Source organism: Bubalus kerabau, chromosome 12, assembly GCF_029407905.1.
Source record: "Bubalus kerabau isolate K-KA32 ecotype Philippines breed swamp buffalo chromosome 12, PCC_UOA_SB_1v2, whole genome shotgun sequence".
Classification (NCBI taxonomy): Eukaryota; Metazoa; Chordata; class Mammalia; order Artiodactyla; family Bovidae; genus Bubalus; species Bubalus kerabau.
Window position 1 is genome coordinate 23737596 of NC_073635.1, and position 121896 is coordinate 23859491.

General features: G+C 41.3%; 2 protein-coding genes across 3 annotated transcripts; one reads left to right on the top strand and one right to left on the bottom strand.

Moving 5' to 3' along the window:
• Nucleotides 1–37799: 37799 nt before the first annotated feature.
• On the bottom strand, nt 37800–84475 carry NHLRC3 (NHL repeat containing 3). Of its 2 annotated transcripts, none has more exons than XM_055542310.1 (7): nt 84167–84475; nt 83653–83811; nt 83213–83360; nt 80578–80778; nt 79786–79877; nt 78548–78660; nt 37800–38039 (listed from the first exon to the last, which is right to left on the bottom strand). In XM_055542310.1, exons 1-7 carry the CDS (start codon nt 84248–84250, stop codon nt 37922–37924), a joined length of 915 nt encoding a protein of 304 aa, XP_055398285.1. In that variant the 5' UTR covers nt 84251–84475; the 3' UTR covers nt 37800–37921. The 2 variants fall into 2 exon arrangements, with proteins under 2 accessions (XP_055398285.1, XP_055398284.1); XM_055542309.1 differs by lacking the exon at nt 37800–38039 and adding an exon at nt 75092–77608.
• A 253-nt stretch (nt 84476–84728) lies between these two features.
• On the top strand, nt 84729–115049 carry PROSER1 (proline and serine rich 1). Its single transcript, XM_055542308.1, has 13 exons — nt 84729–85650; nt 88677–88742; nt 91012–91080; nt 94463–94557; nt 95563–95656; nt 96740–96850; nt 98362–98445; nt 101973–102051; nt 102681–102776; nt 107115–107159; nt 110564–112232; nt 112898–113048; nt 113654–115049. Exons 1-13 carry the CDS (start codon nt 85606–85608, stop codon nt 113774–113776), a joined length of 2727 nt encoding a protein of 908 aa, XP_055398283.1. The 5' UTR covers nt 84729–85605; the 3' UTR covers nt 113777–115049.
• Nucleotides 115050–121896: the final 6847 nt, after the last annotated feature.

Sequence of the window (121896 nt, forward strand, 5' to 3'; positions counted from 1 at the left end):
AACTCCCTAGTGGCCATGTAGCAATGGTTGAGAAGGACCCTAGTGGGTTTTTTTGTATGTTTTATAATGTCTTAGGTTCTCAGCTTTAACTATATCTGGCAACTTATTTGCCTAAAAACAGGTAGAATAGCTGTCTAAAATGAAGTGGTGAGAACTGATTAAGACTGAATCCCATTAGAGAGCAAATATACATTCAGAAATTTGTCTTTAGTAGACTAGTCATTAACCAAAAGATTTCTCTGTGACTTCTAAGTGTTACTCCTTCAGAAGGCGAACAGTGCATTATAACTGGTTGAAGCACAAGGCAATTATGTCTGTTGTCTTCTGGAATAGGAAAGCACCTTTTAAGTTCCATTCACTGAAGACACATGCATTAACTTTGTGCTGCTTTTCTCTTACAAATAGTAGCACTGATCTAAGTTAACCTGTAGATTGATGACCTGTGACATTTATAATTAAAGTCATGTCCTTCCTCCTGATTAAGTGATGCTGAGAAAGCCATGTCATCACCAGTGCTCCGCCTGGACAATGATTAAATAGAATGAACTTGACAACCAGCGGTTTTCATTTCATTTCCTAAGTCAAGGTGAGGAATTTGGATGAATACATGAATGAATCGCCAGCTCTTTCTGGTTGTGAAGATTTGAAAGTGATCACGTGTGTGATTCACTGGGAGTAGGTAGAGAGGATAGTAATATTTCTACTTTAATTTTTGCATCCCTGTGGTTGGGTTCCTCAGTTTTTCCTGAAATTGATGGATGATACTTTTGTAACACTGTATAGACTAAGGAATATTCAAACCAGTCACTCCTAAAGGAGATCAACCCTGAATATTTACTGCATGGACTGATGCTGAAGCTGAAGCTCCAGTACTTTGGTCACCTGATGCAAAGAGCCTGATGCAAAGTTGGCAAAACTAATACAATTATGTAAAGTTTAAAAATAAAATAAAATTATAAAAAAAAAAAGACTCATTGGAAAAGACCCTGATGCTGGTAAGGAGAAGGAGGCAGCAGAGGATGAGATTATTAGATAGCATCACGGATTCTACGGACATGAATTTGAGCAAACTCTGGGAGACAGTGAAGGACAGGTGAGCCTGACATGACTGAGTGACTAAAGAACAAACGAATATACTAAGGATTGGGAGCATTCAGTGTGGTCAGAGAAGGTCACTTAGTCTTCCTTGTCATCTCCTTCTTCAGAATTTAATTTAAGATACTGTCAAAGGGAAAATGTTTATGGTAAATGAGTCACCCTTTGCTGAAATCATTTTGGCAAGTGAACCAACAGTCCAAAACTACAACTGTTACCAGAAATGTATTCTTTTCAATTCTTTCATATCCCCCGAGCGCCCATAAGCATCCATCTGACTCTTACACTCTAGTGGTTTCTACCACACAGCATTCAAAGGTCCTATTTATTCTGCTTGGAGATTCGTCCCAGCCTTCCATCTCCAGCAAACCTACTCACATTGAAAGGATTAAATGGGACTTTCTTGGAGAAGCCTTTCATTTTCCACTTAAATTAGGCTGTCCTGTTTTAATACCTCATTGCACACTATATTTTTCCTTCATGTTTCAATTTGTTGTACTTTTCTTACATATTTTGGCAATTTATAATGCTGCAGTTATTTTTATTATCGTTTCTCTCATGGAAGATACACAAGGATAGTGTTTACAACTATTATATCCACATCTGTATTCCAGAATGTTTTGTGGCCCAGAAGAGGGAGCCGAAGATATATTGTTGATTGATAGATACTTTCCTACATAACCTTCATAACATATTTTAAAACACCAGAATTGAAATAAACAAAACCATCCTTAATAGCTTTATTATAAAGTTGCTACTCACTGTTTTTCTCAAAGACAAACTAAAAACTTTCCATTATTTCAAAGTATTTGGGTTATTGAAATAGCTTTCTCAAGACTGGTAGTTTTGTACAGGATGGTCTGGTTTGCTAATGAGGTATCTATTTACTTCCAAGCTGATGCTTTTAAAATGTCCACTAAAGGGTTAATAAGCATAGAGGTCAACTGGAGTTCACATCCTTGGTTTGGGAAAGAAAACACTTTAAAACTGGATACCTTAAGATTAGAGGTTAAACCATAATAAAAACCAAGGCTGAGATGGTTATAGAATATCAATAGCCTTTCCCTTAAGATTCTATTTAAAAAAAAATTGGAGTCCAAAAGTTCTTTTTAATATTTAAAAAAAAACCCAAAAGCATCAAATGTGTATCCTCAGTAAGACTTCACAGGATAACTGAAATGTCATATTCTTTCCATCTTGATTAGAATTAGATTAATCAAACATGATTACTCATGCTGATCAGTTACTTTTTTTGGCTGAGAGCAGATGTTACATCAAATCAACAAAAAGTAGAAATTTATTTATTACCTTATAAGTGCAGTTTGTTTGCTAGACAGTATCTCTCAAATATGTAAGGACTAGTGGGAAAATAGTATGAAAGGAATCCCTGATGGTGAAGAATTTAGGAATCTTATAATCAACAGTTCTGAGGAGAGGGACGGATGTCCAGCTGTGCCAAATAACATGGGAATTTTCTTGGAGAGCAGCATAAATTAGGAAATAAATTATGAAAATCAGCACTTACAGTTGGCCTGTTAAAAAGTCTTAATTACTAACAGTTCCTGGGGAGGTCCTAAGGGTATGACATATGTTCCATAGAAATACAAATTAAGAACTTCCAGGCAGCCTCGGATATTAATTATTTTCCCTAATTCCCAGCAAATACTCTTGCTCTCTGCTTTACAGAAAAATTAGGTATCATTAAGGAGAAACTTCCTTAGCTTCCCTGCACCATGTCTGCAAGCTGACTTGCTTCTAGCTGGAGGGGAAGAGGTTCCCCTCCATTGTCTGAGGCTGATCCACTGTCTCGGAGAAGGCAATGGCACCCCACTCCAGTACTCTTGCTTGGAAAATCCCATGGACGGAAGAGCCTGGTAGGCTGCAGTCCATGGGGTCGCTAAGAGTCAGACACGACAGACTGACTTCACTTTCACTTTTCACTTTCATGCGTTGGAGAAGGAAATGGCAACCCACTCCAGTGTACTTGCCTGGAGAATCCCAGGGACAGGGGAGCCTGGTGGACTGCCATCTATGGGGTCGCACAGAGTCGGACACAACTGAAGCAACTTAGCAGCAGCAGCAGCAGCAGATCCACTGTCTAACCTCTGGATCCCATTCCCCTGACCATCTCAGAATTATCCTTCCTTTTTTCTCTATCTCACCAACTTTTTCCATCAGCATTTAAACATAGTCAAATTGCTCAGATTTTAAAAAGATAAACATACAGAAAAATGCTTTGATCTCATAATATCTTCCAGATACTGTTCTTTCTTTTCTCCAACTGAAAGATTTGTCTACACTTTTCATCTTTACCACGGCACTATTTACTACTCCTCCACACATCTGCCGTCTGGACTCAAATACCTGCCCTTCTATAGGAACAGGGCTTCCCTGGTGGATCAGTGGTAAAGAATGTGCCTGCTAATGCAGGAGATGCAGGTTTGATCCCTGAAAGAGCCCCTGGAGAAAGCCATGGCAATCCACTTCAGTATTCCTGCCTGGAGAATTCCATAGACAGAGGAGCCTGGCAGGCTACAGTCCATGGGGTCGCGAAGAATCGAACACTACTGAGCGACAAAGCACAGCATAGCACAGCTATAGGAATGAGTCTTGCCTAAGTCACCGGAGAATTTAATGTACATTTCTTAGTTCTTATCTTACTTGGTGGAGAGCAAGGTTATCATTTTCAATGACAGGAGACATATTAGTATACTTACGGCCACAGAAGGAGTCGTGGAAAAGAAGAAAAGGAAAATGCAATAAATATTTCATGAATAGGGTAGTATCCTGGAATAAGCAGCAGTGTGTGAGATCAAGAAGCTGCTAAGACGTTGGGTGTGTTAATGAGAAAAACAATGCTCTCCTCAGAAATAAGAACAAAGCAAGAAAAGGCAAGTGAATATGCCCATAAATTTTGAGTTGTAGGTGCAGAGATGCTAAGGTCCTGATATATGTTCTCAATTATTCGAAATGAGGACAGATCATCTACTGAGAATGAGGAATGTGGAGGTGGGGCCATAGTCTCAGAGGAGGGTGGGAAAAGTGTAGCATATTGGTTGGGGCAAACCCTAGGCAGACAGAGTTCTACATGGTTGCTGACATTTCTCCTGGAGCTGAGATTCAAATGTGGAAAAAGAGGACACAGAACTCTCTCAACTGGAATCTCACTCACTTCAATTATTTAGGAATGAAAAGCCCAAGTTGCTCTGTGAGTGTTGATCTCCCAAGAAAAGTTGGATTCCAAAAAGGCATTTATCCAAGGAAATATTTACTCATCCAAGAAATACTAGTACATTAAAAGAATTCTAGCAATTTAGGCTAACATCCACCAATGCTAATAACAAAAAAGAATGCTGATTGCTGAGTGCTTGCAAAGTAATTAATGAGCCCAACAGAGTTCCTTTTTAAGATCGCAAGGATGCCAGGATGGAAAAGACTAAAGACACTGATGAAAATGTGGTTTCTGTTAAATAGGTTATGGAAGAAGCCCAAAAATATTGAAGTGGTAAACATTTCAAAGAGAAACAGTGGAGGCAGTCCAAATTCCCAGTGATTCCACTGGAGTAAGTCCAGTAAGACCTGTGTGAGGTTTAACCCCCTCATGTCCTAAAGTAAGTCACCAGGATACAACAACAAAAAAAAAGGTCGTCATGTTTTAATTAAGTTAGAAAAAGAACTCCTTAAAACTAGATTAAACGAGTGTTAAATTCCTGAAGCTAAATCACTCGCAAGGAAATCAGGGATTGTTCAACCTATTGCCAGTGGGCGAGTTTCAGCTTTCTGCTTTCCATCTTCCTTCCTCCCTCCCTCTTTCTTTCTCTCTCTTTCTTTTTAACGGGGGCACAGATTAAAAATGTCTTCTAATGGTTTCATTTAGAATGGTTACATAATTACCTTCATAAAAACTTTTGATTTTGCCTCTTGCCCAGCAAAGCCTAAAATATTTACTACTTTGCCATTTACAGGAAAAGTTTGCCAACCCCTGAACTAAATCTGGGAAAATAAGAAAGGAAATGAGCCTCAAGAGGGAAGATATAATCGGAATATGATGACCGTGCTGTTAATCTGCTCATACTAGTCTATTTGCACTGGTTTTCCTACAGTTGTAAGGAATTTGCCCTGCATTTTATCACTTATCACTTGATTTTAAAAAATCAAACCTATGCATTTATTAAGTGACAAGGTTGATTTTATGATATTTAAGGACTTTCCCAGCTTCCCTGGTGGCTCAGTGGTAAAGAATCTGCCTGCAATGCAGAAGATGCAAGTTTGAGTCCTGAGTCAGAAAGATCCCCTGGAGAAGGAAATGGCAACCCACTCCAGTACTCTTGCCTGGAGAATCCCATGGACAGAGGAGCCTGGCAGGTTACAGTCCGTGGGGTTGCAAAAGCGTCGGACACAGCTTAGCAACTAAACTATAGCAAGCAGCTCCATTACACAATGATCCCAGGAAATTCATACCATGTGGCAGCTCTGAATATATCAGATTTTTTTTTTCTTTTAAGGAACCAAATTTAGCTTTTCTACAAAAGAGAATTGAAACAAAATGGAGACAATATCTATTTTGTCTACTGCTTTGAGGGTTCTCTTCCTTTGGGAAACTTCCTTTGACAAACACCAGGCATATTCTGAGTGCTCTGATTCTCACAACTCTAGTGGAAAGGTATTATTATTATCTCCATTTTAGATGAGAAAACTGAGAGGTTGATGGTTCAGAAATTCACCTAAAGCGATAGTAAGCTAGGAAGTAATAGGACTGGGATTGAGCCCAAGAAGTCTGACTCAGGAGCCTATGTTCTTTCTTCCATGTTTTATTGCATTTTTATTTAATTTGATGCTTTTTAAATAGATATTATATTTACATAAAGAAGCGAAACAAAATTACTCTCAGTAAAAGGTATCTGCTGAGAATATGGTTCTTACCCTCTTCTCTCCTCCCTATTAAAACACCTTATTAAATTTTAAAATTTACCCTTTCAAAGTTTCTTTATGCAAATGTGAATATTTTCATTCCTCTTGGTCTCTGCCATGGAGGTAACATCTCAAATACACTGTTCTATTTACTTTTTTAAAAAGTCATGATTTTAAACATACATTGTTCAGTCTTTACTCTGAAGAATTTCAAAACAATGGGGGAAAAAACCCCCAAAGGTGTATTATTACGAGGAACACTAACATGTACTTCACTTAAAGTTTCTGATTTTTAACATTTTGCCACCTTTACATTTTTCTCTCTGAATTTCACCTTTATTTGTTTTACTGAACGCTTTCAGAGTGAGGTGCAAATATAATCCTTAAATACTTCAGTGTGTAACTTCTAAGTAACCAAAATGTCATGTTTACACTTTGCAAAGTTAACACTGTTTCAATCACATCTAATATACAATTCATAGACAAATCTCCCCAGTTCTGCCAACAATGTCCTCTGTAACCATGTACTTTTTTTCTAATTCAGAAAACTACAAATTGCGTTTAATTTTCATGTCTCTTAAATGTACTTTTGTCTAGAAAAGCTTCCCACAACTTTTCTTACAGGTCACAATATTAACATTTTTGCAGCCTCCATGCAGTGGTTTGGCAGACGGTCTCACACTCTGGGTTTGTCTGATTGTGTTCTACTTGTATTTACATTGAGGACACGCTTCTGGCAAGACTTCTGCATGGGTGGTGATATGCTCTTCCTATTGTATCGCATCAGGAAGCACTGAGTTTTTCAGTCTTTTCCTTTACTGATGGCACTACATTTGATTACTCGGTTGAGATTTGTCCACCAAATCTCCCCATTGCTTAGGAAACTTTTCCCTGTGTAATATTTATCTTAAGGTTCTTGTGACCATCCTGTTTTTCACAAGCTTTCATCCAACAATTCTTACTATTGATGGTTGATCCTTGTCTGAATCAATTATTGCATTGGAGTCACAAAATGGTATTAATACGTTTGCAATTCCACCATTCCTTCTACATTTATTAGCTGAAATTCTCAGTAAGAGGAACTTCCTCTTGCATACACACTTTTTAATGTAGTATTATTTTTGTATCCTGGATGAAATTTACCTTTAGCCCTCTCTGCTGCTACTGCTACTGCTGCTAAGTCGCTTCAGTGGTGTCTGACTCTGTGCGACCCCACAGACGGCAGCCCACCAGGCTCTGCCATCCCTGGGATTCTCCAGGCAAGAACACTGAGTGGGTTGCCATTTCCTTCTCCAATGCATGAAAGTGAAAAGTGAAAGTGAAGTCGCTCAGTCGTGTCCGACTCTTAGCGACCCCATAGACTGCAGCCCACCAGGCTCCTCCGTCCATGGGATTTTCCAGGCAAGAGTACTGGAGTGGGTGGCCATTGCCGCAGTCTAATACCATCCTTATCCTTTATGATGCTCAAAACTTTGATGTTTCCTGTTTGGCCTGGTATATCCTTTCACCTGTTTCTGATCATCTTCAAGTACTGTCTTGCTTTCAGGTAAAACTCCATGTTCCAGACTCACTTTAATTTTGCCTAAATGTCATGCTTTTTTCTTTTAAAATATATCTTGGCAATTTCTCAAATCAGTGAATGTATTGAGAACATCCTTGTGGTTTTTTTTTTTTTTTAAACTGGTACCTAATATTTCACTCTATGGACTTTTTATTAAACCATTAAGTCCCCTTGCCGGACATTCAGTTATTTCCAAAAAATATCACAGTGCAAAATTTGGTACATTTGTCTTTTCTTACTTATGCATTTGTAGAATCCGTTCCTGGAAGCAAGATTGCTGAGTCGATGAAATGCATATTTACTTGCTGTTAAAGGTGCCAGATTCCTCGTGTCATCTGTACCATTCTGCACTTCCACTAACAGCTGATCCTTGGACTGATGGTTAGCAAGGTATATTCCTTTTTTTTTAATTAAAAAAACTTTATGTTACGTTGGAGTATTGTTGATTAATAATGCTATATTAGTTTCAGGTGCACAGCAAAGTAATTCAGTTACACATTTACAAGTATCTATTCCTTTTTCTAATTCTTTTCCCCTTTGGGTTATTACAGAATGAAGAACAGACTTTTGGACTCAGTGGGAGAAGGAGAGGGTAGGATGGTTGGAGAGAATAGCATTGAAACATGTACATTCCCATATGTAAAATAGAGAGCCAGGAGTTCAACGTAGGAAGCAAGGCACCCTAAGGTCAGGGCTCTATGACCACCTGGAGGGGTGGGGAAGGGAGGAAGGTGGGAGGAGAGTTCAGGAGGGAGGGGTCACATGTATGCCTGTGGTCAATTCATGCTGATGCCATGGCAGAGGCCATCACAGTTCAGTTCAGTTCAGTCGCTCAGTCGAGTCTGACTCTTTGCAACCCCATGGACTGTAGCACACCAGGCTTCCCTGTTCATCACCAACTCCCAGAGCTTGCTCAGACTCATGTCCATCGAGTCAGTGATGCCATCCAACCATCTCATCCTCTGTTGTTCCCTTCTCCTCCTGCCTTCAATCTTTCCCAGCATCAGGGTCTTTTCCAATGAGTCAGTTCTTCACATCAGGTGGCCAGAGTATTGGAGTTTCAGTTTCAGCATCAGTCCTTCCAATGAATATTCAGGGCTGATTTCCTTTAGGATGGACTGGTTGGACCTCCTTGCAGTCCAAGGGACTCTCAAGAGTCTTCTCCAACACCACAGTTCAAAAGCATCAATTCTTCAGCACTCAGCTTTCTCTAAAGTCCAACTCTCAAATCCATACATGACTATTGGAAAAAACATAGCTTTGACTAGATGGACATTTGTTGGCAAAGTAATGTCTCTGCTTTTTAATATGCTGTCTAGGTTGGTCATAACTTTTCTTCTAAGGATTAAGCATCTTTTAATTTCATGGCTGCAGTTACCATCTGCAGTGATTTGGGAGCCCCCAAAAACAAAGTCTGCCACTGTTTCCACTGTTTCCCCATCTATTTGCCATGAAGTGATGGGATCAGATGCCATGATCTTAGTTTTCTGAATGTTGAGTTTTAAGCCAACTTTTTCACTCTCCTCTTTCACTTTCATCAAGAGGCTGTAGTTCTTCTTCACTTTCTGCCATGAGGGTGGTGTCTTCTGAGTATCTGAGGTTATTGAAAATAAATAAAAAAAAATTAAAAAGATAACCAAGAAGGACCTAAGGTACAGCATATGTCCCCTCCCACCACTTGAGACCACCAAGCTTCAAGGATAAGATCTCACCTAGCCATCAGCTTCTTACAATGGTCTTTAACTGAGCTCTAAAAACTTGCCCAGCATCCCATTTGACTCACTCCCGTGTGGACCATCCCTGTCAAACATGCCAGGATGCTTGTAAACCGCATCTTCCCTAATGAGGATGGGTGATCAGGACACCTCAATGGATTCTGTTGGTGTGAGGGTAAAGCTTACCTTTGAGTGAGCTGTAACCGTATAACACTATCTCAATTTTTCCTACTGAGCTAGGAAAAATATTTCCCCTATTACACCCTGATTGCTATTACCACAGTAACTGCTGATTTTTTATCAGCTATGCTCCAGGCTCGCTATTTCATCTCAGAGCCACCCTTCGATGCAGATATATTTTATTTCACGTGATTGATGAAGAAACTGAGCTGCAGAAAGGGTAAGTCATACAAGGATTGTACTGCTTATGAATGCAGAATTGGACTTGTGACACCAGTGCCTGATGAGCTATTAACAGCTCCAGGATACCCAGCATAGTTCTCACTATGGCTGCATTGTGAAGACAAGCAATGGAAGAGACACATTCAAAACTGAGCCAGAGCAGGTTAGGAATGGTTATCACGTTGTAGGATTAAGAATGATTAATCACCCCCTACAAGTTGTCCACTAAAATATGACATTATTAATCATCCCAGTGTTATTTTTACTCACTTTGATATGTGGCTGGAGTCTTGGGTTTCAGAGCAGGAGTATCAGATGCCCATTTCAATGTCGTAAGACCAATGGGCGTTGTTTGTGCCTTTCCTTGCTCACCAGAGCTATTAGGGCGGATTCATGTGCTGTCATTCCTTGTTCCCATTACAACCTTTATCTCAATAATATGGCACAGTGTTGGAATTTTAACGGCTCATATATTCCGTGAAACATGATGGTAATAAACTGTAATGCTTTGACCTCAGCTTCTTACTCTTTGATGCATTGTCCATTCCCAACTCACCTAGCTCCCTCCTTTCCTGATACTATTTAAATGGGGATGAGGTGGCATGGACCGTATGTCACTCAAAGCAGAAAGCATTTACCAACTGGAATGTGTGTGTGCTCAGTCGTGTCTGACTCTTTGAGACCTGGTGGATTGTAGCCCCTCCAGGCTCCTCTGTCCTTAGGATTTTCCAGGCAAGAATACTGGAGGGGGTTGCCACTTCCTTCTCCAGGGAATCTTCCGGATCCAAGGATTGAACTTGAGTCTCCTGCACTGGCAAGCGGATTCTTTACCACTGAACCACCTGAGAATACACTTGTGTATAAGCCTCTTAAAAGTGTATAGCCCTTCATGTTCTATTTTGAAAAGAACAAATCACCACCTCTCCTCACGACAGAGGATGAAACCATAAAACATGAATCAGCTCTTCTTTGAAAGATTATGGCAAGCACATAAAATGACATGTTCAGCATCTATTCTGGGGATAATGGTTAAACTGAGAGCTTGGGGACACTGTAGATGTGACTTCCTTCTCCCTGAGGCTGGCTGCATATACCTGTAGAAAAGGTAGAAAATATTAGAAGGTAAACCAAAGATAAATTCAACATCAAAGAACGGCCTGATTAGTTATTTAGAACCTACATCGTGATTCAGGTATGACCCAGGAACTTCATGGAACTAGTCAAGAAGCACCTTTGCTGAAAATGGTCATTGAATCATATATATCACTGTTTGATCTATCACTTGAGATCTCTCTTTCTCTTTATCAGAGGGCTCAGAAAGCAAAAACTACAATTATTCTTGCAGCTTTCCATGAAAAATGAAGTGCAATGTTCTTCTGATACCAATTATGTGCCTGTAACTTATCTACAAAGTGGTGATGTCAAAATGAAAAAGTTTGCCCCCCGAGAAGATATTGAAGTTTAAAGGAAAGTCATTGGGGAAGTAGAGAGGGCTAGCAGAGGACAGCATGTTGAGTTATCTTAGAATATTGACCACACTTTGTGGTTTAACCCTCAGTTTACAAATACCCAGAAACTCAATTTTCAACCCTCCAGAGTTTATCAGGCTCGAGTTGACTTAATCATGCAAGACGCTGCATGCTGCAGCATAAGCAGAATGGGAATTTATTCATTTATAAAGCGAGATATTGCTACGTGCTGACTCCAAAGTTTAATTAATGGGATAACCTGAAGATGCATCCATCCGCACACCAGGGAATTCCTTCCAGAGATTAGCCAGGGCCCTTCTCTGCCCCAAGAGAATTATTAACCATTCTTCTTAAACTATGTCCCTATGCTTTACTGTTGACCACTGTACTTTCCTTGATAGAAATCATTTTTACATTTGTTACTGCCTTGTACACTGGGTGCGCTTCCCTGGAGGCTTAGCAGTAAAGAATCCACCTGCCAGTGCAGGAGATGCAACTTTTGATCCCTGGGTAGGGGAGATCCCCTGGAGAAGGAAATGGCCACCCACTCCAGTGTTCTTGCCTGGGAAATCCTATGGAGAGAGGAGCCGAGCAAGCTACAGTCCACGGGGTTGCAAAAGAGTTGGACACAGCTTAGCCACTGAACAACAAAAACAACATCAAGAAAACCATGGTTGGTGTTTTCTTTCGTGAATTGTTACCTACCTCTGGAATGTTAGTGGTGTTCTTAAATGATTTCAAGAGCTACTTATATACTAAGACTACTAAAACCATGTGTTTTATTTGTTATAAATATTACTCTGAGTTTTTACTTGCTTATCCAATATTTTTATCTCTTCCTTTAGGTAAATAATAGGACTTTCCTGGTGGCTCAGTTGGTAAAGAATTCAACTGCAATATGGGAGACCTGGGATTGATCCCTGGGTTGGGAAGATCCCCTGGAGAAGGGCATGACTACCCACTCCAGTATTCTTGCCTGGAGAATGCCATGGTGAGAGGAGCCTGGAGGGCTATAGTCCATGGGGTTGCAAAGAGTCAGACATGACTAAGCGACTAAGCACATTAAGTAAATTATTATTATTATATTTTATATTTAACTCTTTCATAGTAAAATAATATGCAAATATGATCATGTCCCTCCCTTTAGGGATAATCTTCACTGGCTTCCCCAGTGACTGAGTCTTCCTTTCCAAACCCTCTTGACAGCCCTCCCTCTATCTCTGTGGCTCATTGGCTTTTCTTTCATTGTGTAAACAACAAACAAACCCAGGGATCGAACTGGCATCTCTTGCATTGGCAAACAGATTCTTTACTACTAAGCCACCTGGGAAGCCCATTAACTTTTCTCATTCCTGTTTTTCAGTCACTAAGGCATGTCTAACTCTTTGCAGCCTATGGACGGCAGCACACCAGACTTCTCTGTCCTTCATTATCTGCAGGAGCTTGTTCAAAGTCATGTCCATTAAGTCGGTGATGCCATACAACCATCTCATCTTCTGTCATCCCCTTCCCCTTCTGTCTTCCCAGGAGGGATGCTGGGAATCTCTCCCAGCATCAGGGTCTTTTCCAGTCAGCCGGCGCTTCCCATCAGGTGGCCAAAGTATTGGAGCTTCAGCTTCAGCATCAGTCCTTCCAATGAATATTCAGGGCTGATTTCATTTAGGATTGACTGGTTTGATCTCCTTGCAGTCCAAGGGACTCTCAAGAGTTTTCTCCAGAACCACAATTTGAAAGCATCAATTCTTTGGTGCTTAGCATTTTTATGGTCCAACTCTTATATCTGTTCATGACTACTGGAAAACCATAGCTTTAACTATATGGACCTTTGCCAGCAAAGTAATGTGTCTGTTTTTTAACATGCTATCTGGGTTTGTCATAGCTTTTCTTCCAAGGAGCAAGCATCTTTTAATTTCATGGCTGTAGTCAGTAAGTTTTTCTTAGTTACATGTAATTCTCTTTAAAAAAAAAAAAAAAAAAAAAGGTCTGCCTCTCTTCTGACTGATTCATCCCTACCAAAAAATGTCCCACTCACCTCCCAACTGGGAAACTCTCTTTCATCATTTAAGATTCAGTCCAAGTGGAATGTCTCCATTCTGTCTGTATAGCATCCTTTGCTGCCTCTGTTGAAAGTTGTGGCACTATGGTATAGTCACCATTTATTTCTCTCTCTCTTCCACTGGTCAAAAAAGCTAGGCTTTTCCTATATCTATTTTCTGAATTCAGTACAATTCCTGGCACATAGAAGACTTCGATAAGCACCTGCAGAATGAATAGATGAACTAGTATGAGTGAGTGTCCAGAAGAAAATATGACTGACTCTGCCTAGAAAGATAAAGAAGAGTTTTATAAGAGAAGGTGATATTTGCAATTCAAAAACATTGAAGCATGAGTTGAGAATTGTTAAAAAGATAAAGAAAAGGTATTTAAAATATAGCCAGAAGTCAGAATCTGCTAGTTACTTTTCTGCTAAATTTGGAAGGAACGTGGAAGTAAACTCTCTTCAGGCAAGTGTTTCTGGGTTTCCCAGGTGTTCAGTGGTGAAGGATCCACCTGCCAATGCAGGAGACACAGGTTCAATCCCTGATCCGAGAAGATTCCACATGCTGCGGAGCAACTGGGTCCACACGCCACAGTTACTGAGCCTGCGCCCTTAGAGCCCAGGAGCTGCAACTCCCGAAGCCCAGGCACCCTGGAGTCATGCTCCGTAACAAGAGAAGCCACTGCAATGAGAAACCCGAGCGCCACAACGACAGAGTAGTCCCCACTCACCGCAACTAAAGAAAAGCCCAAGCAGCAATGAAGACCCAGCACAGCCGAAAATAAATAAATAAATACATTTTATTTAAGATAAATATTTTTAAAGCAGATGTTTAGGTCCATGCTGCCATTCCACGATGAGAACAATTTTTTTTTTTAAAGAAGCAGAAAAATAAAAAATTCCATTCCCTCTAAAATGGAAAACATACCCACACAGGTCAGAGGGTCTAAAGGAACTCAGTGGAGATAAGTTTAAAAGAATGAAAGACTTGACAGGCTGACAGAGTGATCCAATCAAGATCCCTTCTCATCATTTTAAATAACCATATGTAGCATTTCAAGAAAGCAGTTTACTATTAACATCAAAGGAAATTTTGCCTTGAAGCGAGATGAGATGAATCAAGTAAGATTGGAAACTGGTCCAGGATAAATATTTTAACATGATATGAAAATATTTGGGACATTTGGGGCAGGATGAAAAGGGATTAATGACTTGCTGCTGAACTAAGGGCAAGTCAGTAAAGATATTAAAGAAAATGTCCTCAAGGAGTTGATTCCAAAAGGGATGTGATACATGATTCCTGAGCATGATCGGAGAGCAGCGATGCAATACCAAGGTACAACATCGAGTAGTTTGGAGCAATGATTATGTATATGTGTACGAGTACTCACTGGCTCATACGTATATATGTATGAGTACTCATTGGGAGTTGGCAATGGACAGAGAAGCCTGGTGTGCTGCAGTCCATAGAATCGCAAAGAGTCGGACACGACTGAGCAGTTGAACTGACTGACTGACTCATTGGCTGGCAGAAAATAAAGCATATGTTTCCGGTCTCTCTTTGATTTGGTTACATGGGGTGCCACGATCTGGGATAACCTGATGCAAAGAATGCATGACCTCATATGCTTTTTCTCCCCCTGTCCTGAAAATCCCTTAGCTTCTTGTTGTCATGCTTTCAGCCCCCATCAGCTTTCCCAATCCAGAGCCATCCGGGCAGTACATCTCCCAGATCTTTGCATCAGAAGTCATTCTGGGATTCATTTGCCAAAACTTCTGACAGTGTTAGCTTTTACCGTCTTTTCTGGGGTTGCCCTCTGGGAGATGCTTCACTCAAGGTTATGCCCTCCACTTGTGTTAATGTGAGTCAAAGACCTAGCATACTACTTGAATTTGGGACAATTAGAAATGGCCAGCCCAGCTGCAGACTACCTCATGTTCTTTGCTAAGGTCTAATTTGAGTCTGTATCACAGTTCCATTTCTGCTTTTACCCAATTTTGGCTCCATTATTTTCTTATATATGTTATTTATGAATATAATCCCCCATATATACCCTATACACAAATTTTCTTCTCAGACAATGCCCATCTTTAGAGATCTGTGACAAGATCTGTGTGGAGAGGTCCTAGAAAGCAGAACTTAGAATAAGATTTTTTTTATGACAGTGTGAAGCCGTTCACCCTTGGCATGTGATGTCCTCATAGCTTTTGCTATATGCTCTTAGCTACAGCTGCCCTATAGCCATATGCTATAGTTGTGCAATTGGTTAAGACTTTTATCAGAGGAGAACCAGAAGAGATACTGGTAGAAAAAGAAGATGCCAGCTGGTATAATACTTCATGTGCTTGAAAGATATAAGGGAAATAGTCATCATAAAGACTATGAACCTGGGTGGCACTTACCAAGTGCTGCCCACGTATTGCAGAAAGGCGATGGAAGGTTGCGAGTGAGTGTCATGGTATCTATTGCTCTGTAACCAGTCAATTAAAACTTAGTGACAACGATGACCGTATTTATTTTGTTCACAAATCTGCAGTTGGGCAGGACCCAGAAAAGGGAGCACATCTCTCTTCCTCTCAGCAGCAAATGAAGGGGCTGAAACGTTAGAGACTGGAGTCATCCAAGGGCTTGTCGAGTCGTAGGTCTGGTAGTTGATGCCAGCTGTCGGTGGAGCAGCTATGTGTGGTCCTCCGTCCATGTAGCTGCTTGGCTTTCTCACAGCGTGGTAGCTGAGTTCCCAGGACAAAGATTCCAAGAGGGGAAATAGCTGAAGGAAGCTGTGTTGATTTTTTTTTTAATTGTATTTATTTATTTACTTACTTGCTTCCCTGGTGGCTCAGATGGTAACAAATCTGCCTGCAGTGCAGGAGACCCAGGTTGATCTCTGGGTTGGGAAGATCCCCTGGAGAAGGAACTGGCAACCCACTCCAGTATTCTTGCCTGGAGAATCCCATGGACAGAGGAGCCCGGTTGGATGGTATTCATGGGGTCGTAACATGGACATGCACACACACTTACTTACCGATTTATTTGGTTGCATTTGAGCCTTGGCTGTGAATGGCAACCTGCTCCAGTATTTTTGCCAGGATAATTCCAGGGGCAGAGGAGCCTGGCAGGCTACAGCTTATGTGATCGCAGAGAGTCGGACATGACTGAGTGACTGAGCATGTCGCACACAGGACCTTCGTTGCATCATGCAGGATCTTTCATTATGATGCAAAGACTCTCAAGTTGTGGCACGAAGGCTCAATAGTTGCAGCACAGGCTTAGTCGCCCCCCAGCGTGTGGGATCTTAGTTTCCTGATCAGAGACCGAACCTGTGTCCCCCGCATTGCAGGGCAAAGTATTCTTAACCACCGAACCACCAGGGAAGTCCCTGTATTGCTTTTTATGGCTGGGCTTCAGAGGTCAGGCAGCGTCAATCTGACCACATTTGATTTGTTAGAAGGGAATCACGAAGGCTGGCTGGTAAGTTTAAAACCACCAGAGTGATTAATCACTGATATAAGGTGAATTGTAAAAGTCAGATGGCCTCATTTATGGCACACAAAAAGACTCTCATCTCCTCTACTGCTAGAGTATAGGAAAAAAAAAAAAAAAAAAGGAACAATCTTAGGGCTACAGAGATTATTAGATTCTCAACTCCAATAAGTCTGCTATGTCGCGGTCAGGGTCTTGATTAGAAAGAGGAGGCTGAGATTTGGGGTAGAGACACCTGGGTCAATACACTCGAGAACCTTGAAACCTCTGGTCATCTTGAACTCCCTGGGCCTGCAGAAGTGGCCCATTCCTTCCTTTCAGAGGGTTTCACCCCTCCTCACCCTGCAAAGATGACGCAGAGGCTTCTGCCCTGCAGCGCTGACCCAGCTGGGAAAGCACTGATCCTCACAGGACAGAAAACAGGCCAGCCCTGAAGAAACTCTAGGAACAAGAACACAGGATCTGTGAGAGCACTGGGGACCAGATCCAGGAAAGGCAGAGTATCTTTCATATAAGAGAATTGATCAGTGTGGGTATACTCTCCAGAGACACAGAAAGTGGCACTCTAGCAAAGAGCTCATGAGACAATGAAATTATGCTAGTAAGATAGCTCTCGAAAGCTTTGGAGAAATGATGGCTTACACTAAATGAAGTAGAAATGCCAGAATGGTTTTGGCAAACAGCGGTAGAAGGAATCAAAAGACTCAGAGAAGTGGGTTTACTAGAGAGACTATACCATATAAAAGTGGAAACCCACAACTGCCTATAGGCAAGGGGAGAACCAGGAGGAAACCAGCCTTACTGAGAAGCTCAGTGGTGTCTTTTATCTTTAGGCTTGGCTGATGGTAGGAGACGCTGATACAGAACTCTCTCCCAGACAGCAAAGAGGAGGGTTAAGATACTGAAATAATGGAGGCCAGTTGATAGTGTTTAACATCCAAAAGCAAGTGAATAAATTTATCATAATAAGTGCTCAGGTCATGTGGCAACTACGGAGGTGTGACCCAGAGAAAGCTCTGGAGATGGTTAATAGGAAATGGATGGGCAACCAACAAGTTTATTGCTCAAGCTATAAAACCAAAAGAAATTGAGGAGAAAGATCAAGAGACTGAGGTAGCTGCCTCCTTAAAAGTTATGATCCCTTGCCCAGTGTCTGGACTTGAGCCAGAGCCAGAGTGTATAAGTCAGGGGGTCTTGACCCCCATGTCATTCCTTGCTATTATATCACTGCCAGTGTTTCAGCTCACATCTACTGCTGCATATGGGGTCCCCAGCTGACAGAGGAAGAAAAAGGGCCAGATTTGGTTTAAGAATGGGTAGTCTCATTACATGGGCTTCCCAGGTGGCTCAGTTGGTAAAGAATCTGCCTGCAATGCAGGAGATCTGGGTTTGATTCCTGTGTCAGGAAGATCCCCTAGAGAAGGAAATGGCAACCCACTCCAGTACTTTTGCCTGGAGAATCCCACAGACAGAGGAGTCTGGCAGGCTACAGTACATGGGGTTGCAAGAGTCAGAAAGGACTTAGCAACTAAACCACCACCACCAGTCTCGTTACATAGGTGAAAGCCAAACATAAACCTTTGTTTTTATATAACTCCACCCCCAAGTGGTGCTGAAAGACACAGGTGATGGGAAATCCTCCCAATTACCAGAGATATGTGGGAAGGATCCCGGATCACCTACTTTATGAAGAGAAATGTTCTGCCATAAATACATATAAGTACTAATAAATATATTCAGTGGTAAATGGCTCAGTTTATAAGTTAGGGATCTAGGAGGGGAAAGACAGAAAGAGGTCTGGGAAGAGGCATGTGGATGCCACCTAGATGTGGGCACAAAATATGAAGACCTATATAGGCACCACAGGTTGGCACCCACCTGAGAGTGTTCACCACAGTCAGTTAAGTCGCTCAGTTGTGTCTGACTCTTTGCGACCCCATGGACTGCAGCACACCAGGCTTCCCATCCATCATCAACTCCCAAAGCTAGCTCAAACTCATGTCCATTGAGTCAGTGATGCCATCCAACCATCTTATCCTCTGTCGTCCCCTTCTCCTGTCTTCAATTTTTCCCAGCATCAGGGTCTTTTCCAATGAATCAGTTCTTCCCATCAAGTGGCCAAAGTATTGAAGTTTCACCATAGAAGAGGCACTAGACAACCAGGTAGACAGAATGCTCAGTCGGTTGATGGCTTCCTCCCCAGTGCTGGCACAATACAGCCATGAAGTCAGAGAAGGGTATACATGGTTCCAGTAGCATGAGCTCCCACTGTAAGGTTGATGTGTTTCTGCCTCTCTGAATGTCCAAAGTGCCAGCAACATATTAGTAGATCAGCGCTCAGTCTTTGATATCCTATGCCTGGGGGAACTACCCCTAGGTAGCATCATCCCTAGAAGGAGCAAATCAGCCGTGTGGCAAACTGGCTACATTGAACCTCTTTCATCCTAGAGGGGACAGTGGTTGATTCATTTGGACTGGAAACAGTAACATACTCGAGGTATGAGTCTGCCTTTCCTCTTCTGGGAGCCCCAGTAAGCACCAGTCCCTGAAAGCTTACAGAATTTTGATCCACTCATGTGAGATAAATAAACTAACCCACTGTACTGTTTGCAGACTCTAGAGTGGTTCTGGTCGAGTTCAATGTCATATTTCCAGTCCCCAGTTCCTTGCGTGTTCTAGATCCAAAGCACACAATGTCCCCTCTTCATTTCTATTTCTAACCTGCTCCTCCTGCTCCACACTTCATATCTTTTTTGTTGATGGCTTTACTCATAGTTTTTTATTTTTTATTGAGAGATAAGCAGTGCATAAGGTGAACTAATAATAATAACACGGTTCGACGATTTTCACACATGCATATATTGCTGTAATCAGCATGCAGATGAAGATATAGAACATCTCCAACACCCCACCAGTTCCTCTCGTGTTCCTCCCCACTCTAGATCTGTCTCCCACCCCCAAAGAGAACCACAATTCTGAATTTTATCATCATTGGTTAGTTTTGACACTTCTCGGACTTCGAATGAACGAAAGCCTCATAGGAGGTGACTTTTGGTGTCTGGCTTTTTTTCAGTGAACCTAATTTCTGTGAGATACATTCATACTGAAGTATATTTCAGTATTTTGTCTTCTTCATCACTATGTAGTTTTCCACTGTGTGAGTATGCTACTATTAATTCTTCATTTGCTGGGCACTTGAGTTATTTCTAATTTGAGTTTATGTATAAAACTTCTCTGAACATTCTCTTGCATGTATTTTGGTGGACAAACATATTTCTTTCTCTTGGTGTGAATCGCTGGATCATAAGATGGACCTGTGTTAGCTTTAGTAGGAACTGTCAAGCAGCTTTCCACGGTGCTTGTGTTATTTGACTTTCTAGCCACCAATCTAAGAGAGTTCCTTTTGCTTCACTTCCCTGCTCACGCTTGGACTTGTTAGACTTTAAAAATTTTTGCCATTCTGATGTTTGTGCAGACATAATTCACTCTGGTTTGCATTTGCATTCCTCTGATGGCTAAAGAGGGTGTGCTTCTTTTCCTATGCTTAATGGCATTTGCATCATCCCTCTTCTTAAAAAAATGCATTTATTGTCGAAGGTTGACTCTCCATAGATCGCAGCGATGCACAGTCCCTTCGGGGAGTTATCTTTGCCCGTTTTTGTCATGCACTATTGTTCCTGATTGTTCCATATTCTGGCTGGAAGGGAATGGATTTAAATAATAATGAAAAGAATCTAGAAAGGGCAGACTTTATCTCAACTAGAGGAGGAATTTTATAATGATTAGAATCACCAGCTATGGATGGGTGATCTTGGGAAGCTATGGAAGTGGCCCAGGTATCAGATGGATGGAAAGATAAATATGGGCTTTGTAGCATTGTAATCCTGTGACTTGAAAAGATCCAATAAATAGTGGGACCCCCATATTGTATAATTTGACTTAAAGTTACTGTATGAGTATTTTTGTGTAAGTTTCTCAGGAGTAGTATATATTTCCATTTTCTCTCTATTGCTTAGAAATGCCTTAAATGCTTATTAGTTCACTAGCTTTCGTCTCTCAAAGTGTTAGTTGGTCAGTTGTGTTGTGGCCCACCAGGCTCCCCTGTCCATGGCATTCTCTTGGCAAGAATATTGGAGTGGGTAGCCATTCCCTTCTCCAGGGGATCTTCTCTACCCAGGGATTGAACCTGGGTCTCCTGCATTGGCAGAAAGATTCTTTACCTTCTGAGCCAACAGGGAAGCCCTGCTTCCATCTCTACCCCTCTTTATCTACACCCTCTTGGAAGAGAAAAAGTATTATATTTGGTTACTACAATCCTGCTCATCCTGAAATTAGAAACTGAATCACAGTTTAAGTCTTCCAATTTATTACTGAGACCCACACAACTAGAATCCATACTTCCTGCCTCCCAACCTAAGTGAAAAGTGAAAGTGTTAGTTGCTCAGTAGTGCCCAACTCTTGCAACCCCATGGACTGTAGCCCACCAAGCTCCTCTGTCCATGGGATTTCCCAGGCAAGAATACTGGTGTAGTTTGCCATTTCCTTCTCCAGGACATCTTCCTGACCCAGGGATCGAACCTGTGACTCCTTCACTGGCAGGCAGATTCTTTACCACTGAGCCACCTGGAAAGCCCAGGAAAGAAGTTAGAAAGCTAAATAAAATAGGCTTAAAATCACCCCCGCAATTTTCAAAACTACTAGCTACAGGTAAAATCACTAAGGAGATCTCAGATACAAGCACCAGCTTGAGAGGTGTTTTTCTAACAATGTATTAAAATACATTTTGAAGATTTGGAGTTCTAGAAGAATTCAACGTGGAAAGCCTGCTAATTCCAGGATGGAGCCTTATAGTCCCTGGTGCCCCCATTACACACACAGGTTTTGCCTTCCTTAAGCTTCCTGTCAGCTTCTATTGTTTATTTCTGTTTAAAAGAGCAGCCAGCTCCTTTCTCCAAAATGTTGGCAGGACAGAGGGAAATTAAATCTGCAACTGTTTGCAGGCCTGGCCAGCCCTGGCGTGCCCCTCCCCTATCCGTCTAATTCATATTTGCCTCCCAGTGTTCTCTTAAACTTTTGAGAGCTGACTTTTCTTCTGAAATCTATGTTCCAAATCCAATTTGAAACTTAGCAAGTCAGCCTTGTCTTTTGACAGAAAAAAAACAAAAAAACAGAACAAGCTACCCTTAACTGTTAACATTCATTTGCCGTGTCTATCCTCCTCAGAGGAAAATTTAGAATGCAGACCGGTTCGTAAACCTCTTTCTAAAAGCAAACATGCCCAAACGTCTTTCTGGCATAATTTTTTTTAAGGAAATCAAGTAAAAGATTTGATTACTTTGTAAAAGTGATGTATTTAGGGTTAAGAAATATTCTTACTTTTAAATTGATCATCCTCCTGGGCTGTTTTTACATCTACCAGCTTATCCCACCAGAGAAATGAATGTCGTGTTCCCAAAGTACGTACCACTCGGGATAAAAACATCCAGTGTGAACGTGTTCATCTCTCCCTTGCCTTGCGCTGCACCTCCCAATGCGCGCACACACACACACACCATCATTCACAAGGGAAAACCCTGTAATTAGACAGATGTGGCTTGTGCATGACATAATAATAACCAACACTGAGGCTTGGCCATATGCCAGGAACTTTACATAGATTCTTTCACTTAATCGATGGGGTAGGACCATGGCTATTTCCATGTGATGGAGGCAGTTGATCCAGGGTGGTTGAGTCACTCGTCTGAGGTTAGCCAGCTGTGAAGGGGTGAAGCTGACATTCAAATTCAAACAACCCATTTCTAAAAGCAGCACAAACATTCCCTTAGCTGTCCTGCTTCTTAGCAGCCAGGGTCAGTTAACAGAGAGTTGTTTAATGCAACTCAAAAATGGGGTAAACATATTTATTTATTTTGCTTAAAACTTTTGTTAATAGAATTGATTTACAATGTTGTGTTAGTTTCTGCTGAAGAGCAAAGTGAAACAGTTGCATATATACATATATCCACTCTAAAATTTTTTAGAGGCTATACTCACATAGGTCATTACAGAATATTGAGACGAGTTCCAGAATATTGAGTAGGTCCTTATTAGTGTAAATATTTTTTAGCTATTTTAGTATAATGAGTCCTAAGTATTTAGTATTAGTTGTCAAAAGAAAAAGAAAGGTCAAAATTATATAATGGGGGGACTTGTCTGGTGGTCCAGTGGTTCAGATGCTAGGCTTCCATTGCAAAGGGCGCAGGTTCAAATCCTGGTCAGGGAACTGAGATCCCACATGTCGCACAGCCAAAAAAAATTACATGATAGGCAGAATATGGATTTTTCTGCACACTAGATGTTTTTGGCAGGAAATCAGTGTGCACTGTGGTGTGATTTGACTGGGTACCATAGGAGAGGCGTGATTGCAGCCCAGAGTGGACGCCTTCCCCATGTAACCCCATATGCCTCCCACCCTCCTCAGGGCTGAAACTTACTTTACTATTTATCCCCAGGGCTATAAAGTCACGTCAACCAGAAACCACTCACACCTCTTTGTGACACGGCAGTAACTGGCTGGAGCAGAAACATGGCCGGAATTCAACATCCTAGGTGGCAAAGTGTATTAAATAGGAAGAGACGGTTGAGTCAGGGGGACCCAAGTAAAACAGAGTGGGGATGCAGAGGCGGACAAAATAGGAACACAGGAGGGAGAAGGGGTTGAAGGAGAGGGCTTTGCAAGATGCAAGGAAAGAATGAGAGAGCCAGGGGATCAGGGAGGTCTCCACGTGGGACTCTTGGTAAAAAGCCTGGACAGCAAACACTGTAGTTGTGCTACAAGAAAGCTACACCAAGGGCACAAAACCCACATCCTCTCTCCTGGGACCTAGCACTCATTTCCCCCTCCCCCAACGCTTTCAATAAACAGCTATCGATACACTATTGATACCATGGATGAAATAGGTAAATAATGAGAACCTACTGCACAGCACAGGGAACTCTACTCAACGCTCTGTGGTGACCTAAACGGGAAGGAAGTCCAAAAAAAGAGGGGACACACGTGTAAGTTGCTTCCCTGGTGGGTCAGTGGTAAAGAAACTTCTTGCAATGCAGGAGACGCAGGAGACAAGGGTTCGATCCCTGGGTCAGGAGGATCCCCTGGAGGAGGGCATGGCAGCACACTCCAGTATTCTTGCCTGGAGAATCCCGTGGACAGAGGAGCCTGGCGGGCTACAGTCCATGGGGTCACAAAGAGTCACATATGCCACCAGCACCACCATATGTATATGTATAGCTGATTCATTTTGCTGTGTAGCAGAAATGAACACAACATTGTGAAGCGACTATACTCCAATAAAAATTAATTAAAAAAAAGAAAATCCTAAAAATAATCAACAGCTGCTAAACCCTCATGAGGTGCACAGGTACTCGCTTAAGAACAGGTTTGTGAAGAAGCTGTCCCCAACACTAAGCTCCAGGAAGGCTTCTAAAAATACAGCCCGTGGACCAAAATGTAGGTGCCAACACAGGGCTCAAAAATATGGTCATTCTTTCCAATACCAACATATCACCATTCCTACAGCCTAACACTTCAGCTTTTTCAATCGTGAAATTTAGGACACATTTCAAAGAGTGAATAAGCTGATACATATATATTAAAGGGTTAAATTCACAGCAGATATTGACTGCAGCCATGAAATTAAAAGATGCTTGCTCCTTGGAAGAAAAGCTATGACCAATCTAGAAAGCATATTAAAAATCAGAGACATTACTTTGCCAGCAAAGGTCCATCTAGTCAAAGCTATGGTTTTTCCAGTAGTCATGTATGGATGTGAGAGTCGGACTATAAAGAAAGCTGAACACCGAAGAATTGATGCTTTTGAACTGTGGTGTTGGAGAAGATTCTTGAGAATCCCTTGGACAGCAAGGAGATCAAACCAGTCAATCTTAAAGGAAATCAGTCCTGAATATTCATTGGAAGGACTGATGTTGAAGCTGAAACTCCAATATTTTGGCCACCTGATGTGAAGAACTGACTCCTTGGAAAAGACCCTGATGCTGGGAAAGATTGAAGGCGGGAGGACAAGCGGATGACAGAGGATGAGATGGTTGGATGGCATCACCAACTTGATGGACATGGGTTTGAGCAAGCTCCGGGAATTGGTGATGGACAGGGAAGCCTGGCTTGCTGCAGTCCACGGGGTTGCAAAGAGTTGGACACGACTGAGTGACTGAACTGAACTGAATTGATTAAAGGGTAACAGTAAGTTGAATAGCCATAAAATCTCCAGACAACTCTTTTTTTCATTTTTAATTGAAGAATATTACTGTATAATATTGTACTGGTCTCTGTCATACATCAACATGAATCAGCCTGAGGTATACAGATGTCCCTTCCCTCTTGAACCTCCCCCCCCAACCCATCACATCTCTCTAGGTTGTCACAGTGCCCCAGATTTGAGCTCCCTGTGTCATATGGTAAATTTCCATTTGCTATATGGCTATCTACTGTACATATGGTAATGTATATGCTTCCATGCTACTCTCACCATTCATCCCACCAGACAACTCTTAAGAAATAAAAGACAACTAGTACTTTGGATGCTGTGTTTGTGGCCGCCATGAATTCCTTCCCTCCCCTTCCTCATTCAAGCACATTCTGAATTTTAAATAATCACTGTGTTACTTTTTGTTGTTGTTGTTTAATCACTTGGATTATCCCTAACAATATATTGTTGAGTTTTTAATCTTTGTATAAACAGAATGCATTAGAAGTTTTCTTCTAGAATTGCTTCTTTTATGCAGTAATATCTTTAAGGACCATACATGATGATCTGCATAGTTGCAGGTCACTGATTTTTTTCACTAAAAAAGAAAAAAATCTTGATTCTGTTGCTTTTGTTTCACTCTACTTGGATATTTCCAATTTATATCACAAACATGTTGCTATATACTTACCCATAAGCAACACTTTCATTGTGTTATAGTCCTAGCAATAAATGTTTAACCCAAAACCTGCATACTTGTTGAACTTTACCAACCCAAACTGTTTTCCAAAAGACTTACTTCCATTGAGGCTAATACCAGCAGTATATGAGAAATAGTCTTTATAAATATTCTTTCCTGTCAGACTTTCATTTTCACTAATTGGATGAATACAAAATTGTATCTTAATTGTTTTTTGTAAATTTCCATTTTGCTGGTTATATATAACATTAAAGATGTCATGTTTATAGGCTTTTTAGGTTTCTGTGAAATTTTTGCTATGGTTGCTCATTTATTTTTTCTTATGGATTCAGAGGAATTTATTATATATTCCAAATAACAAGTCTCTGTTGGGTACACTTGAAGCAAGTATCTTCTTTTGGTCTTAGAAATCTCTTGATGAAGTTTTTTGATGAACAGAACCCCTACTTTTAATGTAGTTGAACGTATGCAATATAGTCTATCGATTTGTGTGTTCAGTTATGGAAGATGTTTGGCATTTTTTTTTCACTGTACAGCATCTAACTTACCTGCCCTTGAGTTTAACTGGGAAGCAGAGACTCAGAAAGGCAAAGGGTTTTCTCACACAGTGATGAGAAATGAAGTAAATGAAGTTTGCAAGGTAGCACAGGTGCTCGTGATGGTGTCCTCTGGACGCTGGCCAAGCTCCAGGGCCAACAGCAGCAGCAGTACCAGCTGTGTAAGTTAGTAACAAGCTTAGATGTGTGCTTTGGGGACTTTTTGTGCATTGCTTACACTTTTTTGGGTATTGTGTATTGTGGCTTTGTGTAAAGCCACAGTCTGTGGCCTTGTTGCTATTCTGTGAACTGCCCAGTGTCTTTTTAATACATTTCATTTGTGCTTGAATCAATCAGAGCAGCCCTCTTTTGCATGTGAAAAAGAACTGGAGCTAATATGGTTAATACGAGACTGTTTTGCATTATAAGCCCATCTTTCTGTTTGGTATTTCCTTGCTCTATTCTCTGCAAAGGTTTAAGTATAATAAGTTCAGTGAAGAAGATAAAATAACTGGGAAAGTGATCAATTAAAAAATGTCATTCTCATTCTTGCTTTCTAGGCCCGCCATTTTATGCAGAAGCTTGGTTTCCTTCTTTGATTCTAATGTTTTCCTTCTCTTGCTTGTCTCCTTCTTCTGCCACATCCCCTGTCTGTCTTGTGTTCTCAACAGGTCCCAGTTTGGAGGGTCATAATGAGACCCACTCATTTTCATGGTGATGTTTTCAGTTTACTTTCTCCTCAATGGATCATCTGACAAGCATCATCATCATATGCTGATCAACATTCATTCACTCAACAAAATCACTGTGTGAGTTCCATGGCAATAACACTGGTAAAAGTGGGAACGGCTAGTGAAAATATTTTAAGGTGACAGATTGATGGCAGCTCTGCAAATAGATTCAGAAATTCTCTCTCAGACAGATTACTCGTGAAATGATATTTTTAAAGCCCTTCAGCACAGCTTTATTTCAGTTCAAGCCTTATAGAGAACTGGCACATGTGGACTGAAAAGATTTTCTCGGAGAGCCTTTTACAATCAGTTTAATGGATACAACAAATACATTCGAAAACGAGGCGATCTTGAGATAAATTGAATCACTTTAGGTCATGATTTAAAGCAATTGTCAGCAAGCTTGAGTTAATCAATTTTACTATTCAGAATATTGCTTAATACAATCAACTCTCCATTGAACAGACACTGTGATAAGTACTGAGAGGGGCTAGGTATAGGATGCAAGACAGCGCATGGAAGGGCTTGAAGTCTTCCCAGAAGTATAAAGACAGGTAAGAAGGTAAGGAAGGTTGAGGGCATGGGGAGAGTTTTCTCATGTAGAGGAAAAAGCACTGAAAGGAGACCAGCCTTTGGGCTGGTCAGTATAGCTGGAGAGTAAAGTGGATTTAAGGGGAAACATGCAGATGACAAGATTCTTAAATATAGTATATGAATGCACATATATGGGATCTAGAAAAATGGTACTGATGAATCGATTTGCAGGGCAGGGATAGAGATGCAGACGTAGAGAACGAACTTGTGGACACAGTGGGGGAAGGAGAGTCTGGGACAAACCGAAAGAGTAGCCTTGACATATATACACGACCATGTGTGGACTAGACAGCTAGTGGGAAGGTGCTGTACAGCACAGGGAGCTCAACTAGGTGCTCTGTGAAGACCTAGAGGGGTGGGATGGGGGTTAGGGGTGGAAGGGAAGATCAAGAGGGAGGGGATATATGTATACATATAGCTGATTCGTGGTGTTGTACAGCAGAAACTAACACAACAACATAAAGCAATTATATTCCAATTAAAAAAAAAAAAGAACTTAAATGGCATTTTGTGATGAGTGTCATTTACCTCCTAGGTTAGGGTTTAGTGTTCAGATATCGTTAGGGTCAGATCTACAGGAGACTGTCCCGCTGAGTCAAAATCCAGAGTCCCTGATCTCTTTACTTGCTGATTCTACTGAAGTCCTAGTGTATCTTGAGGTCCAGCCCACGGTCATTCTGCAGCAATATGGTGCCTTAAAATTTAATTTCTAGGAGTTTAGAGCAAGTAATTATATTATTACTGTGTGGAATTAGAGTGATCAGAATCACACATTTCCTGACTAAGTAACTTGGATTCAATAGCTAGATTTACAGTGGCCCTGGGGAATCTGTAATTTTTTAAGTGCTGTAGGGACTTCCCTGGTGGTTCAGTAGTTAAGAATCTGCCTGCTGATGCAGGGGACACAGGTTGGATCCCTGGACTGGGAAGATCACACATGCCAGAGAGTCGCTAAGCCTGTGTGCTATGACTTCTGAGCCCACACACCATAGAGCCCGTGCTCCACAACAGGGAAAGAAGCTCACCCACAGCAACTAGAGAACAGCCACTTGCTGCAATTAGAGAAAGCCCACACGCAGCAACCAAGACCCAGAACAGCCAAAACTAGAAATCAATAAAAATTTAAAAGTAAAATACTGTAGATCAGCCTTCTGATGCATACCCCAGCTTACACATCATTGTTTTGGGTGTGAGTTCTATGGATTAGCAATTACAGAAGTAAAGGTGGTTTAGGGAAAGAAGTTGGGGACCCAGGTTTCAGAGCAGCTAACCATTTGAAGAAAACAATGGCTTTTTAAAAGAATATTTTATTTATTTTTAAATTGAAGCATAATTGCTTTACAAGGTTGTGTTAGTTTCTGCTGTACCATGAAGTGAATCAGCTGTAAGGATACATATAGCCCCTCCCTCTTGAGCCTCCCTCCCACCCACCATCCCACTCCTCTAGGTCATCACAGAACACTGAGTTGAGTTCTCTGTGCTGTACAGAAGCTTCCCACTAGTGCAAGAGTTTTTATAAAATAAAAGCAATGAACTTGGGATCATCAAGGTCCTCTCCAACTTAGAAATTCTCAGGTGCAAGATAGAAAGCAGAGTTTTTCAATAACATTGGGATTCATGGTGAGGCAGGGAAATACAGAACCACAACTTTGGGGCCAGATAGATATCAGTTTGAATTCTGCCTTAGTCATTTATTACCTGTGGGACCATGGCCAAATTAGAAACTTCTCTGAAATACAGTGTCTTGTTTGCAGTACAAGGATAATGTTGACTCTCCCTTACATTTGTTATAAGGTTGAGTGCAATAAAATAGGGATAAAACTGGTGCGTACTTACTCTTTGGGGTTGATGGGACTTGTAAAGCAGTTTGCATTGTGTATACACAAGTGTTTCCTCTTATTATTTTATGAGTATTTTAAAGATGCTGCACAATGTCAGGCAAATAGATGCTCATAAATGTTAGCTCCTTTCTCTTTGCCAAGCCCTTGGATATTTAATCTACTGAAGGACTTTAGGCAGAAAGGTCCTAAACTCAATGAAGGTATTAAATTGGTTTTAACGGGCTGAGTGATTTTCAACTCTTCTTTTTATCTCTTCCAGTTGATTTAAATGACTGATTTCTTCTCTCTGTTGCAAATCCTCTTGACTGTGATAGGAGCATGATGAACCTCATGCACCATTTAGTACATAAAACTCATCCACTGAGTGTTGTTCATCTGCTACCTTACAAGCTGGGTGCTTGCTGCTGTTTTTGCGGGTGGCATGATCAGCTTGCCTGTGAGAGATGACGGTTGTGAAACACCGATGAGTTATAACGTATGAATTAATATCAGCTACGGCCAAATTAGGGCTTCCCTTGTGGCTCAGTGGTAAAGAATCTGCCTGCAGGAAACAGGTTTGATCCCTGGCCTGGGAAGACCCCCTAGAGAAGGAAATGGCAACCCACTGCAGTATTTTTGCCTAGGAAATCCCATGGACAGAGGAGCCCGGTGGGCTGGAGTCCATTGGATCACAAAAGAGTTGGACGCGACTGAGCGACTGAACAACAATGACCAAATTGAGAGCGAAACCACAAAAAATATTTCTCGAAGCACAAACAAAACAGATAAGAACCTTGACAATGGTGTTGGTAATCAACCCATGGAGAGTTACAGATGGCCAATGACTCATCTATTTGAATTGACTCGATTACCTCTAGGAATGTGACCATAGAGAGTATGAATGGATTTTCACCATTGTTTCCTAGAAGACTGATTGCTTACCATGTCAACAAAATGGAGGCTTACCCGGATGCAACTGACAGATATAAAATAGAAAGTCTTGACACTGGAAGAGCATCTGTTCCAACACTCATTTTAAAGATGAGGAGACTGAGGTCCACAGAAGTTGGATGTTCTCATGCCAATGAGTTATGTGTGCAAAACATTTTCTTTGCACAAAGGTAGATATTGGAACTGGTGGTGGTTTAGTTGCTAAGTCGTGTCTGACTCTTGTGACCCCATGAACTGTAGCCCACCAGGCTCCTCTATCCATGGGATTTTCCAGGCAAGAATATTGGAGTGGGTTGCCATTTCCTTCTCCAGGGGATCTTCCTGACCCAGGGACTGAACCCACATCTGCTGCGTTTCCTGCATTTTCAGGTGGATTCTTTACCACTGAGCCACCTGGGGATCTTTAAGTACAGTTAATTTGCAATATTGTGTTAGTTTCAAGTGTATAGCAAAGTGATACAGTTATATGCAGACACACACGTATATTCTTTTCAGATTTTTTTCAACTGTAGATTATTACAAGATATTGACTATAATTGCCTGTGCTATACAGTAGGTCCTTGCTGTTTACCTATTTTATATACAGTAGGATGTATTTTTAATCCCAAACTCCTAATTTATCCTTCCCCGATCCCTTCTCCTTTGGTAAACATAAGTTCATTTTCTATGTCTGTGAGTCTATTTCTGTTTGGTCAGTAAGTTCATTTCTATCAATTTTCTTTTAGATTCCATATGTGTGATATTATATGATATTTGTCTTTGCCTGATTTATTTCACTAAACAGTCATCTTTAGGTCCGTCCATGTTGCTGATAGTGATATTCTTTTTCTCTCAGGCAGATTTCTTGATCTCTCTTCTCTATTCCCCCAAACACCTTGAGCAGTGATCACACTGCTGCAAGTGGTAAATCACATTCCTTTTCTGTAAGACCCTGAGCAGAAAGGATTTCACTCATCCTTCAGGGCTGAGCAAAGAGTAAATAGGTAGCAATATCTAGGGTAGGAAATAAAGGCCCACAAAGTCAACTAGTAATGTGATAACTTGCTTGAAAAAGTTAACTGTAGTCTAATGGCAGGCAAGTGATTAAGACTTTGCCTTCAAATGCAGGGGGTGCAGGTTCGATCCCTGGTCCGGGAGCCAAGATCTCACATGACTAAGGACCAAAAAACCAAAACATTAAAAAAAAAAAAGAAGAAGAAGCAACATTTTAACAAATTTAGCAAAAACTTTTAAAATGGTCCACCTCAAAAAAAAAAAAAAGACAACTCATTCTTTATTACAAAATATCTGCCCATAGTAAATACAAGAAATAGATTTGACCATTTTAATTTTAAAAAAATTTTTGTTAGAAAGCATTTTTCCCAAACTCTTACAAATAGTATTTCTCCTTATTTTTTAAAAGTTATTTTTGCCATTTCATGTAAATGTAAGTCAATCTATGCATCTACTGGATTAAATTGTTACTATTGTTCTGTGCAGCCAATTCAATTAAAACCACTGAACGTGGCAAGAAAAGGCTGTTCTTGTTTCTTTCTCTTCTAAAGAAGCATGCTGGTGATCAGGTAGTCATAATCTGTTTAAATAACATCTTTATATGAGATTTTGGAAAATGCTTATATTCATTTGCTAGGGCTTTCACAACAAAATACCATGGACTAGGAGGCTTAAACAACAGAAATTTATTTTCTCATATTTCTGGAGGCTTGAAGTCCAAGATCAAGTTCTAGATTCCAAGCCCTGGGAGAGAGCAGGGTTATTTTTTTCCGAGGCCTCTCCCTTGGCTTGTAGGTGGCTGTCTTCTTCTACCCTCAATATGGTTTTCCCTATGAGTCTTAATTAAGTCTGTGTCCTCATTTCTTCTGATAAGGACACCAGTCATATTGGACTAGGGCTCACCCCTACTGACCTCATTTGAAATTAATCACCTCTTAAAAAAACCCCTATCTCCAAACACATCACCTTCTGAGTAAGAGGCTGTGAACTAAAAATACTGCCTGCCATGTTTGCAAACAAAGGATGCTACTACCAAGCCACCAGTCGCTACCGCTACCCACTCCTTTGGGGGTGGAGACAAACCAGTTGCCCATTTCGAAGCCTCAACCACTGCAGCCACCTCCAGCGGAGCGCCCTGAGGGGACTCAGGGTGGGCGAGCCCCGGGTACTGGCCCCAGCTAGCTGAGACGTGGAGCACAGGAATGATTTCCGTGAGCCCAGACTCTTGCATCTTCCCCTTCAAGGAGAGGCGCTAAATTCAGTGATTTGAGATGTGTGGTTTTCTTTGTGTGTGTGTGTGTGTGCTCAGCTGCGTCCAACTCTTTGTGACCCCATGGACTATAGCCTGCCAGACTCCTCTGTCTGTGGGATTTTCCAGGGTACCAGGGGATCTTCCCGACCCAGGGATCAAACATGCATCTCCTGCATTGGCAGGAGGATTCTTTACCATTGCACCACCTGGGAAGCCCTTGGTTTTCATTAATTAACAGTAATCTTTTGATGTTCAGACTACCTGGTTTTTGTTGCAAAACTCCTATATATCCTGGTTCCTCCCTTACCGCTTCAAAGCAGTCCATTAGATTTATCTGAGAGGCTGTATCCCAGGCTTGGAACCCTCAACAAGTTCTACCAAATAAAATATAATTCTCAGATTTTAGGTTGTGCATTTTTTTTTTCATTTGAGGGGATTAAAAGCTTCAACATATGGATCTAGGGAAGGGTGAGGTGGCGGAGCATTGGGCCCATAGTAGAGCATAATGCCACGTCTGCTGCTGACATTTCTTTTGAGAGATGACTCCTAAAACTAGACGCTATTAACTGGGCTGATTGTCTCTGCTCAGCAGGGAAGACCCCCACATCACCCACAATGCACCCCATATAAGGTTGGCTGAAGCCTGGCTACCCCAAATCTAGCTCTGTATTCTTAGGATGAACTCAGGGATTTGGTACTATAAGGGATCCTGTTCTTTTGTGAGTTGTTCTCCAAACTTATCCCAGTCTCTAGAGCATTGATGAATGTAATTAGCAAAAGGGTACCTAATAAACTACTTTATCTTCTCAGAACTATGACCAAAAAATAGATATCTGCTGAGTCAGGAGCCCTGTCCAGGAACTATTGGGCAGTGGTAATTGTTGTGGGGTTTGGTCTCTGCTTACAGATGCCAAGCCTCCCTGTGTACAGAGGAGCATGGTTCCCGAATGACAACTGATTTACCGCATCCGTGGAGGAGCGTCTCTAATTAGTGACCAGAGGCAGCCTGCTGTACTCTGAACGCCCCAGAAGAGGCCTGCTGTGTAAAACTGTCCCCTGAAATGATGGCATTGTCCTCTGTCTGTCTATTGGTGGTGTCATTAACTAGTCAGAATAAGACTCTTGACAGGTGTTTTTGTTTCATGACTGAGCTGATAGCTCTGTGAATCGCACTGTGTTTTATGAGCACACATAACTGGTCGGAAGACGCGCTGCTTCTCCAACGAGGCACAGGCTGCGGAGGTCAGGCTGAGATGGACACACACTGGCTCGTGTTTGCCTAAAGCCCTTGTGTCACTAAGACACTCCAACTGAAGAGAGAAAAGACAAACTTAATCTTCCCGGCTGCCAACTGCTGTTAGCGGAGGAAGAGCGGGATGAGAAAACACACACTGGGAGTTACACAGTCTATGACAACCTCTTGTTCCAGCTTTTGAAAGGGTAAAATTGGTAATAAAATGATCAAAGGTGCTTTGATTCATGCCATTCTGGCTTCCACGGCTGACTCCTTTTACAGTTGCCGAGATGGTTAGAAGCCTGATAACTCTTAGATTCTATGGAGAGAGGCTCTCCAGAGGGAAATCGAATCTGAGAACTCTCTCAAATGTATTCCAAGTTTCAGAAACAAACAAGGTTTAGAAAACACATTGACTGAGAAAAAACATTGACTGGGGAAAAAAAATAAATTACACTGAACACTGATTTTTCTCCCCAAATTCATTTGCACATGGCTCAAATTTTTCATGGGATGACAGAATTAGACTAATTTTCAAAAAATGCATACACTGAAGCCTATTTCTCACTCCTGCTTATGCTGGTTAAAAGGGTATCAGGCTTCCATGATGGCTCAGTGGTAAAGGTAAAAATCCGCCTGCCGATGCAAGAGACACGGGTTCAATCCCTGATCCGGGAAGATCCCACATGCCTCGAAGCAACAAAGCCTGTGCGCCACGAATATTGGGCCTGTGCTCTGGAGCCTGGGAGCTGCAGCTGCTGAGCCCGAGCGCCACAACGACTGAAGCCTGCATGCCTCAGAGCTTGTGCTCCTCAACAAGAGAAGCCACTGCAACGAGACGCCCGAGCGCCGTAACAGAGAGCAGCCCCTGCTGCCGCAACTAGAGGAAGCCCAGGTGCAGCGATGAAGACTTAGCACCACCAAAAATAAATAAATACACATTTTAAAAATAAATTATAAATACAAATAAGTAAAAAGTGTGTCACAGATGAACTAACTTCACTTCCGGGGGAATAGTTTTATCTCTCATATGCAAAAACAGAAAGAACATTTTTATTTCTAAATCAATAATAAATAAGATGCGTTTAGAATACAAAGCAAGCTTACATGAGGACTGGCTTATCAACAATTCTAAGTGCTGCTTTAAAATTAAGAATTAAATTGAACTGACATTCCATACATTCAGTGCTTCAGGCTTCCCTGGTGGCTCAGCGGTAAAATCCGCTTACAAGACAGAAGAGGCAGGCGGGTCCGTGGGTTCAATCCCTGGGTCGGGGAGATCCTCTGGAGAAGGAAATGGCAGCCCACTCCAGTATTCCTGCCTGGGAAATCCCATGGACAGAGGAGCCTGGTAGGCTACAGTCCATGGGGCCACAAGAGTCAGACGTGACTAAACCACCACCACCTCATTCAGCACCGCGGTTGAAAATTGTAAAAATCACTAAACCACCATATGCTGGAGTAGGGAGTGGCAAGTGCTCTATCACAGTGGTTCCTGAATGACGCTCGAGAGGGCAGCGCCGGGAGCAGGCCAGAACACCTGGTGCGAACGATTCCCAGAGAATGACGGAGTCAGCCACGCCAGGTTCTTCTCTGCCCTTGTGACCTTAGGGAAGGGAACTGAACTGTTCTGCCTCTCTCCCTCACTGATAATATTTTTTCCCACTTTTTATGATTCCCTCTATATCCAGAACAATGAAGTAACCTGAGGGGTAGACAATATCTCCAACAGTTACATCTGGTGTAAACTTTCCCCTGCCTTACAGACCTTTTTTTTCTAGAGCCTATGAGGCAAGTCTATAAAAGAACCACAGGCATTCCCAAACCTGCATCTTCAGAACCAAACTCATTCTCTTCTCTCCCCTATAATTCACTCTCCTTTTGTCTTAACCTAATAGCTCAATTGGGCTTCCAGTGGTAAAGAATCCACCTGGCAATGCAGGAGATGAGGGTTCAATCCCTGGGTTGGGAAGATCCACTGGCGAAAGAAATGGCAACCCACTCCTGTATTCTTGCCTGGGAAATCCCATGGACAGAGGAGCCTGGTGGGCTACAGTCCATGGGGTCGCAAAAGAGTTGAAAGCTACTTAGCGACTAAACAACAACAATAGGTCAATTAGACACTCCCAAAGCATCCTGTTTCTTTCTTCCCTGTCTTTCCTATATGCAGTCCCTGAATTTTTCTCAAACCCTTTACTCTCTCTCATACATACTGCTGCTGACTTGGTTAAAGTCCTTGGTCCTTTATTTTGCTTGTCTGTTTATTTGTTGAAATTTTGTGAGGGTCAGGCACTACTATTAATAGATTTGCACCTTCCTTAAAACCCTTCGTTGCCAGGGGTATTGCCACAAGTATGGCAGGAGCTGTGCCAAGCAATGATGATTCAGAGATTATAGATGCCAGGCTTGCCTTACAGATGTAGAGAAATAGTTAAACCAAAGGAGGGTAAGGCAAAACAATGCACGGTATTGAGTCTAATTCATGGAAGGCAACTGGAGGGGATGCAGAACCAGGGAGGAGACTTTGGTGATGTTGGTGTCTGAGTAAGGTTTTGAGGGATAAATAGCTACCAGTGGTGTAAAGAAGAAGGGTATTACAAGCACAGGGAGTGGCATGGACAAAGGTGCAGCCAAACCAAAATTACAGTGAGTCTGTAAGGCTATGAGTAGTTCAGACTTGAAGGATAAGGATATGAAGAAAATGGTATGAGTATTGTAAAGGGGATGGAACTCTTTGCAACCCCATGGACTATAACCCACCAGGCTTCTCTGTCCATGGGATTTTCCAGACAAGAACACTGGAGTGGGTTGCAGTTTCCTTCTCCAGGGGATCTTCCTGACTCAGAGATTGAACCAGGATCTCCTGCATTGGCAGGCAATTTTTTTTTTTTTTAAACTGCTGAACCACCTAGGAAGGCCAGTCCTCTCCCCAAACAAGGGCACAATTATCCTCCTTTCCCTTCTAACAAACAGAATGTGGCACAAAGTGATGTTAATAACTCCTGAGTCTAGGTCACAAAATGGGTCTCTTCTGTGTGACTGTTTCTCTCCTGGATCACTTGTTGTAGGAGGAGGCAAGAGCCATGCTGTGAGGAGCTCAAGCAACCTGTGGAGAGGACCATGTGCGGAGGAACTGGAGCCTCCTGCTAACAGCCAGCATCACCTAGCCAGCCACAGAAGACAGCCACCGTGGAGATGGATCTGCCAGCCCCAGTCAAGCCTACATTTTGATAGTCATCTCTTGAAAGATCTTGAAACAGAAATACCCAGCTAAGCCATGTGTGATTTCCTAACCCACAGACACAGTGAGATTAATAAATTCTCATTGTTGTTTTAAGCCGCTATGTTTTAAGATGATTTGTTAGGCAGCAAGAGATAACTAATAAAAAAGGAGGAGAGATGCGATCAGACTAATGAAAAATGTAATGGCATTATGAATTATGGAGAAATGATTGGCGAGGAGACAGAAGCAGACAGTCAAATAAATTAGGTGGCTGTTGCAGTAATTAAGTAGAGATGTGATAAAGACCTGTATTAAGGTTTGGGCTTTAGGGTTTAAGAGGAGGAAAAAACGTTGAGAGATTTAGGGAGGAAACAGCAACAAAATTTAGCAATGGGGCATGAAGGAAAGAAAAGCATTAAGGGTTTAATTCAGGTCCTTTGCTCAGCAGCCAAGGAGATGATGGCATCGTTCATGAAAATGGGGGAAGAAGGAGGGGACACTGATTAGTTGAGGAAGCAGGGCTTTCATTTTGAACATGTTGAGTTTGAAGTGCCCATGGAAAATCCAAATGAAGGTATCATGTTAGTTATATGGACACAAGAGTCTGGACTTCAGGAAAGGGAAAGAGACTGACATTAAATTTGAAATCAAAGGATAGTGAAGAATGTAACAGAAGATGGCCGATGATAGAACATTGGATCGTGTCAACATTTAATGACAGACACAAAGGAGATGGGGCAGGGATGTGAAAGATGAAACAACAGCAGCCGGAAGAACCTGGAGAGAAGGCAGAGCAACCAAAAGAGGAGAGATGTTTTTTAATGCAATTAATTTATTTTTGGCTGTCCTGGGTCTTTGTTGCTGCCTTTTTTTCTCTAGTTGCAACAAGCAGGGGCTGCTCTGAAGTGGCTTCTCTTGTCGCACAGCATGGGCTCTAGGCGCACAGGCTTCAGTACTTGAGGCTCCCAGGCTCTAGATCACAGGCTCAATAGTTGAGGCGCACGGGCTTAGCTGCTCTGCAGTATGTGGGATATTTCCGGACCAAGGATTGAACCCATGTCTCTTGCATTGGCAGAAAGAGTCTTTACCACTGAGCCACCAGAGAAGCCCAAAGAGAAAATTAAAAAAAAATTTTTTTTTCTAAAAAGAAGTATAGTTAATTTCCAATATTGAGTTAGCTTCAGGTGTACAACCAAGTGATAAAAAATATATACATATATATTCTTTTTCAGATGCTTTTCCTTTATAAGTTGTTACAAGGCATTGAATATAGTTCCCTGTGCTATACAGTGGATTTTTGTTGTTTATTTTATACACACTAGTGTGTGTATGTTAATCCCAAATTCCTAATTTATCACCCTCTGCTGCCCCTTCATCCCCCCGATGACCATAAGTTTGTTTTCTATGTTTGTGAGTCTATTCTTGTTTTGTAAATAAATTCATTTAGATCATTTTTTTTTAGATTCCACATACAAGTGATATTATATGATATTTATCTTTCTCTGTCTAACTTACTTCACTTAGTATGACTATCTCTAAGTCCATCCACATTGCTGTGCTGTGCTAAGTCACTTCAGTCATGTCTGACTCTTTGCCATCCTGTGGACTGTAGCCCGCCAGGCTCCCCTGTTCATGGGATTCCCCAGGCAAAAATACTGGAGTGGGTTTCCATGCCCTCCTTCAGGGGATCGTCCTGACCCATGGATCAAATCCACAGCTCCTGCGGCTCTTGCATTGCAGGTAGATTCTTTATGGCTGGGCCATTGGGAAAGCCCCCATGTTGCTGTAAATAGCACTATTTCATTCCTATTTATGGCTGAGTAATATTCCATTGTATATATGTACCACATCTTCTTTACTCATTCCTCTGTCAAGGGATGCTTAGGTTGCTTCCATGTCTTGATTATTGTAAATAACGATGCTGTGAACACTGGTACCTGTATCTTTTCAAATGACAGTTTTCTCTAGATATATGCCCAGGAGTGGCATTGCTAGATCATATGGTAACTCCTTTTAATTTTTTAAGGACCTCCATACTGTTTTCCATAGCAGTTGCACCAATTTACATTCCTACCAACAGTGCAGGAGGGTTCCCTTCTCTCCACACTGTGTCCAGCACTTATTTATAGACTTTTTACTGATGACCATTCTAACTGGTGTGAGGTGATACTTCATTATAGTTTTGATTTGCATTTCTCTAGTAATTAGCAATATTGGGCATCTTTGCATGTGCCTCTTGGCCATCTCTATGTCAGAAGAGGAGAGACTTTAAAGAAAAGCTTCCAATGAAGCAACTGAGAGAAAGACTACTGGGTGTCTACTAAATTTGGTAACCAATTCTTGGTACACTCGACAAAAGCAGACTCACTTGGAGTGATGGTGACAGAAGCCAGACCAAGTGGATTAAAGAACGTCCACAGGGAAAAATGTAGAGGCAGTAAGTGCAGACTGCTCTCTAGCAGCTCACTGTGCATGAGAGAAAGGACAGCCTCCCAGCCACTCCTCCTGCCTTGGCTCTGCCTGTCTATTTCCACTTTCCTGGATATGAGGGGGATCCTGTCAACATCTAAATCTGCACAGGCTATTGATTCAACATGGTAGACGTGCCTCACGTCATGTTCTGGAAGCCTTCATAGGAGTTCATTTAAATAAGGGTGAAGGAAAGAATGTAAAATAATTAGAGCTGTCAGTGATGAAAAATGCCAGTGCATCTTTGGAAGAAAGAAAGGCAAGAAAGAAGTGACCATGACTTGGAGACAGGAAAGTTCAAGGTCTAGAAGAATCTGATGGGTCCCTCATGGGACCTCAGAAATTCTCAGGACTTGCATACATAAGCTGAGACAGAAGAGGCAGTGAAGTCCTTGGCTGAAAAATCAAGAATTAATTAACAGCTTGCTTATGCACTGGCTGGGCATCCAGGTATGTTGAAGTTTATTTCCTACATAGACAGATCGCTGAGGTTCCAAAAGAGAATCCTTTCTATCCCAGAAGATTAAGAAAGTTCTTGAAAAAATGGGTAAGCCCTCGAGTGTTTTTGCAAGCTGACCCACCAACTGTCTGAGTGGAGATGGTCAAACACAAAGTAAAGAACAGGTAGGCTCATCCTATAATTCAGAGGAGAATTTTTTCCACCCCTCTCTCCATGAACCCTTGTATTATCACTGTTCATTATGTGGACTAGTATACAGAAGCAATTCTTACTAAATTTTGGTTCTTGGAAATACAAATATATTTTCCATTTTTTGTGGATCATTTTTCAGGATAAAGTCTTAGTTCAAGCTTTTTTCCATGATTTAACCTGAAATGTTGGTTGCCTTTTAAGTCTTCTTCAGGTGATCTTTTCCTGATACCCCTGATTATGCAGAAAAAAGACCCCCTGGCTGTCTCTTAGCTTAAATCTCTCCATAATACAGTTACTTCTTTACATGTTCATGGTTTCTGACAGACAAAGTATCTGTTTGCTGGAAACGTGTCTTTATCAGTCTTCCATTTCCAGAATCTAGTACAACACTTGGCATTTTAAATGTTTATTCAAAAAAAAAAAAAGAAAGACGAGAAGGATGGATGAATGTGTCTTCTTTGGCTATAAAAATAAACATCATGATAACTTGGCTTCTGAACAATGAGCTTGCCCTTTGGCTGGCCTGCAGTGGTGACCACAGGGTTAGAACAGTGGCCAGAAGTGAGTTTTTATCATGCAGGGGCCCCCAACTTTCTGTTGTAAAGAGCTCATCTCTAGTAGACCTTGCGCTCAGAAGCGCGACCCCATCCAGTTTAAATATGTGCCTTGCAATCTCTTTTCTCCCTTGTCCCAGGGTCTTCACTTGGAACAGCCTGGAGAAGTCAGTGTTCCACCTTTTCCTTGTATCAGGATGACTCCTATATGTATGGGTGAGACAGTGAGACAGAGATGGAGGTAAAGATGAGGTTCGTACAGGAAAGGGAAGAAACTGATAGACCGGGATCACAGGAAAATTTTGTTTCTTATCTCCACAGTCAGAATTCTTTTACCTTTTAAATGAGGCTTAGTTTATAGTTTGTTTCCAGGGTATTATCAGTACAAAGTTCAGCCCTCACATTTTGGCAATTACAATCAGAGGGTAAGCTTGTTTTCCAGGAATTATTAAGCAATTATCACCCTATTCTACTGATAGCCTATCCTGGATCTAAGTTCAGACAACATCACATTGAAATAGGGCTTCACTTTTAACTGTTTGGAAAACACTTATTGATTCCCTCCATCTTGACTCCTGCTCCTATTTTAAATATCTTCAAATTCCTGATAACACACACTGGCATTTGCTCAAGGCTAATTTTAGCACATTCTTTGTACAGAGGCTGCTAAACCCAGATCTCAGACACACCAAATCATTTGAGGATTTTATTTTTTCACATACTAAAAAAAGTCCACGTGTTTATGTTTGCATGATCCCCAAGTGGTCTTTAAGAAGAGAGTAGGCAGGTCAGTTCTCTAAATCTATCACTGCTAGAGCCCCAGGGGCAGGCTGCAGTACTTGAGAACTCCGCTGTCAGGGCAATCTTCTCCAGGCGGACAAAACTTACGCTGCAAGATTGCTAACTCAGCAGGTGCGGGGAGAACCATAGACGCTGGCAGGTGCTAATAAAGAAAAACCTGGAGGAGAACAAAGGGAGCCTTCTCTGCACTCCTCCGAAAATGTCACCCACAGGAAGTCAGGCTTTGTCTGGGAGGCACGTGGGCTTCATCACGGCCCACTGGGCAGAACGAGATCAATGCTAGCCAGTGTCCACAATGGGCTCAATGCAGGCTATTGTGGCGGCTGGAACAACTTGAGGGATGACTGCAGGATAAACTCCACCTGTTCCTACATCCTGAAATGCCCGTGTCATTGAGTGGGCTGCCGGCTGCCTTTTTCCTTCCCATGTCTAAGTCAGCTTCAACCTAAAAATCTCCCAGGGTTACGCTGTCCTGTCTTAAGGATCGCCCAGCTTCTCCATTTCTTACATGTTCTCTGATATTCTGAAATTAGATCTGCACACAAACATGTGTGAGGGGCTGGTAGTGCAAAACAGAGCAGGCTGATTTCCAAGAGACTTACTGATTTAATTCCGTTCCCTCCTACACCCCTGCCTGCCCTGATCATGGTTGTGCTTATAAATTAGACCAGGTCTGTTTTGGGGTTTCCCCATCTCCTCAGGCACACAGGTTTTGCATGATATGTAGTTTTCTTAGATTAAAAAGAATGTAAGTCAGATCAATAAAGGCACAATAAGGGGAGAGGAAAAAATCAGATTTTTTCCCCCTACATATAATACATGATGAAAGAAAAGCCTGGTGATTGGAGCAGAACAATTTGTCCTTATATAAGACAGCCTCACCTCTGCAGGAAATATAGTCACCCTGCCTGAGTCACTTCTGCCTTTCCTAGCCCTATCTTCTGGCACTGTGATAACCAAAAAGTGCTCCTATACATCTTCAAATACTCTCAAGTTAAGATTCACCATGTACGAGGAGCATGCTTATGGTAGAACAATGGCGGTGGATGCAGTGAACACCTGTCAGATGTTGTTTGGTTGCTAAGTCATGTCCGACTCTTTTTTGACCCCATGGACTGTAGTCTTCCAGGCTCCTCTGTCCATGGGATTCTCCAGGCAAGAATACTGGAGTGGGTTGCTATTTCCTTCTCCAGGGAATATTCCCCACCCAAGGATCAAATCTGCATTTCCTGCACTGGCAAGTGGATTCTTTATCACTGAGCTACCTGGGAAGTCCACCTGCCAGATACTAAACCACACATTATTGCCTCATACTTAACCCTGGATACACTAATCTCTAGTGAAAGAATTTCAGGCACTTGCTTGGGTGAATATTTGCAAGCAGATGAAACTTCCTGTGCTACTCGAATCACAGGAAGACAAACTGTTCATGGTTAGGTCAACCCTGACTGAGCCTCACTGTGGAAATCTCCATGAACTTCAACACCAAGCAGTTTTGTTCCATCCTGCCAATTTCCTCAGCAGGGCTGGCTTATCCACAGACTACGTAGGATTTCTTAGGGTTTGCTTGAGGACACAGCTCTACAGAACACAGTATAACTATTTTATCTGCCACTGCCAAAATTTATTTATTACTACACTATCTCATATAGTTATAAATTTATGTAGAGGAAATGTTTAACAACTGTATTATAAATGCGGGAGAGCAACAAACTGTGGTGCTGGAGAGGACTCTTGAGAGTCCCTGGGACAGCAAGGAGATCAGATCAGTCAATCCTAAAGGAAATCAACCCTAACTATTCATTGGAAGGACTGATGCTGAAGCTGAAGCTCCAATACTTAGGCCACCTGATACAAAGAATCAATTCACTGGAAAAGATGTGATGCTGGGAAAGACTGAGGGCAGGAAGAGAAGGGGGAAACACAGTCTGAGATGGTTGGATGGCATCACTGACTCAATGGACACGAGTCTGAGCAAACTCCAGGAGATAGTGAAGGACAGGGAAACCTGGTGTGCTGCAGTTCATGGGGTTGCAAAGAATAGGACATGACTTAGCAACTAAGCAACAACAAAGGGATATGGGGCTTCCCAGGGGATGCAGTGGTAAAAAACCCACCTGCCAACTAAGAAGACATGGGTTCGATCACTGGGTCAGGAAGATCCACTGGAAAAGGAAATGGCATTCTCGCCTGGGAAATCCCATGGACAGGGAGGGGAGCCTGGTGGGCTACAGTGCATGGGGTCACAAAGAGTCAGATATGACTGAGAGACTGCGTATATGCATGCACACACACAAAGGGACATAAAGGGAAATACAGGAGGTCCTACACTACATTCAAACAGTTAAATGACAATACCAGTGATCACTTAACCAGTGATAAGACACATACACACACACACACACACACACTCAAAGTATATTCAAAGACACTATAGATAAACCGAAATAAAATACTTAAATGAAATAAAAAGCCTCTTAGCATTTTCATGCTATCATGAGGAATAAATGAAGGGAGAAGGGATTTTGTATTGATTGAAACTTGAAATGATGGTATTTGCTTACAATTAACTGGATTGTTTTCTCTACATAGAGAACGTGGGCTTGAAATAAATATATACTAATGTTAATTTGATACTTTTGAGTTAGATCCTGAAAACCCATACCAGTTAGATGTTTAGTAGCAAAACAGTAAGATGACTGAGGTTTATTTTCTCCTGTGAATTCACAACATTCTTGTAAGTGGCATCAGGCAGATAGTATTTAAAATCATCTTATCGGAGAAAAAATTATGTCTTCAAGAAGTTCAGTGATTCGGAAAATTGTAGATCTAAGATTAAAACCCAACTCATCTTATTTCAAGTACGGTAATCATGAAAAGGCATTGGTTGCATGAAAGAATGGATGGTGGTAATTTAACTTTCCACTTACATTTCAATAGCTTTCAGTTTGATTATCTTTCTTGTCACTGAGTCAGTGTAACTCAATTGTTTCACTTTTCCTCACCATTACTAGAAGTATCCATTCATTGGAAGGGCTGATGCTGAAGCTGAAACTCCAATACTTTGGCCACCTGATGTGAAGAACTGACTCACTGGAAAAGACCCTGAGGCTGGGAGAGATTGAAGGCAGGAGGAGAAGGGGACGACAGAGGATGAGATGGTTGGATGGTATCACCAACACAATGAGTTTGAGTAAGCAGAGTACATCATGCAAAATGCCAGGCTGGATGAAGCACCAGCTGGAATCAAGATTTCTGGGAGAAATATCAATAACCTCAGATATGCAGATGACACTGCCCTTATGGCAGAAAGCGAAGAAGAACTAAAGAGCCTCTTGATGAAAGTGAAAGAGGAGAATGAAAAAGTTGGCTTAAAACTCAACATTCAGAAAATTAAGATCATGGCATCCGGTCCCATCACTTCATGGCATATAGACGGGGAAACAATAGAAACAGTGAGAAACTTTATTTTGGGGGCTCCAAAATCACTGTAGATGGTGACTGCAGCCATGAAACTAAAAGACGCTTGCTCCTTGGAATAAAAGCTATGACCAACATAGACAGCATATTAAAAAGCAGAAACATTACTCTGCTGACAAAGGTCTGTCTGGTTTTTCCTGTAGTCATGTACAGATGTGAGAGTTGGACTACAAAGAAAGCTGAGTGTGGAAGAATTGACACTTTTGAACTGTGGTGTTGGAGAAGACTCTTGAGAGTCCCTTGGACTGCAAGGAGATCCAACCAGACCATCCTAAAGGAAATCAGTCCTGAATATTCATTGAAAGGACTGATGCTGAAGCTGGAATTCCAGTACTTTGGCCACCTGATGTGAAGAACCAACTCATTGGAAAAGACCCTGATGCTGGGAAAGATTGAACGCAGGAGGAGAAGGGAACAACAGAGGATGAGATGGTTGGATGGCATCACCTAGTCGATGGACATGAGTTTGAGTAAACTCTGGGAGTTGGTGATGGACGGGGAAGCCTGGCATGCTCCAGTCCATGGGGTCGCGAAGAGTTGGACACGACTGAGTGACTGAACTGAACTGAACTAGAAGTATCACTTCTAGCTCTTCTATTGTCTAGAGTTCAGTTGCTTCATTTTGACTCTAATACCCTGAACATTTGTCCTAAAATATTTTTAGACATTTCTTCAGAGGTATTTCAAGAAAGAAACTATTTTATTACATGATACTGAATGATATTTTTATCTAGAGCAGAATTCATCTACTAAATAATTTTCAAAATGATACAAATATTTTGTTTTTAACTAACATTAATTTTTGGTTTATTGCCTTGGTGACTTGGTCATACAGGTGAATATGGCAAAACCCCACTCAGAGCTCAAAAGAACAGCACACAATGAACCAAATGTGAGGAAAGGAGCTGACACTCCAGGTGGAGGGAAACACAGGGCAATTTGGTGCAATGCTGCTAGATACTGTTGGTTTAAAGTTAACCTTTTCATTCCCGTGCTGACACAAACTCTCCATCTTTTGCTACAGGTCTGCCTGTTCCATGCTGAAGGAGACCTCGGGGCTCTTGTAGCTGAGTAGTGTGTCTGTGATACACATGGATGTTTTGAATCAAGAAGTTCATCAGAACCATGGGCCTCACCTGCCCAACATAGGCCAACTCTGAGACTGACTGACACGGTTCCTTCTTCCCATGTAGTGTATTAAAAAGAGCAATAAACTTGGAGTCAGAAAGCCTGAGCTTGATACAGTGGACATCTATTGGTTGCTCTAATGTTGTCCATGTGGGAATTTAAAATATTTCAATACAAAAACCAAGAGATGACTGGGTACAAATTAACCCTAATCTTTAGCACAATTAATTAGCATTTTGAGACTCTCTAATCAAGCCTCTACACGCCACTTGCAGAAGTGGTTACTCGCTTCATCTATCCTTGTGTGAAAAGTACACTAGAGGATCTACTGAGTAGCATACAATACATCAGTAATAATTTGTTGCTGGTGAAATGTGTGATGCTCAAACTGGGTGAGGCCGATTAGGAATGCTGTACAGTCATTTCCAGAAGTGAAGTGATAAAAATCTAGCAGGTCAGATAGTTTTGCCATGTGCCAACTGGAAGACAAGAACATAAAAAACAATCAAATGCTTAGGAATACATTTAATGAAGGAGGTGAAAGGTCTGTACAATAAGATTGACAAAACACTGATGAAAGTAATTGAAAAGGATGCAAATAAATGAAAAGATATTCCACATTCATGTGCTGGAAGCATCACTATTGTTAAAATGCCCATACTACCCAAAGTGAGCTACAAGGCCAGTGCGATCTCTATAAAAATTCCAATGGAATTTTTCACAGAAATATTTTTAAAAATCCCCAAATTCATATGAAATCACAAAGGATCTTGAATAATAAAAACCATTTTGAGCAGGAAGAACAATTAGAGGCATCACACTTCCTGATTTCAAAATAAATTACAAAGCTACAGTAATCAAAACAGTATAATACCAGAATTTTTAAAAAAGATGCATGAAAATGTGTTCAACATCACTAATCAAAACCTCAATGAGTCATCATCTTATACCTGTGAGATGGCTATCATCAAAAAGACAAAAGACAAGCATTGGTGAAGATGTGCAGAAAAGGGAATGTAAATTAGTACAGACATGGAAAATGGTATAGCAGTTCCTCAAAACAAAACAAAACAAAACAAAAACTACCACATGGCCCAGTAACCCCATATCTGGGTATATCCAAAAGAAATAAAACCAGAACCTTGAAGAAATACCCGCACTCCTATGTCCAGTTCAGCATTATTCACAATAGCTCAAATATAGGAACAACCCAAGTGTCTATTGATGGATAAATGATAAAGAATATGTGGTATATACAGTGGAACATTTTTTTAAAAAAAAGAAGGAAATCCTGTCATTTGTGACAACATGGATGAAGCTGAGGGACATTAAGTGAAATAAATCACTCAGAGAACAACAAATACTGCATAATGTGGCATACATGGAATCTCCAAAAATTGGGTTCATAGATTCAGAGAGTAGAAAGGTGGTTGCCAGGGACTGGGGATGGGGTAAACGGGAGATGATGGGCAAAGGGGACAGAGTTAATCATGGAGGATGGGTAAGCTCTGTCAATCGAATGTACACCATGGTGACTCCAGTTAATAACACTGCATTGTGGGACTCACCTGGAGGTCCACTGGTTAAGAATTTACCTTGCAATGCACGGGATGCAGGTTCAATTCCTGGTCAGGGAACTAAGATCTCACATGCCATGGAGCAACTAAACCTACGTGCCACAACCAGAGAGCCTGTGCACCACAACAAAAGATCCCGCGTGACACAACAAAGATCCCACGTGCTGCAACTAAGACCTGGTGCGGCCAAATAAATGAACAATAATAATAATACTGTATTGTGTACTTGTAATTTGCTAAGAGAGTAGATCTTAAGTATTCTACCATTCACCCACACACCCCCATCATGCACACAAATGTTAACTCAGTGAGGTGATTGAAATGTTAATTAACTTGATTGTGGTAATCATTTCACAAATTATACTTGTATCAAAACATCACGTTTACACCATAAATATACACAATTTTTATTTGTCAATTATACCTCAATCAAGCTGGGGTGAAAAAAAAGAGAGAGAGAGCAAATTTAAAGTCAATTTGCACATGATACCTGGAAAAATCTCCTGTTTCTGCCTCTAGGCTCAAAAAGTAGTTGCCTGTGTCTTAACTGTATTTCTCACCACTTTACTATGCTTATGACTCTACATCTCTCTACCCCTTTGAGAGAAGATTTCAGCAAGGTCAAGGTCAAGGGACTACTGATCCCCAGCACCTGTTTGGCACATGGTTAGAGGTGATACATGTGTCTCCAGGCATGAGCAATGGATGGCATTCCTGGTAGCTCAGTGGTAAAGAAGCCACCTGCAAGTGAAGGAGATGCCGGTTTAATCCCTGGGTTGGGAAGATCCCCTGGAGAAGGAAATAGCAACCCACTCCGGTATTCTTGCCTGGGAAATCCCATGGACAGAGAAGCCTGGCGGGCTACAATCCATGGGGTTGCAAAGAGTCGGACACAGCTTAGCAACTGAGCATGCATGCAAGCGGTAGAGCACCTGGAAGAGAGTGTTACTGCTGTCTGACGGTCCTACATCCAAAACCAGCCCAGCCACTCTTAGAACCTCTTTAGTCCACCTATTCATTTGTAATAATGGGTTACAGGCTTATGGGCTTATTATAATAACTTAAGTATCAATACTTTAACATTACACCTGGCAGTAATTGGCATGCACATTGCATATGACTGATTAGGACTAGTTTGTCTGCAATTCATACCTGAAAACCTGAGAGTAAATGGAAAAATAATATTCTTAATCCAGATAGATATATTGTCCATTTTTGACCCAGTCAATCTTAACCACATAGTGAACTAAACTCGTTGTTTAAAATTTCCTAGGGGCAGCAGGACAGCTGTCTCACGTGTGCACATAGCAACCAGAGACCCATACGATGAGCATTTACATACGAAAAAAGTTCCTAAAAATTGACCCATAGGAACCAAAGCACATCAACACTTATGAACATTCTTATTTTTCTTATTCCTTAGGATTTTCTTACCTTTTTCTTTCATTTCAAAAGCAAAATCTATGGGGACTTCCCTGGGGATCCAGTGGTTAAGACTCCACGGTTCCAACGAGAGGATGTGCAGGTTCGATCCCTGGTCGGGTAACTAACATCATTTATGCCTTATGGCATGGCAGGAAAAAGTAAGAAAGGGAGGAAGGAAGAAAGAGCAAGAAAAAAAGAAAGAAAAGAAATACACAAAAGCAAAGATACTTTCTTCCCTTCTTCTCTCAAGCCATTGCCATCTAGGAGTAAATGTGGTTCATGCTTCTTAAGCTTTAAAACTCTGATCATGATTATTTCAGAGATTGTATTGGGTCCGACAGACTGTTTGATCTACCTTGGAGAAACTGAAAATTTATATGAAACTCAACAACTGAAAGGCTAGTAGTGTCATAAAATATGAAAACGAAGACAGAGAGACAAAGGAAAACCATCTCTGGAAGCTGGGAAGTCGGACGTTTTCAACTGAAGAAGATTCGAACGTGGTTGCTTTCAGAAGATATTAAACCTGACCCCTGATTTCATCAGGACTGTGCTCCAAAGGGATCCTTCCACTAGAAAGCCACAGACCAAGTAAACATGACAGAGATTGCCATTCCCCTTGTCACTCGGAAGAGCCATCTGCTCCTGAGTTAAAGTCATTTTCTATTAAATTCACCAGCATGCTAATTAAAGAATGGCTGGAGGATGCTGGAGCTGCCAGATGCTATGAAGATATATCACTGTCTTTTTATACAGTTAGGCAAACGTTTAATTAAACCTGCAGCTGCTGTGTGTCTGCTCAACCCACCAACACAGCTAAACCTCATTTACCTGAGAAAATCATTTCGTATTAGTGTCTTCCAAGAGGTAAAACAACTTAAAACAGACTTTGCTGAAATATTTAATGCCTTTGTACATGATTTAATTAAACCCATCAGTAATTACATCGGGGCAACTTGAACCTGACTTTCCCTGGGGTTCCTGTTGTGTCTTCTGATAGCTAATCAGATGTCTCCTCAATGGTACCCTTTGGAGGAATAGAATTACAGGAAGTCTAAGTATAGGTGTGGATGCTCAGCCTGTCTCTATTACATTTTACTTGGGCATATGAGTTTTAATGCATTTAAAAGGCCTCTTTGGAAAGAAAGTTAGAGAAATCCAAGAGGAGATGGCAACAAAACACAGAGCCAGAATTTTCTTGCTCTAGAATTCCCGCTTATGACTAACAGAGTCATTAGCCAGCACTGTGGGCCTGTCCTGACCACTCTTTTTAAGAAAATTTGCAGTTATTTTCTTTGACCAACAAAATAAAGTTTTGTTTGCATTTTCAATTTATGCACATTCTTCTTTTTCATTGAGTACCATATTGTGATCATCAGTGGATTTTAGCTGGAAATCATGCTGCATATGACAAAATTCAAAACCAAATCTTAATTCATATGGATCCTGACTTCAGGTTAAGAAGATGATCATGTCTGAACTGAGAGCCTTGTAGACTGGATATCGTCTCTCTCTCTTTTTTTCAAATTAATTTATTTAGTTGGCTGTGTCAAGTCTTAGTTTAGTCAGTTCAGTCGTTCAGTCTTGTAGGACTCTTTGCAACCCCATGGACTGCAGCACACCAGGCCTCCCTGTCCATCACCAACCCCCAGAGCTCACTCAAACTCATGTCCATCACGTCGGTGATGCCATCCAACCATCTCATCCTCTGTCGTCCCCTTCTCCTCCCGCCTTCAATCTTTCCCATCATCAGGGTCTTTTCCAATGAGTCAGTTCTTTGCATCAGGTGGCCAAAGTATTGGAGTTTCAGCTTCAGCATCAGTCCTTCCAAGGAATATTCAGGACTGATTTCCTTCAGAATGGACTGGTTGGATCTCCTTGCAGTCCAAGGGACTCTCAAGAGTCTTCTCCAACACCGCAGTTCAGAAGCATCAATTCTTCAGTGCTCAGCCTTCTTTACAGTCTCAGTTGCAGCATACCAGATCTTCCACTGTGGAGCGCGGACTCTAGTTGTGGCTCAAGGGCTTAGTTGCTCTGAAGCCTGTGGGATCTTAGTTCCCTGAGCAGGGACTGAACCCATGTACCCTGCATTGCAAGGCAGGTTCTTGACCACTGGACCACTGGGAAGTCCCTGGATGTAGGCTCTTTTCATTGATCGGTTTTTAAGGATCACACACAGTGCAAAGTGGGGAAGAAAGGGGTTAGAGGTCTGCTGAGAGTCAAGCTTCAGCTGCAGCCAGCTTTGCCTCCTTGCTTGGCCGGTCCTACAGTGCCAGAACAGCAAAGCTGGTGAGCTGGTTTGCCCAAAAGAAGCAGTGGCAGAATACGACAGCCAAAGAGGACCGTCATCCACATGGATTCATGCTGCAAATCTAAGCCAACGAGTTTTGGATTCTATTGGCTCTCTCTTGCCAGTATGCTTGGTCTCCTATGGAGGACTAGCCAAGCACAACTTAACCATCAGTTTCCTTCAGACTTTCCAACAGAGGCTGTTTCCCTCCTGGAGGAGCTGGGGAGAAACACTCAGGTACCATTTCGATGGATCAGATTCTGGATGTGCCATTGATGGGGTGGCACATTGAACTTTGTGGTTTTCTTTCTTACTAAGGAGCCTGAGGGAGTTTGTTTAGAGAAAATGTGTGACATCAAAAGTTTGATGCAGTAAATATTTTATCACTCAAGTAATGAGATGCCCGGTGCCTCACCAACTGCCCTGGACTAATACTTGTTTAGTCACTCAGCGGTGTCCAGCTCTTTGCGACCCAATGGACCATAAGCCCGCCAGGCTCCTCTGTCCATGGGATTCGCCAGGCAAGAATACTGGAGTGGGTTGCCATGCCTTCCTCCAGGGGCTCTTCCCAACCCAGGGATCCCCCAAATAAAAAGGAGCTCCTAAGGGTTAGAGCTGAGGATCCAGTACAGGAGACACATAGGGGCGGCATGAGACAGTGGAGTAAGAACCTAAAGGCAGACCACTGACTTGTGAGCCTGCAGCACCCTGGCACGGGTTTTGTTTCACTGTAATAGTGTCGAACTGCATGAGTCTGAAATTAGTGGAACTTGCCTTTTCTATTTTGAGTCTGTTGTTGCTGTTGCTTGCATTTATTTTTAAGAAGAATATTCACCATCCTATAACCAGGCTGGCTACGTACTGACAGCATGGACCACAACCATTAACCTATTGTTCTCCTCCTTATTCTTTATTTAGGAATAAACGAGTGCAATCATGTATTAACACATATATATGGAATGTAGAAAAATGGTACAGATGAACCTATTAGCAAAGCAGAAATAGAGACATAGACATGAACACCAAGTGGGGAAAGAATGGTGGGATGAATTTGGGAGATTGGGATTGATGTATATACATCATTGATACTATGGATAAAATAGGTAACTGATGAGAAACCTACTGTATGACACAGGGAGCTCTACTCAATGCTCTGTGGTGACCTAAATGGGAAGGAAATCCCCAAAGGGGGATATATGCTTACATACGGCTGACTCACTTTGCCGAACAGCAGAAACTAACACAACGCTGTAACCAACTATGCCCCAATACAAAGTTTAGAATAAATGAATAAATAAATGTAACTTTGTACTGCGAAAAAAAAAAGAAAGAAATAAACTAGTGCCCAAACTAAGAAGGCAAGACACACAGACTTAATGCGAGATTTCCTCTAAGCAAGTTGATGGGGAAATGTTACAGAATGATTGCCTACTTGGTCCGTTTTAAATCGGTCTTCAAAGTGTCCTCCCTTCTGAATATTCAATTGATTCTCCGAATTAAAAGAATCAGACAACCAGTTAGGAGGTTACAGCTTGACTTGGGCCTTTCTGGTTTCACATTTACAGTTTATGGCAACCTTCCCGTTGGCAACAGTCCAAGAAAATGGTGCTGTGAACGCAGCCGCCTGGTGTATCTGCCATGGACATATGCTGGACTTAACGATATTAAATCCAAGGCTCTAAACACAGATAGGTTTGCCACCTGTTCTTCTTCCATGGGGATCAACTGAGCCAGGTAAATTCTCTCTGGAGAGAAATTGAAAAGTGGAGAAAGGAAATATTCCTTCTAAAAACACACTAAGTAAACTGGTTTTTCAGATTCGTGAAAACCTAATTCACTACAAAAATTAAGTTATTTGTGGTGACATAAATAAAGAGCTATTTACTATCCTGTGAGTCAACCAAAGAGGAAAAAAATTAGTTACCAACGTTAATAGTCAATTACAGGAAAGTAATTGCAAGTATATTATAACAATATTTTGCTCTTAATTTATAAACATGGCACTTATAGATGTCTACTTAGGAGGAAATGGCCTGTGATTGATTTCACAGCAGTGGGGTTATTCATTTTCACTTTTGTCAGATGACTGGTTGTGGCTAAGAGTGAAATTCGCGACTTTGCACTATGACAGACTGATTGGTCTTGCCCTTATTGTGCCAAACACTGAGAAGCTGAGACGCAGCGTCCAGAAAAGTCAGTGTGCAGACAAACCGTTATGTGTGTTTTCAGGGACGCTCCCAGTCCCTGTTCTCAACTATATCCAGAAGTATTAATTAATTAGCTACTAGCTAGCAGGAGTTGTATAAGACACAGGTTAGATCCTTGGGTTGGGAAGATCCCCCAGAGAAGGGTGTGGCAACCCACTCCAGTATTCCTGCCAGGAGAGTCCCAGGGACAGAGGAGCCCGGTGGGCTACAGTCCATAGGGTCCCAGAGAGTCAGACACACCTCAAGTGACTTAGCATGCACATTAATTAATTAGCTACTAACTAACTAGAAGTAGCTAGTTTAAATGGAATGTGTATTAATTTGGTGACGTTGCCATAACAAAATACCACAGACTGCTTGATTTCGACAACAGAAATTTGTTTTCTCACAGCTCTGGAGGCTGGAAAGTCCAAGATAAGGATCCCAGGATGATCGACGTCTGGTGAGAGCTCTTTTGCTAGTATTCAGACAGCTGATTCTGTGTTCTAACACAGGAGAGAGAGAATCTTGTGTCTTTTTTATAAGGACACAAATGCTTATAAAGGGGTGCATTTGATCCCCATCATAAGAACCTCCCCTTATGACCTCATCTAAACCTGATTAACTCCCATAGACCTCATCTCCTAATAGCATCACATTGAAGGTTAGAGCTTCAACATATGGATATTAGGGCAACACAATTCAGCCCATAGCAGTGAGAATGAGATATTTATCAATGCACTCTCAACTCATTTGTGTTCTTACTTTTTAGCAATCATTCTTGAACACTATTATGAGCATACAGAGAATGTGTAAATGATTAAAGCACATGTTTCCTAACCTTGAATAGCGCATAACCTGGTGAGGAAGTTAGACATGAAAATGAAAAATCACAATAGGATGTGACAATTATTATAAGAAATGTAAGAGGGAATATGCAGGGCTCTATTCCAGTGCAGTAGATTGGCTCATCATTAGCCTCTGTGAATTGAACTGAGAGCCAGCTACATGGCAGGCAATGTCCTCAGCACTCAGAATATATTAATAAAGATAAATAGACTATTAGCTCAGCCTGAAAGGTCCAGGGCAGATTTCTTGGAGAGACCATGGTGTCTGTGCACCTTACATGATGAGAAAGAATTATTCAACTTGCAAAGTGAGTGATAGGCATTCCCGGCATGAGAAGAGAGTGCGCACATACAATGGTGTGACACTGGGGCACAGCTCACTGGACAAGGTGGGTGGATCTCAAGACACAGGCACGAGAACGGCTAGTGTTGATCATATGAGGGAGCGAGGTGGTAAGAAATGGTCAGATTCTGGATCTATTTTGAGATAGACTTATGCACCTGGATATGTAAGAGATGCGTCAAAGACAAACCAAAGATTTTTGTTCTGAGAAACTAGAAGAATAGACTTATTATCTACATAAATAGAGGCTTTAGAAGGAAAAGGTGTGTAGGAAGGGGCTGGCTGAAAATCTGGAGGAGGGTCATTTAGGCTTTCTTGAGTGGACTTGGGACTGAAAAAGAATCAAGTCTGAGGCACTCTTGAGGGAGCAGAAGTGCCAGAAGCTGTGGACTAATTAGATGAGGAAGAAGGGAGAGAGCGGAGTCTAGGATGACAGTCCGACTGAATTGGACAGTGTGGTCTTCCCCCAGGACAGTGAGTACAGGGCAGGGAGCTTGTTGTGAGAGACACCAAACTCCACCTGGTACGGGTGATATTTAAAGGGCTTGTGACACATCCGGGTGAAGATGCCTGTAAGGCCTCTGGACCAAAGGACAAAGAGCGCCAGAAATGTGGGTCTTTTGTATCAGTGGTGGAAACTGAAGCAATGAGGTGGATGATAGATCACGTAGAGATGGAAGAGAAAGCAAAAAGAGGCAATATAAGGACAGAACTGTATACAACAACATTTAAAGAGAAGAAGAACCTAAAGAGCGTCAATTCTTAGTCCCAACTGTTGAAGAAAACTACATACTGTCTGTTTAGAAGAGTCATCAGAGACTTAGAAATTGAGTCAGATTTTTATAATAATAAGACAAAGAATTAGATTTCAAAGATCAAGAGGAAGTTCTACTAAAGCCTACTATGCTTTATAATTGAGAAATCTAGGTTATCTTGATTTAAGAAAATATTTTAAGGCTTTTAATTAAATATATTATAGAAAAGTGTATGATGTCTCATAAAAATAAAGTTTGATATTTTTTCATAAACTGAACACACTCATTTAACCAGAACCTAGAAAAAGAAATTGCAAATTTACTGCCACTTCAGAAGCCCCTCCTTGTGCTTCCATCCACTTACTATTCCTCAAGGTGACAATTACTCTGACTTGTAACAGCTCAGATTACTTTAGACAGTTTATGTAGGGCAACACAATTCAGTCCATAGCAGTTAGCACAAAAGACTTATAAAAGGAATCATACATTATCTATTCTCTTGTATGCTCAACTTTATGCCTGAGAGATTCATCTGTGTGTGTATACACACACACACACACACACACAAATATATATATCATCCATTTATCTCCATATGATATTCCATTGAGTGAATATTCCATGATACAGTCTTCACTTTTTAAAGTCAATGGGCATTTGGGTAGCTTCCAGTTTGGGGCCACATAATGCTATTAATATTCTAGATTATGCCTTTTGATGACTATTTCATAGGGTTGGACTTATTGGATCATAAGACATGCCTAAATTCAGCTTTACTTTTTCCAAGTGGTAGTACCAGTTTACATTCAAGCAGCAATGTATGAGTTCCAGTTAAACTGAAAGCTTTCAAACAGAGAACATGTTGCAGTTGACTGTCTTCACTGAGAATAAAATGTCCGAATCTCCAAACTAGATAATACAATATTTTTTCGTTTTAATTTTCCATTGGCTAAACAACTAGTGATGGCAATAGATCTGGGACTATGTGTATAATTTGTATTAATTTATTAGTAAACTATACCCCCTTGTCTTATACCTAAACTCTGACTTTCTCAAAGCCTAACTCAAAGTTACTGTTTCCATAAGGTTTATCCTGAAATGAACAACAATGTCATTCATGTAAACTCTTTTTCACTTTATACTGTTTATGTTCCAACTCATATTTTGGTTATATTGTGTATCTTATCATCTCTGATTGATTACTGGTTTGAGGGCAGGAATTGTACTTAAAAAATAAAATTGTCTACTCCATATGGGCTTTTGCTCATAAAGGGAGATTTTCACTTACTTGTTCAGTGAATAAATAATGTTCACGTTTATGATGATGAGTCCCACTCGTTTATTTCTAACATCGCTGTGTGTCAGTGTTGCTTTACCTTAGAGAACAAATGACTAAAGACTCGATTTCATAACATTTTAGTTTGAAGCTCCTCTCCAACTAGCCCCAGGGAGCAGGGTGTGGGAAGGAATGTAGAGGGAAGGCAGAAAGTCAAGTAATTTTTATTGTTCAGAGGAATGCAGTGCAATATGCTCTCTCGGAGCTCTGGGAATTTAAGTATCAGAGGGATTGCTGGCAGCTTGGGTTTGCATATGCAGCACTGTTGGGGAATGCTCATATGGTGTGCGATTGTGCGGTGCCTGGAACTGACAGCACCATCTGTTCCTTGCTTTCTTGCGCGCTGAGACTTAGCCTCACTCTCCAAATGAGCACACTTGCATGTACACACATACACGCACATACACACACAGAACCCAACCTCTACTCCAGCCTAAACAGAAAGCACTTGATTGACTTTCCATCACAGGTTTCCATCTCAGCAGGAAATTCAGATGAGTCAGGTATCTGAATACAGCCAGAGTGGGGTCCTCTGGTTTTTCATGGGGAACTGTGAGGTCCAAGTGGCCAGGGAACCAGCAATCGCCTCATGCAAAGCCACTCAGCATGGAAGATGAGTTATAATGACAGATGGCACTAGTCAAAAAAAAATTAGCTCTAGAGAAAGAAACATGCAGGAAGGGTATCGGTAGTATGAGTATAGAAGTCAGACATGGGAGACGTAATAAAATTGTAGTAGGAGATTGTCAAAACAATTTTTAAGAATTGTTAAGAACAATTTTGTTGAGTATACTGTGTATCTATCCATTGTTTAGAAACAGTAGTTATTCGCTCATATCATCATCATCAACTACAGAAAAACAGTGGAGCTCGATGTTCCACAGATGCAACTGTGTTGTAAGAGATCACGTGCCCAAAACAGAAATGCAGAAGGTGAGCAACGTGATTAATGAGCCGGAGGTGCAGAGAACATATGTCCAGTCTTTTCTGTGATTGTCTCAATTTTAGGTAATCTTATTTTTAAAAAATGACTGAAAGTGACAATATTTAATCACACAGTTTAATGTATATACAATGGCAATTCTTTTTGTTTTTATTAATTTTTATCAGACTACAATTGCTTTATAATGTTGTGTTAGTCTCTGTTGTACAGCAGAGTGAATCAGCTACATGTACACATATATCCCCCCTCTTTTTTGGATTTTCTTCCCAGTTAGGTCACCACAGAGCATTGAGTAGAGTTCCCTTGATGCATGGAACGTTTTATATGAAAAGTGTTACACAATTGTTAAGTCTTTTCCCATAAAAATTTTTCACAAATCAAAAGGAGTCCTTTTTTTTTTTTTTTCAGAAGAGGAATCTTGGTTTTAGATTCAGAAAGTACAGCCGCCGTAATGACGGCCTTGAAAATATGGACATGGATATCAGTGCCAGTGTATGCGTGTGGGCAGAGCAAGGATCGCTTTCAGCAGGATATTTGAATTATCCAAAAAAAAAATCTTCCATTACAAAACACAGAGAAATAATGGACAAGACACAAATACTCTTTCCAGTGTGCTCACCGAGCTTGTAAGACAGTAAGAAGCAATTCCTCTGTGACCAAAATGAAAAGGAAACTGAAAACCTTCGAGGGAAGCTTGTAAGCTGAACTGGTGGGAGATTCTTTTTTTGGAGGAAGGAGGAACTTTCAGAGCCTCTGAGCTTCTATTTTATGTTCCCAAAAGACTAGACCGTGGGTAGCCTGGAGAAATGTTTAAGTCCGAACAGGGTATCTGCATAGTTTCAAAGTGTCTCCCTACAAATATGTAGCAATTTACAAAGGGAAAAGTAGTAAGTTTACAGAAGAGCTTCCTGGCAGGTGTCACCTTAGCCAAGTGATCATGGTTGATATGATGATCGCTCCATACTGACGTCAGGTACTCCTGATAACAGTGCATTGGGGAAGGAACGTCGCTTCTGTCCAGTCCTTCCCAACAAGGCAGGACTTCAGCATGAGAAAACATCGAACAAATCCAAAGTGAGGGACATTCCACAAAATAACTGTGCATGAAAAGTATCAAAGTCATAAAAGACAAGAGAAGAAGGAGGCACCGTCACAGATTGGAGGTGACGGAGCAGATGTGACCACTACATGTGATGTGAGATCCTGGGTCACAGCCTAGAGCAGAAAAAATGACATTAATGGAAACCCTGGTGAATCTGGTTGTGTCTTATTTATTTTATTAACTTCAGTTAATAATATTATAGCAGGGTTAATTTCTATTCTTTTGATAAATGTACTGTGCTCATGAAAGATGCTCAGGTAAGGCAAGGGTATACACGGTTAGGGAAGATGTCCATCTGAAGACAAAGCACGTGTAAGAACACTGTACAGTTTTTGTAATTCTGAGAGCTACAATTATCTCCAAAAAATTAACTGTTACAAAAGGAAAAAAAAAAACACAGATATCAATGACCCAGTGTATCTCCTTGGGTTTATAAAGGGGAATCAGGAGAAAAAATTGAAACAAGGAAGATGAGATGGGGAATAAAAGGCCATTAAATTATGACTAGAAGAATTTATTAAATTCAACTCATCTGATGGGCTGGCAGGGCCTTTTTTGCTACCTCTTTGACTATGTCAGATTGTGTAAGAAGGTGTGTGGACACAGGGCCCATTCGCCCCTTCCACTTGCTGGGGTGCCCCGTTAGGTGACAAATCCTGCTAATGAAAAGGCAGACCTCCACAGAAAGCTGTCAGAAAGCAGGCACCGTCCAGATCCGGGTGGCTGGAGATCTCCTGGAAGCAGCTCCTGCCTCCTTTCACAAGACTCTGCCCTGGGCATGGTGACTTTAATGGAACCATAAAAGTAACAAGGCATTAAACGAGCCTCAGGCTAAAAAGCCTGGAAAAGTGAAAGCGGGAGGAAATATTCAAATTAATCTAATCCAACTAATGATACATTCAATCAATGGAAATCAATTACTCCAGGGTTTATGTTCTTTAATACTCCTGAGGCTCTTTTATAGTTTAGAGAGAATATAAGAAAATATAAAGCAAAATCTGATTGAAATCTACAGAAAATAAACAAATTCATATTTCTCCCATTAATTAATAGCTCAAGGAGATGAAAAAAATTAAATAAAATTCAAATAATACAATTAGCAAGCTTTATCTAATGACAACAGAGAATTCTCACTCTTCAGAAGCATAAATGGAGCTTAACAACATTGACCATATACATGGTTAAAAACCCTGTCTAAATATACCAGATAGTCTGTATCAAACATATTACTTTCTCCGTCCATTACACAATTAAGTTAGAAATCAGAAATGCAAAGATAAAGTCCCTCATAATTATAAATTTAAGAACAGACTTCAAAGAAGAATCATTATGGAAATAAAGTATTTGGAGCCAAATTATAATTAAGATACTACCTATGAAAATTTGGATGGAGATTCATACCATTATGCAATACAAGCAGAATATTAAAAGAATGAGCTAAGCATACACTTAAGAAGTTATAAAAAGAAGAAAATAAACCCAAAGAGAATGGGAAGAAAGAATAAGAGCCAAAATAGAAAAACCAAGGTATTACAAAAACAATGAACTAAGGCAAACATTGGTTCTTTGGAAAGAGAAATATAGCTCTGGACGTATTGATTTTTTTTGAGAAGGAAATTGCAAATAAGCAAGATAAGGAATGACAAGAGAACATTACAGAAAGAATCATAGAACACTTGTTGGGGGTGGCCAGAGTATTGTTGCTGTTGTTTCATCACTGAGTTGTGTCTGACTCTTTGCGACCCCATGAACTGTAGCCGCCTGGGTCCTCTGTCCATGGGATTTCCCAGGCAAGAATACTGGTGTGGGTTGCCATTTCCTCCTCCAGGGGATCTTCCTGACCTCAGGATTGAACCTGTGTCTCCTGCATTGCAGGCGGATTCTTTACCTCTAAGCCACCTGGGAAGCCCTTGCAAGAGTATTAGGAAGCTCCTATTTTAGCCTCTTTGAGCTTTGGTTTTTTCTTTACCAGCTGCTTCTTTTTGTTTTACTTCATTTGATATTTCGCTCTTTGATGCTGAATATGAATATTACATTCTTCAGGTATAAGCTCACCTTGCAATCTACAGAGGCTCGTGTTTGTGGAATCTGTACACCTCATCAGACAACAGGAATGCAGACAAAGAAGACTGAAGTATTCAACCACAGAAGCTCAGAGGGAAGAAAACTCACCCAACCATGGCGCTCATGCATAACCAGACAGGTTACCAGCTCCCAAGCCTCCTCAGACTCATAGCCAGAAAGAGGTTACTTTTCCCCAAGTCTAACTCTGTACTCATCTCCAGGGTACAAATAACAGATCTTAATTTGGGCAGTTTGGGAGAATCTGGGGAAAATTTTTTTATTTTCACTGTGAGGTTCTCAGAAGTGCCCAGGAGCTATAGCTATAAAACTCTAAAAATGACTTGAAACAGTGTCTGCAGAAATTCCTGTCCCACTGAAGAGGCATCCCACCTTTGCCAGGAGGGTTTAGAAGATAAGGGACATAGTAGATACCACAGATGCATTCTCAATCTGGGTGTGTTGGGTTCAAATACTGCCTCTTCTGTTACGTCCTTTGAGGTTAAACTCTTGATTTCCTGAGGTACATTGTGTCTATCTTTATGTGCTGTTTCTATTTCCCACGCTTTGTGTGACAACTTCCAAAATGATACCAACAGAGAGTGCCTGAATAATTTTACACTTAGGAAGGGTGTGATTCTTTAATATATAAAATCCATAATGCACAGTGCCCTCATTAGGCTCTGCAGACACCTAAAACTTCCACAATGAGAACACATTTTCTCCATAGTGATCTGTCTCTTCACTTTGAAAAATGAGAAAAAGATGGTGAATTGGATGAAATATTAACTCAGCTCACTTGACTACAGGGCAGCATAGTACAGAGATAGACTTTAATTCCCTTCAGAAGTACCTCAATTAATACTCTCAAGGAGGACTTCCCTGGTGGCACAATGGATAAGAATCTGCCTGCCAATGCAGGGACACATGTTCAATCCCTGCTCCGGGAAGATTCCATATGCCACAGGGCAACTAAAGCCTGTGCACCACGACCACTGAGCCCATGCTCTAGAGCCCAGGAGCTGCAACTACCGAGCCCCCAGACCGAAGCTACCGAAGCCCCCATGCCTCAGAGCCCAGGCTTTGCCACAGAGACCACTGGAATGAGAAGCCCTTACACCACAACGAAGACCCAGTGCAGCCAATAAATACATAATTTTTAAAAAATACTCTCAAGGGTAACAGGAAAAAGTATGTTTGGGAAGGATGACTGCCAATTTCTGTGATGCAGCAAAAAATAAAAAGTGCACTTTCAGTTCAGTTCAGTCGCTCAGTCATGTCCGACTCTTTGCGACCCCATGAATCGCAGCACACCAGGCCTCCCTGTCCATCACCAACTCCCGGAGTTCACTCAGACTCTCATCCATCGAGTCAGTGATGCCATCCAGCCATCTCATCCTCTGTTGTCCCCTTTTCCTCCTGCCCCCAATCCCTCCCAGCATCAGTCTTTTCCAATGAGTCAACTCTTTGCATGAGGTGGCCAAAGTACTGGAGTCTCAGCTTTAGCATCATTCCTTCCTAAGAAATCCCAGGGCTGATCTCCTTCAGAATGGACTGGTTGGATCTCCTTGCAGTCCAAGGGACTCTCAAGAGTCTTTTCCAACACCACAGTTCAAAAGCATCAATTCTTCGGTGCTCAGCCTTCTTCACAGTCCAACTCTCACATCCATACATGACTACTAGAAAAACCATAGCCTTGACTAGATGGACCTTTGTTGGCAAAGTAATGTCTCTGCTTTTGAATATGCTATCTAGGTTGGTCATAACTTTCCTTCCAAGGAGTAAGCGTCTTTTAATCTCATGGCTGCAGTCTCCATCTGCAGTGATGGGACCAGATGCCATGATCTTCGTAAGGTCATTGAATGAACAGTAACTTCAATTCTACCTTGTTTTTGAGGTTAAGTCAATGGTTTTGTGTGTTTTGAATGAGGAATTTATACTAATCACTACCATACTTTTATTGACAATACTTTTATCATGCTACCACATAAAACGCCACAAAATCTCTGTGCCTATGAAAGGTATGTCTTCAAAGTGTAAAGGGAGTGCAAGTGGGATGGAGTCACTTTAGAGAAGAAAATGGGAAGATACAGGTGGGGAGATAAGAAAAAAGAAAATTTCCCTTCTTCTATGGTACAGTCTCTTGTTTCCCCCAAATGACTGGAAGGAGATGAAACCATAAGGAAAACTAGGGTAAACCCCACTCCGCATTCCAGACTCCCTTCTCTTCCTCTATCAATTATCCTTTCACTGAAAATTTCAAACTCTGTCTTCCTCTCAGCAAATCTTTACTATTCTCTCATGTGAAAACCAGACACATATGTGCATTCAATTCTGTATCTTTTCTAGCTAGCTACCACTCTATGTCTCTTTTTAGGCAAACTTCTTAAAAAAGTAACTGCTCCTTCCTTATCTCTTCTTCACTTCCAGTTGATTTCTCAACCCACAGCAAATTGGCTCGTTTTTCCTAATTGTTAAACTGAAATTGCTGTCACCAGAGTTGCTAATAACCTTCTCTTTGCTCACCAAATGGTCATTTCATCTGATGTGTCTTAAGCATGTTTTTAAGTGCTGACCACATCCTCTTCTTGAAGTTATTCTTTTGGCTCCTGTGACTTTGGTCATGTTGCTCTCTCTTGGATTTCTTCCCATCATTCTGGCTGATCCTTTTCCGTGTCCTTTGCTAACTCTTCTCTCTTAAGCTCCTCTTAAAATTTGACTCTTAGACTTTGGTTCTCAGTCTTCTGTTACTCTTTCCACTCTGAGTGACATCACCTACTGGTTTCACTTCCACTTATACGTAAGCAAAGATGTCCCCCAAATTCCTATCCTCAGCCCAGACCTCTCTCCAGAACTCTAGGCTGGGATGTACAACTGTCTGTAAGAAATGTGATGATAAATATACCACAAACATCTCAAATTGAAACAATGTCCCAAATTAAGGTCATTGCCATTTTCTCCAAAGTTGTTAAGAATCTTCCATTTCCTTTTCCATAAAACTCAAGTTGGACATCTGGAGTCACTCTTAATCCCTTACCATCTCTCTCTCTTCATACAGTTCTATGGAATCCAAGTGCCATAGATTCTAAAGTCATTAAGATCACTCATATTTATTTTCTTCCTTATATCCGATTGCTTTAGTTCAGACCCTCTTTATAGTTGGCCTAAACTATGACAATGATTTGGAGAATCCCTGCCATTGGTCATTTGTGCCTTTTATCTTCCTTCTCAAATACCCTACCTGCAGTGACAATGTTGCTGTTTAGTCACTAAGTTGTGTCTGATTCCTCTGCAACCCCATGGACTATAGCCCATCAGGCTCCTCTGTCCATGGGATTCTCCAGGCAAGAATACTGGAGTGGGTAGCCATTTCCTCCTCCAGGGAATCTTCCCAATCCAGGGACCGAACCCAGGTCTCCTGCATTGAACACAGATTCTTTACCACTGAGCCACTGGAAAAGCCCACAGTGACAATGTGACCTTCCCCAAGTAGTAAATTTTACCTTGACATTAAACCTCTGTTTCACATTTGTCAATGTCTCTCCACTTAAGAAGCCCCTAAACATGAGTTCAGGGATGGCTGGTTGGGACTGTTCAGTACGTTGATTTGATGGAAGACGTGGAAGAGAAAGAGAAATGTGTATTTTTTAAAAGTTACGACTAGAAGATTCTAATGCACAGCCAGGTTTGAAATTCTTAAGAGGAAGAAGCCAAACCAAATTCCATGGATGAAAGGAAATGAAGCACTCTGCAGGATCCACTCATACTGATGGGAACATGACCCCCACCGTACCTTGTATCTTTCAGCACTGTGGAGAGCTTCCGATTAAGAGAATTCAGTCAACACTCAGCAAGCAGACACAGAGTTCCCTGGTGTCAGGGACTATTACCTGGTCCCTGACTTAATTCTCTGTGCAATCTCCCACCATCTCAAAAAATCTTTTTTTCCAGCCATACTAAGCTATTTATAACCCCCTAAATTTGTTACGGCTCCCAGGTGTTGCAGTAGTAAAGAATCTGCCTGCCAATGAACAAGAGACCCAGGTTCCATCCCTAGGTCGGGAAGAGTCCCTTGAGAAGGAAACGGCAATCCACTCCAGTATTCTTGCCTTGAAAATACCATGGACAGAGGAGCTGGTGGGCTACAATCCATGGGGTCACAAAGAGTCGGACACGACTAAGCACCCACGCAGGTTCGTTATGCGATTTTGTCCCTATATATTTCTGGAGATTCTTTCCCTGGTTCTGGAATGTCTTTCTCTTCTTTTTCTACCTGGATAAGTCCTACTCATCCTTTAGACCAATTTCAAGCTTCTTTACTAAATTCTCCTAGACTCAGGAAATCAGAGTTAAACATTGCCAATGTATGCCCATATTCTGCTTGAATATATTCCTATAGTTACATTTAACTACATTTAACTCTTTCCTTACACGTTTCTATTATCCATTAGCCTGTGATATCCTTAAAGAGAGTGTCTTCAACATTTTTAAGACCCTGTATATCCGAAATAATATATTTGTTGAAGAATAAATTCCTCCAAAGAAAATCCTCCTAAAAGATTAAATACTTAAATGTTAGAAAATGGAGCTAAATGGCAAGAATTAGTCTTTGATCTAAATAAGCTCCAATAAGGCAAAACTTGATTAACATCAATCACCAGTTTTTCTGAGTCCAACCCTTTCCTCTTCAAGGTGAACGCTCTGTTTCATGCCCTATTTGCCAAAGGGCATATAGATATTTATCTGGGTGAGAGGCTTGTGAGCCTAATGTTTGGAGTGTTTATTTTTCTAAGCATAGAATCAACAAGCAAAAACAACTATGTTTTGTCTTCGGAGGAACCCACTATCAGCCAGGCACTGTTCCTGGCTTTGGGTATACAAAGGTGAAAGAAATACAACCAAATTGTGCCTCAGCTCTTAAGGTGCAAAGAGCTATTTGATTAATTCTGCTTGAAAGACTATGTCCAGTCTGATTCTTAAAACGTTAGTTTTGGAAGTCAAATGATTTCTTAGGCAATGGTTATGGTTCACAAAAGAACTTGTACAAACAAGACGAACAACAATGCATTTATTCATAGTAATCCTCTATTTATGACAGGACAATCCTGATAGATGTCCCAGTGATCACCACAAAAAGCAGTGATGAAGTCATTAGTGGAGCTAGCCCTATGCAGTCATTTATTGATAGGTTTGATCAAGATAGGTTGTATGCCTTATTTACATTTAGCAATTGGTAGAAGTATTGACTGAGCCCAGGTTCCCCATGTGAATGTTGAAATCACAATGTACTTCATCAATGGATCAGATCAGATCAGTCACTCAGTCGTGTCCGACTCTTTGCAACCCCATGAATCGCAGCACGCCAGGCCTCCCTGTCCATCACCAACTCCCGGAGTTCACTCAGACTCACGTCCATTGGGTCAGTGATGCCATCCAGCCATCTCATCCTCTGTCATCCCCTTCTCCTCCTGCCCCCAATCCCTCCCAGCATCAGTCTTTTCCAATGAGTCAACTCTTCACATGAGGTGGCCAAAGTACTGGAGTTTCAGCTTTAGCATCAGTCCTTCCAAAGAAATCCCAGGGCTGACCTCCTTCAGAATGGACTGGTTGGATCTCCTTGCAGTCCAAGGGACTCTCAAGAGTCTTTTCCAACACCACAGTTCAAAAGCATCAATTCTTCGGTGCTCAGCCTTCTTCACAGTCCAACTCTCACATCCATACATGACCACAGGAAAAACCATAGCCTTGACTAGATGAACCTTTGTTGGCAAAATAATGTCTCTGCTTTTGAATATGCTATCTAGGTTGGTCATAACTTTCCTTCCAAGGAGTAAGCGTCTTTTAATTTCATGGCTCCAGTTACCATCTGTAGTGATTTTGGAGCCCAGAAAAATAAAGTCTGACACTGTTTCCACTGTTTCCCCATCTATTTCCCATGAAGTGATGGGACCGGATGCCATGATCTTCACCTTCTGAATGTTGAGCTTTAAGTCAACTTTTTCACTCTCCACTTTCACTTCCATCAAGAGGCTTTTGAGTTCCTCTTCACTTTCTGCCATAAGGGTGGTGTCATCTGCATATCTGAGGTTATTGATATTTCTCCCGGCAATCTTGATTCCAGCTTGTGTTTCTTCCAGTCCAGCGTTTCTCATGATGTACTCTGCATATAAGTTAAATAAGCAGGGTGACAATATACAGCCTTGACGAACTCCTTTTCCTATTTGGAACCAGCCTGTTGTTCCATGTCCAGTTCTTTTGTTGCTTCCTGACCTGCATACAAATTTCTCAAGAGGCAGATCAGGTGTTCTGGTATTCCCATCTCTTTCAGAATTTTCCACAGTTTATTGTGATCCACACAGTCAAAGGCTTTGGCGTAGTCAATAAAGCAGAAATAGATGGTTTTCTGGAACTCTCTTGCTTTTTCCATGATCCAGCAAATGTTGGCAATTTGATCTCTGGTTCCTCTGCCTTTTCTAAAACCAGCTTGAACATCAGGAAGTTGATGGCAAGAGTGAATGTCGACATTCTAGGTATCAGCGAACTCAAATGGACTGGAATGGGTAAATTTAACTCAGATGACCATTATATCTACTACTGCAGGCAGGAATCCCTCAGAAGAAATGGAGTGGCCATCATGGTCAACAAAAGAGTCCGAAATGCAGTACTTGGATGCAATCTCAAAAATGACAGAATGATCTCTGTTCGTTTCCAAGGCAAACCATTCAATATTACAGTAATCCAAGTCTATGCCCCAACCAGTAACGCTGAAGAAGCTGAAGCTGAACAGTTCTATGAAGACCTACAAGACCTTTTAGAACTAACACCCAAAAAAGATGTCCTTTTCATTATAGGGGACTGGAATGCAAAAGTAGGAAGTCAAGAAACACCTGCAATAACAGGCAAATTTGGCCTTGGAATACGGAATGAAGCAGGGCAAAGACTAATAGAGTTTTGCCAAGAGAACGCACTGGTCATAACAAACACCCTCATCCAAAAACACAAGAGAAGACTCTATACATGGACATCACCAGATGGTCAACACTGAAATCAATGGATCAGGTGGGATTAAAAGAAGGCAGGATTGTACACAATCATATTTTCATGGAAAAAATCCCATACAAAAGCCATCTGAAGCCCTAGAGAAATGAATAAATGATTCAAAATCACGTATTGGCAGTCAACTTCACTTCAGACTCCAAACACAGTTCTCTTCTCACCACACCCAATATGAATTACCGTAACTGGCCAGATTTATAACACAAGTGTTCACAGCCACTGGATTCACTTAACTGACTGCCCTTTCTGTCTCAGCAATGCTGTGGCCCAGCACGTGGCAGACCAATACAGAGAAGGGTGCATCCCACCACCACTCTGTCAGAAGCTTCTTACTTGAACATACAAGCAACTCAGGAAGAAGAGTTATTTTTTAGAGAGCATCAGGAGGAGAAAAGCTAGGGTTTAAAATCTCAGGCAGCTTCAAGTGAAATTTCTCATTGTGATTTTTGTCTTCACATGGTAGAGCTTCTGACCTGAAAGGTGGAGCAAATGTCAAGAATTCTGCTGAGCACGAGGAGGCACCTGTTATCAACAGTGGGAACAGCAAGGCTCTTGGGGCCCGTAGATCTTGGGTGAAACCACATTCGGTTGCTTTCTACTCTTCCACATTGACACTGGGTTCCTTAGATAAACCATTATGCTAATAGCTGCCTTGGCGAGTAATTGTAGATGAAATAATGCATGAAAAGGAGTCTGATCTGGGACGTTCTTAGTGAGGCTTCCTTTGTCTTTCGTCAGTCCCCAGGACTATTCCTCAGGCTCCGATCGGTTTTCCAGTCTCTTTTCTTCCAAAAATTCAGATAAGGGTGAGGCAAGTGAGGCCCTCTGCTTGGGCACAAAATTTAATGGGGTGCCCAAAATATGGTAATCAAGGTAAGTAATATTTTAATACAACATTCTAAAATTCAAAGCTACAAAAAATGAAGACAATATCAACATTTTAAATTAAAGTAGGATCCAGGGACTTCCTTGGAGGTCTGGTCTTTCACTGCTGGGGTATCAGGTTCAACACAAAGTAAATAAACTAGGTACAACAGAAAAATAAGCTAGGGACTTGCCTAGTGGTCCAGTGGTTAAGACTATGCTTTCACTGCTGAGGGAACGGACTCCATCCTTGGTAGGGGAACTGGGATCCCACAGGCTTCATGGCATGGCCAAAAACTTAAAAAAAAAAAAAGAAAGTAGGATCTAACCCTCCACTTGTATAATGTGGCCTCCATTGCCTCAACCTCATACATATCTTGCCGAATCCTGTATTTATTTAAAAGTCTGATACTTTCTTCATCAGAGGTTTTCTGCATTAAAAAAAAAAAAATACTGCCTTAAAATATCATTTATCTTGATGAGTGTTTTGGTGAGCCTTAAATTTCACACCCAAGCCCAGGAGCTCACTCATCCCCTGGCTAGTCTTCCAGGTTCTGGAAGTCTACTGATGGGGGAGGAGGGAACACAGGTGACCTGGGTAGCTCATGTCTTTATCACACCTGTGTGTCCCTTTTCAGTCTTCTCATGATGAGAAAAGTTGGGGGAAAAGTTTTTGTTTCTTAAAAACAGATCTACTTCCTTGTATCAGATGAAAATTTCATATTCATGTTTCCTTCTTTACTATGGCTACAAGAGAGTTTAGAATTAACTTACTGCTTAATTGCTGTACCTATTATTAATCTAGGTTTTGAATAAATGTACTTTCCTCATCTCACACAATTTTTGACATTAACATATTTAAAACATTTTATTGTGAAGAAACTCAAATTCCTTTTGAAAATGGGTGGAAGTGTATATAACGAAGTGTATCTAACGAAGTGTATCTAAATGGAACTCTACTGCCCTCTTTCTTTCAAGAATAAAATCCCAAGCAAGAAATTAGGAGCAAGTAAATTTTTTTCTAACAATAAATGTGGAAAATACTATAACTTTAATTAACATATTGCAAACATCAATCCCCAAAACCATTGTATAAAACTGCTGCTGCTGCTGCTAAGTCGCTTCAGTCGTGTCCGACTCGGCGACCCCACAGACAGCAGCCCACCAGGCTCCCCCGTCCCTGGGATTCTCCAGGCAAGAACACTGGAGTGGGTTGCCATTTCCTTCTCCAATGCATGAAAGTGAAAAGTGAAAGTGAAGACGCTCAGTCGTATCCGACTCTCAATGACCCCATGGACTGCAGCCCACCAGGTTCCCCCGTCCACGGGATTTTCCAGGCAAGAGTACTGGAGTGGGGTGCCACTCACTGCCTTCTCCATTTAAGTATTTTTAATAAAATTCCAAGATGGGAATTCCCTGGTGGTCCAGTGGTTAAGACTCAGTGCTTTCAATGCAGCGGCCTAGGTTCAACCCCTGGTGGGGAAACTACGATCCTATGCCCTCCCCCTCAAAAGAAAAATCCAAGACATTGAAAAACCTAATTATTAAAATTATCAAAACTTAATAGCAAATACTGTATAAATTGGTGAAGTACCATTTCCATTAAAATCAGAAATAAGGGTATTCCATACCATAACCATCATTCAACATTGTTTTGAACAGTGTACCTAATGCAATTAAAGTTTAAAAATCAAACAAGCAATAAAAATACTGAAAGATGTATACTCACCCTTACTTTCAGAATGGTATACCTAGAATATCTGAATATCTCCACTAACTAATTAAGATGAGTAAAACTTATAAAGGTGAGTAGATATATGCAAAAAGAATTGATACTTTTCCTCTATATCACCAAAAACTAATTGGAAATGGGGGGAAAAATCCTACTATAGTAACTACTATTAATAAACACACAGGATAAATTCAACACAAGAATCAAAATGTGTCTCAAAAGAAAGGTCCGGGATGTGTATTTTTTTAAAAAAAAACACCACTGCAATCTTATGAAAGGACATAAGACACAAAAGCAGAGTGACTTATTTTCTTAGATACAGACCCTTAAAACCATAAAAATATCCATTCGTCCCAAATTAATATAGGTTAATTCAACACTGAATTTCTTAGGTATAATTTAATCTGCAAGAAAATATTCAACTAACAGAGGCTTAAGTAACTATTTAATTATCTCACATTGTAAGTCTGGAGAAAGGAACTAGAAGACCAGTTCGGTAGTTTCCCAATTGTAAAAATCCACACTCCTTCCAGCCTTCTGCCTTCCTTAAGAGTACTGGTCTGTTGCTTTATGGTTCCAAAAGGGCTGCTGTCACTCCAGGCATCACATTTAAGTTCAAGAGAAGATGGTGCTAAAGATACATTTTTCTAAGTCCAAGAAACCAGATGATCTTCCAGAAGTCCCAGGGCCGCATTGGCCAGACCATACCACATCACCTGTAGATGCCGCAAAGCTGAGGAAGCAAGCACCTAGCTCTTCTGTTTATTTAGCCAATCAAGCATTAACATGCACCACAAATTCTAATCAGTGTCTTACTGTTCCACTCAAACTGTTCTGTTCCCCCCAAGCAGAATGTAAATTCCAGGAAATTTACCCTGCCTATCACTGGATTCCTGGTAACTGGCACGTACGTATCTGATGGTTTGATAAACAGCTTTAATGCAAACTGAACAGTCTGTTGTTTAAAAAAATAGCATTTCTATGTGATAGGTACCTTAGTCTATCACAACTATACGTTTAGTTTTCAATACTGTGACTAAACACAAGAGTCATAAATAGGGAGGGTCCTCTTCCCAGTGTAAGGGTTCAAGGTGGCATGACTGCCCATCTCTGGCTTAAATACTGCAGGAGACTCTCTCCAGGCTTGGTAAGTACTTCCTGTGTGTTGGGGACTGAATATAATGCTCTCCAAGCATGATCTTATTTGTATTCACGAGAATCCTATGAGGAAAATACTATTATTTCCATTTCACAAATCAGAAAAATGAAGCAGAGAGCCTCAAAATGATACAGTAAGTGGCAGGGCCTGGATCAGAACTCAGGTCAAACTAACTCCAGGTTTCAAGTTCTGTACCAATAAGCTTTACCACTTGCAGTATTAACACAGTCCATTGCACTGCCTCAGTTGGAAAAGAATCTGCCTGCAATGCAGGAAACCCGTTTGATTCCTGGGTCGGGAAGATCTACTGGAAAGGGGATAGGCCACCCAGTCCAGTATTCTTGGGCTAACCTTGTGGCTCAGCTGGTACAGAATCTGCCTGCAATATGGGTAGACCTGGGTTTGATCCCTGGGTTGGGAAGATCCCCTGGAGAAGGGAGACTACCGACTCCAGTATTCTGGCCTGGAGAATTCCATGGACTGTATATAGTCTATGCGGTCGCAAAGAGTCTGACACAATAAAGGGACTTTCACTTCACTTTCTTTCACTGGGCTGGGCCAATTGGCTACTGTGCTATTTCTGTTCATTGTCTTAGTTCTAGAGGAAAGCTCACGGAGTCCTTTACTACTACAGGATCACCTTACAAGGTCTCAGAATTATTTCCTAACTGTGTTATCTTGGTCACCTGCTTTGGGACTGAAGTCTATTTGTGAGGTTTTCCCTTAAAATGTGGCATTCCAAAGGAAACTTCAAGACCTCAGATCTGTTTACCAGGATCACAGACTATCCTGTCTTATAAACTTGCCATTATATTTACACCTACTGTTATCTGAGATTGCAACAAATTGTTTCCTAACAAGGCTTGTAATACTTTTGGCCAACAAACCTTTCAAATCTTTTTTAGACAATTTGTTGCCAAATACGGCTTTCCTCCATGAGTCTTTAAATGTATATAACTTGCATTTAGCCATGGTAATTTACAGTTAATTTTTTTGATACAGTTGTTTTGACCTATTTGGGCATAATGCTCTTTACAAATTTATTTAAACACACATACACACACACAGAAAACACAAAGAAAAAAACTGGATAAAATTTTTAAATTAGTGATCAAAACCAAATGTATACATAGTTCCTATATCCCTTTAGTTAATTAAAAATTAGTATTTAAATACCGTAAACATCAAATCATTAAAATACTCTTGTACATTTAAAGAAAAATGTTACATAAACTTCGGTGATTGTGGCCATTTGTATGTAAAAGTCCTATGGGGAAAAAATTTAACACATTATAGTATTTTAACACATCGATTTTAACATTGACTCTGGTAAAGAATAAATCTGAGATTTGGACCATGCTACTACCATTCTCTTTCTTGAGAATGAAGTGGCTGAAAACTGAGGAGCAAGTTTAGGATATGACACTGTTGTAACACATTACAAAGGTAATTTAATCTACCTTTTAAAAGATTTAATTCAAAAGATTCCACTTAACAAGATGCTCATTTCAAAACATGCCTGCTTCATGTGTTACATCACGTCTTTTCTTTACAAATATCACAGAAGCAGAACTGAATCATAACAGTATCATTTCATCGCTTACAATGGAAGAAACAAAAGTTCTGAAGAGTGCTATTTTCCATTGTTAAAATTCCATTCAGTTCTTACATACAAAGAGAGTATCTGTATTAAATGTCATTAAATGTTCAGAGGATTGATTTACTTAATAAACTCAGGAATTCTATGGGTAAGTGCATAGTGGATAAATCCCTGGGCCTCTCTATAAAATAATCCATCTTTCTTATCGGTAAGAGTCAGCAACCACATGGCAAAATTGTTAAACACAACAACAAAGCTAGTAGGAAGAAAAAGAATAACTTTCTGGTAACAGATACATTTTCTATTGTACTAAGTATGCCTTCAGGTTACAATTTTAAATGTTTAAAATGAGTTATTCACTTCTGGATATTAGTCTGAATTACTGAAAAGATTTAACCCCTTTTTTCTTAAGCATGGAAACGTTCAATAAAGCAGTAAATATTTCCAACAACCCTTGGAAGATGTCACCTATAAACCAATTTCCTCAAGATGCAAAAAAGCTGAAGGAAAATTAAAAGTATGGTTAACACTACAGCCTCGGATTTTAAAAAATCAGAAATATAAAGAAGGTCACGTATAGGTCAAGTATAAAGATGCCCACTTTGATTTCAAGAAACGCTTATCATAAGCAGGACTCTGCTGCCCTCTTGTGTATCAAGAATGTAACACAAGTGTCAAATGGCCCCTTCCAGAAAAGCTGAAAAGCAAGCATGCTGTGTTTTACAAACTAGGTAGTTCGAAGAGCTGGGGCAGATGATACTCACCTAAGTGTCTTCATTTGTGCGTTGTTTCGAACATTTCTGTTGAATAAATAAACTTGATTTATTCTGACTCTCTACAAAAGACTTTGATTTGGATTTACTCTCCTGAGTCTGAGGAGCAAAAACCTGAGTTTCCTGTTTTAATGTTGGCTATCCAATCGATCCTATTTTAAAATCCAGTAATGTTTAAAATCAACAAAGGCAAAATGGAAGTTGAGCCTTGATTGCTTTTGACCTAGCAGCCTCATTGCTTGAAGCTGTTCTTTACTATGGCCTGAGCTTTACAAAGTATATAGGTCTCCTTAGCTTCTCATCAGACTGCATGTATGCTTTGCTGGACAAACATTTCAATCTAAAGGCTCAATGCTTTAGTGGAGGTTAAGAAAGATTACCTGTAGCCTTGGTTTTCTTTTTTTTTTAATTTTTCATTCTTTTTTATTTTTTAAATTATGAAAATATGGTAATACATTTACAGGAGACTTGGAAAATATAGAACAAAGTTACATATAGTTACACTATATATTACAATCATTTTTTAGTAGATAAATTAAGAGTTTTATCTTAATTTCAATATCAAACTCTCAAAAATTAATAAAATGAATAGACAGAAAAGTAGAAGGATACAGTAGACCTGAAAAGCACTATGAACCAACTCAACATAATTAAGATTTATAGAACTTTAACACAATAGCAGGATTACCCTTGGTTTTCTAACTTAGAACACCCTACCCCTCTCTCCCAGAACAGATCTAGATGGTAGAGGCATAAACAGATTCCATTTCTAAAGCAAAAATAGAGGTAGTTACCACTACCATCTGTACCCACCCACCATCTTAAAGCCACAACCTCTCCCAATATTTACCCACTTCAGCCCTCACTTCACGTGTGAATGAAGAGGAGGATATACTCTCAGTATCAACCAGTGATTTCATGATCGCTGAAATTATTCAATGGCATAATTATAGACTGCTTTTATAACAACAAAATCAAACGTTAATTGGAAAACCAGACAATACTGCATTTTCTTTGCAAAATTTTTATTTAACAGAAAATACAACGCATTTCTCAATTAATTTAACCATTAATCCAGAGAAAAAAGGTGAAATACCATGATTACAAGCATGCTAATAAACACGTTTAGCAGGGTCCACGCAAATATTACTTTCGGCAAGTTGTGTAAGAATCTGGCGTAAAACAAAGTTAAACACAACATTTTTGAAATGACAAAAATCTAACCTATATTCCTTCAAAGAGACATTTGCACTTCTTGAGCCGACTTGAAAGCAAAACAAACAAAACCTCAAATTATTTATTTTCCTCCAAGTAGGTTTATTATTTGGCTAACTGCATAAATTTATGGCATTTTGATAAATGCAAAATTAAGGCAAAACTGATAGCTGGTATCAGGTAAACTGCACATTTAGAAGGACGTTTTCTAACAAGACGCCTTCAATGTACTTGGAACTACAGAATTCAAAGGGCACATCTGTACCTATTGCACAAGTGAACCTCACTATTGCACATCTGAACCTCACAGCCTTCCTGAAGGACAAAACACAATGACAGTCCAATTTTACTGACGAGAAAATGAAGGTGACTCGTTCAGGTCACACAGCTTAATCAGTGACACAAGCACACTTATTAATGGCCTTGGAGCACAGGACAGAGTCCCGTTGGTAGATTACTGTAAACACTGAGATAAAGAGGCTTCCCTGGCAGCTCAGACAGTGAAGAATCTGCCTGCAATGCAGGAGACCTGGGTTCAATCCCTGGGTCGGGAAGATCCCCTGGGGAAGGGAATGGCAACTTTCCTGGAGAATCCCATGGACAGAGGAAGCTGGTGGGCTACAGTCTATGGGGTCACAAAGAGTCAGACACGACTGAGTGACTAACACACATGACACATGATTAGGATAAAGAGGGAGGCTGATATGAGCAAAGGCAAAGAATGATGTGAAAGAGACCCAAGAATAAACTAGAACAAACTGAAAAAATGGTCTTAATTGGAAGGGTAATATTCAGAACAAACGGGTTAAAAAAAAGGCGCAGAAAGAAAAAAGCAGGAAATTCTTCATCTTAATAGCTCCAAGTGTTTGGCACACACTGTTATATAAAGAAATCTAAAACGTCTTTGAGGTAGACAAAAGTTAGGAATGGACAGAGTTCATGTAAGAAAAAAAAGAAAAGAAAGAAAATAGGCACCGAGAAGAGGACCTATTTTTCTTGCTACCTTTAAAAACATTCTAGTTATTTTTAAGATCCCTTTTGGTAAAGGGCTTAGACACCAGCCACTGTGTTCCTGTTTAAGGATTGAGATTAAGCATCTTACAGCTAAAGCAGAGGTCCCCAACCTTTTTGGCACCAGGGACCAGTTTCGTGGAAGACAATTTTTCCACAGACCAGGCGGTGGGGAGGATGGTTTCAGGGTGATTCAAGTGTATCACATTCATTTGTGCACTTTATTTCTAACCTAATGCTGCTGCTGACCTGACAGGCGGTGCCAACCTGTCCCCAGCCCAAAGGCTGGGTGGGGGCTCCTGAGCTAAACAACCAAAGCCAAGTTGGGCCTTTAAAAGAAAGCCTGCTGAGGTTCACAGCAAGGGCACAATTTTTCATAACTTCTCTACCCGGAACTCATGGTTTCCCCTTCCTCAGTTTTTCAAGTTGGAGCTGAAACTGATTCCCCTGCAAAGACTCCTCCACTCAGACCCGCTGCTCCTCCTCCCGAAGTCCAGTCGCCTGCGTCACTGTCACCGGTCGTGTGGACTGTAAGCTGCTCCAAGGCGCGCACACAACCCCGCCTCTTCACCTCTGCATCTTCAGGGCCCAGCGCCCTGCGGGTTCTCGTTAATCAAGATCCCATCTCTCAAGCAGTTCATTGTTTATGAAGCAAATAAAGAGAAACTTTGTGCTGCTTATATGAAATTCAATAAATTATGCTGCAAACCCATGTTAATTTCTCTGCTTCCCCTCCAGGGCAAACGAGTCTACAGGGCAATTACTCGGTTATCACCTTAGTCCCTCTTTCCCATCCTAGTCTTCATTAGTTATTTCTTTAAAACACCCTTGTGCATGTTCAAGTGGAACTAAATCACAAGAACGCCCCCCAACCTGGTTCATGATGATATAAAAACATGTGTCTCTCTGACAACGGGGTCAGGCAAAAATAAAGAAACAAATCCTTGTGCCTCAACATCAGTTGAGAGTATCTAACAGCAAATTCGAGAATCTGAGGATCTGAACTTCCAACTAAAAAAACCTCCAGAAAAAAAAAAAACCAACAGTTATGAACTGAATAAAGAGAAATACCTATTCACGGGGATGTATTTTTGCACTTGCTTTGCTCCAATTTCAGCTACGTAGACTGCTCCGGTCTCCCTGCTGACTTCTAAGAGATGCGGGGAGACTTGATCGGCCAGCTGGATTGTGCTGACCACAGAGCAGTCGCCGATGTTTCCTACCGGGGGCGCCGCCAGGATTAAGAGCCGGCTCAGATTCAGCTGGGCCACGACCACGTATTTACCATCAGGAGTAAACCTGAGGAGGAGATGTCACACCATCAACCGTGCAAAACTAACATAAATGTTCATTTTTCCAATACACGTACATATCCCTACGATATTATATCTTGTAAAAGACCCACCTGCTGAAGGGTTCTTTTAAAGGACATTTAAAATTGATCTGACTCTGCCCCTGAGGGAACAAGAGATTGGTGATGATAGACTTAGCCAAAAATGACTAGCTTACTACTTTTTTTTAACTTTTTATTTTGCACTGAAGTATAGCCGATTAACAATGTTGTGGTAGTTTCAGGTGGGCAGAGAAGGGATTCAGCCATTCATATCCAAGTCTCCATTCTCCCCCAAACTCCCCTTCCATCCAGGTTGCCACATAACATTGTGCAGAGTATTAAAAATAACACACAAATAAACTAACGGAGAATTGGTGTCAAGCTGCATCTGAAACTATAGACTCCAGGTTTTACTTTTTATTCTATGTTTAAACATACACTGTACCTCAATGGCAGAGGCTGCAAGAAGGACCAGCCTTTATTATCTCAAACATGTGGGAGTTTAACCACTTGCACTCTGCCTGAGGGTGGGCGGTTCCTAGATGGTGCTAGTCGTAAAGAACCTGCCTGCCAATGCAGAACTGCCAGAGACAAGGGTTCTATCCCTGGGTCAGGAAGATCCCCTGCAGGAGGGCATGGCAACCCACTCCTATATTCTTGCCTGCATGGACAGAGGAGCCTGGTGGCTACAATCCATAGGGTCACAAAGAGTCTGACACGACTGAAGTGACTGAGCACTCTGCCTAAATCTGAAACATGATTACATGTTCTCTGAGTACTTCTTTCCTTCCCCCTTTTCCCTGCTTAAAATTCACAACAAATATTTTAAACTTTCAGCCAGCTCTTCAGAGAAACTAACAAAAACCAAACCAAACAAGCATTTAAAGACAAAAAGAAATGATTACCTGACTGCAGAAGGCCCCTCTTCTGAGAAACAGTTCTTCCACTCTCCCAACCAATCCCCTGTGTCTTTATCAAACACTTGAAGTCTTTTATTGCCTCGGTCAGCCACCCACACCTGCAAATGCAGAAAGACAGTGACCGGAGAATGTCCACATCATAATGAAAACGAAGGAAAAAGAAGAGGGGGAGAGAATGATTTTATTTTCAGCAGTTTCATAAGCACTCCCATCGAGGACTTAGAGGACCCCAAAGAAGAGCATGTTAAAGCCCCATTTTCAGATAAGAAATTCAACTGCAGAAAGGTTAAATACTTTGGAGTCAGCTTACAATAGATGGGAAAGCCACACGTGGCCTTGACCCAAAGCCTAGCATGTTCTGGCTGCTATGCTAAGCATCTGGCTAGCTAAACAGCTGAACACTCCACTGTCATGCAGAGGATCAGGAGACACTGAGAAGCAGTCATTCACTCACTCCTCTAACAAGTGTCTGCTATCACCGAGTCCCTCCAGCCTCCTAGTTCCTGGGTCAGCCAACGAGATCAAGATGTGGAAAACCAGGCCGCATCCTTAGGGGCTGAGGCCAGTGGGAAGCCAGCTGTTCACTTGTACCGCATCCTTAAACTTCCACCCAATTTACGAGGGTTTGTTCAAAGTGCCAAAGCACTTAAAGAGGAAGCTTGAGAGATTTTAGTGACATATAAAGCATGACAACAGTAGGTTCCATTTAGGTTTGCGACAGGCTGTCTTGAGTTCTTCAGGGAACTGTTACTGTAATACAGGAAGGTAGACTGGCTCTAAGTGACGTTTAGTGTACTGGGTTTGATGTATACAACCCATGGCATACATACAGTGAAATGGATTTTGTTTTTTGTTTTGTTTTCTCCTTCATCTTTTGGCTGCCCCAAATAGCATGTGGGTTCCCAGTTCCCCAACCAGGGATCAAACCTACACCCCCTGTATTTGCGGCATGGAGGACTAACGACTGGATGGCCAGGGAAGTCTCAGTGAAATGGTTTTTAGTGACATGTGCCCAGGGCTGCAGAGCTATGTAGGAGAGCACGTGGGTATACCCAGTCCTGGAGGAACAGCCCAGATGCCCTGAGATACACACATTCACTAACATACACACACATCCAGGCGTGCAGACAGGCATATGTACACCAAGATCCATATATATTGATACATGCCCCACCCCCATATAATCAGACAGTCCAAACACAGAGATCAGACCATATATTTACCCGACCAGTGGTATCCACTGTAACACTGTGGGGTATATTGAACTTAGCAGGTCCTGTTCCATTTTCTCCATGCAGCCAAAGGATCATAAAATCTATAAATGGTAAACACATCTGGTCGGTACAATATGTAGAATGCCTTATGCATTAGCATGTTATATTGTATGTCATGAGTTACAAACTATTCAAGTACACCCTGAGCTGATTATGCCTTCTTGGCTTTCTGTTTATGTAAATCTGTCTAATGTATATGCTTTAAAAAAAAATTCCTTCTCTGTTTCAAGCAATCTGCTTCTTCAATGGCTTTCTCCACTTAAATTTTTCATAACCCAAATATCATTGTTTAGGGTTCATGCCAACCTCTCCTTCAAATTGGTTCCCCCTCATAATCAATGTTATTTGGTATTACCTTGTCTCTGAGCTTACAAACTACAATTTCACAGGTGGCCATTTTTAATGCCCCTGTATCATACTGAAGATGTCCCTCTCGCCCCCACCCCCCAAAAAAAGAGACACGCCCAAGTCTCAAATCTCCAAAGGTGTGAATGTGACCTTATTGGAAACCGGGCCTTTGCAGATACAGTTAAGGATCCTGAGGTGGAGATTATGGATTTAGAGTGGACCCAGTGACCAGTGCCCTTATAAGAGAAAGGGGAGGTGTGAAGATGCAGGGGCACACAGAGAAGGCAATGTGAAGACAGAGGCGCTGACCGAAGCTCTGCTCAGTGTCAGACAAATGAGACCCAACTAACTGAGCGATACTCTTAGACCACCACACAAAACTAAGCCACGTACCTTGGGACAATTTGATCAACCTGTTATTCAATCCTCCATCTCCATCCACAATGTAAATATCTCCTGTGTCGTCTACATGTAATTCCGCAGGGTTATCAAACTGCAGGGGGTTCAAACCAGTGCCTTTTTTGCCTGGGGTCCCCAAAACTTGAACAAGATCACCAAAGGAATTGTATTTTTTAATAGTATGGCCATAGAATCCTATAAAGACAAACACGCGTATTTCACAAATATAACCACTGCACAAACATTTACATTTTTCAAGTAAGCTGAGGGCAAAAAATTTGACAAAATTAAACAGCAATAAAAAGTTTAAATGCTAATAATTAAATATATTTGACAAGCAACAAAGCTTCATTGGTTATAGCCAAATCTATTCACAGATTAGAATCTCATGTACTCCAAAATTAAGTAGATTCTAAATAAAATAAATACAACCAAAGCGAACTGACTCCTAAAACAGAAGGCTCATGATGTAAAAGTATTGGTACATGACTTTTTTAATCTTATGACTTTCAATAAACATTATTTGGACAACAAAATCAAGCTACATCTATACATATAACTGAATCACTTTGCTGTACACCTGAAACTAACAGAACATTGTTAATCAACTATACTCAGGTGTAAAATTTAAAAAGAAAAAGGAATCATAAAAAAAGAAAATCAAGAAGAACTTGAACAACTTATATCTGAAAACTGTTATTTCAGTTACTCATGGGCACATCTCCAGTTTCAGTAGCTCAATGAAAAAGTTCTTTATAATACAGACATATATATCTATTTTCATGCTAATTTTTTAAAGCTTTTTTTTAAACTGAAGTAACATTGGCTTATAACAATACTGACTTTTTTTAAGCCACATTTTCTCCAAGTGGAAACAAATACAAAATTTAACCCATTAGCTTTTCTTTCCTAAATAAGGAATAAATCTTTCCATAGAGTTAAAATTATCTTACAAGCAAAGCATAAGCTGGAGTATTAATAAACAAGGAAAAACCATAAAGTGGTTAACAGAAACCAACTTGAAGGCATATCAAGACCAACTTAATTGGTATGCATTCAAATGATAAACTGGAAACAATGTGAATCAGCTTGCATTACATCCTATCTTGACTTATTATTATACTTCTTTTGGAGACTTGAGCTAAACTTTGTAGCAATAATTGAGAGCAAAACAGTAAAGAAAACAAACTTCAAAGTCTCTAAGGAATTGGAAAAAGGATACCAGTAAATAGTGGCTTTTTTTTTTAATGGCTAACATGCAGCCATGTTTTAACTAAAGAGCATTTATTCTTTGAAATATAGGAAGAAATAGAAAAACTGTCTTCAGATCTGTGCATGGAAAAACAAGCTATAATGGAAAGAATGAAAGCAAACTGTGTGTTCTTTTTATTTCTGGGAACCAGTGAAGTATTTTATAAAAAAAGGATCACATGAATGGAAGGAAGTAAAAAGTAAAGGCCTCCTTTTAACTGTGAATCCTGAAAAAGGGGAAAAAAAAAAAGAAGCAAAAATAGTCAAACTTCAATAAGGTCTAACAATGAGCTCAGAAGTAACCAAGATTTTCTGATTTAATCAAAATCTTACCATCCAAAATATAGCTTGAAATAAAGGACTCACGGACTAAGGCTCAGAAATCTTCTGGGTACTGAGAACAGATATGGTTAGTGCACTGTTCTCAAAACCTGAGACCTCTTTAATTCCAAAATGGTATCTGAATTAACCCAAAGTGGGGAAACAGAATGACCTTCAAGCCATGAACTTATCTGGCACAAGACTAGAAATATTTTCTTTAAGATCTCTTTCTTTCCTGAAATAATACCAGCTTATCTCTTGAATCATCTTATCTTAAATCACAAGCACAGGCAACAGCTATCTCTGAACACTTATCTCACAGCTGTAACTTCAACTGTGCTTACTTTGGCAGCATGTGTGTGTCCTAGGTCACTTCAGTCATGTCTGACTCTCTGCAACTCTATGGACTGTAGCTCATCAGGCTCCCTGGTCCATGGGATTCTCCAGACAAGAATACTGGAGTGGGTTGCCATGCCCTCCCCCAGGGGATCTTCCTACCTTACGGATCAAACCCGAGTCTCTTATGTCTCCTGCATCGACAGGTGGGTTCTTTACTACTAGCACCGCCTGCACACTCTACTAAAATTATTTAATGGAAAGGTTTCAGACATGCTAAAGTCAGCAGGACTTCAGAAGCATTCACACCACCAGCAGTTTCTGCAAATCTTACACTCTGGGCAAGAAAGCAGTTCTGGTTTCTCAGCAGAATCTCTCAGACAAGTGGTAAAAGAAAACAACAGGCAAAGACCCCATTTATTAGCTTTTAGAGACTACCATTTTATTTGGCTTCACAGAAATAGTCTAAGAAGAGCAACTGATATTTTAACATGCGAAAGTCCCGTGACAAATTAAAGGAAAGATCACAATAATGATAGCCTCCTTGTTACATGTCTCAATTATACATAACAACGATATAAAAATTTAGAAAGGCGATTTCACAAATCACTGAAGAAATTACAAATAGATTCGGCCACTGTGATTTTAAAATGGACAAGCAAGAAGATGGGCAAAGAGGAGGTTTCTAGCAAGATAATTTAAGAGATATTACTACACATACCACTTCCTACATCCGTGATCCAGACGGATTTTTCCTGTGGTGTACTGGCCGCAAATATACCATGAGGTGTGTCAACTGTATAATTCCAGGATCGTAGGAAATATCCATCCTCTGTGAACACTAATACCTTTGGGATGTTATCCCCTCTCTGAAGGTATACAAAAATAACTGCTTAGATAGGATCAGTTTTAAGGAAGCAATCATTATTTTCACAACGAGAAACAGAAGTCAAAGGTTAACCAAGAAATGACATAATGTTTACAAAACCAATCAATATTAACCTCTATCAAGCTCAAAACCAAAACACTAACTTTAACTTAAAAAAACAAACTCCACAATTGGAGTAACATAAACCTACATAGATACTTAGTACAGTAACATAGGAAAGCTGTTTTCTTTGCGTTCATAACTTTAAAAACAAAAATCCCAGTTTTACTTACCTGGCCTACATAAACCAATCCGTTGAGGGAGTCAACTGCGACACAAAATGTTGCTCCAGTGAAGTATTCTGAATACTTCGGCCAATCCACATCCAGCCGGTAAAGAATCTCCTCAGCTCTCCAGGAAATTTTAAAAGCCAAGTGCAGATGTGGTGGGAGCTGGGGAGGAAAAGAAAATAAGGAAACTGAGTGTGTACTTACCTGGTGGCTCAGACAGTAAAGAATCCGTCTGCAATGCAGGAGACCAAGGTTCTTTCCCTGGATGGGGCCTGGAGAATCCCATGGACGGAGGAGCCCAGCTGGCTACAGTCCATGAGGTCGCAAAGAGTCAGACACGACCGAACACACACACCACATAACAAACTTTTTAACGCTAAGGGGCAACACGTCGGCGGTTCGGCCGCAGATGCAGTTTTGTGACGAGCCAGTGAGAGAACCAGCTCCATCTCCATCCCAAGACCACCTCCCAAGAATGCTGCTACCCGAGAAGCCATTTCCTAACCATCCAGCTCACCCGAGAGGCACAGAACCGCGAATGCAAAACCAGAAGCGCTAGGAAGAAGCCAGCGCCGGCTATGCAGACCCAGAATCTCGTCATGACCAGACGGGAAGACTGGCGAGGGAGGACTGGCAAGCGGCTGGGGGCCGAAGGACAGCCTCAGGCAGTTGGTGGCCGCAGTGAGCTCTTAGGTCCAAAGCGCCTACCCGGGATGCCCGAGGTTTCAGAACCAAAAAGCACCGAACACCAGAGCGAAACACAGTCCCCACTGGGACTCCGCCTTCCCTCCGCCTTCCCAGCGCGTTCGCTCCCCGCTTACGCGTCACAAGCCCCGGGCTTACCACGTGACCGCCCTTCCGCCCATCCTAGCTGTGGACCTTTCCAATCCACCAAGTCGGGGTGCTGGTGGATATGCCTTAACCACTCGACTCATATTCTTTTACATTCGGACTTACCAATCAAAACCGAGTACAATCAAACTCTAGAATTAAGGGCGTGACCCTCCAAAAATAACTTTCAGGCTTTGGGAAGGACTTCTACGGCATCTAATTCCGAGACGTACAGGCATCTGTCAGGGACACCTACATTCCCACACCAGGACCCCTTCTTGGGCTCTCGGATAGAGGGGCCTAATCTGGCGGCGCAGAGTTGAGTTGACTCGGGCGCGACGGGATCCATCGAAGGTCCCCTACGAGCCGGGGGAAGCCGTGGGGGTAACCAGGAAGCGCTCCCGGCGCTGTTGGCGCTGCGGTGTTCGGGAGCCCCCCTACCCGAGACCGTGACCCCCATCGCTCGGCTCCCGGTGCTCGCCGGCCGCCGGCCCGCTCCCGGAAGCGGTGGCAGCTGGTAACAAAGAGCCGGCCAGGCCGCCACTGCCCGGGCTGCGGGACCCAGGAGTCCGGCGGTAGCTACGGGGAGTGAGCGAGAGCTGGGCCATGAGGCCAGCTTCGCGGCGGTGAGGGGCAGCCGAGGCGCTGGTGCGGGCCGAGAAGCCGGTGCCTCCCTCCTCGCCGGCCACAGGATTCGGGGCGCGGGTGCCTCTGCTTCTCGGGCCGCTACCTCCAGGAAGGCTGCTTCCCCGATCTTCTTCCGGCGGCGCCTGGCCTTGCGCTGCGGGGACAGACGCTCTGCCTCGGGCCGCCGAACGCCGGGTTTTCTCTGCGGGACTCAGAGGACCCGGCTCTTCCCCGAGCGGTCCTGAAGCTTTGTGTAAAGAAGCCGGGGAAGCCTGAGGGGTTTTGTTTTGTTTTGTTTTTAATAAAAAGTTTTTATAAGTCCCCATTTTTAGAAATTTTTGTAGACTTTGAAGTCCTCTACCTCTTGCGCATCCTTCCTCCTGCTCCTCGAGTCTTTTTCCTTAGCTGGAAACATTTTTTACTCTCGGAGCGGACCGGGGATGATCGTTTTGTAATTGAAACTGTAACTGTTAAAACCTCGTCGAGATTGTAGTCAAGATGGACAAAAAATCCTTTGAAATGGTGCTGGATGAAATTAGAAAGGTAATTGCACTTAATTCCTTCAATCTTCTGAGTTACGAATTCTCATGATTTGTTCTCTTTAGGGGACTGCGAGCAGATTGTGTAAAATACGGATATAAGGATTGCAAAACTGGTTGGAATTTTAACGTCTAGGGGTAGGAGTTTATATCTTGATACATTTCACGATACGAAACGGAGATTTTTGCTAACTTCAAACTGCTCGAAAATCAGACCGGTATTGCGGAGCATATATTTAGAGTCCTCGGTTCCCAAGCCCGCCCTACAAATCTTGAATCACTGTAGTTTTGGATAAGTGATTTCGTATTTCTGAACCGATTTCCTCATCTTTCAGTAAGATCGACTGAAAACTAAAAATACGTAGAAAGTTTATTTAACGGTGGTTATGATGACAGGATTTTTAAGTTTGAGTGTAAGCAGACTGTATTTGTTGCCTCGGCAGGACAAAATTAGTATCCTAATAAAAAGTGTGGCATTAAGCTTAAAGGCAGATTCTTAGGAATGGGCTTCAATAACTCGCATTTCAAAACTTTTTTCCTTCTTCTTGCCAGGTTTTTGCTTCGTTTTGAGACTATTGTAGCCTACATCCCACCAGACAGCAAAAAATTTAAAAAAATTGGAATGTAGCCTTGAGGCTTAACAGTATTTTAAGCGCAAAAAGTTAAGCCTTTACAAAATTAAACCTGAAAATACTGACAAACCATTCATATGTTAATACAGGGTCCTTTGCTTAGAATGTCAGGGCTGTTTCCTCGCCATTTTCATATTTTCAAGACCCTTGATTGAGGGGGAAAGACTTGTTACCTTATGCACTGGTGATTATTATTTATTTCAGAGTATGAAATTATTAATAAAATTGCCTGTTTTTCTTCATTCTGTATAAAGCAAAATGCTGTTTTCCTTCATCCTTTGTAAATTTTTTTTTCAAATTTGCATGTTAGGCTACATTTGTAATGCTATTGAGTATTCTTTTTTTGAATCAAAATAAAATTTCTGCTTTTGCAAATCCAATTTGCCCAATAAAAATCTGCAATAAAAGGTCAGCCTGCTGAGTACATACTTAGAATTTGCCACAATTTGTTAATGAGCTGATGTTTAACTACTGTCTATGAGAAAACAATTTGTTCAGGGAGAGGAGTCGATTTCTTTTGGAAGCTCTAGGGTGTCGGTTTGTATATTCTCTCCCTGCTAAATTGTGGAAAGATGACATGGTAAATACTAATGAAAGGAATAGGAACTTTTCTAGAGATTAAAGTCAAATTCATAACATAAGTCCCTTATTTCTGGTCTGAAATCAAGATGTATCTTTTTCTGCCTGTGCCAAATAATTAGATACATCAACATAGTACTAGGTTATTAAAATAGGATAAAAATATAGTGTATCTAAGTATGAGAGTTACTGTTGGCTTTTCAAAATTGCTCTCAGACTTTGTAAGTCAGTTTAAACCAGGTAATCTGTTCCTGAGTGTTACCATTATGTCTGTAGGTAATACTAGCTGTCACTACTGTCATTTAAAAACAAAGGCATGTAAGAAGACACTAGAAAAAGAAATAGGAAGAAGAAAGGAGGGGGGAAAGCAATATGTAATCTGCTTTCTAAGAAGAGGCTAATAATAATATTCATTATTGAGCACTTAGAGGGTGCTTGTTCCAAGTACTTCCTCCATGCGTTATTTGATTTAATCTGCCGAATAGCTCTGGAGATGTGAGTTCTATACCCCTCATTTTACAGATGGCACTTCTAGTCTCTGGAGGTTAACTAGCCAGCTCAAAGTTACCCAACTGATAAGGGAGGGGGTTCAGTGTTCAAGGTCAGGGGTTCTGACTCCAGCTATGGTGTTGTGCCTGGGGATACAGCTGGGCCTCTCCAGTGCTGATAAAAGAATTAAGACATGACTTGGCATCAACACAGTCCAGGATTTGGGCCAGAAACTTGCTCTTGATTGTGTCCAGTAATAGCAATAATAAACTCCCAAGAGTACATTATCCAGAATCCCATTCCCTTCCCTTTTTCATGAAAATTCAACTACTGAGCTCCCTGCATGTTTCTTTGTTGACTGGTCCTGGTGTTCTAGCAGCATGATGCATGTAGAAAGTACAATTATGATTGCTCTGGAATGAATGCAAAGGGATTAGTTCATTTTGGGGGGGGGGTATGATTGACCATATTTTTATATGCTAGAAAGTACTATATACTAGTACTGTCCATATTTCTATATACTAGAAAGTGACCCCTACAGTAAATCTAGTTACGATCTGGCACCATACAAAGGGGATTAGTGGATTTTTAATGAGTGGTTGTTACCAGATTGTGATAGTCTGCTATTTCCATCTCTAAGCTTAGCATGTAGTTGCCAGGAGAATCATACATGATTTCCTGTGGCTCTAGATGGTGCTGGGTCAAGGCCATGAACTTCTCTCTGACCTTGTGTCACATTTACTCTATCCTGAGGTGGGAGTGATTGGTGTTCGCTTCTGTGGGTGAAGAGGCTCTCAGGGCGATTAAAATACCCCCCAGAGACCACACTGCCAGTTAGTGGCAGGCACACGGGTTGGCGTCTGGGTTCCTATCAGTAGAAACACTGAGAGCCTGGACTAGACCTTGTTTTACGCATGTTTCTCTATCAGTGCATATAGTTGCGCAATAAATAAGTATCTGCTGAATGAGTAATGGCTAGTACATTTAACTTTAAAAATGATGGTTTGGTTGAATTTGGGGTGATTTAAAACTGCAATCACTTTTACAGGAATACTTAATTTCTATTAATGTAGAATCTTATCTGTTACAATTCTATTCCCTTCCTTTGTAGGAGTGAGTAGGGAGGCCAGGGGTTTTCCTGGTGTCTAATTGTATCCCTAACAGCATATAACCCCAAAGGTAGAATGTCACATCACCATGGTGACTTTATCAGCCTCCTTGTCTCAGGGCTACTGAAGGTCTGCCGCTGTTTGAGTTGCATAGGCAACTTTCATGTATGCATATTGCTGTTCTGCTTACATATATTTATTCTGTTTTTCTGTGTTTTTAGGCTGTTTTGACAGAGTACAAATTAAAAGCGATTGAATATGTACACGGATATTTCTCTAGTGAACAGGTATTCTTTTGTTTATTTAAGCAAAAGCTTTTTTTTTTTAATATATTTTTTTAACAGTGATGTTCTGATTAGTGCCTTTACTTATTTACCTACTGATCAAGTTCAGAATTGCTTTTACTTTGTTGCTCTGTTTATTCAGGAACTTTAGAAGCTTTCGGTTTTAACAGAAAACTTTACATAATTTATAGTTGGCATATTTTATAAGCATACCCACTTTCATCACGACATCATATGCTAAAATGATTTAAAAATGCAGTGTCTGAAAAACACAGTTCAAAGTGTTTATATTCTGAGCACAGTATCATGTCTGTAAACTTCTAACAGTTAACATACCCAAATTTGTACAGTGTTTATGAGTCAGTAATTGCAGAATTCACTGCAATTTATACAACTTGGAACAAATGGTGATATATGTTCTTATGTGAAGCCACGAATAAGAAAAAAAATAGTGTCTAATAAGTAGTTTCTGTATCTTCCAGAAGACTGATATTATCAGTGGGATTGTTTAGTGGAAACTTTCAGCCAACTTTAGGAGTTTGCTGATTTTGAAAAATAAGTTTGCGTGTATATACACACATGCAGAGACAGCTGGATTTCCAAGGAATACTTGGAAAATACTTGATAGAGATATGAAGCAGAAATAGAAATGTGCATCTGGAGAACAGTTCTGGGAAATGGTGGGAACATGAGTAAGGTAGACAGTAGGTGAAACTGTAGATTGTGTTAGAAAGTAAATGCCCCAACTTTTCATCTCTTTCTCAAGACTTTCAAAACTGGAATAACATTAAGCCTGTAGTTCTGCCTCCTAAATTCCTGAGAGCTACTCTGTGATTTGCACATGTTGCTACCTGTTTAATGAGTGGTTTCCAGATGTCCCATAACTTTTCACAGTGCTTTTTTTTTTAAACTTAAATGTTTCAGGAAGATTTGTAATTTCACATAGCTGATAGCTTTTCTTTCCTTCTCTTGTATGTGTTTCTGTGTATACATGTGAAATTTTGTAGAAAACTTCCCATAGTAGAAATTCAGTGACTTTGCTACAGTCATTAAAAATTTTATCAAGCTATTTCCCAAGTGTGATCTCATAAACCTACTTATTATAATGAATATCTCCCATCCTGTATCATACATGATAGTTTATAAAGTTTTATGGTTGGTGTAGTCCCAGGTAGCATTCACTGTATTTAGTAAAAACGTTATTCCCATAAAAGTAAGGACATGCTCTCTTACCAAGTTGTATAGAAAGTACACACAATAACTGGTTGCTACTTATGTATCTCTCAGTGAGGAGGGAGAAGTATTTTTACTCTTCTTTACATACCACCCCATTTTCTAGTGTTAACTTTGCTTTGTGGAATAATTGAACCCATAACATTTTGAGGAACTCAGTAAAATAATTCATTAACCCGGATTTCATTATCCTCTCATCCTGAGTCTTTGTTGTTGTTCCCTTTGGGGTGTCCTTGGAGGCGGTGAACCCGGAGACTGCGGTGCTGTGGTTTCTGTGCAGCTCTCCCTGGCCATGGCACAGTGTCTCCCTCATTCACTTGAACTTGGCTGGTGGGAGTACGAGAGAGCCTGGCTGGCTGTGCTCTCAAAGTGACTTACTATTTAGAAGCTGCTGGCGTGATTCAGGGTAATTCTCACCTTTTTAGAGACTAGATCTGTGGTCTAAATCAGAATAGTATGCTCTCCACATCTGAGTTAGAGAGTGGAAGCTAGTGGACCACCACTAAACCACACCACTGAAGACCTTTTTCTATGATTAAAACTGTCCTTCTCCACTAAATGTTTTAAAGCTTTCCATTCATCCTATATCTTTATGTTCCTGAGAGAACATTTTATGTCCATCTAGTACTTTTCCAACTTTCTTTTTCTCCAGGTACTTTCTTCTTTCCCTGCCTTGTACATTCCTTTATTCTAGACCAGTGCTGTCCAAGACTGCGTGTAGCAGTGGGAATGCTCTCTCTCTGCACTAACCACGACGGTAGCTACCAGCTTCACACGGCTGTTGAGCCCTCCCTTACCATGTGGCTTATGCCAGTAAGGAACTGAGTTTTCTCTTTGATTTGGTTTCAGTTGATTTAAATGTAAGTAGCTGCACGTGGCTACTCCGTCTCAGAGTCTAAACTCTGGTGTCATGCTTATGCCTTGTCATCTGGGCCCCAGCAGCACACTTTGAATAGCGATTCAGAGTACAGAAATAAATCTTGTAGAAATGTTTGCAAACAAGTTGTCAGTAGAGCTAAATTAGTTCTTTGCTTTTCAGGTGGTTGATTTACTGAGATATTTCTCCTGGGCGGAGCCTCAGTTGAAGGCAATGAAAGCATTACAGCATGTAAGTAATTTATTTTTCCTTAGAATGTAGGATTTTAAGTATTTTGAATTCTCTCCTCGTATTCTGTAATTCATCTCAAGTTGCAATTTGTTTGCTTTAGTTGCAGGCACTAAATTCCGTTATACTTTATTCAAAAATAACTATGTTAAAAACATTAAAGCTTCCCAAATTGTAAAATTCAGTCATATGTACTATACTGTTAAATTGTACAGAGTTCTAATTGGCAGATTGGAGTAGAAAATATTTATAGGCAAGCAAAACATAAGATTCAAATTCATAAGTATTTTTATTTTGGAGAAGGCAATGGCACCCCACTCCAGTGCTCTTGCCTGGAAAATCCCATGGATGGAGGAGCCTGGAAGGCTGCAGTCCATGGGGTCTCGAAGAGTCGGACACGACTGATCGACTTCACTTTCACGCATTGGAGAAAGAAATGGCAACCCACTCCAGTGTTCTTGCCTGGAGAATCCCAGGGACGGGGCAGCCTGGTAGGCTGCCGTCTATGGGGTTGCACAGAGTCAGACACGACTGAAGCGACTTAGCAGCAGCAGCATTTTTATTTACTTCTGTTTTTGTGTGTCTTCACCTTCCTGTATTTAGTCTTAGAAGAATAGTCAGACTGATCTATGCCTGCATTTTTTTAGACCAGTGCTGTCCAAATGACCTTTCAGTGACAATACAAATGTTCTGTATCTGCTCTATCCAATATGGTAACCACTGGCCACATGCGTTTTTTGTTTACTTAAAATGTGTCATCTGTCTGAGGAATGGTATTTTGAAGGTGTTTGATTTTCATGTAAGCAAGCAACATGTCTAGTGGCTACCATATGGATGGCACAGTGCTAGAGCCTAGATTTTCAGAGGCTCTGAAGTCAAATGGGGTCTGGCTGTATAGAGGATTTTCCTGGGAGTATCAGGCACTGCTAGCTTTAAAGAAATCGGCTGATCTTGAGGGCTTCCCAGTGGCTTAGTGGTAAAGAATCCATGTGCCAGTGCAGGAGAAGCTGGTTTGATTCCTGGGTTGAAAGATCCCCTGGAGGAGGGCATGGCAACCCATTCCAGTATTTTTGCCTGGAAAATCCCATGGACAGAAGGGCCTGAAGGGCTACAGTCCATGAGGTTGCAAAGAGTCGGCACAACTGAGTGAGCACACAGGCACATACAGATCCTTATCTTCCTAAACTAATTTGCTTAAGGAAGTGTCTGGGTCTGTTAGTGCTTCTTCTCTTTAACAATAGCTTTTTTTCTGCTTTATTTAAAAAAAGAAAAGATTGTCTCACTAATTCACCTATCAGCAAGGGTTGAAAAATCTTTCTCTAAGGACCAAAGAAAAGGAGAGCAAAGCAGAGAGCTTCTGTAAAAAATACTGTTGGGGACCTTGGCTTATTTTATCAGAACAGCAAACTCATGACAAAGCTCTGAAGCCAGCTTGCCTATCCACCCACCTTAGAATTAAAACTCAGAAGTGGGAATGCTTCACAGGCACACCTTCATGCACTTAGAGACAAAATCAGTCTGATTTCACTGTGTTCATACTGAAGACTGACTTTGACGATTAGGTTACGTTCTGGACATTTTCATAAATGAGCTACAGCAGTAGATCCAAGGTCTTCAGAAATATATAATAAACTTACATATAAGGAAATCAATCTTTTGCAGATATGTAACCGTCCGATAAAACTTTTAGATGTCCGTTTACAAACACGTAAGGGAGCATGCAGTTTTACCAATTCTTTTGGTGATAACAGGTTCAGTTCAGTTCAGTCCCTCAGTAGTGTCCGACTCTTTGCGACCCCATGAATCGCAGCACGCCAGGCCTCCCTGTCCATCACCAACTCCCGGAGTTCACTCAGACTCACGTCCATCGAGTCAGTGATGCCATCCAGCCATCTCATCCTCTGTTGTCCCCTTCTCCTCTTGCCCCCAATCCCTCCCAGCATCAGAGTCTTTTCCAATGAGTCAACTCTTTGCATGAGGTGGCCAAAGTACTGGAGTTTCAGCTTCAGCATCATTCCCTCCAAAGAAATCCCAGGGCTGATCTCCTTCAGAATGGACTGGTTGGATCTCCTTGCAGTCCAAGGGACTCTCAAGAGTCTTCAATAGTGTTTAAAAACAACTTCAGTTGATTTGATGACACCACCCTTATGGCAGAAAGTGAAGAGGAACTAAAAAGCCTCTTGATGAAAGTGAAAGAGGAGAGTGAAAAAGTTGGCTTAAAGCTCAAAAACTAAGATCACGGCATCTGGTCCCATTACTTCATGGGAAATAGATGGGGAAACAGTGTCAGACTTTATTTTTTGGGGCTCCAAAATCACTGCAGATGGTGATTGCAGCCATGAAATTAAAAGACGCTTCCTCCTTGGAAGGAAAGTTATGACCAACCTAGATAGCATATTGAAAAGCAGAGATATTACTTTGCCAACAAAGGTCCATCTAGTCAAGGCTATGGTTTTTCCAGTAGTCATGTATGGATGTGAGAGTTGGACTGTGAAGAAGGCTGAGCGCCGAAGAATTGATGCTTTTGAACTTTGAACATCAATAAGAATTGATGCTTATGTAAGTGGTGTTGGAGAAGACTCTTGAGAGTCCCTTGGACTGCAAGGAGATCCAACCAGTCCATCCTAAAGGAGACCAGTCCTGGGTGATCATTGGAAGGACTGATGCTAAAGCTGAAACTCCAGTACTTTGGCCACCTCATGTGAAGAGTTGACTCATTGGAAAAGACCCTGATGCTGGGAGGGATTGGGGGCAGGAGGAGAAGGGGACGACAGAGGATGAGATGGCTGGATGGCATCACTGACTCGATGGACGTGAGTCTGAGTGAACTTCGGGAGTTGGTGATGGATAGGGAGGCCTGGCGTGCTGCGATTCATGGGGTCACAAGGAGTCGGACACAACTGAGCGACTGATCTGATCTGATCCCCTAATGGTGTGATTGGAGTACCTTTTTTTAATAACACTATTCAGTACCTTGGACTTCACTAGAAGTGCTAATTGTGACATAACCTAGCACTGCAACTGAGAAATTACGATTGTTTTCTAACTTTTCAAGCAATGTGTCTCCCTTATTTGTAAATAGCCTCTTTTTATATAGCCTTTCTGAGGAAAGTAGAATATATATATATTTTTTAATAGATGAACATGTTGAGAGATGTGGATAAGAAAGAGCACATAGGAGAACTTAGTTCTTCAATTAAAGTAATTACATTGAAAAAGCCTAGTTTTAATCCACATAGTTGTTAGGGCTTACTTTTGATTAAGCAGCTTTCATCTCATATTTATATTAAGAACATTTAATTACAGTACCCCCCACCCCCAAAAGGCAGATTCTGGCATGAAAATTTCTCATGTTGAAAGTAGAATTATTTTTTTTTATTAATAGAAAATGGTGGCTGTTCACCCAGGAGAAGTGGTCAATATACTCAACTGTTTCACCTTCAGTAAAGACAAACTAGTTGCTCTTGAACTGTTAGCTTCGTAAGTATTTCTTCTTCTTTTTACTCAGAGAAAAATTTGGAAAACTTTTCAAACATCTTTTAACTCATTAGTGTATGTTAATGTGTCAGAATTATATTGGTAAATGGAACTAATGAAATGTATGAAAGCATAGAGCTGAATTCTTATATCTAAGTAGCTAGTGTGCTTATTACACATGATTATAAACTTGTAAAATTAGTGGGGCTTATTGAGTTTAATTATTTTGATTTGGCTGCATATCGGTGACTTGCTTTGCCTTCCCATTGGGAATAACTTGAGAGGCTTGTTGGTAAATCCAGAGGACGTATGGCTAGATGGGTTTTCCACGTTCTGACAGTGTATATATTTTTTTGCTTCCTATACACTTATTCTCTCTGGATCTTGTTTTCCTCAATTGTGAAAATAAGGATCTTATCTACGTGGTAGGGATGCAGATTTTTAATACTATAAAATTTAAAACACCCAGCACAGCATTTGAGAAATGATTGTGAAATAAATTTGAGAAATGAATGTTAGAGAAAAGGAACCTACTCTCCTATAATGTATTTATGAGAGTCTATAAATTGCTATGTATTTCCAGCACATGCAGTTTTTAAGTCCCTAATATATTTATAAATGACCACAAAAACACAAATTTAAAATAAAACATAAGATAAAACTTCATTTTTAGATCAACCTTGATTTTTATGCATTTTGCACAGGGGTTTGTTTTATTGCCATTAGCTCTCCTGACACAGACAGGGTAGATTTGCAAGAATCTCAAAATAGTGATTTTTTTTTTTAATTTGAAATATTGCTTTGTTACTTTCAAGTAGCCAGATAAACATCATTCAGTTACTATATGTACCGTATTTATATAAACATGTTAATTACACTCATCAATCAAAACTGAATAACCATACTCTTCTTGTTACATCATGGAAAAAAGCTTACTCACATATATCTGTGTATAAATGTGTGTGTCCAGGTTCTTAAATGAAAAGCTAAATTGTATTTCCTTGGTAGAAACATTGTTGACGCACAGAATTCTCGTCCCATTGAAGATTTGTTCAGGATAAATATGTCTGAGAAGAAACGGTGTAAGAGGGTGCTTGAACAGGTAATTTCTTCAAGATTGCTATGTAAGTGTTACGTGGTTTTCCTGAATGCTGATGAAAAAAACGGTACCGATCTTATTACTGTGCTAACTTTTGATGAATAACCTGACTGCTGTTCTGTGATGGGTTAATAATGACAGCCCTGCAGTCTGTGGCGGGGAACTAGAGCTTTTAGGGGTGAGAGGGGAACACTGGGGTGTGAAGAGATGGCTTGAGAGTGAGAAGCCAGTGGCGCCTCAGTATGAGCCTCATGGGGTGTTTTTCTCAGTCCCTTGGTAGCTCTGCCATGTCTCCAAGCTTTTGTCTTTATGTGTTTAGGAGGAACTGACTCAGATGGTAAAGAATCTGCCTGCAGTGCAGGAGACCTGGGTTCGATCCCTTGGTCGGAAAGATCCCCTGGAGAAGGAAATGGCAAACTCATTCCAGTATTCTTGCCTGGAAAAATCCCATGGACAGAGGAGCCTGGCGGGCCACCGTCCATGGGGTCACAAGAGTCAGACACCACTTAGCAACTAAACCACCACCAGGAACTTGACTTATTTGTCATCGGGCTTATTTTCATCAAACTTATAAAAGATGAATAATTATAAGGCTAAATTCCAGTTTGTTCATTTAAAGTCTCTAATAGTGGGAGAAGTCGTACTTGTCCAAGTCTAGAAAACTTGATTCGTCATTGAAGGTAGTTATTTCTTAGGATTTTGCCAGGTGGAAACTGGATTAGAGGTTAGAAACCTGCTCGAGGAGGGCATGGACTGTTCCCCCAGGAGCTGCAGCCCAGTCGTATTTAGTCCTTGCACACAATTTATAGAATCCATCGTGAAGAGATCTTTGGGTAGGAGTCTACTAGTTGCAACGATAAAAACATTCGGTTACCATTTAAATAATTGCATTTAAGTGAAGTGATTTTACTTACTAATTTTAGTCATGGTCACCAGTGGAAGTGCTGACTGATGTATGAACAGATTGAATGTGATGCTCTTCCTTAATCCATCTTATTTAGCAGGGCTTCCCAATATCCAGAATGCTAAATTTTGTGAGTTTATTTTATTTTTTTTTTAACAATCCTCCTCTTTGTTATGTTACAGGCTTTCAAAGGGGGCTGCAAAGCTCCTCATGCGATGATATCTTCTTGTGGAACAATCCCAGGAAATCCATATCCCAAAGGAAAACCTAGTCGCATCAATGGAATTTTCCCAGTAAGCACACTTGTGTGGCTCCATGTGCAACTTCTTTGTATAAAATTGAGCACAGTTATGGTATTTAAAGAAAATGCCAGTTGTTGATGCTTCTACAAAGTAAAGGAATTTTACTATGTCAGCAACATAATTCATAGATTTACCACTGAAAGAAAGCTCATACATAAGCTATATTAAAATATTTCTGTAAAATATACAGAACAACAAGCTAGACAGAAAAGAGAGTGATTTGGTTTTGACTTGTTTTGCCAAGTATTTTAGAAGCACTGATTTACATGTAATAAAGGACTATTTCTCAGATTCTCAGTATTCTTCAAACAGTTTCACACTTGTGTGTTTGGGAAATCCTGCATGCAGTGTCTCCTTTTTGGAGAATCACATTGCATAATAAAGTCTCTGAGAAGTCCCACAAGAAAGACACTTATTTTTATGTCACCCAGTGTTCCTCAGATTTCTTTATGAAATAATTTTTTCAAAGAATGGTGTATTTTTAATGGCAATGTGACAAATAGCCTTAAAACTTAGTGGATTGAAACAATAAACATTTAGTGTCTCATGCAGTTTCTCTGGACCAGAAATCTAGGAATAGCTTAGTTTGTTTGGTTCTGGCTCAGGGTTTCTCATGAGGCTGCAGTCATCTGATCACTTGATTGGAGCATGAGCCTGAGCTTCCAAGGTGAGTCACGAACCTAGCAAATTAGTGTTGAGGTTGGCAGGCGGGTGGGGGGTCTTTGTTCCTTGACATAAGGACATTTCCCTAGTGCTGCTCAAATACCTCTAAACACGGCAGCTGACTTCCATCAGAGCAGGTAGTCCTGGAGATGGCCGGCAGAGGCCATGTTGTCTGTTATGGCTCAGTCTTGGGAGTCAAATGCCCTCAGTTCTGGAACATCCTGTTTGTTACATGGGTCAGTCCTGTTCATGTAGGGGGCTGCACAGGGACACGTAGGAGCTGAGGATCACTGGGAGCCACCTTGGAAACTAGCTCCAAACTAGTGTGTACCGCTTAGAACACAAACTATTGGGGGACACATTGTAATAGGGTATCAGCTTATTTTCGTCTGTTAATTAGAGCAGTCTCGCGTGAAGTCAGTATAAGCGATCACACTTAATAGTTACAGAGAACACCATTTCTTATTACTTATTTTCAACTGTAATATAAGTACTGTTTTTGATTCTTTGAGCATCAGACACTGTAGCACTGGAGCTCTCTCTGGCTGCTCCTACTGTGCAATGAAAAAATTAGAACATACTTCTCCTCCTCTGTCTCCCCATGTGTATTGTGTGTTTCCTTGAACCTCTGTACATGTTATGAGGGCTGCATCAGGATCATGAGCCAGAGCAGGACTGGGGCTGTGCTCCATCCTTACACTCCTGCCAAGTTATGTCCTTTCTTCAGGGTAGCACAGCAAGGGTCTGGATTTGTTTTATTTTTGCTTTCGGGTTTGTATGGGTTTTGTTTTGTTTTTAATCTCAGTTATCTTTCCTTCTTTTTCTTTTTTTTGAAATAGGGAACCCCTTTGAAGAAAGATGGTGAGGACTGTTCCAATGAAGGCAAAGGAATAGCCGCACGGATTCTTGGACCATCCAAACCAGTATGTTTAGAAAAGAAGTGACAGAACAAGTCTTGATGCTTATATCTCGTTTTCTGTCTATTCAAAGCATAAATTTCATTTTTTGTTGGGCAGTCTAAAGTGCAGTAGAAACTCGAGGATAGTGAATGGGTTCCTAGGGAAATACACTGCAATTGGTTAGCAGTGTTAAAGGCCCCTTTGAGGATTAATGGCATATTTGAAAGGTAGACCAGTTGAACTGCTATTAGTGTTTTTTTTTTTTTTGCAGCCATATTCAGCAGTTCGCTTGGAGACGTGGAGAGTTCACTTTAACTAAGGTTGACCTACAAGACCTTTTAGAACACCCAAATGAGATGTCCTTTTCATTATAGGGGACTGGAATGCAAAAGTAGGAAGTCAAGAAACACCTGGAGTAACAGGCAAATTTGGCCTTGAAATACAGATTGAAGCAGGACAAAGGCTAATAGAGTTTTGCCAAGAGAATGCACTGGTCATAGCAAACACCCTCTTCCAACAACAGAAGAGAAGACTCTATGCATGGACATCACCAGATGGTCAACACCAAAGTCAGATTGATTATATTCTTTGCAGCTAAAGATGGAGAAGCTCTATACAGTCAGCAAAAACAAGACCAGGAGCTGACTGTGGCTCAGATCATGAACTCCTTATTGCCAAATTCAGACTTAAATTGAAGTAAGTAGGGAAAACCCTAGACCATTCAGGTATGACCTAAATCAAATCCCTTATGATTATACAGTGGAAGTGAGAAATAGATTTAAGGGCCTAGATCTGATAGAGTGCCTGATGAACTATGGACGGAGGTTCATGACATTGTACAGGAGACAGGGATCAAGATCATCCCCATGGAAAAGAAATGCAAAAAAGCAAAATGGCTGTCTGAGGAGGCCTTACAAATAGCTGTGAAAAGAAGAGAAGCGAAAAGCAAAGGAGAAAAGGAAAGATATAAGCATCTGAATGCAGAGTTCCAAAGAATAGCAAAGAGAGATAAGAAAGCCTTCCTCAGCGATCAATGCAAAGAAATAGAGGAAAACAACAGAATGGGAAAGACTGGAGATCTCTTCAAGAAAACTAGAGATACCAAGGGAAAATTTCATGCAAAGATGGGCTTGATAAAGGACAGAAATGGTAGGGACCTAACAGAAGCAGAAGATATTAAGAAGAGGTGGCAAGAATACACAGAAGAACGGTACAAAAAAGATCTTCATGACCCAGATAATCACTATGGTGTGATCACTCACCTAGAGCCAGACATCCTGGAATGTGAAGTCAAGTGGGCCTTAGAAAGCATCACTAGGAAGAAAGCTAGTGGAGGTGAAAGAGATGGGAATACCAGACCACCTGACCTGCCTCTTGAGAAACCTATATGCAGGTTAGGAAGCAACAGAACTGGACATGGAACAACAGACTGGTTCCAAATAGGAAAAGGAGTACGTCAAGGCTGTATATTGTCACCCTGCTTATTTAACTTATATGCAGAGTACATCATGAGAAACGCTGGGCTGGAAGAAGCACAAGCTAGAATCAAAATTGCCGGGAGAAATATCAATAACCTCAGATATGCAGATGACACCACCCTTATGGCAGAAAGTGAAGAGGAACTAAAAAGCCTCTTGATGAAAGTGAAAGAGGAGAGTGAAAAAGTTGGCTTAAAGTTCAACATTCAGAAGGTGAAGATCATGGCATCCGGTCCCATCACTTCATGGCAAATAGATGGGGAAACAGTGTCAGGCTTTATTTTTTGGGGCTCCAAAATCACTGCAGATGGTGATTGCAGCCATAAAATTAGAAGACACTTCCTCCTTGGAAGGAAAGTTATGACCAACCTAGATAGCATATTGAAAAGCAGAGACGTTACTTTGCCAATAAAAGTCTGTCTAGTCAAGGCTATGGTTTTTCCAGTAGTCATGTATGGATGTGAGAGTTGGACTGTGAAGAAAGCTGAGCACCGAAGAATTGATGCTTTTGAACTGTGGTGTTGGAGAAGACTCTTGAGAGTCCCTTGGGCTGCAAGGAGGTCCAACCAGTCCATCCTAAAGGAGACCAGTCCTGGGTGATCATTGGAAGGACTGATGCTAAAGTTGAAACTCCAGTACTTTGGCCACCTCATGCGAAGAGTTGACTCATTGGAAAAGACCTTGATGCCGGGAGGGATTGGGGGCAGGAGGAGAAGGGGACGACAGAGGATGAGATGGCTGGATGGCATCACCAACTTGATAGACATGAGTTTGAGTGAACTCCGGGAATTGGTGATGGATAGGATGGCCTGGTGTGCTGCGATTCATGGGGTCACAAAGAGTCGAACACTACTGAGCAACTGAACTGAACTGAACTGAGCTGAAGGTTGAGGTATGATGGCTGGATTAGTGTTAGTGAAGTGGGAATGGAGCCAGGAGGTAGATCGTATTTTCAAGGAAGTGATTGGAATATAAACTGAGCAGGAGAAGACAACCTCGTGAGTTGAAGGATTGTACTATGAGAGGCCAACACACAGCCGCCTTGCAGTCCTGGCTGCCCACCTGACAGGAACTTGGGTGGCTGTTGTTTACAGTAAAATAGTCACAGATCATAGTCCTTGCACAGAACCAGCACATTATCCAGGGCTGCCATTAAGAGTGCTGGAGAGAGTCTGGGTTCCTCACTCCAGGGCATCCCGTCTGCTCCAAGATGTGGGTGCCAGCCCCCTCGAGGGGGTGTGTGTGCTCCCTTATCCTCTGCATCTCTGTAGTTACAGTTGCAGCATGTGGCCTAGCTTTGCTTACCTCGGGTCCTCTGGAGACCAGCTCTTTGAATGTTCTTTCATACCTTTGTCCTGTACACTCTAAAATGGAAGATTTGTGGATTCAAAACGTAAAAAGACTAAGCTACTGAATTCATAATTCCAGTCTGCATTCTACTAGAGTTGCCAGAATGCCAAATGCCAAAGGAAACAGTGCTTGTTTCTTTCAAAAAGAGAAAAGGGGTTACGAACAAGATGACTTTCCAGGAGGATGTGGGAAGTCCTTGAGCAGCTGAGACTCCAAAACTTGGTGGGTTTTTTGTGTTCCATGGGAGGAGACAGGAATCCTTGGATTAACCTAAACTGGGTCAGAGAAGAATTTGCTGTTCAGGATGAGGTTGGCCTTTTGTTGGAGATGATCTGCAACTGAAATAAAAAATTAACACCTCTACACCAGACCAAATGGAGTTGAGTTTGAGCAAACTCCAGGAGATGGTGAAGGACAGGGAAGCCTGGCGGGTCGCAGTCCATGGGGTCGCAACGAGTCGCACGTGACTGAGCGACTGAACGACAGCAACAGCAGCAGCAGTCTTTGGCAGGATCTCTCTTTGGACTTTAATAGGAGCCACATTTATTAAGCAAAGAAATTTCCCTCCTTTGTGCTATTTGTTAGTGCAGTGGCATTTGATATGCTGGGGCATTTTTGTCCTCTTAGACCTAAGTGTTTTGAAAGACAAGTTGTATTTTGTTTTGCCAGGAGACGGCTTCCTTGATATTCTGCTAACTGCTGTACTTTCCCCTCTCATTCTAGCCTCCTTCAACATACAATCCACATAAACCTGTTCCTTACCCGATACCTCCATGCCGACCACACGCAACTATTGCACCAAGTAAGGAGCTCTTTCAGAGTTCACTTTTTTTCCTTTTTGCTCTTTATTTATTAAGTTGAAAGTAAAGGTTGGTATATATACTCTGGAAATCTGGAGCACTCATGAAATATGCTGTGCTGAGCTTTCCTTTGCCCACAGTTGGTTACTCTAGGGTGTTGGTCTACAACAGTGCAGAGGACTAAGAGGATTAATATCTCATTTAGGATATTTTCCTTTTGATAAATTAATTATAGATTTTTTTTTCATTGTTAATTATTTATATAAGCTTTTGCTTATGGGTAAATCATCTTGAATCCCTTTTTTGATAGTTGGTATTCGAAGACATCATTAGTGCATTTAACTTGAAAGGGCCAAGTGTGTGTGCTTGACATAAAAGGCAAATCATACATGTCTGGCAGGTTCTGCCCACCGTGCCCTTCAGTGAGTTAGGCCTGGAGTGAGCCTGCACTGGGAAAGAGAAGTCTCTGCTGGTCTCATTCGATCTCACTCTTCACCCAAGCCTCCATGTAAAACGCAACTGTACTAGATGACACAGTTTTAGAAATAAAGTAGGTGGCTGTGTCAATACATCTTGAACTCGGAATGATGCTAAATTGTACATTTTTTTTTCTATTATATTTTTATTTTAGGTGCTTATAACAATGCAGGTCTGGTACCGTTAGCCAACGTCATAGCTCCAGGAGTGCCCCCGCCACCTCCATATACTCCTAATCCAGTAGCAGCAGGTAAAATCAGGTTGTTATGGGGTGTTAAAAGGCAATAACTTTCTCACCTTACATTCAGGGGGACAGATGTGTGGTGTGGTGTTGTCCTAACAGGGAGCACAGCCCCCAAGCCTGCTGATGGAGCCGAGTGTGTGACATCCAGGCTCCACTAGAGTGGTCCACATGCAACAGATTTCTGTGTGTTAATTTTGTAGCCTGCAGCTTTACCAAATCCACTGATGAATTCTGGTCATCTTCTGGTAGCATCTTTAGGATCAGCATCTATGTAGGGTCTTCTGTGTATAGTAAGTATCATGTCATCTGCAATCATTGACAGTTTAACAACTTCTTTTCCAACTGGGATTCCCTTTACTTCTTTTTCTTCTCTGATTGCCATGGCTAGGACTTCCAAAACTATATTGAATAAAAGTGGAGAGAGTGGACATCCTCATCTTGTTCCTGATCTTAGAGGAAATGGTTTCAGCTTTTCACCATGGAGTATGAGGTTAGCTATAGGTTTGTAGCATATGGCCTTTATTATGTTGAGGTAAGTGTGAACATGACCAGGCCGTAGAAACAGGAACCATTTCTCCTGAGTAGGATGCTGACAGGCAGTGGAAGAGCATCACTGACCTGGCGAGTGTCGCTGTTAGGGCACCTTGTGTCTGCCGTGGGGAGGAAAGGCTTGTTAGAAGGTGCTCAGAAGCGCTGAGCCTGCCCACACGCTTTCCAGGCCAGCCTTTCCTTTGGGCCCATTGGGCACTCAGGATATGAAGTGTAAATGTTTTTTTCTATCTTGTCAAATTGTTCCCCCAAAAGACTGCACCTGTTTTTACCAGCCAGTGAGGGTATATGAGCATACCATTTCTCACACCCTTTTGAAATGGAATGATAACAGGTTTTTTGTTTTACTTTTGGCCAATCTGATACACTGATTCAGCTGATGCCTTCTTTTATCTGTCTTTTACAAAAGTTCATTTCATTCAGCTATTTGATTTGACTCTCCTGAATTTTGTCTTGTTTAGGAAACCCTTCCCCAACCCAGTAGTGCAGCAACATCTATATTCTCTAATTACTGTTGTAATGATTGTTTTTAAGTGTATAGCTTTTCATTTACTTGCCATTTATTTCTGTATGTGTGTAGGGTAGGGCTAGAACTGAAATTAAGTTCTGTCTTAATTTACTTTTGCCCTTCCCCAAGATTCAGAGTTACTTACTAATGTTTAATAAATTCATTTTTCCAAAGTCAGAATGGCTTTGGTGTTTGCCACTGAGTACTCTGATTAAAGTTGCAAAATCTTTTTTCTAAAATCTGTCATTTTATTTCTTGCCCTTATTCACAGTATGTTTTAACCTTAGGGTTTTACATTTTTGTGTAGACAGACAGACAGACAGAGGTTGTGAAAGAAGAGCTGGAACCGTGTTACCTTAGCTCAGGTATTCTTAACCCTAAGTAGTTAGGCCAGGTAGTCTGGGTCTTTTAAGATTCCTACTCCATCTGGAATTCATTTTCATGTGGGGTGAAGTAGAGGGTTATCTTAATTTTTTTTTCCAGACAGTAGTCGGTCCGTCCATGCCAGCACTCTTTATTAACTAATCTGTTTTCCCTGCTGCTTTGAAATAATACGTTTATCTTAAGTTTTCATTTACACACATGGCTCTAATTCTGGGCTCTTTATTCTGTTCCAATCTAGTTACTTTATGTTGCGATGATACCATATTGATTTAATTAGCAGATTTACAGTGTATTCTGACATCTGATAAAGCTAGCTTTCTCTCACTGTATTTTCGTTATCTTTCTTACCCACTTTTGGAAATTGATTCTTCCATGTGAACTTTTAAGATCACCTTATGCAATTAGAAAAGAGTTGAATTTATGTATTTATAGTTATATAGTAATTTGGAGAGATGACTTTTTTATGATATTAAATTTTACCATTTAATTATATATATATATGTGTGTCTTTAAATCATGGCAAGTGGTAGTGTTTTTTCAGGCCTTATGTTATTGCTTGCAATAAGTGTTTTTTGGCGTGGGAGAGGTTTATTTGAGTTATAGCTGATTTACAATGTGTTAATTTCTGCTTCTTTCAAGAAGATTTTGTAGTTTTCTTCATATAGGTTTTTTGCCTTAGGTTTGTATCTAGGAATTTTAGAGGAATTTTTTTGTTACAATTATAAATGGATATTCCATTTGTAGGTGCTTGTTACTGATTTCCAATTTTAGTTTTTTCTTTGAAAGTCTCTTCTGGGTATAAAATGTCAGCTGACTTATTCTTTACTGAGTATAAGTAAGCTGCCTGCCCTCCCCACCCCACCCACCCCAGCCTTATTGGGAATTGACCCTTATTGGGTCCACAGTTCTTTTATGTTTTCATTTTTCAGAAGTCTTTTGCCTGTATCTTTATTTTTAATATTATGATATATATTAGAATCTGATTTTTGTAAACCAGTGGGGAAGAGACTTAATAGGGGTTTCAGATATTCATAAAAATTGCATATTTGTTCTTAGTCCTTCCATTTTATTTTTATGCTCATTATTATTCTTTTATCTAAGTTTTTCATTTTTCTTATTTTTGTTTACTTGAATTCATTCAAATTGCTTTAAAATTTTTAAAAAACTTTTCCTTCCTTGCTCCTACTCAAACTTAGAATTTCTATCTTTAAATATCACTAGTGATCATCTTCATATTCTTAGTGGTTGTCAGTGTACAGAAAGTAAAAACAGCTGTCCTGCATCCCACCGATGACTTCCCTACTGCCTCTCCTTGATCATCAATTTGTGTCTCTTGATGGAATACATTTTTCCTTCTGTGCCTCTGAACTCATGGCTTCCTAACTTTGACTTCTCTTTGAAGCCCTGTCCTCATATACTCACTCTAATTTTCTTCTAGTAGAAAATTTCTCTAATTAGCTTTTTCAAAAAGGGTAGAGCTGTAGGATTATAGATGAGAAACCCAATTCTCACTAATTTTATTAGGCCCTTAGTCTCTTTCTATAAACTTACAAAGAAGACATTCCTTATCTTTAGATTTCACAAATGTCTTTAGTCTTAGAGTTCAGATATTTCACCAGGATATTTAGATGTGGATCTTATGGTTAATCCTTTCTAGAACTCTGTAAGCCCCTTAGATGTGAAAACTCAAGTCTTTAAAGCTTTGGAAAATTTTGTCTTTATATTCCTTTAATTAATGATATTTTATCTCTTTTTTTCTCCTTCTAGTACTCTTATTTTTCAGTGTATTTGTTCTAAGTCTCTTAGCTAGTATTCAGTACTTAAAAAAATTTTTTTTTGCCATTTTAAATGGAACTTTTAATTTCAACTATGTAATTTAGCTTTCAGTAGTGTTATTTCTGATCGTCACCATTCTTTGCATTTATTAACTTGGAGTAGATTTTTATATCTGAAGTCTTCAGCTTCTCTGCTCGTTTTCTTACAATATTATGTGTGTATATATTCTTCATTTGTATTACAGGATTTTAAAGTTCTTTTTCTTTCATTAAATCTCTGGATAGACACTGTCTAAGTTTATTTGTACTCAAGTCCCTTAAACAAGCTTGATCTTTTTTGCTCTCTATGTCAGGGCTTGTGGGTTCCCTTTTTGCACTTTACGCCTGTCACACTGATTCTTTCCTGGGCAGTTACTGACAAGCCATGAGAGGTCATTTGTTTGCCACTATATCTCTGACTAATGGCTTGGTAAGATGGGTCCTTTCCCATGGGGCTGGAGAGGGTGTGCTTTAGGCTATTGGTCTCATGGGCTTCAAGTCAGCCTCAGCTTGGGCAGTTCCCCCTGACATCTCCTAGCACGGGGCCTTTTCTAGAACTGAGTACAGCAGTGGACAAAGCCACTTTCTCTCTGTTTGCTTGGTGACGCACCCACCTTGTGAGATTGGCCCCTCGGGCGGCAGTGGATTCTGCCCTCAGCGTCCGCCTCCCCCTTCCAGGTCTCGCCTGCATTGTAGGCACGGTGCCCGCAGTGCTTGTCAGCTTAGCCGGTGACAGCGGCTCCTGCCTGCACTCCTACTGCACTCCCTCCTGGAGGCACACCAGGCCTTCCACCATCTTTCCTAAAAGCCTTCTTAAATGAATCTATAAAACAACAGTGTTTGCTTAAAGCCCGATATGGAGAAGTGGTGGGGACAATTGCTCATAATCCTTGCAGTCTTCCTATAGTTACTACTATGATTTTCGTTTATTTCCTTTTTTTTTAATAGGCATATATTGTTTTTCCTAACATAGTATACATAACATATTCTGGATTTTTTTTCTTTTACCCCAGTCTCTGATTATTATGATGGTGAATAATTTGATTAAAGCTGGAAATCAACTTTTATTTATTTATTTATTTCTCATAGAGAATGAAGACCTCTCCAGTCAGTCAAAACCTACACAGAATCAAGGTAAGCACCAAATTTGATGTCTGTCCTGGCTGCCTGCTCTGTTTTTCACTGAGATCAATTTGAGTTTGAGTGTATTTGAAATCTTTATGCTTTAGGGAAAGTTCCTGGTTAAAAAATTTAATTAATCAATGCTTGCTAAAAGTGACTTTAAGAGTGATACATTTTAAAAAATGAAATTTTAATGGTAGTACATTTTAAAGACATCACATGCAATATATAAAATATAATCTATAAAATGTCTATCTTACAGAATCATCTAAGAAAGCTTTTAAATCCATATTAACTGGATTTAAAAATAACTATATGTCTCTTGCTGTTTGTAAAACTTTGAAGCCGTCTCAGTGCTATGTGGCATTATATCTGCATTCACTTCACATCATATGATATTCAAAGCCTCATTTTCTTAAATATATAAACAACATTTCCTTTTGATAAAAACCCTTTTTTGACAAATGCTGTGTCAAATAGATCTTTTAGACTTAATTATTTCAATAAGTATTCAGAGTAGTGTAATTTAACGTAAGGAAAGAAGAAAGAGTTGAAGAAGGGGCAGCAGAGCAGGAAGCGCAGTCAGTGAGGCGAGGCCTCCACGTGGCAGCGGCTCTGTGACGTTTTCCCCTCCCCGCAGTGGAGGACATGTGTGCTCAGGAAAGAGATGCTGTCTGCTGTGAGGCAAAACCTGGGACCAGTTCTTACATAGCAGAGTAGCACATGAATCTGAGCATCACAGTGCACAGGTAGGAATCTTGGTGGGAGAATTCCATTCCCCGAGAATGTGTGGAAACACTGCTTTTTAGCTGGTAATTTCTAAGGCAGTAGCATAGCAGGGAGGAAAAGACCCTAAGTGAGATGTCAGGACATAATAGTATTTGATCCTGGCTCTGGTACCACCTGGTTTTGTAACCTTGAGCAGCTGATTTAGCTTCTAGCAAAGGGAGATTAAGGAAACTTCAGCCTTTATGCTCAGCTTTGTTAATAGATCTGTTTTTGAAGAGAATAAACAGATTAAGTATCATCAGCACCTTTGTTGGAAGAGCATACTTTGCTTTTCCTTTGCTGTGTTATGTTAGCATGCTTAAGATTGCTTTTCCTTTTTGAACCATATTAAGAAACAAAACATATATAGTGCTTAAGAACACAAGTATGACAGACCTTGCTGAAGTCTTGGTTCTGTCACTTCATAGCTGCATGACCTTTTTATCATCATCATTATTGATATCACTGTGGTAAGATCTCTTATTGAGATCTACCCTTGTAACCAATTTTTAAGTATACAGTATAGTATTGTTAACTGGAGGCATGGTGTTGTACAGCTAATTTCTAGAACTCACTCATCTTGCATAACTGAAACTTTGTCCTTTGAACACCACTCAATAGCTGCATGATCTTTTAACAAATGACTTAATCACACTAAGCCTGGGATTGCCCATCTATAAAATGGGGGTATCAGTGTCTGTCAGGGTTATATGAGGACAAATGAAATGATGGGTGTAAAGTACTTAGCACAGGATCTAACACATCGTGTTTTGTGGTATTTCCCACAAAAGGAAACTGGTATTTCCCATGGTATGGTTTTGGGGGTGGGGGGGTTTGTTTTTGTTTTGTTCCACTTTGACTGCAGGCACTGTGCTTAATAGTGCGTGGCTTTTGTGTCATTATATGTAAAGCTCTCCAGCAGAGGTTGCTATAAAGAACACTGTGGGAAGCTTGGCTTTCCCTTGCCATCTGTCATTAACTACATGGTCCTCAGCATGAAGTTAAATAAGACAGAGAATTCTCTAATGTTTTCCCCACCAGATGTTAACCAATGTTAACCTAAATCATTTTTTCGTACATATTTACAAACACGAAACTAGGTATATATTCCTTGTGCTTCTAGTTCTTATAAAACAAATGGAATACAGAGCTACAAACCTATTTTCATATGTACTCTCAATTTAAAATGATAGTGATTTTCTTGAAACTAGATTACGGCTCATGATATGAATATGGTATGAACTACAGATCTTTTGTGTAGAAGGAAATGGCAACCCACTCCAGTACCCTTGCCTGGAAAATCCCATGGACGGAGAAGCCTGGTAGGCTACAGTCCATGGGGTCCCAAAGAGTCGGACACAACTGAGCGACTTCACTTACTCGCAGATCTTTTGAGTTTAATGTTTATATATTTATGTTTTACTATTTGTCAGTTCTCCTCCCATATTGATTGTCTAAAACAGCTGTAAAATTTGTTCAGCCCAATGCAGCACCCTTTGGCCATCACTTAGTACAAATGTATTATGTGGATGTGGGCTTCCTCCATTCTTTTCCTATGGTCCCTTCTCCATCTGTGATTAACACAGTGCATCACTTTATGTCCCATGTCAGCTTCCTTATGTCCAGAGTCTTTATTATGCGTGGACTTAAAAAGTGAAGTCTTAGTCCATGAAAAGGTCTTTCACTTGATTATCACTCCAAAGGGAACATTCTCTATTTACAACTGAAACAGACTTCAGTGTGAATATAGCATGGACGGTAGTTGTCATTATGATATTACCTACCTAAGTCTTGCATTCCATTTGGCACCAACAAGATCAGAAGCTAAGGTTTTCATTAATTGATTCAGGAGGGAATCCCAGACATTCCCAAAATGCTTGTATTATTTGTAGAGTTTATCAGAATGGAAGTACTGTAGAAGTTTTGAGAATAAGTCTTTGGGTGGGTTTGAGAACTGTAGCTGAAGTAATCATGAGGTATCCAGTGCAGCAAACACTTACTAAACACGTAAATGCCAGGCGCTGGGCTAGGTGTGAAGACTAAAGATGAACTTGATATGGCTTTTGCCCCTAAAGCCTAGGACAAACTAAGTAAAGTTAGAGGTTAAGAGGAGTCAGTATGAGAAAGTACTTGGGGGAAAATCTGTAGAGATTTTGGTAATCAACTCCCACAGTGGCAACCAAGAATACTGCAGAGATGGCCTGAGTATACTTGATGACCTTGTGTGCCTCTAGAGGGGATAATGTCCTGACAGCTCTTCAGAGAGGAAATGACTTGTAATACTACTCTAGACAAGTAGCCTGAGAGAATGAGTACACCAACACTAATCACAAAATAAATTCTTTGAATTTTTTTAAAATTGGGAAGCTATGAAAGGAAAGTTTTATTTGCTCACTTGTCAAGGCTTCCTCACTGTGAACGGGAAGGCTGCTGATCAGAGTCCAGAACTCTGCAGGATCTAACCGAGGCTGCCTGGTGAAAATGGAATCCAGCAATGTGTACACTGCAGTAGCCTCTTAAACCTGTCATTGGTTTTTTTTTTTTGACATCTGTTAAATATTACATAAACTTTTATCCATTTTCTTTTGAGTTAACATTTGAACTCTCAGCCGTGATGATAACCTCTTGCCTCTCCTCTCCCAACGCAGCATTCTCCACCCCAGCCAGTCAACTCTTTCCCCCGCATGGCTCCAATCCCTCGACACCCGCTGCAACTCCGGTTCCTACCGCTTCCCCGGTTAAGGCAGGAACTCATCCATCAGCCTCGGCCACCGCAAGCCTCCCAGGGATGAACTTGGCGAATACCGTCCTTCCTGTGTTCCCGGGGCAGGTCTCCGCCATTCACCCGCCTCAGCCCATGACGCCGAATCCCACGGTGATCAGGACGCCTTCACTGCCGGCCGCCGCAGTGACATCTGTCCACAGCACCACGGCCACGCCCGTTCCTTCTGTGTTTTCTGGCCTCGTTCCCCTGCCGGGTCCTCCCGCCCTCCCAGCCCCGGCCCCTCAGGCCACGGCTGCGCCTCGGGCCACCCCGGCTTCCAGTGAAACGTTCACCAGCCTCCCCTTCCCCGCCACCTCTACCGCTGCCGCCACCAACAACCTCAACTCCGCTTCGCTGTCGTCGGTTTTCGCAGGGCTCCCCTTGACCCTGACGCCGGTGTCCCAAGGCGTGTCCAACCCGACACCCTCCGTCATCGCTGGGGGCTCGACTCCTGGTGTCGCCTGTCCCCTGGGTGTGAACAGCCCCCTCCTGTCTGCCCTGAAAGGCCTCCTGACGTCCAGTGATACCAGCCTCATCAGCTCCTCTGCCCTGCCCTCTGCGGTGACCAGCGGGCTGGCCTCGCTCTCCTCCCTGGCCAACCAGGGCGCCGACCCCCCGGGCTCAGCCCCTAACAAGGGCTACGGGCCACCGCAGGTGCCCACACCGGGCCTGGCGCTGTTCCCCGGGCTGCCCTCGCCCGTGGCCAGCGCGGCGGCCTCCACGCCGCCCGCCCTGCCCACACCCGCAGCCCCCTCCTCAGCCTCCTCGGGGCCGGCCGCGGCGGGCTGCGGCTCCTCGGCCGCCCACCCGCACGGCCCCGCGACCCCTGCTGTCACCACCCTGCCCGTGGTGGTCAAGACGGAGCCCACCAGCCCCACGCCCTCGGCCTTCAAGGGCCCGGCCCCCACCGCCGCTGCGGGCGCGCTGGGCCTTTCCAGTGCCCTGGGCCGGGCGTACCCCGCGGCCTCGGTGCCCATCAGCCTGCCGTCCTGCCTTAACCCCGCGCTGCCGGGCCTCCCGGGGCTGAGCGCACCCCTGACGGGCTCGAGCGCCCTGCCCGCCCTGCCCCTGGCCCCGCATGGCTCCTCCACACCCATCACCCCAGTCTTCACTGCCCTGCCTCCATTCACGTCCCTGACCAGCAGCTTCCCCCTGGCTGCCACCCCAGCCCTCAACCTCCCGGTCTCCGCGCCTGCCGCCCCCGCCTCCACCTCTGCGGCGCCTCCGCACCCCGGCCCGGGCTCCGCAGCACCTGCGCTACCCGGACTCTCGGCCCCAACACCTGCCTCTGCGGCCGCGGCCTTCCCCCTCAGCCTGCCAGCTGCCGTGCCCTCACTCTTCTCCGTGGCACAGGGCCCACTGCCGGCCTCGGCACCCTCCTACCCCGGCTTCTCCGTCTCCAGCGCCCCTGGGGCCCCCGCGCTGCCCGCCTTCCCGGGCCTGCAGCCGCCTGCCACCGGTGCCGCCACTGCCCCGTCTCCAGCGCCCGTCCTCCCGGGCTTCGCCTCTGCCTTTAGTTCCAATTTCAACTCGGCTCTGGTTGCGCAGGCCGGGTACGTGCATGGTCTGGAGAGAGGGGAGATGGTTCTTCACACGACTGATCGTGCGTGATCTTGAAGTTAAAATGAGTCAGAAGCGAATTGTTGGCCCAAAATTATCTTTTTCTGGGCCGACACTTAAAAGGGCTTAAAATGTTTATCTTAACATGTTTCTTTTTGAGATAAATGTATAAACTATCAATGCCTGCTCAGATAATCAGCAGGGATTCCCTGGTGGCTCAGATGGTAAAGAGTGTAATGCGGAAGACCCAGGTTCGATCCCAGGGTCAGGCAGATCCCCTGGAGAAGGAAATGGCAACCTCCTCCAGTATTTTTGCCTGGAGAATCCCATGGACAGAGAAGCCTGGCCCAGTACAGTACATGGGTCACAAAGAGTCGAACACGACTGAGTAACTTCACTTTCACTTTCTTTCAGATAACTTTTAAGATTTGCATTTGGTGATTTATGTTGACAAAACAGCAAAACATAAACTCACTGAATTCAGAATAATAGACTTTTTTTACGTCAGTGCGTAAAAGTTATGTAAAACCTATTTATAGTTTCTTACAATAGAGAATTTTCTAGGATTTTTTTTAACATCTTAAGATAGTATTTGACAGATGTAGAAGCAATAGCTTTTATGTCTGTCTTGCATGTTGACCCGTTCTCTTTGTTTCAGCTTATCCTCTGGACTTCAAGCTGCAGGTAGTTCAGTTTTTCCAGGCCTCTTGTCCCTCCCAGGCATCCCGGGATTTTCCCAGAATCCCTCACAGTCATCCCTGCAGGAATTGCAGCATAATGCAGCTACACAGTCAGCATTGTTACAGCAGGTGAGCAGCCCTGCCTGGAGCAAATAAGGATGGTAACAGGTATAACATAGCTTCTGTAGTGATAGCCTTGCAATGCAGATAGGGGAACTCCAGCACTGGCCCAGAATGGCTCTTAGCAGAATGTCTGGAGATCTGATGATTACTTCCCTCCCCCAGATCTACAGATTATCCTTGTTTTCCTTCAGGAGAGTAACAAAGGTGGTAGAATATATTCATTCATCTGTGTGTTTTTTCTGCTTAGAGACTTTTAAATCTCAGTCTGGAGATTTTTACATACAGAATCTTTAGATGTAACAGTTAAATTTTAGCTTGTCTTCTTTAGTTAAAGCTAAAGTAGTGGACCACTGAGGCAAATTTTCTCCAGAAAACCTGTTCTTTTTTTAAAGAATGTTAAACACTTTACAGGCATTTCTATGCACCTCTACCTCTACCTCTACCTCTGAAGAAGTCTGAATGTTTCTTAAAAATTTCAGGAGACTGAACAGACTTCCCTTGCCCAGCATTTTTTTTTTTTTTTTTAAAGAAAAAAGTGGGACTGGCAAAAGCAAGCACAGGCCTGATGGAATTTGGCACTCTGCTCACCTGTGTGTTCTTCTTTCTGTCAGGTCCACTCAGCGTCAGCTCTGGAAAGCTACCCAGCTCAGCCGGATGGGTTTCCTAGTTACCCTTCAGCACCAGGAACACCATTTTCTCTGCAGCCAGGCCTGTCCCAGAGTGGGTGGCAGTGAATACATTTTAACGCATATCCTCCTGCAGAGCAACGTCAGAATTGCCCGAGGACCGCAGTGAACCGTCTGACAAATGTGAAGTTGGCCAGAAGTCAGGAAATGAGGCTAAGGATGATCCTGGGGAAACTGTGATAAGAGTTTTAAAAAAAAAACACAGTTGCGTTCTTTAAAAATGTTTTTAAGTGTGAGCACTCCCCTATGTAAATATACTGATGACAAATTGTACAGAGAATAGTATTTTAAAAAGTGTTTGGGGACTTTTCACCTGCACCCTATGACATTTTGAAAGGTGTACATGAGCGGTGTAGGGGACTACTAAAGAGGGTGTTGGACTCTTTCTAGCCGAATACAGCCTTAACTCTGCCTGTACAGCATCCATGGACGGAAGTAATGGTCGTGCCTCAGACTTACAGGTCGCATGTGGCCCTGGGGGACTTACCACCCTTGATGCGCTTGAGTGGTTCCTGTTAGCATCGCTGGAACTCAGTATCCATACTCCAGATACATCCACAAAAGGGAACTTGAGACCCACCATTATTTTTAACCCCTGACATTAACAAACATACATGTACTGCTGAATTTAACCCAGTGTATTTCAGGTAAGTGAAAATGGTGCTTCATAGAGTCCTTAGAATGACTTTCAGGTGTTTTCAACTAAAAACATATATTATATATATACATCCAGAACTACTTTCTTACAGAAATACAAGTAAGGCCTGTGATAATTTGCCTTCAAAACATATTTCTTAATCTCAGCAGTATCCAAATGTGAGTGAGGAACATTGGACTGACCCTTGGGCCACCTCTATTACTCATTGTACTCTGGAAGCTCTTGGTGAATGTTTACAATCATGGGATGTAGTATTTCTATTTGTACTTAGAATCAAATGCTTAACTAAAATAATGATGTGACAACAGATAGAGAAGACTTTGCTCTGTTAGTAAATATGCAGTGTGTACTCTATTTAAGGACCTGTGGTAGTATAACATGATTGAATGTCATTAATTTAAGTAAAATAACTGCCACATTCAGGGGGATCGGGGGAGTAGCAAGAATGATTTCCAATCCTGTGATTAAAAGTATAAACTATAGAATCTATTGTGGTACATTTCAGCATCTAGAAGTTTTACTTTTATAAAGACGGTGTCTAGAAGATGTTGCTAATGTATTTTCCTTCAACATGGGGAACAAACTTTTTAAGTATATTAATAAATATTCCTATATGGTCAGTTTTTAACAGTTTTTTTAAATAAACTTTATGGATATAACAGATTTTATGTGTTTTATTCAGCGCTTGGATAAGTATTTTAAGTTTTTGTCTTGGAGCTAATATATAGGACATTTCTGTCTGAATTTAGTTGGAAGTCAACGTCTACTACTCATGCTCACTTAACACCTCATGTGAAAGTTGAAACACACAACTAACACTTGACACACACTATTTATGGCTTTGATTATCTTCCAGCACAGACTAGAAGTTGTCATTTGTTCTTTTTGAGTCTACACTGTGTGTGTGTGTGTGTGTGTGTGCGTGTGTGTGTGTGTGTGTGTGCGCGCGCGCGCGCGTGCGCTCAGTCACTCAGTAGTGTCTGACTCTTGGTAACCCCATGGACTGTAACCCACCAGGCTCCTCTGTCCATGGAATTTTCCAGAGAAGAGTACTGGAGTAGATTGCCATTTCTTCCTCCAGGGGGACTTCCCAACCCAAGGATCAAACTTGGGTTAGGAAGTTTGAACCTAATGTGTGTCCTGCATCGGCAAGCAGATTCTTTACCACAGCGCCACTGGGAAACCCTCATAAGTTTAATCTTTAAACTTTACATTTGGCTTGCTAGATGGGTCTCATCTGCCTTTATAAAGTAGTGTCCCAGAACTTTAGAAAAGAATTAACACCAAATCAAGTTTAATGAGTCTTTTTTGCTTTTAAAGGTAACACAATAGTAGTAAACAATGTCTAATTTGGTTCAATTAACATATGAAATAATGGACAATATTAGGTAAGTTGAGAAAAATAAAGTTAACATATCCCCAGGGTCCTTGTACTCAGGAGGGACTTTATGATAAATTTTTAACTTTTAAACTTTAGGCCCAATAAAATTTTATGATAAGGGTTAAAAGTTGTGTTTTTAACTCCTAATTGGTGAGGAGGAGAAAACAGAATAAGAAAAAATCATCCAGAAAGAAAGCACAGAAAAGTGGAAGAAATAAGCACACAGCAAGGTGTTAGTTAGCTCTGATTGCCTGTCTGTTGGAGAAGGCAATGGCACCCCACTCCAGTACTTTTGCCTGGAAAATCCCATGGATGGAGAAGCCTGGTGGGCTGCAGTCCATGGGGTCGCTAAGAGTCGGACACGACTGAGCGACTTCACTTTACTTTTCACTTTCATGCATTGGAGAAGGCAATGGCAACCCACTCCAGTGTTCTTGCCTGGAGAATCTCAGGGACGGGGGAGCCTGGTGGGCTGCCATCTATGGGGTCACACAAAGTCGGACACGACTGAAGTGTCTTAGCAGCAGCAGCAGCCTGTCTATTGGTTTCACAACAGTGGAGACAGAAAGGAAGAAGCAGGCTTGGATGATTTTTCAGGCAGGTTCAACTGAACAGACTCTTCCAAGAAAATAGAAAAACATTCCTCAACACAATCTTATAGACCATTGTAACCTTGAAACAAAAACAGGCTAGAATAGTGTGAAAGAAAAATGTAAGTCAACCTTTTTCAAGAAGAGAGTAAAACATCAAAACGAAATATGTGCTACATAATGAAGAAGAAAGTGAAGTCGCTCAGTGGTGTACGACTCTTTGTGATCCCGTGGACTGTAGCCCGCCAGGCTCCTCCGTCCATGGGATTTCCCAGGCAAGAATCTGGAGTGGGTTGCCATTTCCTTCTCCAGGGGATCTTCTGGACCCAGGAATCGAACCCAAGTCTCCCACATTGCAGGCAGACTCTTTACCGTCTGAGCCAGCAGGGAAGCCCCATGAGCTACATATACAGAGCATTATTCTTAAACAATATGATGCACCACAATCAAGTTGCAGTTACATGAGGAGTGCAAGGATAAAGTAACATAAATCTAAAAGTGTGAGACTTCCTGGTGGTTAGTGGCTCCCACACTCCCAATGCAGGGGTGGGTTTGATCCCTGGTCAGGGAACTAGATCCCAGATGCCACAACTAAAGATCTGGTGTGTCTCAGTGAAGACTGACAACCCCAAGGGCTACAACTAAGACCTGGGGCAGCCAAATCAATATTTTAAAAAAGAAATCTAAAAGTGCAATTCAACACATTAGCAAGTAGAGAAAAAATTTTCTCAATCTCTCTAAAAAAAAAAAAATCTGATCAAACTTAATCACCATGATGTTTCACATACACACAGCAAACTAGGAAAAGGAGGAGACTATCAGGTAAAGGAATTATAAAAGTATAACACACTAGTTTTAATTATGCAATTTAGAAATATCCTTTTACAATCAGAGACTGATAAGTAAAACGCATTTCCTCATTTTACTAGCATCCTAGCTAGCATAGGAAAGTACAGAAAAAGAAGTAAAAGGTATAATTATTGGAAAGAAATATATGCTTAGTGAGGTTTACAAATTGTTATATTCAAAAGTCAATCACAGTTTCAAATATGAGCAACAGCAGAAACTCACTGGATCTCCAAAGAAGTCCTATATGTATATTATTTTAAAAACTTTAAAAGCGAGAGAACACAATTACAGATTGTGGTTATAAGGAGGTGGGGTGAGACTTAGGAAAGAATATTCAAATAGCTTATGGTGTTGGTAATGTTCTCGTTCTAAGGTTGGATAGTATATTCATTATTCATTTTATTCAATAAATATACACATACACGCATGATATATAATTGTATATATTATTGTAATAATACTGTATGTATTATTTCACATGCATCATAAAATTTGCATAATTAAAATGTCTATCCAACAGAATAGTTTCTAATGGGTAGACTAATCTGTGGGCTGCGTGTTCAGGTAGAGCCCTTTTGTGCTCCAAGATGAATGTTCAAGGAAAATAAAATTTAGTGCTTCAGGGTACATCATCCTGTCTGTCAAGAGTAGGAATAGAATTAAGACTTAAAAACTTAGCTGTCCTACGTGGGGAATATTGCCAATATTTTGAAATAACCGTAAATGAGAAAGTAGCCATTAAAGATTGTATAAAAATTTTAAATTTTTAATTAAAAAAATGAAGTATATAGCTGTGCTACATGTAAAATAGTGCCAATTTTTATAATAATTATAAATGGGAAGTAACTTTAAAAAATTGTATTAGCAATCAAAATTTCTTTAATTAAAAAAAAATAGCTGTTCTCATTTCAGGACTTTCCCTAGCTAAGGAATTGACAGAATGAAAGTTTAGAACCACAGAAAAATATTCATCAGAAGCATGTTACTGCAATTCTCAATCTGAAGGAGAGAAAATTCCATGAACTGGCACACAATGGTTTCTATTACAAGCAAAGGGAGAGGAAACATTGCAAATGGGCTGTGTTTCATTCGTTTCCTGAGACTCTTGGTTAGGGACTCAGCTTGTCCTAAATGTTTCTTAGTTGTTAAAATCATTCTTGCTTTCCAGGCTGAGATATTGGAAACATTTTGCAGGAAGAAGAAAAACAGTTGCTTAGTCATCTTCCAAGGGCGATGTGTTTGCCCTAAATACTCGGGAGGCTCTCTACAGCTCCCACCAGGGAATAATTATTGTTACAGTTGTTTGGAACCTTGCACCTCAGTGACTGGCGGTGCTGGCGTAAGTGCTATTTGGACAATATTAAGGGAAAATCGAAAAAGTTGAAAAAGTTGGCTTAAAGCTCAACATTCAGAAAACGAAGATCATGGCATCTGGTCCCATCACTTCATGGCAAATAGATGGGGAAACAGTGGAAACAGTGTCAGACTTTATTTTTTGGGGCTCCAAAATCATTGCAGATGGTGACTGCAGCCATGAAATTAAAAGACGCTTACTCCTTGGAAGGAAAGTTATGACCAACCTAGACAGCATATTCAAAAGCAGAGACATTACTTTGCCAACAAAGGTCCGTCTAGTCAAGGCTATGGTTTTTCCAGTGGTCATGTATGGATGTGAGAGTTGGACTGTGAAGGAAGCTAAGCACCAAAGAATTGATGCTTTTTTTTTTTTTTTTTTTTTTTAGAATTGATGCTTTTGAACTGTGGTGTTGGAGAAGACTCTTGGGAGTCCCTTGGACTGCAAGGAGATCCAACCAGTCCATTCTGAAGGAGATCAGCCCTGGGATTTCTTTGGAAGGAATGATGCTAAAGCTGAAACTCCAGTACTTTGGCCACCCCATGAGAAGAGTTGACTCATTGGAAAAGACTCTGATGCTGGGAGGGATTGGGGGCAGGAGGAGAAGGGGACAACAGAGGATGAGATGGCTGGATAGCATCACTGACTCGATGGACCTGAGTCTGAGTGAACTCCGGGAGTTGGTGATGGACAGGGAGGCCTGGCGTGCTGCGATTCATGGGGTCTCAAAGAGTCGGACATGACTGAGCAACTGAGCTGAACTGAACTGAAGGGAAAATCAATTTAGAAATAGCTAACACTGCACTTGCAAAACACATTGTTTTCATGACTGTGAAGGGGCATCCCATTCAGAGGGAAAGTGGCTTCCTATTCCAAAGACTGTCTATGACCTAGTCCCAAGAAATGATGGAAACAGCAAGTTTTCCTGTTGCTCTTAACATCAGAGGTTAGTCCCAAAGTGGAAGTGACATAGTGATCAAGTAGAGGCCAGGAGGAAACAGTGGAATCTACAGATGGATGGTATAGGAGGAATGGACTTTGAGTTTTCAAATGTGCAGCAAACTGGAAAAGCATTAGACAAAGACAGGAAGAGAGGTGATAAATGTTTGAACACACTTATCAGTCAAAAGCTTCCCAGGTGGCGCTAGTGGTAAAGAATCCACCAGGCAATGCAGGAGAAGCAAAGCGGTTCTGTCCCTGGATGAGGAAGGAAGTAGGAAATGGCAACCCGCTCCAGAATTCTTGCCTGGGAAATCCCATGGACAGAGGAGCCTGGTGGGCTACAGTCCATGGTGCCGCAGAAAGTTGAACACGATTGAGCACAGCACAGCAGTCAATGACTCAGCAATCTTCTATCCAAATGATGCTGTGAAAATTAACCCCAAATTCCCATTTTAGAATGAAGACAGCTGAGTCCTGAGAAATACAGCTCAGTTCCCACTCATGGGAATAATGGTTATCATGTATTAATGCCAGTTATTATTCTGAATTTTTTTTTTTTTTTGTCTGTGAATCATGTGGGATCTTAGTTCCCCAACCAGTTCCCCCACCAGGGATCGAACCCATATCCCTGCAGTGGAAGCATGGAATCCTAACCAGTGGCTTGCCAGGGAAACCCCTATTGTGAGTATTCTCCATATACTATTTCTCACACAGATGACCCTGGTAAAGACAATCTGCATGCCCATTTTACAGATGGGGGAGAAAAACACGAAGGGGTAAAGTTACCCAGTGTCACACAGTTAGTTCATGGTAGAACCAGGATTTCTTTAAATCTAGGCAACATGAGCGCAGAGCCTGTTTCTTAACCTACTATGACTGTAACATCGTTTCCACACCAAGTCATAACCCAGGATGTATGAGGAGCATGCAGAGGACAGGAGTCTAAAGCAGAATGTCTCTGACTGTGCGTGTGCTTGTGTGTCTGTTTTAATCTGTTTCTGGTCCCCAGCCACCTTTTCTTAAGTTCTAATATTCCATATTAATTCTTATAATTACAATCTGTGGATGACAGCCCTGCCTGGTTATTACTGTAATTTGAGTTTCTGGAGAAGGCAATCAGGATTATCAAGCAGTTCGCAAAAGTAACCCACAATCTGGGAGGTTTTTTCAGATGAAGTTGCTAAGAAGGAAATAACTACATGTTTGGGAAGAAAAAAGACCAGGAAAGTTAAAATGAGCTGGGAAATCTCAGAAGTTGTTTTGTATTGTTTTGTTTCCACAAACAAAATATCATTTGGAATATTGGTATGAGAAAGATGAACATCAGAAAATTAGAAGATTAGTGTTTTCGGTATTGGAATGAGTGCAAAATTGCCCTTGTTTCCAAGTTATATGATGAAAGAAGGACTCCTGGGGTAGGAGCCTGGGGATCTGGATTCGAGAAGGAGCTTTACAATTTGGGAGCTGTTATCTTTGATAAAGGCTCCCTGATGACTCAGTGGTAGAGAATCCACCTGCAATGCAGGAGAGATGGGTTCAATCCCTGGTTAAGGAAGATCCCCTGGAGAAGAAAAAGGCAACCAACTCTAGTATTCTTGCCTGGGAAATCCCACAGACAGAGGAACGTGGCAGGCTACAGTCCATGGGGTTGCAAGAGTCGGACATGTCTTAACCACTAAACCACCACCACCACCGTCTTTAATAAATTACTTATTCATTCATACAACAAGTGGCTGTTGGATGATAGCTATGTGTCTGCATTGTTCTAAATGCTAGAGGTGCCATCGCAGAAAAAAAAAATAAACTCAGTTATTCCCTCACAGAAGTTACAGTGTACAAGTCAGGAGTCACCATTTTCTGTAAAGGGATAAACAGGAAATATGTTAGATTGTGCAGGCTATACAGTCTCTAAAAAGCAACCACTCAACTATATTATGGCTGTTTAGTCGCTAAGTCATGTCCAACTCTTTTGCAACCCCATGGACTGTAGCCCACCAGGCTCCTCTGTCCATGGAATTTCCCAGGCTAGAATTCTAGAGTAGGTTGCCATTCGTTCTCCAGGGCATCTTCCTGACCTGGGACTTGAACCCATGTCTCCTGCATTGATAGGTGGATTCTTTACCACTGAGCCGCCAGGAAAGCCCAAAAGTGACCAAAAGCAACATAGAAACAAAAAGACATGGCCATGTTCCAGTAACAGTTTATTTACAAAAACTCAGTGGTAGGACAAATTTGCCCAGCTGACTGCAATTAGCCAACCCCTGATCCAGAGGAAGAAACAAACATTAACCAAATAATGATATGTATGGTAACATGTGCAAAGGCCCTGTGGCACAGAGGACACATGGGTTTAGTAGAGTTTTAGTAGGGTTTAGTTTAGTAGGGTTGATCGAG

What these genes read in the sequence shown, in the direction of transcription:
- NHLRC3 (XM_055542309.1), bottom strand. Translation starts at nt 84,250, where the DNA reads ATGACGAGATTCTGGGTCTGCATAGCCGGCGCTGGCTTCTTCCTAGCG. An exon ending in CGCGGTTCTGTGCCTCTCGG is followed by an intron (nt 83,812 to 84,166) that starts GTGAGCTGGATG and finishes TTTCCTCCCCAG; the next exon opens with CTCCCACCACATCTGCACTT. An exon ending in CAGTGGATACCACTGGTCGG is followed by an intron (nt 78,661 to 79,785) that starts GTAAATATATGG and finishes CTGCATTTGCAG; the next exon opens with GTGTGGGTGGCTGACCGAGG.
- PROSER1 (XM_055542308.1), top strand. Translation starts at nt 85,606, where the DNA reads ATGGACAAAAAATCCTTTGAAATGGTGCTGGATGAAATTAGAAAG. An exon ending in GTAAGAGGGTGCTTGAACAG is followed by an intron (nt 95,657 to 96,739) that starts GTAATTTCTTCA and finishes GTTATGTTACAG; the next exon opens with GCTTTCAAAGGGGGCTGCAA. An exon ending in ACACGCAACTATTGCACCAA is followed by an intron (nt 102,052 to 102,680) that starts GTAAGGAGCTCT and finishes TTTTTATTTTAG; the next exon opens with GTGCTTATAACAATGCAGGT.